This window comes from Bombina bombina, chromosome 2 (genome assembly GCF_027579735.1).
Source record: "Bombina bombina isolate aBomBom1 chromosome 2, aBomBom1.pri, whole genome shotgun sequence".
Classification (NCBI taxonomy): domain Eukaryota; kingdom Metazoa; phylum Chordata; class Amphibia; order Anura; family Bombinatoridae; genus Bombina; species Bombina bombina.
In genome coordinates, this window is record NC_069500.1 from 429049535 (window position 1) to 429193713 (window position 144179).

Sequence of the window (144179 nt, forward strand, 5' to 3'; positions counted from 1 at the left end):
ACAAGATACAGAACAATTATTTTGTTAACATAATGTTCATAGGTAGCCTTGTCCAATGTGGTAACAAGTCCAGTATGGCCAATCTAAATAAGGCAAGTGCTGGAGAGAGTCTGGCTTTTGAAAAACATTTACAGCAAACATTCTGTGTGAACCTTTTCAAACTAATCCACTATTTTAATTTATTGCAAGACCACAGAAAACCACTGTAATTGCACAGTATTTCTGTCCCTAAGGAGATCCTACGGTCTGTATGGAGTAGTGTAAAGAAAAAAAAAAGGAACAGATCATTTGGACTACCAAAGTAGCAGCTGTTTATTGAAAAATATAACCTGTTATGTTTTATCTGTATTTTCTACCTAATGGCGTTTTAAATCAGATTTGTCCAAACTAGGGGAGAATTTTTCAGTACCTTGAGCAATATTCCTCTTCGAGCAACACATGTTTGCAGATGGGTATATACAATAAAATGGCAGACATTTTTGTTTGTGTTTATAATAGATACATAAATGCGCTGTGTTGTCAGCTGATATTGGCATTTGGCATAAGCAGTACCATATCCAGCTAAAGCACTGTTTATTTGCATACCAGTACAGAATATGCTTTTTATGTTGCTTAGCACAGTTGCTTCAAGGATACCAAGGATTAAAAAACATAATTTATGTAAGAACTTACCTGATAAATTCATTTCTTTCATATTGGCAAGAGTCCATGAGCTAGTGCCGTATGGGATATACAATCCTACCAGGAGAAGCAAAAGTTTGCAAACCTCAAAATGCCTATAAATACACCCCTCACCACACCCACAATTCAGTTTAACGATAAAGAAAGGAGTAAAAAGCATCAAAAAAAGGAATTTGGAAATAATTGTGCTTTATACAAAAAATCATAACCACCATAAAAAGAGTGGGTTTCATGGACTCTTGCCAATATGAAAGAAATGAATTTATCAGGTAAGTTCTTACATAAATTATGTTTTCTTTCATGTAATTGGCAAGAGTCCATGAGCTAGTGACGTATGGGATAGTAATACCCAAGATGTGGAATTCCACAGAAGAGTCACTAGAGAGGGAGGGATAAAAATAACAGCCATTTTCCGCTTAAAAAAATAATCCACAACCCAAAATATAAATTTATTCTCATAAATGAAAAGAAAAAACTTAAACCTAAGCAGAGGAATCAAACAAACAGCTGCATGAGGAACTTTTCTACCAAAAACTGCCTCAGAGGGAGCAAATACATCAAAACGGTAGAATTTAGTAAATGTATGCAAAGAAGACAAAGTTGCTGCTTTGCAAATCTGATCAACTGAAGCTTCATTCTTAAAAGCCCACAAAGTGAAGACTGATCTAGTAGAATGAGCTGTAATTCTCTGAGGCGGGGCCTGACCCGACTCCAAATAAGCCTGATGAATCAAAAGCTTTAACCAAGATGCCAAGGAAATGGCAGAAGCCTTCTGACCTTTCCTAGAACCAGAAAACAGAATTTATGTTTACCTGATAAATTACTTTCTCCAACGGTGTGTCCGGTCCACGGCGTCATCCTTACTTGTGGGATATTCTCCTCCCCAACAGGAAATGGCAAAGAGCCCAGCAAAGCTGGTCACATGATCCCTCCTAGGCTCCGCCTTCCCCAGTCATTCGACCGACGTAAAGGAGGAATATTTGCATAGGAGAAATCATATGATACCGTGGTGACTGTAGTTAAAGAAAATAATTTATCAGACCTGATTAAAAAACCAGGGCGGGCCGTGGACCGGACACACCGTTGGAGAAAGTAATTTATCAGGGAAACAAAAATTCTGTTTTCTCCAACATAGGTGTGTCCGGTCCACGGCGTCATCCTTACTTGTGGGAACCAATACCAAAGCTTTAGGACACGGATGAAGGGAGGGAGCAAATCAGGTCACCTAGATGGAAGGCACCACGGCTTGCAAAACCTTTCTCCCAAAAATAGCCTCAGAAGAAGCAAAAGTATCAAATTTGTAAAATTTAGTAAAAGTGTGCAGTGAAGACCAAGTCGCTGCCTTACATATCTGATCAACAGAAGCCTCGTTCTTGAAGGCCCATGTGGAAGCCACAGCCCTAGTGGAATGAGCTGTGATTCTTTCAGGAGGCTGCCGTCCGGCAGTCTCGTAAGCCAATCTGATGATGCTTTTAAGCCAAAAAGAGAGAGAGGTAGAAGTTGCTTTTTGACCTCTCCTTTTACCAGAATAAACAACAAACAAGGAAGATGTTTGTCTAAAATCCTTTGTAGCATCTAAATAGAATTTTAGAGCACGAACTACATCCAAATTGTGCAACAAACGTTCCTTCTTTGAAACTGGATTCGGACACAAAGAAGGCACGACTATCTCCTGGTTAATGTTTTTGTTAGAAACAACTTTCGGAAGAAAACCAGGTTTAGTACGCAAAACCACCTTATCTGCATGGAACACCAGATAAGGAGGAGAACACTGCAGAGCAGATAATTCTGAAACTCTTCTAGCAGAAGAAATTGCAACCAAAAACAAAACTTTCCAAGATAATAACTTAATATCAACGGAATGTAAGGGTTCAAACGGAACCCCCTGAAGAACTGAAAGAACTAAATTGAGACTCCAAGGAGGAGTCAAAGGTTTGTAAACAGGCTTGATTCTAACCAGAGCCTGAACAAAGGCTTGAACATCTGGCACAGCTGCCAGCTTTTTGTGAAGTAACACAGACAAGGCAGAAATCTGTCCCTTCAAAGAACTTGCAGATAATCCTTTCTCTAAACCTTCTTGAAGAAAGGATAGAATCTTAGGAATTTTTATCTTGTCCCAAGGGAATCCTTTAGATTCACACCAACAGATATATTTTTTCCATATTTTGTGGTAGATTTTTCTAGTTACAGGCTTTCTGGCCTGAACAAGAGTATCAATGACAGAATCTGAGAACCCTCGCTTTGATAAGATCAAGCGTTCAATCTCCAAGCAGTCAGTTGGAGTGAGACCAGATTCGGATGTTCGAACGGACCTTGAACAAGAAGGTCTCGTCTCAAAGGTAGCTTCCATGGTGGAGCCGATGACATATTCACCAGGTCTGCATACCAAGTCCTGCGTGGCCACGCAGGAGCTATCAAGATCACCGATGCCCTCTCCTGATTGATCCTGGCTACCAGCCTGGGGATGAGAGGAAACGGCGGGAATACATAAGCTAGTTTGAAGGTCCAAGGTGCTACTAGTGCATCTACTAGAGTCGCCTTGGGATCCCTGGATCTGGACCCGTAGCAAGGAACCTTGAAGTTCTGACGAGAGGCCATCAGATCCATGTCTGGAATGCCCCACAATTGAGTAATTTGGGCAAAGATTTCCGGATGGAGTTCCCACTCCCCCGGATGAAATGTCTGACGACTCAGAAAATCCGCTTCCCAATTTTCCACTCCTGGGATGTGGATTGCAGACAAGTGGCAGGAGTGAGTCTCCGCCCATTGAATGATTTTGGTCACTTCTTCCATCGCCAGGGAACTCCTTGTTCCCCCCTGATGGTTGATGTACGCAACAGTCGTCATGTTGTCTGATTGAAACCGTATGAACTTGGCCTTTGCTAGCTGAGGCCAAGCCATGAGAGCATTGAATATCGCTCTCAGTTCCAGAATATTTATCGGGAGAAGAGATTCTTCCCGAGACCAAAGACCCTGAGCTTTCAGGGGTCCCCAGACCGCCCACCAGACTGGCGTCGGTCGTGACAATGACCCACTCTGGTCTGCGGAAGCTCATCCCCTGTGACAGGTTGTCCAGGGACAGCCACCAACGGAGTGAATCTCTGGTCCTCTGATCTACTTGTATCGTCGGAGACAAGTCTGTATAGTCCCCATTCCACTGACTGAGCATGCACAGTTGTAATGGTCTTAGATGAATGCGCGCAAAAGGAACTATGTCCATTGCCGCTACCATCAAACCTATTACTTCCATGCACTGCGCTATGGAAGGAAGAGGAACAGAATGAAGTATTTGACAAGAGTTTAGAAGTTTTGATTTTCTGGCCTCTGTCAGAAAAATCCTCATTTCTAAGGAGTCTATTATTGTTCCCAAGAAGGGAACCCTTGTTGACGGAGATAGAGAACTTTTTTCTACGTTCACTTTCCACCCGTGAGATCTGAGAAAGGCCAGGACAATGTCCGTGTGAGCCTTTGCTTGTGGAAGGGACGACGCTTGAATCAGTATGTCGTCCAAGTAAGGTACTACTGCAATGCCCCTTGGTCTTAGCACCGCTAGAAGGGACCCTAGTACCTTTGTGAAAATTCTTGGAGCAGTGGCTAATCCGAACGGAAGTGCCACAAACTGGTAATGCTTGTCCAGAAATGCGAACCTTAGGAACCGATGATGTTCCTTGTGGATAGGAATATGTAGATACGCATCCTTTAAATCCACCGTGGTCATGAATTGACCTTCCTGGATGGAAGGAAGAATTGTTCGAATGGTTTCCATTTTGAACGATGGAACCTTGAGAAACTTGTTTAGGATCTTGAGATCTAAGATTGGTCTGAATGTTCCCTCTGTTTTTGGGAACTACGAACAGATTGGAGTAGAACCCCATCCCTTGTTCTCCTAATGGAACAGGATGAATCACTCCCATTTTTAACAGGTCTTCTACACAATGTAAGAATGCCTGTTTTTTTATGTGGTCTGAAGACAATTGAGACCTGTGGAACCTCCCCCTTGGGGGAAGCCCCTTGAATTCCAGAAGATAACCTTGGGAGACTATTTCTAGTGCCCAAGGATCCAGAACATCTCTTGCCCAAGCCTGAGCGAAGAGAGAGAGTCTGCCCCCCACCAGATCCGGTCCCGGATCGGGGGCCAACATCTCATGCTGTCTTGGTAGCAGTGGCAGGTTTCTTGGCCTGCTTACCTTTGTTCCAGCCTTGCATTGGCCTCCAGGCTGGCTTGGCTTGAGAAGTATTACCCTCTTGCTTAGAGGACGTAGCACTTGGGGCTGGTCCGTTTCTGCGAAAGGGACGAAAATTAGGTTTATTTTTGGCCTTGAAAGACCTATCCTGAGGAAGGGCGTGGCCCTTGCCCCCAGTGATATCAGAAATAATCTCTTTCAAGTCAGGGCCAAACAGCGTTTTCCCCTTGAAAGGAATGTTAAGCAATTTGTTCTTGGAAGACGCATCCGCTGACCAAGATTTTAGCCAAAGCGCTCTGCGCGCCACAATAGCAAACCCAGAATTTTTCGCCGCTAATCTAGCCAATTGCAAAGTGGCGTCTAGGGTGAAAGAATTAGCCAATTTGAGAGCATGAATTCTGTCCAAAATCTCCTCATAAGAAGAATCTTTATTGAGCGCCTTTTCTAGTTCATCGAACCAGAAACACGCTGCTGTAGTGACAGGAACAATGCATGAAATTGGTTGTAGAAGGTAACCTTGCTGAACAAACATCTTTTTAAGCAAACCCTCTAATTTTTTATCCATAGGATCTTTGAAAGCACAACTATCTTTTATGGGTATAGTGGTGCGTTTGTTTAGAGTAGAAACCGCCCCCTCGACCTTGGGGACTGTCTGCCATAAGTCCTTTCTGGGGTCGACCATAGGAAACAATTTCTTAAATATAGGGGGAGGGACGAAAGGTATGCCGGGCCTTTCCCATTCTTTATTAACAATGTCCGCCACCCGCTTGGGTATAGGAAAAGCTTCGGGGGGCCCCGGGACCTCTAGGAACTTGTCCATTTTACATAATTTCTCTGGAATGACCAAATTCTCACAATCATCCAGAGTAGATAACACCTCCTTAAGCAGGGCGCGGAGATGTTCCAATTTAAATTTAAATGTAATCACATCAGGTTCAGCTTGTTGAGAAATTTTCCCTGAATCTGAAATTTCTCCCTCAGACAAAACCTCCCTGGCCCCCTCAGACTGGTGTAGGGGCACTTCAGAACCAATATCATCAGCGTCCTCATGCTCTTCAGTATTTTCTAAAACAGAGCAGTCGCGCTTTCGCTGATAAGTGGGCATTTTGGCTAAAATGTTTTTGATAGAATTATCCATTACAGCCGTTAATTGTTGCATAGTAAGGAGTATTGGCGCACTAGATGTACTAGGGGCCTCCTGTGTGGGCAAGACTGGTGTAGACGAAGGAGGGGATGATGCAGTACCATGCTTACTCCCCTCACTTGAGGAATCATCTTGGGCATCATTTTCTCTAAATTTTGTGTCACATAAATCACATCTATTTAAATGAGAAGGAACCTTGGCTTCCCCACATACAGAACACAGTCTATCTGGTAGTTCAGACATGTTAAACAGGCATAAACTTGATAACAAAGTACAAAAAACGTTTTAAAATAAAACCGTTACTGTCACTTTAAATTTTAAACTGAACACACTTTATTACTGCAAATGTGAAAAAGTATGAAGGAATTGTTCAAAATTTCACCACAGTGTCTTAAAGCCTTAAAAGTATTGCACACCAAATTTGAAAGCTTTAACCCTTAAAATAACGGAACCGGAGCCGTTTTTATATTTAACCCCTTTACAGTCCCTGGTATCTGCTTTGCTGAGACCCAACCAAGCCCAAAGGGGAATACGATACCAAATGGCGCCTTCAGAAAGTCTTTTCTATGTATCAGAGCTCCTCACACATGCATCTGCATGTCATGCTTCCCAAAAACAAGTGCGCAATAGAGGCGCGAAAATGAGGCTCTGCCTATGATTAGGGAAAGCCCCTAGAGAATAAGGTGTCCAAAACAGTGCCTGCCAGTTATTTTACATAATTCCCAAGAATAAAATAATTCCTCAAAGCTATGAAGTATAAAATATGCTTATATATTCAATCGTTTTAGCCCAGAAAATGTCTACAGTCTTAAAAGCCCTTGTGAAGCCCTTTTTTTCTTTATGTAATAAAAATGGCTTACCGGATCCCATAGGGAAAATGACAGCTTCCAGCATTACATCGTCTTGTTAGAAATGTGTCATACCTCAAGCAGCAAAAGTCTGCTCACTGTTTCCCCCAACTGAAGTTAATTCCTCTCAACAGTCCTGTGTGGAAACAGCCATCGATTTTAGTAACGGTTGCTAAAATCATTTTCCTCTTACAAACAGAAATCTTCATCTCTTTTCTGTTTCAGAGTAAATAGTACATACCAGCACTATTTTAAAATAACAAACTCTTGATTGAATAATAAAAACTACAGTTAAACACCAAAAAACTCTAAGCCATCTCCGTGGAGATGTTGCCTGTACAACGGCAAAGAGAATGACTGGGGAAGGCGGAGCCTAGGAGGGATCATGTGACCAGCTTTGCTGGGCTCTTTGCCATTTCCTGTTGGGGAGGAGAATATCCCACAAGTAAGGATGACGCCGTGGACCGGACACACCTATGTTGGAGAAAAGACAACAAATAGACTAGACGTCTTCCTGAAATCTTTAGTAGCTTCAACATAATATTTCAAAGCTCTTACAACATCCAAAGAATGTAAGGATCTCTCCAAAGAATTCTTAGGATTAGGACACAAAGAAGGAACAACAATTTCTCTACTAATGTTGTTAGAATTCACAACCTTAGGTAGAAATTTAAATAAAGTCCGCGAAACTGTCTTATCCTGATGGAAAATCAGAAAAGGAGATTCACAAGAAAGAGCAGATAATTTAGAAACTCTTCTAGCAGAAGAGATTGCCAAAAGGAACAACACAGGTCAAGGAGCTTGTGGGCCAGTGTTTCTGGCGAGTCTTCAGACTCGCCAGAAACACCAGTTATGAAGCAGCGGTCTAAAGACCGCTTGTCCATAACCCTGTCGGCCTGCTCTGATGAGGCGGACAGGAATCGCCGGAAATCAACCTGATCGGGTTGATTGACACCCCCCTACTGGCGGCCGATTGGCCGCGAGTCTGCAGGGGGCGGCGTTGCACCAGCAGCTCTTGTGAGCTGCTGGTGCAATGCTGAATATGGAGAGCGTATTGCTCTCCACATTCAGCGATGTCTGTCGGACCTGATCCGCACTGTCGGATCAGGTCCGACAGACATATGATAAATAGGCTCCAGAGGCTCAAAAGGAGGAGCCTGTAAAGCCTTCAAAACCAAATTAAGACTCCAAGGAGGAGAGATTGATATAATAACAGGCTTGATACGGACCAAAGCCTGTACAAAACAGTGAGTATCAGGAAGCTAAGCAATCTTTCTGTGAAACAAAAAGAGCAGAGATTTGTCCCTTCAAGGAACTTGCAGAAAAACCTTTATCCAAACCATTCTGAAGAAACTGTAAAATTCTAGGAATTCTAAAAGAATGCCAGGAAAATTTATGAGAAGAACACCATGAAATATAAGACTTTCAAACTTGATAATCTTCCTAGAAACAGATTCACGAGCCTGTAACATAGTATTAATCACTGAGTCAGAAAAACCTCTATGACTAAGCACTAGGCATTCAATTTCCATACCTTCAAATTTAATGATTTGAGATCCTGATGGAAAAACGGACCTTGAGACAGAAGGTCTGGTCTTAAAGGAAGTGGCCAAGGTTGGCAACTGGACATCCGAACAAGATCTGCATACCAAAACCTGTGAGGCCATGCTGGAGCTACCAGTAACACAAACAATTGTTCCATGATGATCTTGGAAATCACTCTTGGAAGAAGAACTAGAGGCGGGAAGATATAAGCAGGTTGGTAACACCAAGGAACTGCTAACACATCCACTGCCTCCGACTGAGGATCCCTGGACCTGGACAGGTACCTGAGAAGTTTCTTGTTTAGATGGGAAGCCATCAGATCTATTTCTGGAAGACCCCACATCTGAACAATCTGAAAAAACATCTGGATGGAGCGACCACTCCCCCGGATGTAAAGTCTGGCGGCTGAGATAATCCACTTCCCAATTGTCTACACCTGGTATATGAACCACAGAAATTAGACAGGAGCTGGATTCCGCCCAAGAAAATATCCAAGATACTTCTTTCATAGCTTGGGGACTGTGAGTCCCACCCTGATGATTGACATATGCCACAGTTGTGATATTGTCTGTCTGAAAACAAATGAACGGTTCTCTCTTCAACGGAGGCCAAACCTGAAGAGCCCTGAAAATAGCACGGAGTTCTAAAATAGATTGGTAACCTCGCCTCTTGCGATTTTCAAACCCTTGTGCTGTCAGAGATCCCCAGACAGCTCCCCAACCTGAAAGACTTGCATCTGTTGTGATCACAGTCCAGGTTGGACAAACAAAAGAGGCCTCTTTAACTATACAATGGTGAGCTAATCACCAAGTCAGAGAGAGTCGAACATTGGGATTTAAGGATATTAATTGTGATATATTTGTATGCTGAATCAATGGTGTAGGGATTATACAAAGCTGGAAAGGTCTCATATGAAAACGAGCAAAGGGGATCGCGTCCGATGCTGCAGTCATGAGACCTAAAACTTCCATGCACATAGCTATTGAAGGGAATGATTGAGACTGAAGGTTCCGACAAGCTGAAACCAATTTTAATCGTATCTTGTCTGTTCGAGACAGAGTCATAAACACTGAATCTATCTTGAAACCTAAAAAGGTGACCCTTGTCTGAGGAATCAAGGAACTTTTTTTGTAAATTGATCCTCCAACCATGTCTTTGAAGAAACAACACTAATTGATTTGTGTGAGATTCTGCAAAATGTAAAGACTGAGCTAGTACCAAGATATCGTCCAAATAAGGAAACACCGCAATACACTGTTCTCTGATTACAGAGAGTAGGGCACCGAGAACCTTTGAAAAGATTCTTGGAGCTGTCACTAGGCAAAATGGAAGAGCGACAAATTGGTAATGCTTGTCTAGAAAAGAGAATCTCAGAAACTGATAGTGGTCTGGATGAATCGGAATATGAAGATATGCATCCTGTAAGTCTATTGTGAACATAAAATGACCTTGCTGAACAAAAGGCAGAATAGTCCTTATAGTCACCATTTTGAAAGTTGGCACTCTTACAAAACGATTCAAAATTTTCAGATCCAGAAATGGCCTGAATTAATTTTCTTTCTTTGGGACAATGAATAGATTTGAATAAAACCCCAGACCATGTTCCTGAAACAGAACTGGTATGATTACCCCTGAAAGCTCCAGGTCTGAAACACACGTCAGAAAAGCCTGAGCCTTTACTGGATTTGCTGGGATGCATGAGAGAGAAAAAATCTTCTCACAGGAGGTCTTACTCTGAATCCTATTCGGTACCCTTGAGAGACAATACTCTGAATCCATTGATTTTGGACAGAATCTGCCCAAATACTTTGGATGAATCTTAATCTGCCCCCTACCAGCTGAGCTGGAATGAGGGCCGCACCTTCATGCAGACTTGGGGGCTGGCTCTGGTTTCTTAAACGGCTTGGATTTATTCCAACTTAAAGAAGGTTTCCATTTGGAACCAGATTCTTTAGGGAAGGATTGGGTTTCTGTTCCTTATTTTGTCGAAAGGAACAAAAACGGTTAGAAGCTTTAGATTTACCCTTAGGTCTTTTATCCTGAGGAAAAAAAAAACTCACTTTCCCCCCAGTGACAGTTGAAATAATCAAATCCAAATGAGAACCAAATAAATTACTACCTTGGAAAGAAAGAGTAATCTAGATTTAGATACCATGTCAGCATTCCAATATTTGAGCCACAAAGCTCTTCTAGCTAAAATAGCTAAAGACATAGATTTAACATAAATTTTGATGATATCAAAAATGGTATCACAGATAAAATGATTAGCATGTTGAAGCAAGCGAACAATGCTAGACAAATCAGGATCTGTTTCCTGTTGCGCTAAACTTTCCAACCAAAAAGTTGATGCAGCTGCAACATCAGCCATAGAAATGGCAGGCCTGAGAAGATAGCCAGAATATAAATAAGCTTTCCTTAGATAAGATTCAAGTTTCCTATCTAAAGGGTCCTTAAAGGAAGTACTATCTTCCATAGGAATAGTAGTACATTTGGCAAGAGTAGAAATAGCCCCAACAACTCTGGAGATCTTTTCCCAAAACTCCAAACTAACTGCTGGCAAAGGATACAATTTTTTAAACCTTGAAGAAGGAATAAAAGTACAAGGCCTATAACATTCCTTAGAAATCATATCAGAAATAGCATCAGGAACTGGAAAAACCTCTGGAGTAACCACAGGAGTTTAAACATTTACTAGTTTTAATATCAAGAGGACTAGTTTCCTCAATATCCAACGTAATCAACACCTCTTTAAACAAGGAACGCATATACTCTTTTAAATAAATAAGTAGATTTGTCAGTGTCAATATCTGAGGTATGATCTTCTGAATCAGATAGATCCTAAACAGAGGAGGATAATTCAGTATGTTGTCGGTCATTTGAAATTTCATCAACTTTATGAGAAGTTTTAAAAACATAATTTATGCTTACCTGATAAATTTCTTTCTCTTGTGGTGTATCCAGTCCACGGATCATCCATTACTTGTGGGATATTCTCCTTCCCAACAGGAAGTTGCAAGAGGATCACCCACAGCAGAGCTGCTATATAGCTCCTCCCCTAACTGCCATATCCAGTCATTCGACCGAAACTAGCTGAGAAAGGAGAAACCATAGGGTGCAGTGGTGACTGTAGTTTAAAATTTAGACCTGCCTTAAAAGGACAGGGCGGGCCATGGACTGGATACACCACAAGAGAAATAAATTTATCAGGTAAGCATAAATTATGTTTTCTCTTGTTAGGTGTATCCAGTCCACGGATCATCCATTACTTGTGGGATACCAATACCAAAGCTAAAGTACACGGATGAAGGGAGGGACAAGGCAGGTACTTAAACGGAAGGGACCACTGCCTGTAGAACCTTTCTCCCAAAAATAGCCTCCAAAGAAGCAAAAGTCGCAGCTTTGCAAATCTGTTCAACAGAAGCCTTATTTTTAAAGGCCCAGGTGGAAGCCACAGCTCTAGTAGAATGAGCTGTAATCCTTTCAGGGGGCTGCTGTCCAGCAGTCTCATAGGCTAAGCGTATTACGCTCCGAAGCCAAAAAGAAAGAGAGGTTGCCGAAGCCTTTTGACCTCTCCTCTGTCCAGAGTAAACAACAAACAGGGAACATGTTTGACGAAAATCTTTAGTCGCTTGTAAGTAAAACTTTAAAGCACGGACTACGTCCAAATTATGTAAAAGACGTTCCTTCTTTGAAGAAGGATTAGGACACAATGATGGAACAACAATCTCTTGATTGATATTCTTGTTGGAAACTACCTTAGGTAAAAACCCAGGTTTTGTACGCAGAACTACTTTATCTGTATGGAAAATCAGATAAGGAGACTCACATTGTAAAGCTGATAACTCAGAAACTCTACGAGCCGAGGAAATAGTCATCAAAAACAGAACTTTCCAAGATAAAAGTTTGATATCAATAGAATGAAGGGGTTCAAACGGAACTCCTTGAAGAACCTTAAGAACCAAGTTTAAGCTCCATGGAGGAGCAACAGGTTTAAACACAGACTTAATTCTAACCAAAGCCTGACAAAATGCCTGGACGTCTGGAACCTCTGCCAGACGCTTGTGCAAAAGGATAGACAGAGCAGAAATCTGTCCCTTTAAAGAACTAGCTGATAATCCTTTGTCCAAACCCTCTTGGAGAAAGGACAATATCCTAGGAATCCTAACCTTACTCCATGAGTAATTCTTGGATTCACACCAATGAAGATATTTGCGCCATATATTATGGTAGATTTTCCTGGTTACAGGCTTTCGTGCCTGTATTAAGGTATCAATGACTGACTCAGAGAAGCCACGCCTTGATAAAATCAAGCGTTCAATCTCCAGGCAGTCAGTCTCAGAGAAATTAGATTTGGATGATTGAAAGGACCTTGTAGTAGAAGGTCTTGTCTCAGAGGCAGAGGCCAAGGTGGAAAGGATGACATGTCCACCAGGTCTGCATACCAGGTCCTGCGTGGCCACGCAGGCGCGATCAAGATCACCGATGCTCTCTCCTGCTTGATTTTGGCAATCAGTCGAGGGAGCAGAGGAAACGGTGGAAACACATAAGCCAGGTTGAAGAACCACGGTGCTGCTAGAGCATCTATCAGCGTCGCTTCTGGGTCCCTGGACCTGGATCCGTAACAAGGAAGCTTGGCGTTCTGGCGAGACGCCATGAGATCCAATTCTGGTGTGCCCCAACGATGAACCAATTGAGCAAACACCTCCGGATGGAGTTCCCACTCCCCCGGATGAAAAGTCTGACGACTTAGAAAATCCGCCTCCCAGTTCTCTACACCTGGGATATGGATCGCTGATAGATGGCAAGAGTGAGTCTCTGCCCAGCGAATTATCTTGGAGACTTCTAACATCGCTAGGGAGCTCCTGGTCCCCCCTTGATGGTTGATGTAAGCCACAATCGTGATGTTGTCCGACTGAAATCTGATGAACCTCAGGGTTGCTAACTGAGGCCAAGCTAGAAGAGCATTGAATATTGCTCTTAACTCCAGAATATTTATTGGGAGGAGTTTCTCCTCCTGAGTCCACGATCCCTGAGCCTTCAGGGAATTCCAGACTGCACCCCAACCTAGAAGGCTGGCATCTGTTGTTATAATTGTCCAATCTGGCCTGCGAAAGGTCATACCTTTGGAAAGATGGACCCGAGATAGCCACCAGAGAAGAGAATCTCTGGTTTCTTGATCCAGATTTAGCAGAGGGGACAAATCTGTGTAATCCCCATTCCACTGACTGAGCATGCATAATTGCAGCAGTCTGAGATGTAGGCGCGCAAATGGCACTATGTCCATCGCCGCTACCATTAAGCCGATCACTTCCATGCACTGAGCCACCGAAGGGCGCGGAATGTAGTGAAGAACACGGCAGGAATTTAGAAGCTTTGATAACCTGGACTCCGTCAGGTAAATTTTCATTTCTACAGAATCTATCAAATTTCCTAGGAAGGAAACCCTTGTGAGGGGTGATAGAGAACTCTTTCCCTCGTTCACTTTTCACCCATGCGACCTCAGAAATGCCAACACTATGTCCGTATGAGATTTGGCAATTTGGAAGTTTGACGCTTGTATCAGGATATCGTCTAGATAAGGGGCCACTGCTATGCCCCGTGGTCTTAGGACCGCCAGAAGAGACCCCAGAACCTTTGTAAAAATTCTTGGGGCTGTAGCTAACCCGAAGGGAAGAGCCACAAACTGGTAATGCTTGTCTAGAAAGGCAAACCTTAGGAACCGATGATGATCTTTGTGAATCGGTCTGTGAAGGTAAGCATCCTTCAAATCCACTGTGGTCATGTACTGACCCTCCTGGATCATAGGTAGGATTGTCCGAATAGTTTCCATTTTGAACGATGGAACTCTGAGGAATTTGTTTAAGATCTTTAGATCCAAAATTGGTCTGAAGGTTCCCTCTTGTTTGGGAACCACAAACAGATTTGAATAAAATCCCTGTCCTTGTTCCATCTGTGGAACTGGATGGATCACTCCCATTATTAGGAGGTCTTGCACACAGCGTAAGAATGCCTCTTTCTTTATCTGGTTTACAGATAATCTCGAAAGGTGAAATCTCCCTTGTGGGAGGGAAGCTTTGAAGTCCAGAAGATATCCCTGAGATATGATCTCCAACGCCCAAGGATCCTGAACATCTCTTGCCCATGCCTTGGCGAAGAGAGAAAGTCTGCCCCCTACTAGATCCGTTGCCGGATAGGGGGCCGTTCCTTCATGCTGTCTTAGAGGCGGCAGCAGCAGGCTTTCTGGCCTGCTTGCCTTTGCTCCAGGCCTGGTTAGATTTCCAGGCCGGCTTGGATTGCGCAAAAGTTCCCTCTTGTTTTGTAGCAGAAGAAGTTGATGCTGCACCTGCCTTGAAGTTTCGAAAGGCACGAAAATTAGACTGTTTGGCCCTTGATTTGGCCCTGTCCTGAGGAAGGGTATGACCCTTACCTCCAGTAATGTCAGCAATAATTTCCTTCAAACCAGGCCCGAATAGGGTCTGCCCCTTGAAGGGAATGTTAAGTAATTTAGACTTTGAAGTCACGTCAGCTGACCAAGATTTAAGCCATAGTGCCCTACACGCCTGGATGGCGAATCCAGAATTCTTAGCCGTTAGTTTAGTCAAATGAACAATGGCATCAGAAACAAAAGAATTAGCTAGCTTAAGTGTTCTAAGCTTGTCAAGTATTTCAGTCAATGGAGTAGCTGTCTGAAAGGCCTCTTCCAGAGACTCAAACCAGAACGCAGCAGCAGCAGTGACAGGAGCAATGCATGCAAGGGGCTGCAGGATAAAACCTTGTTGAATAAACATTTTCTTAAGGTAACCTAATTTTTTATCCATTGGATCTGAAAAAGCACAACTGTCCTCGACAGGGATAGTGGTACGCTTTGCTAAAGTAGAAACTGCTCCCTCCACCTTAGGGACCGTCTGCCATAAGTCCCGTGTGGTGGCGTCTATTGGAAACATTTTTCTAAAAATAGGAGGGGGGGGGGGGGAAACGGCACACCGGGTCTGTCCCACTCCTTAGTAATAATTTCTGTAAAACTTTTAGGTATTGGAAAAACGTCAGTACACACCGGCACCGCGTAGTATTTATCCAGTCTACACAATTTCTCTGGCACTGCAATTGTGTCACAGTCATTCAGAGCAGCTAAAACCTCTCCAAGCAACACCCGGAGGTTCTCAAGCTTAAATTTAAAAGTAGACATATCTGAATCAGGTTTCCCCTAGTCAGAGACGTCACCCACAGACTGAAGCTCTTCCTCAGCTTCTGCATATTGTGACGCAGTATCAGACATCGGCCTTAAAACATCTGCGCGCTCTGTATTACGTCTAACCCCAGAGCTATCGCGCTTTCCTCTGAATTCAGGCAGTCTGGCTAATACCGCTGACAGGGTATTATCCATGATTGCCGCCATGTCCTGCAAAGTAATCGCTATGGGCGTCTTTGATGTACTTGGCGCCATTTTAGCGTGAGTCCCTTGAGCGGGAGTCAAAGGGTCCGACACGTGGGGACAGTTAGTCGGCAAAACTTCCCCCTCGTCGGAATCCTCTGGTGATAATTCTTTTAAAGATAACAGCTGATCTTTATTGTTTAAAGTGAAATCAATACATTTAGTACACATTCTCCTATGGGGTTCCACCATGGCTTTTAAACATAATGAACAAGGAGTTTCCTCTATGTCAGACATGTTTATACAGACTAGCAATGAGACTAGCAAGCTTGGAAAACACTTTAAATCAAGTTAACAAGCAATATAAAAAAACGTTACTGTGCCTTTAAGAGAAACAAATTTTGCCAAAATTTGAAATAACAGTGAAAAAAGGCAGTTAAATTAACGAAATTTTTACAGTATATGTAACAAGTTAGCAGAGCATTGCACCCACTTGCAAATGGATAATTAACCCCTTAATACAAAAAACAGATTAACAAAACGAAAAATATGTTTTTTAAACAGTCATAACAACTGCCACAGCTCCTACTTTTGAAGCCTTTTGAGCCCTTCAGAGATGTCCTATAGCGTGCAGGGGACTGCTGAGGGAAGCTGAATGTCACAGTTTGTAATTTTAACTGCACCAATTGTAACTTTTATACTATAACAGTGGAAAGCCTCAGGAAACTGTTTCTATGCAAAAATAAAGCCAGCCATGTGGAAAAAACTAGGCCCCAATAAGTTTTATCACCAAAGCATATATAAAAACGATTAAACATGCCAGAAAACGTTTTATATTGCACATTAATCAGAGTATATACCTCTGATAGCAAGTCTGATACTAGTCGCTATTAAATCACTGTATTTAGGCTTTAACTTACATTAATCCGGTATCAGCAGCATTTTCTAGCAAATTCCATCCCTAGAAAAACTTAACTGCACATACCTTATTGTAGGATACCCTGCACGCCATTCTCCCTCTGAAGTTACCTCACTCCTCAGACATATGTGAGAATAGCAGTGGATCTTAGTTACTTCTGCTAAGATCATAGAAAAACGCAGGCAGATTCTTCTTCTAAATGCTGCCTGAGATAAAATAGTACACTCCGGTACCATTTAAAAACAATAAAATTTTGATTGAAGAAAAAACTAACTATATTTTACCACTTTCCTCTTACTACCTCCAGCTATGTTGAAAGCTTGCAAGAGAATGACTGGATATGGCAGTTAGGGGAGGAGCTATATAGCAGCTCTGCTGTGGGTGATCCTCTTGCAACTTCCTGTTCGGAAGGAGAATATCCCACAAGTAATGGATGATCCGTGGATGGATACACCTAACAAGAGAAAGACCTTTTAAGTTTATTAGAAGGCGGGATAGAAGACAAAGCCTTCTGAATCGCATCAGAAATAAAATCTTTTATATTCACGGGGATATCATGTACATTAGATGTTGAAGGAATAACAGGCATTGTACTATTACTGATGGATACATTCTCTGCATGTAAAAGCTTATCATGACAACTATTACATACCACAGCTGGAGATATAATCTCCACAAATTTACAACAGATACACTTAGCTTTGGTAGAACTGTTAGGCAGCAGGGTTCCAACAGTGGTTTCTGAGACAGGATCAGATTAAGACATCTTGCAAATTTAAGAGAAAAAACAACAATTAAAGCAAAATTATCAATTTCCTTATATGGCATTTTCAGGAATGGGAACAAAATGCAAACAGTATGGCCCTCTGAAAAAAAGAAAAAGGCAAGAGACACATAGGAAAGGGGTTTTAAATAATGAAATTATTTGGCGCCAAGTATGACGCACAACGCAAAATGAAATTTTTTGGCGTTAACAACATCCGAAAATTACACTCGCGTCATTGCAGACACAACCTTGTGCAAGGAACTCGGCGTCAACTAAGGCACCGGAAAAGAAGAACTTGCGTCACCGGACGTACCTTTGCGCCAAAAAAATTCTCGTGCCAAGAATGACGCAATAAACATCAGCATTTTGCACCTCGCGAGCCTAATTTTGCTTACGAAAGATTTAATGAAAAAACAGTCAATTTGAAAAAAAGACTAAACCCCAGGTAAGAAAAATATTTTCCTAAATATGTTTTTACCCAAATATGAAACTGAATAGTCTGCAAAAGGAAATATACATAAACCTGACTCATGGCAAATATAAGTACAATACATATATTTAGAACTTTATACCGAAAGACACCCATCCGCATATAGCAGTACTGAAACGGTTATCAGTAGAGGTAATGGTATATGAGAGTATATCGTTGATCTGATAAAGGGAGGTAGGAGATGAATCTTTGCGACCAATAACAGAGAACCTATGAAATAGATTTCCCGCAAGGAAAACCATTTCATTCAATAGGTGATACTCCCTTCACATTCCTCTGACATTCACTGTACTCTGAGAGGAATCTGGTTTCAAAATGCTGAGAAGCGTATATCAACATAGAAATCTTAGCACAAACTTACTTCACCACCTCCATAGGAGGCAAAGTTTGTAAAAACCGAATTGTGGGTGTGGTGAGGGGTGTATTTATAGGCATTTTGAGGTTTGGGAAACGGCTCCTCCTGGTAGGATTATATATCCCATACGTCACTAGCTCATGGACTCTTGCCAATTACATGAAAGAAATGGTAATTTTACTTGTTTATAAGAATTTGAGACTTTGCAAAGTAATTTTATTAGCTACGCTTTTAATTTGACAAGGTAGAGTTCTTTTTTCAACATCATAATTAACAGAACTTATGACAGGCATATGGTCAAAAAGCTTATTCTAGGTCTGCTTGCCAACAATTCTGCAGCTTTAGTAATAGAGAACAAAGGCAATAAACTGTACTTTGAAATAAAATAATTACTTCAAACTTTGCTCTATTTTCATAGTGTAAATGTGTCATATTTTCCCCTCAAAGCAAGATGTTGCTCCTTCAACTTTATGTTGATCTATATAGTAGGATATAATAACCATGACAATTTAAAGAAGCTTTCCTTCATTCAACCTAAAACACTGCAGCATTTAAGAAGGTGCAGGTGCACAATGTTCTCAGGCAAGGAACCTGTTTTACCACCAGTAATCTACCCTCTGCTGGTTGATGTTACAATTGTGCAATCCCCCTGTCAGTAACCCAGGGTTGGATCAGTCCCTTTAATAAACTTTTTTTTTATTATTATTTATATATAAAATTTAATCAACAAGGCTCAAGGGTGATACTTCAGAGAAGCATTATTTACATACTTTTAAAAACCTATATCAGAATATGTATCTTTTACAACCATAAACATGTTAATAGTGAGTGGCACAAAGTAAATACAGCTAGTGTTCCTGTATCACTAAAAGAAAGTAGATATGCTCAGGAGAGACAATGCTTCTGAACACTATCACCATTATTTTGAATGGTGAACATGTCCATACATGCAATCCAAGTTTGTGCTGGCCAGTGACATCATGTAGCACCAAATTCAAACCTAGGAAAAAACCTCTATAGAAAAAGGTGTTGGTATAAACCCTAGTAACAAATAATATAATTCTAAAGAAGAGGATGAATATCACACCCACCAGAAAAAAAAACAGAATTTATGTTTACCTGATAAATTACTTTCTCCAACGGTGTGTCCGGTCCACGGCGTCATCCTTACTTGTGGGATATTCTCTTCCCCAACAGGAAATGGCAAAGAGCCCAGCAAAGCTGGTCACATGATCCCTCCTAGGCTCCGCCTACCCCAGTCATTCGACCGACGTTAAGGAGGAATATTTGCATAGGAGAAACCATATGGTACCGTGGTGACTGTAGTTAAAGAAAATAAATTATCAGACCTGATTAAAAAAACCAGGGCGGGCCGTGGACCGGACACACCGTTGGAGAAAGTAATTTATCAGGTAAACATAAATTCTGTTTTCTCCAACATAGGTGTGTCCGGTCCACGGCGTCATCCTTACTTGTGGGAACCAATACCAAAGCTTTAGGACACGGATGAAGGGAGGGAGCAAATCAGGTCACCTAAATGGAAGGCACCACGGTTTGCAAAACCTTTCTCCCAAAAATAGCCTCAGAAGAAGCAAAAGTATCAAACTTGTAAAATTTGGTAAAAGTGTGCAGTGAAGACCAAGTCGCTGCCCTACATATCTGATCAACAGAAGCCTCGTTCTTGAAGGCCCATGTGGAAGCCACAGCCCTAGTGGAATGAGCTGTGATTCTTTCGGGAGGCTGCCGTCCGGCAGTCTCGTAAGCCAATCTGATGATGCTTTTAATCCAAAAAGAGAGGTAGAAGTTGCTTTTTGACCTCTCCTTTTACCGGAATAAACAACAAACAAGGAAGATGTTTGTCTAAAATCCTTTGTAGCATCTAAATAGAATTTTAGAGCGCGAACAACATCCAAATTGTGCAACAAACGTTCCTTCTTTGAAACTGGTTTCGGACACAGAGAAGGTACGATAATCTCCTGGTTAATGTTTTTGTTAGAAACAACTTTTGGAAGAAAACCAGGTTTAGTACGTAAAACCACCTTATCTGCATGGAACACCAGATAAGGAGGAGAACACTGCAGAGCAGATAATTCTGAAACTCTTCTAGCAGAAGAAATTGCAACTAAAAACAAAACTTTCCAAGATAATAACTTAATATCAACGGAATGTAAGGGTTCAAACGGAACCCCCTGAAGAACTGAAAGAACTAAATTGAGACTCCAAGGAGGAGTCAAAGGTTTGTAAACAGGCTTAATTCTAACCAGAGCCTGAACAAAGGCTTGAACATCTGGCACAGCTGCCAGCTTTTTGTGAAGTAACACAGACAAGGCAGAAATCTGTCCCTTCAGGGAACTTGCAGATAATCCTTTTTCCAATCCTTCTTGAAGGAAGGATAGAATCTTAGGAATCTTAACCTTGTCCCAAGGGAATCCTTTAGATTCACACCAACAGATATACTTTTTCCAAATTTTGTGGTAAATCTTTCTAGTTACAGGCTTTCTGGCCTGAACAAGAGTATCGATAACAGAATCTGAGAACCCTCGCTTCGATAAGATCAAGCGTTCAATCTCCAAGCAGTCAGCTGGAGTGAAACCAGGTTCGGATGTTCGAACGGACCCTGAACAAGAAGGTCTCGTCTCAAAGGTAGCTTCCAAGGTGGAGCCGATGACATATTCACCAGATCTGCATACCAAGTCCTGCGTGGCCACGCAGGAGCTATTAAGATCACCGACGCCCTCTCCTGATTGATCCTGGCTACCAGCCTGGGGATGAGAGGAAACGGCGGGAACACATAAGCTAGTTTGAAGGTCCAAGGTGCTACTAGTGCATCCACTAGAGCCGCCTTGGGATCCCTGGATCTGGACCCGTAGCAAGGAACTTTGAAGTTCTGACGAGAGGCCATCAGATCCATGTCTGGAATGCCCCACAGCTGAGTGACTTGGGCAAAGATTTCCGGATGGAGTTCCCACTCCCCCGGATGCAATGTCTGACGACTCAGAAAATCCGCTTCCCAATTTTCCACCCCTGGGATGTGGATAGCAGACAGGTGGCAGGAGTGAGACTCCGCCCATAGAATGATTTTGGTCACTTCTTCCATCGCTAGGGAACTCCTTGTTCCCCCCTGATGGTTGATGTACGCAACAGTTGTCATGTTGTCTGATTGAAACCGTATGAACTTGGCCCTCGCTAGCTGAGGCCAAGCCTTGAGAGCATTGAATATCGCTCTCAGTTCCAGAATATTTATCGGTAGAAGAGATTCTTCCCGAGACCAAAGACCCTGAGCTTTCAGGGATCCCCAGACCGCGCCCCAGCCCATCAGACTGGCGTCGGTCGTGACAATGACCCACTCTGGTCTGCGGAATGTCATCCCTTGTGACAGGTTGTCCAGGGACAGCCACCAACGGAGTGAGTCTCTGGTCCTCTGATTTACTTGTATCTTCGGAGACAAGTCTGTATAATCCCCATTCCACTGACTGAGCATGCACAGTTGTAATAGTCTTAGATGAATGCGCGCAAAAGGAACTATGTCCATTGCCGCTACCATCAACCCGATCACTTCCATGCACTGAGCTATGGAAGGAAGAGGAACGGAATGAAGTATCCGACAAGAGTCTAGAAGTTTTGTTTTTCTGGCCTCTGTCAGAAATATCCTCATTTCTAAGGAGTCTATTATTGTTCCCAAGAAGGGAACCCTTGTTGACGGAGATAGAGAACTCTTTTCCACGTTCACTTTCCATCCGTGAGATCTGAGAAAGGCCAGGACAATGTCCGTGTGAGCCTTTGCTTGGGGAAGGGACGACGCTTGAATCAGAATGTCGTCCAAGTAAGGTACTACAGCAATGCCCCTTGGTCTTAGCACAGCTAGAAGGGACCCTAGTACCTTTGTGAAAATCCTTGGAGCAGTGGCAAATCCGAAAGGAAGCGCCACGAACTGGTAATGCTTGTCCAGGAATGCGAACCTTAGGAACCGATGATGTTCCTTGTGGATAGGAATATGTAGATACGCATCCTTTAAATCCACCGTGGTCATGAATTGACCTTCCTGGATGGAAGGAAGAATAGTTCGAATGGTTTCCATCTTGAACGATGGAACCTTGAGAAACTTGTTTAAGATCTTGAGATCTAAGATTGGTCTGAACGTTCCCTCTTTTTTGGGAACTATGAACAGATTGGAGTAGAACCCCATCCCTTGTTCTCTTAATGGAACAGGATGAATCACTCCCATTTTTAACAGGTCTTCTACACAATGTAAGAATGCCTGTCTTTTTATGTGGTCTGAAGACAACTGAGACCTGTGGAACCTCCCCCTTGGGGGAAGTCCCTTGAATTCCAGAAGATAACCTTGGGAGACTATTTCTAGCGCCCAAGGATCCAGAACATCTCTTGCCCAAGCCTGAGCGAAGAGAGAGAGTCTGCCCCCCACCAGATCCGGTCCCGGATCGGGGGCCAACATTTCATGCTGTCTTGGTAGCAGTGGCAGGTTTCTTGGCCTGCTTTCCCTTGTTCCAGCCTTGCATTGGTCTCCAAGCTGGCTTGGCTTGAGAAGTATTACCCTCTTGCTTAGAGGACGTAGCACTTTGGGCTGGTCCGTTTCTACGAAAGGGACGAAAATTAGGTTTATTTTTTGCCTTGAAAGGCCGATCCTGAGGAAGGGCGTGGCCCTTACCCCCAGTGATATCAGAGATAATCTCTTTCAAGTCAGGGCCAAACAGCGTTTTCCCCTTGAAAGGAATGTTAAGTAGCTTGTTCTTGGAAGACGCATCAGCCGACCAAGATTTCAACCAAAGCGCTCTGCGCGCCACAATAGCAAACCCAGAATTCTTAGCCGCTAACCTAGCCAATTGCAAAGTGGCGTCTAGGGTAAAAGAATTAGCCAATTTGAGAGCATTGATTCTGTCCATAATCTCCTCATAAGGAGGAGAATCACTATCGACCGCCTTTATCAGCTCATCGAACCAGAAACATGCGGCTGTAGCGACAGGGACAATGCATGAAATTGGTTGTAGAAGGTAACCCTGCTGAACAAACATCTTTTTAAGCAAACCTTCTAATTTTTTATCCATAGGATCTTTGAAAGCACAACGATCCTCTATGGGTATAGTGGTGCGTTTGTTTAAAGTGGAAACCGCTCCCTCGACCTTGGGGACTGTCTGCCATAAGTCCTTTCTGGGGTCGACCATAGGAAACAATTTTTTAAATATGGGGGGAGGGACGAAAGGAATACCGGGCCTTTCCCATTCTTTATTAACAATGTCCGCCACCCGCTTGGGTATAGGAAAAGCTTCTGGGAGCCCCGGCACCTCTAGGAACTTGTCCATTTTACATAGTTTCTCTGGGATGACCAACTTGTCACAATCATCCAGAGTGGATAATACCTCCTTAAGCAGAATGCGGAGGTGTTCCAACTTAAATTTAAATGTAATCACATCAGGTTCAGCTTGTTGAGAAATGTTCCCTGAATCAGTAATTTCTCCATCAGACAAAACCTCCCTGGCCCCATCAGACTGGGTTAGGGGCCCTTCAGAAACATTATTATCAGCGTCGTCATGCTCTTCAGTATCTAAAACAGAGCAGTCGCGCTTACGCTGATAAGTGTTCATTTTGGCTAAAATGTTTTTGACAGAATTATCCATTACAGCCGTTAATTGTTGCATAGTAAGGAGTATTGGCGCGCTAGATGTACTAGGGGCCTCCTGAGTGGGCAAGACTCGTGTAGACGAAGGAGGGAATGATGCAGTACCATGCTTACTCCCCTCACTTGAGGAATCATCTTGGGCATCATTGTCATTGTCACATAAATCACATTTATTTAAATGAATAGGAATTCTGGCTTCCCCACATTCAGAACACAGTCTATCTGGTAGTTCAGACATGTTAAACAGGCATAAACTTGATAACAAAGTACAAAAAACGTTTTAAAATAAAACCGTTACTGTCACTTTAAATTTTAAACTGAACACACTTTATTACTGCAATTGCGAAAAAACATGAAGGAATTGTTCAAAATTCACCAAATTTTCACCACAGTGTCTTAAAGCCTTAAAAGTATTGCACACCAAATTTGGAAGCTTTAACCCTTAAAATAACGGAACCGGAGCCGTTTTGAACTTTAACCCCTTTACAGTCCCTGGTATCTGCTTTGCTGAGACCCAACCAAGCCCAAAGGGGAATACGATACCAAATGACGCCTTCAGAAAGTCTTTTCTAAGTATCAGAGCTCCTCTCACATGCGACTGCATGCCATGCCTCTCAAAAACAAGTGCGCAACACCGGCGCGAAAATGAGGCTCTGCCTATGCTTTGGGAAAGCCCCTAAAGAATAAGGTGTCTAAAACAGTGCCTGCCGATATTATTATATCAAAATACCCAAATAAAATGATTCCTCAAGGCTAAATATGTGTTAATAATGAATCGATTTAGCCCAGAAAAAGTCTACAGTCTTAATAAGCCCTTGTGAAGCCCTTATTTACGATCGTAATAAACATGGCTTACCGGATCCCATAGGGAAAATGACAGCTTCCAGCATTACATCGTCTTGTTAGAATGTGTCATACCTCAAGCAGCAAGAGACTGCTCACTGTTCCCCCAACTGAAGTTAATTGCTCTCAACAGTCCTGTGTGGAACAGCCATGGATTTTAGTGACGGTTGCTAAAATCATTTTCCTCATACAAACAGAAATCTTCATCTCTTTTCTGTTTCTGAGTAAATAGTACATACCAGCACTATTTCAAAATAACAAACTCTTGATTGAATAATAAAAACTACAGTTAAACACTAAAAAACTCTAAGCCATCTCCGTGGAGATGTTGCCTGTACAACGGCAAAGAGAATGACTGGGGTAGGCGGAGCCTAGGAGGGATCATGTGACCAGCTTTGCTGGGCTCTTTGCCATTTCCTGTTGGGGAAGAGAATATCCCACAAGTAAGGATGACGCCGTGGACCGGACACACCTATGTTGGAGAAAGTAAGGTTTCAAATTTGGGGTTTTCTATCTGGCACCTGCTCAAATGGGCTGTCTTTGTTGGGGAGTATAATTAGGATGAGCAAAGACATATTTCCTAGTGAGCTCTGCGTTCCAACAATAGCACTATCTTATGTTGATTGCAAACTCGCTAGTCATGTGCATTAGGTTCTTAAAAGAAACTTTTGAATATTTTAGCCACATTGTATTGATAAACAAAACAGCCAAAGTATTAGCATGGCCACTTTGTAACATTAGATAAAAGGTTATCCCTTCATCACATAAGACAAAGAAGCAATTTTACATTTCTACTTTTTACAAAACTGGTTAAATTGTAAAACCTGTGAGTGTATCCTCTGGAGCTGAACTGGCTGACACTATAACATAAAAGATTGATACTCAATCCATAAAAAGTTTACAGTTGTCTAGGATTGGTGCCCCTGTCTAGTTTTGTAGGACATGGTCTGTATCAGTGTCTAAGAACAACATAATCTGGCACAGACTAATCTGTGCAAAGTGTTTAAAAAAAATGTTAACAAAAAACATTTTATAAGAAATAACAGATTATTTTGAAAAGTAAGTATATTTAACATGCATATATTATTCTCCTGTTCCTTCTTTAAATGAGTTCAACAACTTTGCACCTGGACTGAAAATACATGGGCAAGTGAGTATTGCTTCCCGGTTTCAAGTATGTGCTGCAAATATTTTATATCCCATATACAGTATTGAATGGTAATTGCACATGATCATCACTCTCGAATGATGTTGGGCTGGAAGTCTGGGCGCACAGCCTTGGCCAGTTCCTCTGCATACATCTCATAGCGTCCTGTCATCTGCAAACACATGAACAAATATTAAACCTCTGACGTGTTTATCTGCTAGTGATCTAAAAACTGCAAATATAATCATCCTCTGAAAGTGTGATTGTTGCATTAAATATATGTAGTGATATATAATTGTAGTGAAGACCAACAGTAACTGTGCTTTCGAAAAAAAAATCTGTATTAACTATTATTACTAGAAATTGCAGGCTCCAAAAAGCAAAGAATGATAGTTGTTTTTTTGGAATTCCAACACTAACTGCACTAAGGGAAAAATAGTTGGCGTGTCACAAAAATAAAAAAATGAAGTGTGCTGTGAATTGTCTCACCTTGAAGTTCCACTTGTCACCGGTCTGTCGGCACAGATTAAGATCCAGCTCTGCCACCAGCAGGCCATCATTTACTCTGTTTAATCCAGGGGAACGACTTCCGTCAGGAGCAGACACATAGCTGGAGCCATAAAAATGGCCTAAGTCATGATGAGCTAAAGAAAGGTAAGTCAATAATAAGGATCCTGGTTTTACTCATATGGCACTTGAATAACAAACACACACTCTAGAACAGTAAATATCCTATTCACTTGTTTTCTAAAATAAGAATATGTACTAAATTAAACACTTCTTTATTGATTGGAAGAGTGCTCAGTACAATCTTAAAAATTACGGATCAACCAGGCTTCAATCAAGAAAATGTTTAAAGGACCACTAAGGACAGTATAATTCTCCCTGCAGAATATTATGTTATTAAATAAGCTTCTTGCAAAACATTATTCAATTTGTATAACATATTGGAATAAGCAAAATACCCCAAGCATCTTACTAGCTCTCTAATATGCTTAATATGTTTTATTGAAACAGGGTAAGCAAGAAGAGAAAATAGATGCTTATAAATACAAATTACAAGATATTGACGAAAAAATTAGCAAATCGTATTCAGTTAGTTAAAAAGTTTAAATTAGTAAGGACCAAACAGGTTTTATAAAAGATCTTCACAAGAAAATATAAAAAAAAAGTCCTCATAGTAATACAGATGAATAAAGGGAGTCTACATAGGAAATTAACATTGAAGACCCAGAATTAATTTTAATAGATGCATAAAAAGTGTTTGATAAATTAATATCGGATCATTTAATTAATGTTTTAGAAAGAACTAACATAGGAGATACATTTATAAACAGGATTAAAGTTTTATATAAAACACTAACAGGAAGAATTATAATAAATGGAGAAATCTCCAATTTAATATATCTATATAAGGGAACAAGACAAGGCTGCCCTTTTGTCACCTCTATTGTATAACCTAGCAATAGAGCCTTTAGCAATATGAATTAGAAAATAAAAATACAGGGTATAAATACATCAGGTACAAATCTACATTTAGCATTAAATGCTGATGACCCGGTACTTATATATATATATATATATATATATATATATATATATATATATATATATATATATATATATATATATATATATATATATATATATAACCAGAAGGGAACCTTACTAAAATAATAAAGATACTGAACAATTTTCAATCATTTGCAGGATTTAAGATCAATAAAACAAAATCAGAAATTGTATTGCTAAAAGGAAAAATAAAATAAGAAAAAATCATGGTTTTAGAGAAAAAAACAGATTATTTTAAGTATCCTGGCATTAACATTTCTATAAATCCCAGTAAATGGTACAATCTGAATATTAAAGACATATCTAAAAAATTAAAATGTTGGAAGAAATTACCAATATCACTTACAGGTAGAATAAATATAATAAAAATGATTGTTCAACCAAAAATGATTTACCCTTTACAAATGCTTGCATTAATATTGGAGGAAAGAGACATCAGGTTAAACAAAGCTATACCTTTATTTATATGGCAAGGGAAAACATCTCGAATAATTAGAAATAAAATGCAACAATATACAGTATAATGAAAGCAGGATTTGCTTTGCCTAACTTCAGTTACTATGATTGGGCTCTGGTGACAAAGTAAGTTTTAGAATGGTTCTTTTGTGATTTAGATTCTGATTTGTATAAAATGCAACAAAATCTTGTATTTCCCTGTTCGTGAACTATGTTACCACACTTAGGGCTCGATTTATCAAGCTACAGCGGACAGGGGGGTACATATGCGCCCCTATCCGCCGCAGCTCACGCTGGCAGACTGAATTCCCCATGCAAATTTAACATTGCACGCAAGCGCTATTTTGCGCTCACGTGCAATGCCCCCCGCCCGTGCACAACTAATCACGCAGGGGCAGGAGCTGTCAATCTCTCAGGTCGGATGAGACCGGGGAGATTGAAATTCTCCACCTAAGGGGTGGAGAAGTGGCTAGGAAGCAGCGGTCTAATGACTCAGTCTCAGAGAGGCAAAGAACTTGATAAATCGAGCCCTTAGAATTGAAAGAAAAGGAAATTTATGCTTACCTGATAAATTGATTTCTCTTGTTAAGTGTGTTCAGTCCACGGGTCATCCATTACTTATGGGATATATTCTCCTTCCCAACAGGAAGTTGCAAGAGGATCACCCAAGCAGAGCTGCTATATAGCTCCTCCCCTCACATGTCATATCCAGTCATTCTCTTGCAACCCTCAACAAAGAAGGAGGTCGCGAGAGGAGCTGGAGTTTTTACTTATCTATTCTTCAATCAAAAGTTTGTTATTTTAAATGGCACCGGAGTGTGCTGTTTTTCTATCTCAGGCAGTATTTGGAAGAAGAAACTGCCTGCGTTTTTTTCTATGATCTTAGCATGCGTAACTAAGATCCACTGGCTGTTCTCGACATTCTGAGGAGTGGGGTAACTTCAGAAACTGGGGATAGCATGCGGGGTCCTCCGCTAATGAGGTATGTGCAGTACTTTATTTTCTGGGAATGGAATTGACTAAGAAAATACTGCTGTTACCATATGATGTAAGTACAGCCTTAAATGCAGTAGTGGCAACTGGTATCAGGCTGATAAATGTATGCGCAGTCAAGTTATTTTCTAGGGACTAGAATTTGACTGAGAAAATACTGTTAAAACTGAAATAATACTTAAGCCTTATCTGCAGTGGTAGCGACTGGTAGCAGGCTTAGTGATAACTTTGCATGACATTGGAAAATGTTTTTTTAATAAAACGTTTACTGGCATGTTATTCGTTTTTGTGAGGTACTTTGGTGATAAATCTCTTTGGGCATGATTTTTTTCCACATGGCTAACATATTTTTCTGCATGGAAACCGTTATATCAGGGCTCCCACTGTTGTGATAGGAGTGGGAGGGACCTTGTTTTAGCGCCTTGTTGCGCAGTTAAAATTCTAGCACAGTCTTCCTGCTTCTTCATCCTTGATCCAGGACGTCTCTAGAGAGCTCAGGGGTCTGCAAAATTCATTTGTGAGGGAGGTAATCAGTCACAGCAGATCTGTGACAGTGTGCTTGACTGTGATTAAAAGCGTTAAATTTTTATCTATCTGTTTTATCCGTTTTGGCTATTGAGGGGTTAATCATCCTTTTGCTAATGGGTGCAATCCTCTGCTAATAATACACTTCTTGTTAAGAATTGTTTAATTATATCTGTATTTTTGAAGCGCTGCAGCGTTTTTTATATTGCTTGTACACTTATTGAAAGTGATTTCCAAGCTTGCTAGTTTCATTGCTAAGTCTGTTTAAACATGTCTGATTCAGAGGAAACTGTTTGTTCATCAGGTTCAAAAGCCAATGTGGAGCCCAATAGAACGATGTGTACCAATTGTATTGATATTGCTTTGAATAAAAGTCAATCTGTACCGATAAAGAAACTATCACCAGACAACGAGGGGGAAGTTATGCCGCCTAACTCTCCTCACGTGTCAGTACCTGCGTCTCCCGCTCGGGAGATGCGTAGGATTGAGACGCCAAGTACATCTAGGCCCTTACAAATCACTTTACATGATATGGCTAATGTTATGAAAGAAGTATTATATAATATGCCCGAATTAAGGGGCAAACGCGATAGCTCTGGGTTAAGGACAGAGCGCGCTGATGACACGAGAGCCATGTCTGATACTGCGTCACAATTTGCAGAACATGAGGACGGTGAGCTTCATTCTGTCGGTGACGGTTCTGATCCGGGGAGACCGGATTCAGAAATTTCAAATTTTAAATTTAAGCTTGAGAACCTCCGTGTGTTACTAGGGGAGGTATTAGCGGCTCTGAATGATTGCGACACGGTGGCAATTCCAGAGAAATTGTGTAGGTTGGATAGATACTATGCGGTACCGGTGTGTACTGACGTTTTTCCTATACCAAAAAGACTTACAGAAATTATTAGTAAGGAGTGGGATAGACCCGGTGTGCCTTTTCCCCTCCCCCGATATTTAGAAAAATGTTCCCTATAGACGCCACCACACGAGACTTATGGCAGAAGGTCCCTAAGGTGGAGGGAGCAGTTTCTACGTTAGCCAAGCGTACCACTATCCCGGTGGAGGATAGCTGTGCTTTCTCAGATCCAATGGATAAAAAATTAGAGGGTTATCTTAAGAAAATGTTTGTTCAACAGGGTTTTATATTACAGCCTCTTGCATGCATTGCGCCTGTCACGGCTGCAGCGGCATTCTGGTTTGAGTCTCTTGAAGAGTCGATTCGCACAGAGCCATTGGATGAGGCTTGAGTAAAGTTAGAACCCTTAAGCAAGCTAATGCGTTTGTTTCAGATGCCGTAGTACATCTAACCAAACTTACGGCTAAAAATTCCGGATTCGCCATAAAGGCGCGCAGAGCGCTCTGGCTTAAATCCTGGTCAGCGGATGTAACTTCCAAGTCTAAGCTACTTAACATTCCTTTCAAAGGGCAGACCTTATTCGGGCCCGGCTTGAAGGAAATTATTGCTGACATTACGGGAGGTAAGGGTCACGCCCTTCCCCAGGACAGGGCCAAACCAAAGGCTAAACAGTCTAATTTTCGTGCCTTTCGTAACTTCAAGGCAGGAGCAGCATCGACTTCCTCCGCTCCAAAACAGGAAGGAACTACTGCTCGTTACAGACAGGGTTGGAAAGGCAACCAGTCATGGAACAAGGGCAAGCAGGCCAGAAAGCCTACTCCCGCCCCTAAGACAGCATGAAGACAGGGCCCCCTATCCGGAGACGGATTTAGTGGGGGGCAGACTTTCTCTCTTCGCCCAGGCTTGGGCAAGAGATGTGCAGGATCCCTGGACGTTAAAGATTATATCTCAGGGATACCTTCTGGATTTCAAAACCTCTCCTCCACAAGGGAGGTTCCATCTTTCGAGGTTATCGACAAACCTAGTAAAGAGAGAGGCATTTCTACAATGTGTACAAGACCTCTTAATCATGGGAGTGATCCACTCAGTTCCACGATCGGAACAGGGAGAAGGATTTTACTCAAATCTATTTGTGGTTCCCAAAAAAGAGGGAACCTTCAGACCAATCTTGGACTTAAAGATCTTAAACAAATTCCTAAGGGTACCATCGTTCAAGATGGAAACCATTCGAACCATCCTACCCATGATCCAAGAGGGTCAATATATGACCACAGTGGACTTAAAGGATGCTTACCTTCATATACCGATTCACAAAGATCATTATCGGTACCTAAGGTTTGCCTTTCTAGACAGGCATTACCAGTTTGTGGCTCTTCCCTTCGGGTTAGCCACGGCCCCGAGAATTTTTACGAAGGTTCTGGGCTCACTTCTGGCGGTACTAAGACCACGAGGCATAGCGGTGGCTCCGTACCTAGACGACATTCTGATACAAGCTGTTACGGTACCAACTGTGTACCAAGGGTTAACCCCAGATGAACAATGTCCTGCATAGACAATCAGCAATTCACAACCCAGCCAGTTTCAGGTTTAAAACAGAATGACAACTTTATTTGAAGGCAGCACACAGATTTATACAGGTTTTTGACCCCCCCTCAGATGGGGGTTGAAAGAATGTTGTACATTAGATAAAAGGGAGAAGCGCCCTTGACATGATACAATAGAATTATATTACTTAAATACTTTACTTAGGCAGATAACAACTTAAACACATTTGGCTTGTCTTATCACCTAGCGTCTGTTCTCTGAGGGTGATTAAACAATGGCCTGTTTATTACTTAAATGTAATTATAGCACACAATAGCTGAGGCCAGAAAACCTGTCTTTAGAAATTAGATTCTTAAAGCTAAACACAGTTAACTCTTTCAGTCCTGACAGAAGGGTCTGTCACATAGCTCCCCCCTTGTGGAACACTCCGGCAGACCCGGCTTGACCCTTTTGCGGGTCAACCTGGGGATGACCGGACTAGGAGGTGGTAGGCATGTCAGTTTGCTGGGACAATCCATCTGTATTCCCGTTATGAGAGAGAATCCCTGTCTGTATAAATAAGGGTTCAACCTCTTCAGTGCCCCGACTAGGGCTAAACAGTCCTTCAAAATATCATCGGCTTCTTTACGTGGTTTTTGTACCTGCTCTTTATAGATATCCACAATCCCTTCATACTGACATAGGGTGCCCTTGAGTTGCTGCACCTCCCTATGAGCCAGCGTCAGCTTCTCCTCCAGTGTCACTAAGTTTGTCCTTAATGTTTCATGTTCCACTCTCAAGCTGGTGTTTTCTGCAGTCTGTCGGTGCAGCTTGTCTAGCAGAGATTCCTGTTCTAAACGTGCTTTTTCCTCTGCACTCCTCTTCTCTCCCGCTAGCACTGTTACATGATTATTTAACGTGACCATTTTATCCTCTACGTGACTCTTCTCCTTCATCAGCGCATTGTAACGTGACTCCCACATATCAATAGCGGATAGAGATTTACTGAGCTCAGCGTCCTGGGGCTTAGCAGCAGGGGGGTCAGTCTCTGCTGCACGGATCTGAGCACGGGTAGTCACAGGGTTAACATCAGCGGGACCCATGGGAGCATAGGCAGAAACAAGGGGGACCAAGGTATTTCCAAGGAGAACATCAGCTGGTAAATCCTTCATGACCCCCACATTCACAGGTCTAGCGCCCCCTCCCCAATCCAAATGCACCCTGGCAACAGGCAGGCGGAACACAGTGCCCCCTGCTACCCTCACAGCCACAGTGTCTCCTGTGTGCTGTTTCTCAGACACCAAGTTCTTTCGAAGCAAGGTCATGGTAGCACCAGTATCCCGTAGACCACTGACCTCCTTCCCATTCACTTTAACCAGTTGCCGGTTATTCCGGTGGGCAGCTTGCACGGGGTCTGCCTCATGTAGGATGCCCCAGCATTCTTGCGCCTCTACGTAGCGGGCCGCAGGCTAAGGATTACGTGGGATTCCGCTAGCGGGTCTTCTCCAGGACTGTGCTTGGTTCGCTGCGTTTAGGGGACACTCTGGTCTTTTGTGCCCTAGTTGCTTACATCCAAAGCACCGAATAGGTTGTGAGTAGCCCCGCGAATTGAACCGGGCTCTCTGAGGGTAGTTCGTGGCCGGATGCCGTGTAGTATAGCGGTGCGCTGGGGGTTGGTAACTGGCAGCTGCTGGGGTGACTGGGGGTCTGTACTCCACTCTAGCAGGGGGCTTAGTGGTAGCAGTGTCCAGTTTGCGGGCATCCGTATACTCATCTGCCAAGCGAGCTGCTTCATGCAGGGTGGAGGGTTTACGGTCCCGAACCCACTCTCGAACTCCTGCGGGTAACTTGTCGAAGCAATGTTCCAACAGGAATAGCTGCAGCACCTCTTCCCCAGATACGGCTTGGCACCCCGCTATCCAGTGAGCTGCTGTGCGGTGCACCTTACATGCCCACTCAAGGTAGGAATCTCCAGCTAATTTAACAGTGTCTCTGAACCGCCTCCGGTATGCCTCCGGTGTAACCGCATACCTGGAGAGCAGAGCCTCTTTTACAGTATTATAATCCCTGACTTCCTCATCTGGAATGGCCCGAAAAGCCTCTCTGGCCCGGCCGGATAATTTTCCAGATAATATCATGACCCAGTCCTCTGCGGGTACCTTGTGTAGTGCACATTGCCTCTCAAAATCCGCAAGGTACCCATCAATCTCTCCTTCTGTTTCCAGGAAGTTTTTAAAAGCTGCAAAATTTACTTTTCCCTTTTCCACTGGGGTTGCTGTGACTTGGGCTGCTGCAGCGCCGCTTTGGCGAAGTAGGTTGGCCTCCACAGCTGCTATGACCCGGTCGATAATTTCGGCAGATGGGTTGGGGCCATAATGTGCCAGTCTTATTTTAACCGCCCGATCAAAGCTTGCTTCTGCGGGGGTTCTGTCTGCTATGCTGGGCCCATTGGTTCCTTCTGTCCCTGGTACTCTTTCCATCTTAGTCAGTATTGTAATAATCCCCCTCTTCCTGAGGTTACTGGCTTGTGTAGTTGCTCTTCTGGGCGATAAGGATTCTCCCGTCGCTTGCCACCAATGTTACGGTACCAACTGTGTACCAAGGGTTAACCCCAGATGAACAATGTCCTGCATAGACAATCAGCAATTCACAACCCAGCCAGTTTCAGGTTTAAAACAGAATGACAACTTTATTTGAAGGCAGCACACAGATTTATACAGGTTTTTGACCCCCCCTCAGATGGGGGTTGAAAGAATGTTGTACATTAGATAAAAGGGAGAAGCGCCCTTGACATGATACAATAGAATTATATTACTTAAATACTTTACTTAGGCAGATAACAACTTAAACACATTTGGCTTGTCTTATCACCTAGCGTCTGTTCTCTGAGGGTGATTAAACAATGGCCTGTTTATTACTTAAATGTAATTATAGCACACAATAGCTGAGGCCAGAAAACCTGTCTTTAGAAATTAGATTCTTAAAGCTAAACACAGTTAACTCTTTCAGTCCTGACAGAAGGGTCTGTCACACAAGCGTCAAGTTTTCAGAATGCAAAGTCTCATACAGAGATAGTTCTAGCATTTCTGAGGTCGCATGGGTGGAAAGTGAACGTGGAAAAGAGTTCTCTGTTACCACTCACAAGGGTTCCTTTTCTAGGGACTCTTATAGATTCTGTAGAGATGAAGATTTACCTGACGGAGTCCAGGTTATCAAAGATTCTCAATGCTTGCCGTGTCCTTCATTCCGCTCCAAGCCCATCAGTAGCTCAGTGCATGGAGGTAATCGGCTTAATGGTCGCGGCAATGGACATAGTGCCATTTGCGCGCCTGCATCTCAGACCGCTGCAACTATGCATGCTCAGTCAATGGAACGGGGATTACTCAGATCTGTCCCCTTTGCTAAATCTGGACCAGGAGACCAGAGATTCTCTTCTCTGGTGGTTGTCACCGGTTCATCTGTCCAAAGGAATGACCTTTCGCAGGCCAGATTGGACGATTGTAACAACGGATGCCAGCCTTCTAGGCTGGGGAGCAGTCTGGAATTCCCTGAAGGCTCAGGGATCGTGGACTCAGGAGGAGAAACTCCTTCCAATAAACATTCTAGAATTAAGAGCAATATTCAATGCTCTTCTAGCTTGGCCTCAGTTAGCAAAACTGAGGTTCATCAGATTTCAGTCGGACAATATCACGACTGTGGCTTACATCAATCATCAAGGGGGAACCAGGAGTTCCCTAGCGATGTTGGAAGTCTCGAAGATAATTCGCTGGGCAGAGTCTCACTCTTGCCACCTGTCAGCGATTTACATCCCGGGCGTAGAGAACTGGGAGGCGGATTTCCTAAGTCGCCAGACTTTTCATCCGGGAGAGTGGGAACTTCACCCGGAGGTATTTGCTCAACTGATTCGTCGTTGGGGCAAACCGGATCTGGATCTCATGGCATCTCGCCAGAACGCGAAGCTTCCTTGTTACGGATCCAGGTCCAGGGACCCGGGAGCGGTGCTGGTAGATGCATTAGCAGCCCCTTGGGTTTTCAACATAGCTTATGTGTTTCCATCATTTCCGTTGCTACCTCGACTGATTGCCAGGATCAAACAGGAGAAGGCATTGGTAATTCTGATAGCGCCTGCGTGGCCACGCAGGACCTGGTATGCAGACCTAGTGGACATGTCGTCCTGTCCACCATGGTCTCTTCCTCTGAGGCAGGACCTTCTAATTCAGGGTCCTTTCAACCATCCAAACCTAATTTCTCTGAGGCTGACTGCCTGGAAATTGAACGCTTGATTCTATCAAAGCGTGGGTTTTCGGATTCGGTTATTGATACATTAATACAGGCTCGGAAACCTGTGACCAGAAAAATTTACCATAAGATATGGCGTAAATATTTATATTGGTGCGAATCCAAGAGTTACTCATGGAGTAAGGTTAGGATTCCTAGGATATTGGCTTTTCTACAAGAGGGTTTAGAAAAGGGTTTATCCGCTAGTTCGCTAAAGGGACAGATTTCAGCTCTGTCTATTCTTTTACACAAACGTCTGGCAGAGAATCCAGACGTCCAGGCCTTTTGTCAGGCTTTGGCTAGAATTAAGACTGTGTTTAAAGCTGTTGCTCCTCCGTGGAGCTTAAACTTGGTTCTTAAAGTTCTTCAGGGTGTTCCGTTTGAACCCCTTCATTCCATTGATATTAAGCTTTTATCTTGGAAAGTTTTGTTTTTGATGGCTATTTCCTCGGCTCGAAGAGTCTCTGAGTTATCTGCCTTACATTGTGATTCTCCTTATCTGATCTTTCATTCAGACAAGGTAGTACTGCGTACTAAACCTGGGTTTTTGCCTAAGGTTGTTTCTAACAGGAATATCAATCAAGAGATTGTTGTTCCATCATTATGTCCTAATCCTTCTTCTAAGAAGGAACGTCTTTTGCATAATCTGGACGTGGTCCGTGCTCTGAAGTTCTACTTACAGGCAACTAAAGATTTTAGACAAACTTCTTCTCTGTTTGTCGTTTACTCTGGACAGAGGAGAGGTCAAAAGGCTTCGGCTACCTCTCTCTCTTTTTGGCTTCGTAGCATAATACGTTTAGCCTGTGAGACTGCTGGACAGCAGCCTCCTGAAAGAATTACAGCTCATTCCACCTGGGCCTTTAAGAATGAGGCCTCTGTTGAACAGATTTGCAAGGCTGCAACTTGGTCTTCACTTCATACTTTTTCCAAATTTTACAAATTTGACACTTTCGCTTCTTCGGAGGCTGGTTTTGGGAGAAAGGTTCTACAGGCAGTGGTTCCTTCTGTTTAATGTTCCTGCCTTGTCCCTCCCATCATCCGTGTACTTAGCTTTGGTATGGGTATCCCATAAGTAATGGATGACCCGTGGACTGAACACACTTAACAAGAGAAAACATAATTTATGCTTACCTGATAAATTTATTTCTCTTGTAGTGTGTTCAGTCCACGGCCCGCCCTGTCTTTTTAAGGCAGGTTCTAAATTTTAAAATTATAACTCCAGTCACCACTCCACCTTATAGTTTCTCCTTTCTCGTCTTGTTTCGGTCGAATGACTGGATATGACATGTGAGGGGAGGAGCTATATAGCAGCTCTGCTTGGGTGATCCTCTTGCAACTTCCTGTTGGGAAGGAGAATATATCCCATAAGTAATGGATGACCCGTGGACTGAACACACTACAAGAGAAATAAATGTATCAGGTAAGCATAAATTATGTTTTCTTCTACGATACGATGAGTCCACGGATTCATCCTTACTTGTGGGATATTATCCTCCTGCTAACAGGAAGTGGCAAAGAGCACCACAGCAGAGCTGTATATATAGCTCCTCCTTTCTCTCCACCCCCAGTCATTCGACCAAAGGTATAGGAAGAGAAAAGAAAAGCTAAAAGGTGCAGAGGTGAATGAAGTTTTGAAAAAATATAATCTGTCTAAAAAAACAGGGAGGGCCATGGACTCGTATCGTAGAAGAAATCAATTTATCAGGTAAGCATAAATTTCCTTTACTTCTACTAGATACGACGAGTCCATGAATTCATCCTTACTTGTGGGATACAATACCAAAGCAACAGGACACGGATGAACGGGAGGGACAAGACAGATACCTAAACGGAAGGCACCACTGCTTGAAGAACTTTTCTCCCAAAAACAGCCTCAGAAGAAGCAAAAGTATCAAATTTGTAAAATTTGGAAAAAGTATGAAGGGAGGACCAAGTCACAGCCTTACAAATCTGTTCAACAGAAGCATCGTTTTTAAAAGCCCATGTGGAAGCCACAGCTCTAGTAGAATGAGCCGTAATCCTTTCAGGAGGCTGCTGTCCAGCAGTCTCATATGCCAGGCGGATGATGCTTTTCAGCCAAAAAGAAAGAGAGGTAGCCATAGCTTTTTGACCTCTACGCTTTCCAGAATAAACAACGAATAGAGAAGATGTTCGACGGAAATCCTTGGTCGCTTGTAAGTAAAACTTCAAGGCACGAACGACATCAAAGTTATGTAACAGACGCTCCTTCTTAGAAGAAGGATTAGGACACAAAGGAGGAACAACAATTTCCTGATTAATATTCTTATTTGAAACAACCTTAGGAAGGAATCCAGGTTTAGTACGTAAAACCACCTTATCAGAATTGAAAATAAGATAAGGTGAATAACATTGTCACGCAGAAAGCTCAGAAACTCTTCGAGCAGAAAAGATAGCAACTAAAAACAAAACTTTCCAAGATAAAAGCTTAATAACTATGGAATGCATGGGTTCAAACGGAACCCCTTGAAGAACATTAAGAACTAAATTAAAACTCCATGGCGGAGCAATAGGTTTAAATACAGGCTTGATTCTGATTAAAACCTGACAAAAAGACTGAACGTCTGGGACATCCACCAGACGCTTATGTAGTAGAATTGACAAAGCAGAAATTTGTCCCTTTAAGGAACTAGCTGATAACCTCTTCTCCAATCCTTCTTGGAGAAAGGACAAAATCCTAGGAATCCTAACCCTACTCCATGAGTAGCCCTTGGATTCGCACCAATAAAGATATTTACACCATATCTTATGGTAAATCTTTCTAGTGACAGGCTTGCGAGCCTGAATCAAAGTATCAATGACCGACTCAGAGAATCCCCGCTTAGATAAGATAAGATCAAGCGTTCAATCTCCAGGCAGTCAGCTGCAGAGAATTTAGATTTGGATGTTGGAACGGACCTTGAATGAGAAGGTCCTGTCTCAAAGGAAGTTTCCACGGTGGCAGAGAGGACATGTCCACTAGATCCGCATACCAAGTCCTGCGTGGCCATGCAGGCGCTATTAGGATTACCGAAGCTCTCTCCTGTTTGATTCTTGCAATCACACGAATCAGGAGAGGAAATGGTGGAAACACATAAACCAGGTTGAACAACCAAGGTACTGCTAGAGCATGTATCAGTACAGCTTGGGGATCCCTTGACCTGGACCCGTAACTAGGAAGTTTGGCATTCTGGCGAGATGCCATCAGATCCAATTCCGGTGTGCCCCATTGACGAATCAATGATGCAAACACCTCCGGATGGAGTTCCCACTCCCCCGGATGAAAAGTCTGACAACTTAGAAAATCCGCTTCCCAGTTCTCTACTCCTGGGATATAGATTGCTGATAGATGGCAAGAGTGAGCCTCCGCCCATCGGATTATCATTGAAACCTCTATCATCACTAGAGAACTCCTTGTTCCCCCTTGATGATTGATGTATGCTACTGTTGTGATATTGTCAGACTGGAATCTTATGAATTTGGCCAAAGCCAACTGAGGCCACACCTGAAGTGCGATGAATATTGCTCTCAGTTCCAGAATATTGATTGGTAGGAGAGACTCCTCCTGAGTCCAAACACCCTGAGCCTTCAGGGAATTCCAGACTGCACCCCAGCCCAAGAGGCTGGCGTCCGTCGTCACTATTACCCATGCTGGCCTGCGGAAGCACATTCCCTGGGACAGATGATCCTGTGACAACCACCAAAGAAGAGAGTCTCTGGTCTCTTGATCCAGATCTATCTGAGGAGATAAATTTGCATAATCCCCATTCAACTGTCTGAGCATGCACAGCTGCAGTGGTCTGAGATGAAAGCGTGCAAACGGAACGATGTCCATTGTCGTTACCATTAATCCAATGACTTCCATACACTGAGCCACTGATGGCCGAGGAATGGACTGAAATCCTCGGCAAGTATTTAGAATCTTTGACTTTCTGACCTCCGTCAGAAATATTTTCATGTCTACCGAGTCTATCAGAGTTCCCAAGAATGGAACTCTTGTTAGTGGAACTAGTGAACTTTTTTTCTATATTCACTTTCCAACCATGAGTTCTTAGAAATGCCAACACGATGTCCGTGTGAGATTTGGTCAGATGAGAAGTTGACGCCTGAATCAAAATATCATCTAGATATGGCGCCACTGCTATGCCCCACAGCCTGAGAACCGCCAGAAGGGACCCTAGCACCTTTGTGAAGATTCTGGGAGCTGTGGCCAACCCGAAGGGGAGGGCCACAAACTGATAGTGTTTGTCCAGAAAGGCGAACCTTAGAAACTGATGATGACCCTTGTGGATAGGTATGTGAAGATACGCATCCTTCAGATCCACAGTGGTCATATATTGACCCTCCTGGATCATTGGTAAAATTGTTCGTATAGTCTCCATCTTGAACGATGGGACTCTGAGAAATTTGTTTAGGCACTTTAGATCTAAAATCGGTCTGAAAGTTCCCTCTTTTTTTGGGAACCACGAACAGATGAGTAAAACCCCTGTCCCTATTCTAGTTTTGGAACTGGACAAATTACCCCCATGGTATAGAGGTCTTTTACACAGCGTAAGAATGCCTCTATTTTTGTCTGGTCTACAGACAAACGTGAAAGATGAAATCTCCCTCTTGGGAGAAAATCTTTGAATTCCAGCTGATACCCCTGGGTCACAATTTCTAATGCCCAGGGATCCTGAACATCCCTTGCCCAAGCCTGAGCGAAGAGAGAAAGTCTGCCCCCTACTAAATCCAGTCCCGGATCGGGGGCTGCCCCTTCATGCTGTCTTGGTAGCAGCAGCGGGCTTCTTGGCTTGTTTACCTTTATTCCAGGCCTGGTTAGGTCTCCAGACTGACTTGGATTGAGCAAAATTCCCCTCCTGCTTTGTGGCGGAAGAAGAAGTAGAGGGTCCTCCTTTAAAGTTTTGAAAGGAACGAAAATTATTTTGTTTAGCCCTCATCTTAACAGTCTTATCCTGAGGCAGGGCATGCCCTTTACCTCCAGTAATGTCAGCAATGATTTCCTTCAATGCAGGCCTGAATAGGGTCTTACCTTTAAACGGAATAGCTAAAAGATTAGATTTTGATGACACATCAGCAGACCAAGATTTAAGCCATAACGCTTACGCACTAAAATGGCAAAACCTGCATTTTTCGCCGCTAATTTAGCCATTTGAAAAGCGGCATCGGTAATAAAACAATTAGCCAGCTTGAGATCCTTAATTCTATCCAAAATATCATCTAATGGGGTTTCAACCTTAAGAGACTCCTCTAGAGCCTCGAACCAAAAAGCTGCTGCAGTAGTAACTGGAACAATGCACGCTATAGGTTGTAGAAGAAAACCCTGATGAATAAACAATTTCTTTAGAAGACCCTCTAATTTTTTTATCCATAGGATCTTTGAAAGCACAACTGTCCTCAATAGGTATAGTTGTACGCTTAGCTAGGGTAGAAATAGCTCCCTCCACCTTAGGGACCGTTTGCCAAGAATCCCGAATGGTGTCAGATATGGGAAACATTTTCTTAAAATTAGGAGGGGGAGAGAACGGAATGCCTGGTCTATCCCATTCCTTTGTAACAATGTCCGAAATTCTTTTAGGGACTGGAAAAACATCAGTGTAAGTAGGTACCTCTAGATATTTATCCATCTTACACAATTTCTCTGGTGGTATCACAATAGGGTCACAATCATCCAGAGTCGCTAAAACCTCCCGGAGTAACAGGCAGAGGTGTTCAAGCTTAAAGGGCCACTGTAAGTAAATATTTTCTATGCCTGTTACTAACTAACTGCCCCAAATACGCTTTTTATCAATAGCATTTCATTAACATATCTCTACTGTATAGCAGAAATCTTGTCTGCAAATTTTATTGTTTTCCAAACCCACTCCGTGGGTATCCTTTGCTCTGTACCAATCCGTTTACAATACCTAGGTTTCAAAATGGCGCTTTAAACACAAAGTTATTGGTTTAAGTATTTTGAACACTCAGTGTTGAAAATAGTGGGCAGGATAACGTGACATCATCGGCAAATTAAAGATATAACTTTTAGAACGTTATGAAACTTCGTTTTGGAGAAAATATAAGTCAGTAGGTTTTAATTAATGTTTATTAACTTTAATATGTTAGTTGTTTAGCTTAAAAATTATAACAGAAAGTAATCCTTTAAATTTAAAAGGACATGACGTCCTAATCTGTCTGAGGTAACACATTTCCTAATACTGTGAGGGTACATTGGAAATGGCCAATAAAGCATCAGAGGAGGGCTCAGCATTTACCTTAATAGCGGACCTACTGCGCTTACCCTGTAAACCTGGCAGTTTAGATAATACCTTTGTAAGGGTAGTAGACATAACTGCAGTCATATCTTGCAGAGTAAAAGAATTAGACACACTAGAAGTACTTGGCATCGCTTGAGTGGGCATTAAAGGTTGTGACACTTGGGGAGAATTGGATGGCATAACCTGATTTTCTTCAGACTGAGAATCATCTTTAGACATATTTTTATCACCTAAAATATGTTCTTTGCAATGTAAGGCCCTTTCAGTACAAGAGGGACACAATGTAAGTGGGGGTTCCACAATGGCTTCTAAACACATAGAGCATTGACTTTCCTCAATGTCAGACATGTTGAACAGGCTAGTAATAACCACAAAAAGTCTTGAAAACACTTTATTTATTGAAAAAAAACACCAAGTCTGAAAAACGATACTGCGCCTTTAAGAGTAAAAAAGCGCACAATCTTTGCAAATCTGCTTCAAAATGCTATAACGTTCACAATTTTAGCATATATCCTTTTTATATTGTAGCCTAATATTGCACCACAAGTAAGGGACAAATTAACCCTCTAAGAAAAAAAACATTATTCCCAAAACGTTATGAAAAACAACTTAACAACCCCCTGCACCTCGCCTACCTGCCCTCAGGGGTCTGACAAGTCTCACTATGACTCCGGTAGCCTATCTCTCTAGTTTGGGCCCAACCGAAGCTGAAGTTTGCTGCTTTCTGTGAAGATCAACTGAGCATCTGAGGCGCGAAAATTAGGCCCCGCCGATCATATGCGATGTACTCTCAGCCTCAAAAAAACGCAATGAAGCGGTATAGTAACTAGCCAGCCATGTGGGTCTAAGTATCCTAAATGTACAATAAGCCAAGTGAAACCCCCAACACAATACCCAGCACCAGTGATTATAAAACCGTTTGTGCCAATAAAAACGTTATGCTGCCCCAGTGTCTAACCATGCAGCCATCATTATCTTACTACATTTAGCCCATAAACGATTCACACACAGGTCTCCAGTAATACCCCTTCTATCTATAGGTTTACTGCTTACCCCTTCCCTCATGGGAACTATGTCAGCCTGTTCTGAAATATCACAGTCTCTTCAGAAATAAATGACTGAACATACCTCAATGCTTGTAGAATGAAAACGTTCCCCACACTGAAGCTTCTCTAGTACTCCTCAGCCATTCTGTGGGAACTCATCTGGATCTTAGTGACAACTGCTAAGATCATCAACCTCCAGGCAGAAATCTTCCATATGCTGCCTGAGGAAAAATAGTACTCATCGGTACCATTTAAAACAAAAAAATCTTGATTGAAGAAAATACAAACTATCATTTTAACACCTCTTTCACTTTACCTCTTCCTATTACTAGCATAGGCAAAGAGAATGACTGGGGGTGGAGAGAAGGGAGGAGCTATATATACAGCTCTGCTGTGGTGCTCTTTGCCACTTCCTGTTAGCAGGAGGATAATATCCCACAAGTAAGGATGAATCCGTGGTCTTGTCGTATCTAGTAGAAGAAATACCAGTTAAAGCTCAGGAATTGGCAATTATATTTAAATGGACAGGAAACCCCAACATTTTCTTTCATGATGTGGATAGAACATAAGATTTTAAACAACTTTCCACTTTACTTCTATTATCTTGTTACCCTTTGCTGAAGGAACAGCATTGTCCTACTGGCAGCAAGCTGAACACATCTAGTTAGCCAATCAAAAGACAAAATGTGTGCAGGCACCAATCACCAGCTAGCTCCCACTAGAGTAGGATATGTGCGTTTTCTTTTTCAACAAGGTATATCAAGAGAACTAAGCGCATTTGAAAATAGAAGTGAATTTAAAAGTGTTTTAAAATTGCATGCCCTATCTGAATCATGAAAGTTTAATTTTGAATTTCCCTAGAGCTGCAACAAATAATCGATAATAATCAATTATGAAAATAGTTACCAACGAATCTCATAATCGATTAGTTGATTTGCAATTAGTTAGTCTGTGCATGGCATCAGCTGCTTCACTCCGATGGGCTCCTGCACATGGTATTGTGTTTTATGGTTATGCCCTTAGCCTAAAGGTTGTCTACAGACATTTAAACTTTTCACTTTTTAAGGACAGTATAAGTTTACAACTACTCCTGGCTTATGTGCACCCCAGAAATAAAATAGTAGTCATCATTTGGATTGTTTATATTAAATTAGGCGATTTGGGACTATGATTTGCATGATATAGTGACAAATTTGTTATTTATATCTAGCCTTAGATTGATGGTATTTGAATTGTTGTGCACTATTATCTGTTTGCACAATTGTTAGCAGATCGCTTGTTTTTGATGATTATATGAACTGTATAGATAAATGTGTAAGGTGTTGTCTTGTTATTGATATATATAGCCCTTAAAACTTGACTTTTTTGGTTTTTTATATTTTTAATTAATTGTAATATGTACCATATTCAACCTCTATAAGTATATATCTGTTACTTTAAGAGTGTACTAGATATTTTATTCCTAACCTTATAGCTGGTTATTTACCATTGCATATAGATATTTAAGATATTTTTATATTAGAATGAAGTCCAGGCTTACTTTGTTAAGATGCCCCTTGCATTGGTGTAAAGCAAAGAAAGATAAATATCCCACCTTGGTGAAATTGGCAAAACCCTACTTATGCATCTCAGGCACCTCAACACTACACGAGGGCCTCTTCTCTGCTGCAGGCAAAATAGCTGGCAAAAAGACAGCCAGCCTCAGCCAGGAGCATGTGGCCATGTTTGCATTTCTATGCAAAGTTAGTGAAAGAGTGAATAACAGAATGTTAAACAGTGACAGTCTATCTCTTTCTAGTTCTACCCCTTTTTAAACCGTTCGTGGTTTTGTTTTTCTTATTTATAAAAATGTGTTCTGCTGCTTAAAACAGTTGTGTTAATGTAAAGTTTCAGTCTGAAGTTTATATTTGTAACACTCAGTATGTGGATTTTATTTTAAATATAGGATTTTTTTTTATCCAAAAAGTCGATTAATCGAAAAAATAAAATCGGCAGCGATTAATCGATTATGAAAAGAAGCGTTAGTTGTAGCCCTCCTTTGAGAGCATGGCAAAAAGTTTGTAAATTGTTGCAAATTAAAGAGATAGTAAACACCAACATTTTCTTTAATGATTCAGATAGAACATAAAATTTTAATCAACTTTCCAATTTAATTCTATTATCACATTTTCTTCATTCTCTTGTTATCCATTGCTGAAGGGACATCATTGCAATACACATCTATTTAGCCAATCACAAGAGACAAATGTGTGCAGGCACCAATTAGCAGCAGCTCCCACTAGTGTAGGATATGTGCGTATTCATTTTTTAACAAGGGATACTAAGAGAACGAAGCACATTTGAAAATAGAAGTTAATTTAAAAGTGTCTTAAAATGACATGCTCTGTATGAAACACGCACGTTTAATTTTGACTTTCCTATCACTTTAAAATAAATGTTTCTCTTTTTCTTCCAATACAAGGAAATATCAAATTTGTTTTAGGATATACCTCATTATATTTCTTTCATGTAATTAGCAAGAGTCCATGAGCTAGTGACGTATGGGATATACATTCCTACCAGGAGGGGCAAAGTTTCCCAAACCTTAAAATGCCTATAAATACACCCCTCACCACACCCACAATTCAGTTTTACAAACTTTGCCTGCCATGGAGGTGGCAAAGTAAGTTTGTGCTAGATTCTACGTTGATATGCGCTTCGCAGCAGGCTGAAGCCCGGTTTTCCTCTCAGAGTGCAGTGAGGGCTCCATGTACTAAGAGGCGGGCGGACAGCTTCTTAACTCGCGAAGCTGTCCGCCCGCCTCCGCTACACACGGGCAGCGGATCTATTGATCTGCTTGCCCGTATGTATCATTACACACTCAGCGGAGTGTGTAATGCCCGCCCCTTCAGTCGCGCGACCAATCACGCGACTGAAGGGGCTGTCAATCACCGAGAGCGAGCGAGCTCTCAGTGATTTTGCTTCGCCACCTAAGAGGTGGCGTAGGGTGTAGGAAGCAGCGGTCTAATTACCGCTGCTTCTTACATTGCGGGAAGCAGGCTCGCATATGCGAACCTGCCCCGCAAAGGCTCCGGAGCAGCTTTCGCTGCTTCGTACATTTAGCCATGAATGTCAGAGGGATGTGAAGAGAGTATTGCCTATTTGAATACAATGGTCTTCCTCTAGGGGATCTATTTCATAGGTTCTCTGTTATCGGTCGTAGAGAGATTTCTTCTCCTACCTCCCTTTTCAGATCGACAATATACTCTTATATACCATTACCTCTACTGATTCTCGTTTCAGTACTGGTTTGGCTATCTACTATATGTAGATGAGTGTCCTGGGTTAAGTAAGTCTTATTTTTTGTGACACTCTAAGCTATGGTTGGGCACTTTATATCTAAAGTTCTAAATATATGTGTTTGAACTTATATTTGCCATGATTCAGGATAATCAGTATTCCTTCAATCAGACTGTCAGTTTCATTATTTGGGATAATGCATATGAATATTTTTTTCTTACCTTGAAAATTTTCAATTGACTTTTTTCCCTGCGGGCTGTTAGGCTCGCGGGGGCAGAAAATGCTTCAATTTATTGCGTCATTCTTGGCGCGAACTTTGGCGCAAAAAATGTGGGCGTCATACTTGGCGCCAAAAAATGTGGGCGTCATACTTGTTCCACTTTTTCTCACATTATTTAAGTCTCACTTCTGCTAGTGCTTCTGGTTGCTAGAGGCTTGTTTGTTTTGCATTTTTTCCCATTCCTGAAACTGTCATTTAAGGAATTTGATAATTTTGCTTTATATGTTGTTTTTTTCTATTACATATTGCAAGATTTTCCATACACTGTTCCTGGATCAGAACATGCTGAGGGATTCCTGTTGACTGAGATAAGTCCTACCAAAGCTAAGTTAATTTATTTTAAATGTTATGAATGTTTATCTTTAGCTATGGTTTGTAATAAGTTATCATGATAAACTTTTACATGCAGAATCCATTAGTATTTATGCTTTATATATTGCTATTCTTTTTACATCTTATGTACAAGATATACTTAGAAATTTATAAGATTTTTTTTTCTGATTCTATTTTAAAGGCTTTGTCTGACATCCTGCCTTCTAATACAGGGAGTGCAGAATTATTAGGCAAGTTGTATTTTTGAGGATTAATTTTATTATTGAACAACAACCATGTTCTCAATGAACCCAAAAAACTCATTAATATCAAAAGCTGAATAGTTTTGGAAGTAGATTTTAGTTTGTTTTTAGTTATAGCTATTTTAGGGGGATATCTGTGTGTGCAGGTGACTATTACTGTGCATAATTATTAGGCAACTTAACAAAAAACAAATATATACCCATTTCAATTATTTATTTTTACCAGTGAAACCAATATAACATCTCAACATTCACAAATATACATTTCTGACATTCAAAAACAAAACAAAAACAAATCAGTGACCAATATAGCCACCTTTCTTTGCAAGGACACTCAAAAGCCTGCCATCCATGGATTCTGTCAGTGTTTTGATCTGTTCACCATCAACATTGCGTGCAGCAGCAACCACAGCCTCCCAGACACTGTTCAGAGAGGTGTACTGTTTTCCCTCCTTGTAAATCTCACATTTGATGATGGACCACAGGTTCTCAATGGGGTTCAGATCAGGTGAACAAGGAGGCCATGTCATTAGATTTTCTTCTTTTATACCCTTTCTTGCCAGCCACGCTGTGGAGTACTTGGACGCGTGTGATGGAGCATTGTCCTGCATGAAAATCATGTTTTTCTTGAAGGATGCAGACTTCTTCCTGTACCACTGCTTGAAGAAGGTGTCTTCCAGAAACTGGCAGTAGGACTGGGAGTTGAGCTTGACTCCATCCTCAACCCGAAAAGGCCCCACAAGCTCATCTTTGATGATACCAGCCCAAACCAGTACTCCACCTTGCTGGCGTCTGAGTCGGACTGGAGCTCTCTGCCCTTTACCAATCCAGCCACGGGCCCATCCATCTGGCCCATCAAGACTCACTCTCATTTCATCAATCCATAAAACCTTAGAAAAATCAGTCTTGAGATATTTCTTGGCCCAGTCTTGACGTTTCAGCTTGTGTGTCTTGTTCAGTGGTTGTCGTCTTTCAGCCTTTCTTACCTTGGCCATGTCTCTGAGTATTGCACACCTTGTGCTTTTGGGCACTCCAGTGATGTTGCAGCTCTGAAATATGGCCAAACTGGTGGCGAGTGGCATCTTGGCAGCTGCACGCTTGACTTTTCTCAGTTCATGGGCAGTTATTTTGCGCCTTGGTTTTTCCACACGCTTCTTGCGACCCTGTTGACTATTTTGAATGAAACACTTGATTGTTCGATGATCACGCTTCAGAAGCTTTGCAATTTTAAGAGTGCTGCATCCCTCTGCAAGATATCTCACTATTTTTGACTTTTCTGAGCCTGTCAAGTCCTTCTTTTGACCCATTTTGCCAAAGGAAAGGAAGTTGCCTAATAATTATGCACACCTGATATAGGGTGTTGATGTCATTAGACCACACCCCTTCTCATTACAGAGATGCACATCACCTAATATGCTTAATTGGTAGTAGGCTTTCGAGCCTATACAGCTTGGAGTAAGACAACATGCATAAAGAGGATGATGTGGTCAAAATACTCATTTGCCTAATAATTCTGCACTCCCTGTAAATTTTTAGGTCTTTTTCAAACTTCTTTTTTAGTTGATGAAGTTTCAAATGACCAACAACATAATGAATTATCCTTCTCTGATGGTGTTTTTTCTCATTCAGAATTTATTCTTCATCAGATATTGACACTAGCAAATCTACTTTTTTTATTTTTAATAAAGTACATTTGTTCTTTGTTCAAAAGGTGTTGATTATTTTGGATATTGAAGTAACTAGTTCTTTTGATTTTAAAGACTAGCTAACATTTAAATTCTGCTTATTTATCTTCTGTGGTTTCTTCAGAAGCTTTTTTCCAGTTCCTGATACTAGGGAATGGAATAGGCAGTTAGTTTTCAGTTTTGAGGAAAGATTCCCCAAGTTAATGGGGCTATCTCTACTTCTGCTAAATATACTATTATTCTTATAGCAAATAGTATTTATTTTTTTCCTTCAGATGGTCGTATCTTATTTAAGGAAATTTGTTTTCAGGTACTTTTCTTAGACCTGTAATTTATTTGGCTGATGTTGCAATTGCTTCATCTTTCTGGTTGGATACTTTAAGATCAAGTATCGGATTATGATTTGTTTAGCATTGTTAAAAGGACAAAATCTACTACTCATTTGAAGTTCAGACTAAGTGCTATTGCATTGTCTTGTTTTCTTGCATTTGTTGATTGTGCAAGTCCTGTGTGTTGACTGGTCCTTTAACTTAATTAACATGCTAATAATTTCATTTGTGTTGTCATTTTATTAAATATTTTGATTAATGAGGTTTAATCTATGTCTTTAGCTATTTTAGCTAGACTAACTTTGTGATTTCAATCTTGGAATGCTAATTTGATTTCTAAATCCATATTTCTTTTTTTCCAAGATAAATCAATTATTTGGTTCATAATTGGATTCAATTCTTTAACTGTTACTATGGGCTTCAAGATTGAGTTCTAAGACTAAAACTTTAAGCTTATATTAGTTTTCTGTTCTTACTAAGGAATGGAGTCCTGAATTCTTCCCAAAGTAACATGTTTATAATTGGAAGTTTTTTTCTTCATTCAATTAAGCCTTTTAAAAGTCAGCTCCCCAAATTTGCATGTAGGTGCGGTTCTTTTTCCAGCTTGGCTGGTAAGGGGCAGGTTAAGACTTTTTTGAAATTTGTTTGGTTCTATTCGGTCCAAACTTCTTAGACTTTGGGTACAGAATAGGATTCAGAGTAAAACCATCTGTGAGAAGTCTTTTTTCTCTATCATATTCCAGCTATTTCAGTAAGACTAACACTTTCCTGAAGTGTGTTTCAGACCTATATGTTTTGGGTACTGGTGAAGTGCGGCTGGTCACCCGTTGGGGCTCAGGCGCTGCTCAGACCTGGAGTCTTCTGGGGTATTTATTCCAGTTCCATTTCTAGGAACTGGGTTTTGGGGTTTTATTCAAGACTATTCATTGTTCCAAAGATAGAAAATCTTTTTGAATTGTCATATAAATGTACCATCTTTTAGAATGGTGTTTATATGGTCTTGTCTGCCTTTTTTGGTCAGTGATGGCATTTTTTGTTTACATTAGATACAATAGATGCATATCTTCATTTTCTGTTTTCATTCAGATTATTTTTATTTTCTGAGATTCTCTTTTTTTGACAAGCATTACCAATTTGTTGCTTTTCCTTCTGGTCTAGCAACAGCTCTAAGGATCTTTTCAAGGTTCTCAGTATTCCTTATTTGGACGGTATTGTGGTACTGGCTCAGTCTTTTCATTCTGTGGAATCTCATACGATTCACTTTGTTGTTTCTTCAAGACATGGTTAGAGGATCTTTTTATCAAAAGCTCCTTGATTTCTCACACATGGGTCACCTTTTTTAGGTTTCCAGATAAATTGTGTCAATGTTTTTGTCTCTAAACAGACAAGTGACAAGTTTATTGGGTTCCGTTTGTCGGAACTTTCAGTCTCTATTATTTCCTTCAAGTTGCTATATATGCATGGAAGTTTTAGGTTTCATGGCTGCAGCATTGGATTCGATTCCCTTTGCTCATTTAGGAAACCTTTCCAGTTTCTTATGCTGAATAATGGTGCAGGGATTCTAGGATATCACTTTTTATATCTTTGAATCCTAATGTTTAAATATCTTTGATTCGGTGGTTAAGATCACCATCATTTAGTTCTACAGGTCTCTTCGGTTCTTTCAACCTGGACCAGGATCTCTACAGATGCAAGTCTTTTAGGTTGGAAGGCTGTCTGAGGATCTCTGTCAGCACAAGGGGTTTGGAAATCTCAGGAGGCGAGATTACCATTTCATATTTTTGGAACTCTGTGCATTCTCAGAGTTCTTCAGTTTGGTTTCTTTTTGAAGAAGAGACGTTTATTGTTTTTTCAAACAGACAATGTCACAACTGTGGCATATGTCAATCATCAGGGTGGGACTATCAGTTCTTAGGCTGTGACAGAAGTATCTCGGATATTTGCTTGGGCTAAATTCAGCTCCTATCTAATTTCTGTGGTCTTTTTCCCAGGTATAGACAATTGGGAAGCGGATTATCTCTGTTAATCAAGCTTTACATCCGGGAGAATGGTCCTTTTACCCAGACATGTTTTTCAATTTTTCAGATGTGAGGGCTTCCAGAAATAGATCTTTTGGCATCTCATCTTAACAAGGAACTTCCCAGGGGCCTATTCAGGTGCAATATCCCTAATAAACTCTTATGGATAAACAAATATTTTGTGTGTAGTTATTCCTATTTATGCAGTTATCAATGGTGAGTGAAAACTGATACCTCTTAGGAATAACATGTACAAGTAATGATATGGAAAGTGAGATTGTAGTCACAGGTATTAATGATGATGTATACCTGGACTTTTGTATATCACTTCAATGGTTAAGTGCTAGTTTAAGTCTCTGATTGAGTTCAACATGTATTAGAGAGTTAATGTGACAGGCAAACACAGTATTAAACAGTTTCTTCTGTATAATTGTAAATTATAGCAGGTATTAATATGACAGGAAAACACTGTAGTAAGTAATTTAATTAGGCATTCGAACTTGTAGTTATTCTTATTAGAAGTTTATATATAATTGTTTTAAGGCAGTCTCTTATTCTAAATACTTGCGTATAATTCTTTAAGGCAAGGAAAGTTGGGAACAGGTCCGGTATAGTTGAGAGAAGCTGAGATGTTGATCCGTTAGCGGAGGTAACACTCCTTGTTCAGCGTCCCTGCAGACAGCGTGTTCTGACTTCCGTGTACACACGATGAATTAGAGATGACGTCAGAGTGCTGTGAAAATCTTTTAGTGTGAGAGACGATCTGAATGTGAATCCTTTAGTAGTTTGATGAATGGTTTCAGATTGTAGTAGAATGAATATAACGAATTTGGTAAGGATATTGTTTGTCTGAAAAGAGTTTATCCAATCTGTTGAATTTAGGAAATGGGTAAACGTTGCAGTAAGTTTGCTTTACCCATACATTTGCAATTATCAAGCACCTGAGCAGTGCTCTAGACCCTCCTTTTATAGAAGATCTGAAATGTCTCTGAGTAAACCTTAAAGGGACAGATATTACCATATATAAGCTATTAGAGGGGTAATGATATGACATCAGGTCAGGGGATCCTCAGGCGGAAGTAGTGTATGCATTGACACTACCTTGGAATTTTCAATCTGCCTATATTTTTTCATCTCTGGTTCTTCTTTTAGGAGTGATTTTCAAAATCATCAGAGAGCAATCTTTGGTGTGGCTGGTGGCTCTAGCATGGCCACAGGTTTTGGTATATGGTTCTTGTTCGGATGTTCAGTTGCCAATCTTGGTTACTTCCATTAAGGCCAGACCTTATATCTTAACATTCGTTTTTTTCATCAGGAATTCAAATGATTAATTTGATGGTATGAAAATTTAACGCTTAGTACTTAGTCATAGAAGTTGCAGGCTCATAAATCTGTGTCTAGTAGGATTTATTATCGAGTTTGGAAGATTTACATCTCATGATGCTCTTCTTATGAATTCTCTTGGCATTCTTTTAGAATTCCTAGGATTTTTTAGTTTCTTTATAAGGTTTTGTCTGCAAGTTCCTTGAAAGGACAAATATCTGCTTTTCCTGTGCTGTTTCACAGTAAGAATTGCTAAATCTTTCTGATATTCATTGTTTTGTTCAGGCTTTGGTTCGTATCAAGCCTGTCATTAAGCCAATTTCTCCTCTTTGGAGACTTAATTTGTTTCTGAAGGCTTTACAGGCTCTTCTGTTTGAGCATATGCTTTCTTTGGACATTAATTACTTTCATGGAAAGTATTGTTCTTTTTAGACATCTCTTCAGCTAGAACAGTTTTTGAATTATCTGTTCTTTCTTGTGAATCTCCTTGTTCTGATTTTTCATCAGGATAAGGTGGTTTTTGCTGTCCTCATTTCAATTTTCACCTAAAGTTGTGAATTCTAACAACATTAGTGGAGGAATTATTGTCTTTTCATTGTGTCCTAATCCTAAGAATTCTTTGGTAAGATTCTTACATTCTTTGGATGTGTTAAGAGTTTTGAAATATTATGTTGAAGCTATTCAGATTTCAGACAGACTTCTAGTCTATTTGTTATCTTTTCTGGTTTTAGGAAAGGTCAGAAGGCGGCTGAACTGTTTTGAGCAGGTAGTTTCTGCTTGGAAAGGCTGCTGTTTTGGCTTCCGGTTGGGCGGGGCATAGGAGCGTGCGGGTGAGCCTCTATGTCGGAGCCTCACAAACTACCGCCGAGATCAGCCCCAGAGAGCAGAGACCTAGACGGCATAACGCTGTCGGCGCAACCGAATCGCATCTAAAGAAAACTTGCGATTTTACATCAGAGAGGAACATAACAGGCTCCCACGACGGGAAGGAGTGCTGCTGGAGAGGAGGTGTAGGACCTGGAGACCAGCGAAAGAGCACGGCAGACGGTAGAAAGGGAAAGCATATCCTTTTAATCAGAGAACCTTGGAGCAAAGCACAGACCCCACAAAACAGCATAAGGGCAAAACCAGAGAAGCAGTGGCCGGACCGAGGACACAGAGAAGCAAGAAGGTAACATACAAACTTGCTAGATAAAGGCTGTGATACAATGTACCTTCTTTTCTTTTGGCTAACTGCATGCAAAAGAGTGAATAGACCCCGAGGACTAAAACGAAATTGGGGACACTGTTAAAAAGCTAAAGAGTGATAACAAGGCACTGTGTAAGTGTATTTAATGTATGTGTAAGAGATAGACAAATAAAAGAGGACGGACACTAAATCCCCCTTAGGGGAAAAGACAGGAAAGAGAAAGGGGGAAAAGACAACACTCCTTTTTTTCCTGGCTGCTTTGCTCCTTTTTCTCCCCACTCTTACCTATTTACTTCAACAAACCACAGATACCACGCTATGCAAGGCTTGCTAGGAAACACTTAGCACAAAAAGACAATAAGAAAATATTAGATGGAAAAGTATACATTCCCACTTAATATGCCTCCCAAGGGAAAAAGCGCAGAAAAAAAAAACTGCAAATTCACAATTACAAATAAGCAATATCTCAATGGAAAGTTCTAGCATTGAGCAGGGAGAATTTAACCCTATAACAACTCAGCTAACTGATCTATCAGGAAAGATAGATAAAATCCAAACAGGACTGGAATGTGTCATGCAGGAACTAAAGCAAATCATAAGTAAAATAACAGAAATGGAACAAAGAATCTCAGACACAGAAGACCTACAGAGATACCAGGAAAACAAAATAGAGAAGATCCTGGAAGAAAATAAAATATTAACAACAAAAATAGAGGAGCTAGAAAACCGCTCACGACTAAACAACCTAAGAGTTGTAGGCCTACCAGAGTCGTTCCAATCTGAAAAATTAATGGAATTTGCTGAGAATATATTACCACAGCTACTAAACCTAACAGGAGACTACAGTGCAGAAAGGGCACACACCGACTGGGGATAAAAAGAGACGACAACAATGAAAAGAGACCCAGAGTGGTAATAATAAAATATCTAAATTTTAAATCAAAGACTGAGATATTAACATACAGGAATCAAGGAAACACCAAAGCAGCAAGCTATTACTATTTCAAGATTATACAGCAGAGGTATCAAAGAAAAGGAAGCAATTCTCAACAATATGCTCCAAACTGGCGGAGGAGAAGAAGCCCTTTGCACTTATGCACCCTGCGAAGCTGAAAATATTTATGGGACACCGTTCTATAACTTTTAATAGCCCAGAAGAAGCACAGAGATATATGGAAAATGAAGAAACAAAGAAGAAAGTCAACGGAGCAGAATCACTACTAAGAAGATAAAAAATGCTTTTAACTAAAAACTAAGTCTCTCCTGTAGGACTGCTGGGAGCTGGAGAGAGGGGGAGAATATGTATTATTATGCAATGTGGTTTCTTTTTTTTTTTTCTTCACTACAATGAAGTGACAAAAACACTTTTTTCTTATCTTTTTTTTTTTTTTCTTTTTATATTTTTCCCCCGTTTGTTGCACACTACCCATTTTTTATTTTGGGTTGAAATACGGTGTCAGACACAAGCACTGTTGGGGGTTTTTTTTTTTTTTCTCCACACCTTTTTCTTTTTGTGATGCATTGAAGAGACACAGACACTATTTTGTTTTTGTTTGTTTTTTTGCTTGTTCCACTTATCACTATTATTACTGATGTTTTTTTTTTTATATATATATATATATATATATATATATAAGTCAAAAATAATGTATTAAGGATGATTAATATGAAAACAAGTCATATTATTGATAATCAGTATTAAGTCACAACACAGACACTATTATGCGATAAGAAACACAAAGAAATAATGTGCTACGTATTAGAGATCAATAGGAGTACACGTTTAAATATAGATGTTAATAATGAGCACAGGGAAAACATAAAGGAGGGAACTATTGCACAAGGGATAAACACAGGTTATAAAAAGTTTTTTCAACTACGTTTTTCTTTTTTTTTTTTTTTTGGCTGAAATACGGAGCCATAGACACAAGTACTGCTGGGATTTTTTTATTTTTTTTTGTTACTTTTCTTTTTTCCACTCCTTTTTCTTTCAGTGATGTATTGAAGAGACACAGACACCATATTGTTTTTGCTTTTTTTTTTTTATAAAACAAAGAAAATGTATTAAGGATGATTAACATGAAAACAGGCCATGTTATCGATAACCAGTATTAAGTCACAACATAGACACTAATACGCGATAAGAAACACAAAGAAATAATGCGTTACGTATCAGAGACCAATGTGAGTACACGTTTAAATATGGATGTTAACAATGAGCACAGGGAAAATATTAATGAGGGAACTATTGCACAAGGGATAAACACAGGTTATAAAAAGGGTTTTCAACTTTTTTTACTTTTTTTTATTTATTTATTTTTTAATTTTTTTTATTCACGAATAATAGAAAAGTCATAATCAAGATATGTGAAAGAGACACTAAAGTTGTATTAAAATAGAATTGCATTAGAAAGCATGACACAAGATATATGGCCCATGCGAAAGAGACTTAGAAGCTTTACTAAGCTTGAATTGTATTATAAAGAATAATACTTGATATTGAGACAAAAAAAGTGGTCATACTCACATTTTCTAAAAATGTTTTTTTTTTTTTTTTTTTTCTCGTCCTCTCCCCCCCCCATATCTGCCCATTCCTTGATCCCCGTCCCCTGCAGGTTTTCTTGCAGAGGATGGGGACCAAAAATAATGGCCTATACTGGAGAAACAAATACAGGTAGAGACTAACAGTCTAGTAAGTTATAAAAGAAATAATTGACTAAACTAATAACATGGAATGTAGGGGGGATCAACTCCCCCATTAAAAGAAAAGCAATTATAACTCAACTAAGAAAACTTAATATTGATATAGCGTGTCTCCAAGAGACACACCTGAATGACATAGAGCATACAAAACTAAAACAAAATTGGGTCAAAGAATTATATTTTTCATCGTATAAAAAATCTGCTAGAGGTGTGGCCATATTGATTAGCAAAAATCTAAGTCATAAAATAAAGGAAGTTAAAACGGACCAACAAGGCCGCTATGTTATGATAACAATAGTAATAGATGGCAGAGAAATTCTGATCTGTAACATATATGGCCCAAACAAAAAAGATAAGAAATTTTGGGAGAATATTCAGAAAGAATTAATAAAATTCTCTAATATCGAGATAATAATGGCAGGGGATTTCTACCTGGCCCCAAAGACACAATTAGATAGAAAGAGAAAGCAGAATATAAGGAGAAACACAAATGGAAAAATCAATAAATATGAGGAAAAAATAATAAATGATATCCAAGAAACGCTAGGGGTGGAAGACATATGGAGAATAATAAATCCAGATAGCTTGGAGTACACACATATCTCAAGAGTACACAACACACTATCTAGGATAGATCTCATAATGACTTCTAAAAGCCTTTGTAGAAATATAACAGACGTGACTGTTGGAGAAATGACTATATCTGACCATGCCCCAATTACAATGATAATGAATCAAACAAGAAAGGGAAAAAAAAAAAAAAAAGATTCTTTTATCCAAATTATTTGAATAACTCAATAAAATTTAAAAAGTTTTTAGATGAAAAATGGGATGAATATAGATCAAACAATATAGAATATATTAATAAACCGCAAACATTCTGGGAAGCAGCCAAAGCAACGCTAAAGGCAGACATTACATCATATATAATACAAAACAACAAGAAAAGAACACAAAAAGAGAGAAGATTAGCAAGAGAGCTAGCGCAAGCATATGCGGAATATAGAGGCTCACCCACACAAAACAATTTGACAAAATATTTTCAAATTAAAAAGCAGAGGAACGAATATATCATGGAGCAAACACAATTTGACATGAGACGGAATAGCGGAAAATTTTACAGGTGGGGTAACAGAACTGGGAAGTACTTAGCAGCAACCACAAAAATTCAAAAACCTAAAAACACTATAAAGGCTATACTAAAAGGGAAAGAGATAAGTACTGACACAGAGACAATAATGGAAATATTCAGAGCTTATTATCAAAAGCTTTACAACACAGAGAGAACAAACGATAATAAGAACAAAAATTTATGGGAGAAAATTAAATTACCTAAGATAACGGAAGAACAACAAGATATGATAAACGCAAGAATAGAGTAAGAGGAAATACTAAGTGCTATTAAAAACTTACCAATAGCGAAAGCAGCAGGGTCAGATGGCCTCCCCATAGACTTTTACAAAACAATAATAGAAAAAATAATAGACCCATTACACAATATATACACAAACATGTATAACGAGGAAGGCTCAATATCACAAATATTCAAGGCTGCAAACATAGTGGTCATACCGAAAGAGGGAAAAGATTTAACATTACCGCAATCATACAGACCCCTATCTCTGATAAATACTGACTATAAGATTCTCATTAAGATACTAGCTAAAAGAATGAATAATATTATAACAGATATCATAGGAAGAGAACAAGTGGGCTTTATAAATGGGAGATCATCCACAACACATGTGAGGACTATACTACAAATATTGGAAAAATATAGATTAAACAAAGAAATGAGATTAGAGAGGAAACTGCCGGAGGCCTTCCTGCTGTCGTTAGACGCAGAGAAGGCCTTCGACAGAGTCGAATGGGAACATATTGTTAACACACTCAAGGAGTTTAATTTTAAGGGCCCATTTCTGGAATTTATTATGAAATTATATACAAAAGCAGAAACAGATAATAATAAACGGGGAAACATCTGAATCTATAACATTATTTTGCGGTACCCGACAAGGCTGCCCTCTATCACCACTATTGTTCGATCTGTCATTGGAACCATTAATATACTTACTTAAACAAATACCGTTTGGTATTAAGATGGAAGATCTTGAGATAAAAGCAGCCTTATATGCAGATGATTTGATGCTGTTTGTTGCAAACCCACAAAAACATATAAACCAGATCATTTTGAAAATAGAACAATATGGAGAGATATCAGGTTATAGAATTAACATCGCAAAATCCAAAATTTATTGGATACATAAAGGCAAAGACAATACGAAATATCCATTTGAAGTGGAAGACGATTATATAACATACTTGGGCATTAAACTAAACAATGATCCAACTAAGACATATAAAATAAATTACCATCCACTTATTGCGCAAATTAAAAGAGATCTAAAGATATGGAGTAAATTATATTTAAATTTGACAGGGAGAATACAACCAATTAAGATGATGATATTGCCAAGGCTACTATATCCAATGCAAATGTTACCATTTCTATTAAAGAAGGCAGACTTAATAAGTATAAATAAAATAATCAAAAACTTCATCTGGAAAGATAAGAAAGCGAGGATAAGCTCAAAGAAGCTGCAGGCTACCCAAGAATGTGGAGGTGCAGGATTACCAAATATTCAGTATTATAACTGGGCAATTCTATCAAAATATGCAATAGAATGGATAACGGAAAAAGGCCAGACAGTATGGCTAGAATTAGAACAGAAACTAGCCAACCCAATGAAGTTAACATCCTGCTGTTTGCATCAACAAGGGAACTAACGAAAGAACAAAAGAATAACGCTATGATAAAAGATACACTATGGGCATGGAAAAAAGTCAATAAACAATTAGAAACAATAAAAGAGATCATAATGTATATGCCAATACAGGGCAATCCCAGATTTGAACCTGGAAACTACTTTCCCTTTAAAAAAAAAGATGGAAGCCCAATAATCAGACAAATTAAAGATGTAATGAATATGACAAAAGGAAACATCAAAACAATGTTAGAATTAACCGACCAAGTGGATACCTTTAAGGGACAGATTTTACCATACCTACAAATAAAACATCTTATCCAGACAGAACTGGAAAATCCAAGGGAAAATATAAAAGAAAAGATAATGGAGAACATTATTGAAAGAAGCAGAAAGTCAAAATACAAACTATCACTTATATACAAACAATTAATAAAAAAAGAATCAGAATTATGTTTAAGAGACATAATAAAGAAATGGGATAGGACCACCTATACAGACATAGGGAAAGAAAGTATACTAAACTGTATAAAGATAGTAAAGAAATCAACACTGGATATGGGTTTAAGGGAATCGAATTTGAGATTATTACACCATGACTATATCACCCCTACAAGGAGAGCAAAATGGGATAATGAGACTAACCCAGTCTGCATAAAATGTAATAAAAGCATACCGGATATAATACATTATATCTGGCTATGCCCCAAAATTAGACAATTTTGGTACCAGGTAGCAACACTAATATCACAAATAGTTAAAAAATAAAATAATCTTAGAACTAGGGAACATCCTGATTTTAATATACCCAAAGAAATCAAAAAAGAGGAAATATGATTATATTATTGTCAAGAAAGCTGATATTTAAATTTAGGATTGAAAAAAGAAAAAAAAACTACGATTAGACATCTAAAGGAAATAATAATACAACAGATTAATATAGAAAGAGCAGACACCTTGGCTGACGTAGACAACAGAATTGAAATATTCTTCGAAAAATGGTCTCTATATATAAAAAGTCAATCTATAGAATTCCAAAGGAAAACTCTAAAACCTTTTGAAAATACGGAATATTTCTTGGAAGCTCAAATTAGAGGAGAATGGAGCTTAATAGCACATTGATCGGAGGGGGGGGGGAGAGGTAGGAATCCGCTTTTATAATTTATTTATTTTTCCACTCTTCTCTCCACTCACCTATGTACTCTCATCTCCATATAGAAATCAATAGGGCCAAAGAAAGACTGCCTATCAGAACTTAAAGGATGTATTTAAGAACTTATAAAATATAAATTGATTTGATAAAGGAAGGAATCTTTAGAAACTATAACTTAAATGAAAATGTAAACAAAAAACGAGGATGTTTCTAGAATACATTGTGGATACTAGTTAAAGAACTGTAATTTTTTTTTTCTTCATTCTCTCATGTCAATGTTGTAATATTTCCTTTGGTTTTTTTTTTTTAATAATTACTAATAAAATTAAAAAAAAATTAAAAAAAAATGGAAAGGTCAGAAGGCTTCTGCCATTTCTTTGGCATCTTGGTTAAAGCTTTTGATTCATCATGCTTATTTGGAGTCGGGTTAATCCCCGCCTCAGAGGATTACGGCTCATTCTACTAGGTCAGTTTCTACTTCCTGGGCTTTTAAGAATGAAGCTTCTGTTGATCAGATTTGCAAAGCAACGACTTGGTCTTCTTTGCATACTTTTACTAAATTCTACCATTTTGATGTTTTCTCTTCTTTAGAAGCAGTTTTTGGTAGAATAGTTCTTCAGGCAGCTGTTTCAGTGTGATTCTTCTGCTTATAATTTCAGTTTTTTTCATTATAAAAATTGAAACCTTTGATTTGGGTTGTAGATTAATTTTTCAGCGGAATTGGCTGTCTTTATTTTATCCCTCCCTCTCTAGTGACTCTTGCGTGGAAGTTTCACATCTTGGGTATCTGCTATCCCATACGTCACTAGCTCATGTACTCTTGCTAATTACATGAAAGAAAACATAATTTATGTAAGAACTTACCTGATAAATTCATTTCTTTCATATTAGCAAGAGTCCATGAGGCCCACCCTTTTTGTGGTGGTTATGATTTTTTTTTGTATAAAGCACAATTATTCCAATTCCTTATTTTTTATGCTTTCGCTCCTTTCTTATCACCCCACTTCTTGGCTATTCGTTAAACTGAATTGTGGGTGTGGTGAGGGGTGTATTTATAGGCATTTTAAGGTTTGGGAAACTTTGCCCCTCCTGGTAGGAATGTATATCCCATACGTCACTAGCTCATGGACTCTTGCTAATATGAAAGAAATTAATTTATCAGGTAAGTTCTTACATAAATTATGTTTTTCAACTTTGGAAGGAAAATGAAATAGCGCAATTAAAGCATATTCTGTATCAGTCGTGAAAGATTAAAACTTTTGCTTGTTTAAAAGAATATAGGCTGTCTAGAAATATTTTCCTATTTACAAATCAAGAATCATGATAAAGAATAAGGTTTATACAGAATACAATAAAATAAATAATAATATTATGGGTTGGCAAAAAGGTAATAGGAAACCTCAGGTAATTTATAGATTATTAATAGAAAAAGATTCTAACACAATATTCAAAACCTTGAGCTTTCAGTAGTCAAAATTGGTAAACAAGGAAATAAAAAATGTAGAATTCAAAACACTTTTAAAGGGACATTCCAGTCAAAATTTAAATGTTCATAGATGTATTACATCTTTGAATAGAAACATATTTGCAATATACATGTATTGGCAAAAATGCTTCTAGTTAAAGATATCACTGTTTTAGTGTTAATATTTTTTTTCTGCACGTGCATGTGAAGCATAGCTAGATATTGTCACTGCACACACATTTTAAATAATGCAGCTGCTCAGATAATAAGTGGGGCTGGTATCATGTCAGTCATTACCAGATGGTAAAAGCACCTTAGGCTCTCTGAGCAAGTGCTGTGTTCGAAATGCTGGTGCACGGTGCATACTTAAATACATTTTTGAAACAGCTATAGCTTTTATTAGAAGCATTTTTGATAATGCATGTAAATTACAAAATTGCTTCTGTTCCATACCCAAATGCACCCATGTGGTTTCCAATTTTGGCTGGAATATCCCTTTAATGCTATACTGAATATTTTCTATATCAGCAGAACTATGTGACTCACATTTAAAATTGTTACATGCAGCCTATAATAACCGGATATATTCAAGAGATGATATAAAATTGAAGAGAAACAATGTTATAAATGTCATGACAGTCCAAATATAGTTCACTGTGTGGGTTTTTCCGAACATCCAAACATTTTGGCTGAAAATATCATATTGGATGAATAATATACTTAAAATAGACTCACACTTTCTCATATATTATTATTATTAGAAATACCAAAAGAAAATAATATGCATAAAATAATTTTCAAATATGGGATATTAAAATTTTTTTTTAGAATGTCATGATACACACTTGCTGATAGAATCATGATACACACTTGCTGATATGCTGATAGAATCATGATACACACTTGTTGATAGAATCATGATACACACTTGCTGATAGAATCATGATACACACTTGCTGATAGAATCATGATACACACTTGCTGATAGAATCATGATACACACTTGCTGATAGAATCATGATACACACTTGCTGATAGAATCATGATACACACTTGTTGATAGAATCATGATACACACTTGCTGATAGAATCATGATACACACTTGCTGATAGAATCATGATACACACTTGCTGATAGAATCATTATACACACTTGTTGATAGAATCATGATACACACTTGCTGATAGAATCATGATACACACTTGCTGATAGAATCATGATACACACTTGCTGATATGCTGATAGAATCATGATACACACTTGCTGATAGAATCATGATACACACTTGCTGATAGAATCATGATACACACTTGCTGATAGAATCATGATACACACTTGCTGATAGAATCATGATACACACTTGCTGAGAGAATCATGATACACACTTGCTGAGAGAATCATGATACACACTTGCTGAGAAAATCATGATACACACTTGGCTCTAGTAACCAGAACAAGAAAAAAACATTTTGGGCAAATGGCTATGCTTTATGTATAATCTACCCCCAAAAAGTAAAAAACAAATATTGGACTCATTTTAAATTCAAATTATTTAGCATCGGAAGTTTACTTCTAGTATAATACAGCATTGCCATGTACCCAATGGTGGTGAGGTAAATAGAAGATCATAAACATTAGAGTAAGAAGAACAAGAATTCAATTTTGGTCATCAGAAATTTATCTTAAAGGAACATGAAACCCAAAGTTTTTCTTTCATGAACTTTCCAGTTTGCTTTTATTATCAAATTTGCTTAATTTTCTTGGTATCATTCGTTGAAAAAGACTAGCTGAATGCATTGGGTAAGTAAATAACATAAGGCATAAATGTGCGGCCACCAATCAGCAGCTACTGAGTGTACCTAAGAATCCTTTTCAACAAAGGATATCAAAAGAACAAAACAAGTAAGATAATAGAAGTGATTTGTAAAGTTGTTTTAAATTACATGCTCTATCCGAATAACAGAATTTATGTTTACCTGATAAATTTCTTTCTCCAACGGTGTGTCCGGTCCACGGCGTCATCCTTACTTGTGGGATATTCTCTTCCCCAACAGGAAATGGCAAAGAGCCCAGCAAAGCTGGTCACATGATCCCTCCTAGGCTCCGCCTACCCCAGTCATTCGACCGACGTTAAGGAGGAATAATAGCATAGGAGAAACCATATGGTACCGTGGTGACTGTAGTTAAAGAAAATAAATTATCAGACCTGATTAAAAAACCAGGGCGGGCCGTGGACCGGACACACCGTTGGAGAAAGAAATTTATCAGGTAAACATAAATTCTGTTTTCTCCAACATAGGTGTGTCCGGTCCACGGCGTCATCCTTACTTGTGGGAACCAATACCAAAGCTTTAGGACACGGATGAAGGGAGGGAGCAAATCAGGTCACCTAAATGGAAGGCACCACGGCTTGCAAAACCTTTCTCCCAAAAATAGCCTCAGAAGAAGCAAAAGTATCAAACTTGTTAGAAACAACCTTTGGAAGAAAACCAGGTTTAGTACGTAAAACCACCTTATCTGCATGGAACACCAGATAAGGAGGAGAACACTGCAGAGCAGATAATTCTGAAACTCTTCTAGCAGAAGAAATTGCAACTAAAAACAAAACTTTCCAAGATAATAACTTAATATCAACGGAATGTAAGGGTTCAAACGGAACCCCCTGAAGAACTGAAAGAACTAAATTGAGACTCCAAGGAGGAGTCAAAGGTTTGTAAACAGGCTTGATTCTAACCAGAGCCTGAACAAAGGCTTGAACATCTGGCACAGCTGCCAGTTTTTTGTGAAGTAACACCGACAAGGCAGAAATCTGTCCCTTCAGGGAACTTGCCGATAATCCTTTTTCCAATCCTTCTTGAAGGAAGGATAGAATCCTAGGAATCTTAACCTTGTCCCAAGGGAATCCTTTAGATTCACACCAACAGATATATTTTTTCCAAATTTTGTGGTAAATCTTTCTAGTTACAGGCTTTCTGGCCTGAACAAGAGTATCGATAACAGAATCTGAGAAACCTCGCTTCGATAAAATCAAGCGTTCAATCTCCAAGCAGTCAGCTGGAGTGAAACCAGATTCGGATGTTCGAACGGACCCTGAACAAGAAGGTCTCGTCTCAAAGGTAGCTTCCAAGGTGGAGCCGATGACATATTCACCAGATCTGCATACCAAGTCCTGCGTGGCCACGCAGGAGCTATCAAGATCACCGACGCCCTCTCCTGATTGATCCTGGCTACCAGCCTGGGGATGAGAGGAAACGGCGGGAACACATAAGCTAGTTTGAAGGTCCAAGGTGCTACTAGTGCATCCACTAGAGCCGCCTTGGGATCCCTGGATCTGGACCCGTAGCAAGGAACTTTGAAGTTCTGACGAGAGGCCATCAGATCCATGTCTGGAATGCCCCATAGTTGAGTGACTTGGGCAAAGATTTCCGGATGGAGTTCCCACTCCCCCGGATGCAATGTCTGACGACTCAGAAAATCCGCTTCCCAATTTTCCACTCCCGGGATGTGGATAGCAGACAGGTGGCAGGAGTGAGACTCCGCCCATAGAATAATCTTGGTCACTTCTTCCATCGCTAGGGAACTCCTTGTTCCCCCCTGATGGTTGATGTACGCAACAGTCGTCATGTTGTCTGATTGAAACCGTATGAACTTGGTCCTCGCTAGCTGAGGCCAAGCCTTGAGAGCATTGAATATCGCTCTCAGTTCCAGAATATTTATCGGTAGAAGAGATTCTTCCCGAGACCAAAGACCCTGAGCTTTCAGGGATCCCCAGACCGCGCCCCAGCCCATCAGACTGGCGTCGGTCGTGACAATGACCCACTCTGGTCTGCGGAATGTCATCCCTCGTGACAGGTTGTCCAGGGACAGCCACCAACGGAGTGAGTCTCTGGTCCTCTGATTTACTTGTATCTTTGGAGACAAGTCTGTATAGTCCCCATTCCACTGACTGAGCATGCACAGTTGTAATGGTCTTAGATGAATGCGCGCAAAAGGAACTATGTCCATTGCCGCTACCATCAACCCGATCACTTCCATGCACTGAGCTACGGAAGGAAGAGGAACGGAATGAAGTATCCGACAAGAGTCCAGAAGTTTTGTCTTTCTGGCCTCTGTTAGAAAAATCCTCATTTCTGAGGAGTCTATAATTGTTCCCAAGAAGGGAACCCTTGTTGACGGGGATAGAGAACTCTTTTCCACGTTCACTTTCCAGCCGTGAGATCTGAGAAAGGCCAGGACGATGTCCGTGTGAGCCTTTGCTCGAGGGAGGGACGACGCTTGAATCAGAATGTCGTCCAGGTAAGGTACTACTGCAATGCCCCTTGGTCTTAGTACCGCTAGAAGGGACCCTAGTACCTTTGTGAAAATCCTTGGAGCAGTGGCTAATCCGAAAGGAAGCGCCACAAACTGGTAATGTTTGTCCAGGAATGCAAACCTTAGGAACCGATGATGTTCCTTGTGGATAGGAATATGTAGATACGCATCCTTTAAATCCACCGTGGTCATGAATTGACCTTCCTGGATGGAAGGAAGGATAGTTCGAATGGTTTCCATCTTGAACGATGGGACCTTGAGAAATTTGTTTAAGATCTTGAGATCTAAGATTGGTCTGAACGTTCCCTCTTTTTTGGGAACTATGAACAGATTGGAGTAGAACCCCATCCCTTGTTCTCTTAATGGAACAGGATGAATCACTCCCATTTTTAACAGGTCTTCTACACAATGTAAGAACGCCTGTCTTTTTATGTGGTCTGAAGACCTGTGGAACCTCCCCCTTGGGGGAAGTCCCTTGAATTCCAGAAGATAACCCTGGGAGACTATTTCTAGCGCCCAAGGATCCAGAACATCTCTTGCCCAAGCCTGAGCGAAGAGAGAGAGTCTGCCCCCCACCAGATCCGGTCCCGGATCGGGGGCCAATATTTCATGCTGTCTTGGTAGCAGTGACAGGTTTCTTGGCCTGCTTTCCCTTGTTCCAGCCTTGCATTGGTCTCCAAGCTGGCTTGGCTTGAGAAGTATTACCCTCTTGCTTAGAGGACGTAGCACTTTGGGCTGGTCCGTTTTTACGAAAGGGACGAAAATTAGGTCTATTTTTTGCCTTGAAAGGCCTATCCTGAGGAAGGGCGTGGCCCTTGCCCCCAGTGATATCAGAGATAATCTCTTTCAAGTCAGGGCCAAACAGCGTTTTCCCCTTGAAAGGAATGTTTAGTAACTTGTTCTTGGAAGACGCATCAGCCGACCAAGATTTCAACCAAAGCGCTCTGCGCGCCACAATAGCAAACCCAGAATTCTTAGCCGCTAACCTAGCCACTTGCAAAGTGGCGTCTAGAGTGAAAGAATTAGCCAATTTGAGAGCATTGATTCTGTCCATAATCTCCTCATAAGGAGGAGAATCACTATCGAGCACCTTAATCAGTTCATCAAACCAGAAATATGCAGCTGTAGTGACAGGGACAATGCATGAAATGGGTTGTAGAAGGTAACCCTGCTGAACAAACATCTTTTTAAGCAAACCTTCTAATTTTTTATCCATAGGATCTTTGAAAGCACAACTATCCTCTATGGGTATAGTGGTGCGTTTGTTTAAAGTAGAAACCGCTCCCTCGACCTTGGGGACTGACTGCCATAAGTCCTTTCTGGGGTCGACCATAGGAAACAATTTTTTAAATATGGGGGGAGGGACGAAAGGAATACCGGGCCTTTCCCATTCTTTATTAACAATGTCCGCCACCCGCTTGGGTATAGGAAAAGCTTCTGGGAGCCCCGGCACCTCTAGGAACTTGTCCATTTTACATAGTTTCTCTGGAATGACCAACTTTTCACAATCATCCAGAGTGGATAATACCTCCTTAAGCAAAATGCGGAGATGTTCCAACTTAAATTTAAATGTAATCACATCAGATTCAGCCTGATGAGAAATGTTCCCTGAATCAGTAATTTCTCCTTCAGACAAAACCTCCCTGGCCCCCTCAGATTGGATTAGGGGCCCTTCAGAGATATTAATATCAGCGTCGTCATGCTCTTCAGTAACTAAAACAGAGCAGCCACGCTTACGCTGAGAAGGGTTCATTTTGGCTAAAATGTTTTTGACAGAATTATCCATTACAGCCGTTAATTGTTGCATAGTAAGGAGTATTGGCGCGCTAGATGTACTAGGGGCCTCCTGAGTGGGCAAGACTCGTGTAGACGAAGGAGGGAATGATGCAGTACCATGCTTACTCCCCTCACTTGAGGAATCATCTTGGGCATCATTGTCATTATCACATAAATCACATTTATTTAAATGAATAGGAATTCTGGCTTCCCCACATTCAGAACACAGTCTATCTGGTAGTTCAGACATGTTAGACAGGCATAAACTTGATAAGAAAGTACAAAAAACGTTTTAAAATAAAACCGTTACTGTCACTTTAAATTTTAAACTGAACACACTTTGTTACTGCAATTGCGAAAAAACATGAAGGAATTGTTCAAAAATCACCAAATTTTCACCACAGTGTCTTAAAGCACTAAAAATATTGCACACCAAATTTGGAAGCTTTAACCCTTAAAATAACGGAACCGGAGCCGTTTTAAGCTTTAACCCCTTTACAGTCCCTGGTATCTGCTTTGCTGAGACCCAACCAAACCCAAAGGGGAATACGATACCAAATGACGCCTTCAGAAAGTCTTTTCTAAGTATCAGAGCTCCTCTCACATGCGACTGCATGCCATGCCTCTCAAAAACAAGTGCGCCACACCGGCGCGAAAATGAGACTCTGCTTATGCTTTGGGAAAGCCCCTAAGAAATAAGGTGTCTAATACAGTGCCTGCCGATATTATTATATCAAAATACCCAGATAAAATGATTCCTCAAGGCTAAATATGTGCTAATAATGAATCGATTTAGCCCAGAAAAGTCTACAGTCTAAATAAGCCCTTGTAAAGCCCTTATTTACGATCGTAATAAATATGGCTTACCGGATCCCATAGGGAAAATGACAGCTTCCAGCATTACATCGTCTTGTTAGAATGTGTCATACCTCAAGCAGCAAGAGACTGCACACTGTTCCCCCAACTGAAGTTAATTGCTCTCAACAGTCCTGTGTGGAACAGCCATGGATTTTAGTTACGGTTGCTAAAATCATTTTCCTCATACAAACAGAAATCTTCATCTCTTTTCTGTTTCTGAGTAAATAGTACATACCAGCACTATTTCAAAATAACAAACTCTTGATTGAATAATAAAAAACTACAGTTAAACACTAAAAAACTCTAAGCCATCTCCGTGGAGATGTTGCCTGTACAACGGCAAAGAGAATGACTGGGGTAGGCGGAGCCTAGGAGGGATCATGTGACCAGCTTTGCTGGGCTCTTTGCCATTTCCTGTTGGGGAAGAGAATATCCCACAAGTAAGGATGACGCCGTGGACCGGACACACCTATGTTGGAGAAAATGTATTTTTTCCAAAGTGAAATAAGATAGAAAGAAAATTTTAATAAATATTTTATGAAGATTGTGTAACATGTATTTATGGATAATATAATAGTATAAAAAGATCAATAATTCAATTGGCAAGATACGGTCTTATGTATAGATTAATTCATTAAGAAGATATACATAAGTATTGCTAAGTTCTTTCGCTATTCTAGATTGACAACTATGTGATACATTTATTTATGTAATATTTAAAATGATTCGATCAAAATGAAATGGAATTTTACAGTAGAATGACATAATAAAAAATGCATAATAAAAAGACATAAAACACTCTATTTTTGTAAATGAGTAGTAGATTATTTTTGTAACATATTTCAAAGTTTCCTTGTCTAATTATTTGCTAGTCATCAGCCAGACTAGTCACTTCATTATGCCACCTGGCTACTTCATAATGCCATCCAGCTACTTCATAATGCCACTCGGCTATATTATTATGCCACTCTTACTTCATTATGCCACCCAGCTACTTCATAATGCCACCCAGCTACTTCATAATGCCACTGGTTACTTCATAATGCCACCTGGCTACTTCATAATGCCTTCCGGCTACTTCAGGCCAGAGTGATGATGCAACCACAATTGTTTTTCTTGGGTTTCCACTACCTCTCAAACATTTTTTTTCTCCATCTTTTTATTGAGAAAAATAAAGTAAACACATATAATTGTTTGCCAGCAGTTATACAGTCCCACAAAATACCAATAATAGACATGAATACATTCCATTGGCATATAAAGGATAATATATGGAAAGAAAAGAAAAAGAAGCGCACCAGGGTACGATTCAAGTGTAAATTTATTAACATAAAACACGCAACTTACAATGTTGCACTTACTGAATTAAAAATAAAATGAGCCTGTAGACTGTGTCTATCTTTGTATGCGCTGGAACAGAAGATGGCAAACAGTTCCTAGTCGCCGGTCTCGGTAGCTGCTAGGCGTCCGGACTGCCCTCTGCACTACCACAAAAACCGTCCACAAAGGAGAACCAGCAACAGTGCCTTTATCCTCGACGCGTTTCCCCCGAACTTCGGTCGGGCTTTTTCAAGAGGTAAATGGATGCTCTTTGAAATTGGCGCCCAGCGGCTATTTAAAAAAGTCCATGCTTGAACAAACACACCCACAGGGGTTTGCCGTGGGTGTGCCATGTATTCTCCATTTGATTGGTGAATGATTCATGATTGACACAAAGCATAGTACTCATCGGATATCATATACATATTGACAATATATATACATATACATAGTTTCATAGTACAAATAAGTCATCATGTTTCTAACGATTACAGACTTTTCAGAAAAAAATAATCCACTATGGTAACATTTGTGGGAAATGCTCGCTATACTATATTATATCTTAGTGATTAGCCACTAGTTTTCCGCTACTTAGCTGCTATTACTGGCGGTGATATTGATAGCGAGAATTTTTTATTACTATTGATAACTTATTCATTTTATGCTCTTGATTATAACCTCACATTAAATTCTAAATTCATATGTGAACGAAGTATCCTATTCGTAAATTTCTTATGGATACTTACTTGCGATATTAGGCTATTATTGATATTAAAAATAAAAGAACATTTAATTTAAAACGAAACATTTTCCTAAAAAACATTTATATTAAATTTATTTAATAGTGTTATAAATATAAAAATAAATTTGAATTATAAAATTATTATGAATTTTTCTAAAAACTACTGGCTTTTACTAAAATTGGTGAATCATTCACCAATCAAATGGAGAATACATGGCACACCCACGGCAAACCCCTGTGGGTGTGTTTGTTCAAGCATGGACTTTTTTAAATAGCCGCTGGGCGCCAATTTCAAAGAGCATCCATTTACCTCTTGAAAAAGCCCGACCGAAGTTCGGGGGAAACGCGTCGAGGATAAAGGCACTGTTGCTGGTTCTCCTTTGTGGACGGTTTGTGGTAGTGCAGAGGGCAGTCCGGACGCCTAGCAGCTACCGAGACCGGCGACTAGGAACTGTTTGCCATCTTCTGTTCCAGCGCATACAAAGATAGACACAGTCTACAGGCTCATTTTATTTTCAATTCAGTAAGTGCAACATTGTAAGTTGCGTGTTTTATGTTAATAAATTTACACTTGAATCGTACCCTGGTGCGCTTCTTTTTCTTTTCTTTCCATATATGAACACGCTACAAGTCAAATAAGGATTTCTTTGACTGATTCGAAGCTGCACCGGGAGAAGACCAGCCCTGCACACGGGGAAAGGTGGCTCTTTGCTAACAGCAAGTTTTTCACTGTCATCAACCATTGGGATTTCTATTAAAGGTACTGCTCCCTATGTATTAGGGTAGTTTGAAATTTGGAAATTGGTTACCCGGACATACTCTATTTTGTTGTTTTTTTATCACCCACGAGTGAACATTGATATTTTCCTTTTGGTGCTAACAGGACCGAAATATACTAGCACTGCAGTTTTTTAATCTCAAGTGTAGAATAGAATTCCTGTGTACTAAATATTCTGTCATTTAAATTTTATACAAGTGAATAGTCCTTTGTAATATTCAATAACACCTAATAGTTGTTCTATCTTACTATAAGAAAGCATATTGTTCATTTAATTATATGGTGGTTTAAGTAGTAACATTTTAATCTGTTTTTACTTTCTCTTAATAATATATATGCTACTACGTAATCCACTGTAGGCACAGATAGTCAAGCGCAATAACATTACTCTTGTTGTTTTGTTTTATATAAAGGATAATAAAGTACCAGTAAAGGTGACACTAGAAAACATAATTTATGCTTACCTGATAAATTCCTTTCTTCTGTTGTGTGATCAGTCCACGGGTCATCATTACTTCTGGGATATTAACTCCTCCCCAACAGGAAATGCAAGAGGATTCACCCAGCAGAGCTGCATATAGCTCCTCCCCTCTACGTCACTCCCAGTCATTCGACCAAGAATCAACGAGAAAGGAGAAACCAAGGGTGAAGTGGTGACTGGAGTATAATTTAAAAGATATTTACCTGCCTTAAAAAACAGGGCGGGCCGTGGACTGATCACACAACAGAAGAAAGGAATTTATCAGGTAAGCATAAATTATGTTTTCTTCTGTTATGTGTGATCAGTCCACGGGTCATCATTACTTCTGGGATACCGATACCAATACCAAAGCAAAAGTACACGGATGACGGGAGGGATAGGCAGGCTCATTATACAGAAGGAACCACTGCCTGAAGAACCTTTCTCCCAAAAATAGCCTCCGAAGAAGCAAAAGTGTCAAATTTGGAAAAAGTATGAAGCGAAGACCAAGTTGCAGCCTTGCAAATCTGTTCAACAGAGGCCTCATTCTTAAAGGCCCAAGTGGAAGCCACAGCTCTAGTAGAATGAGCTGTAATTCTTTCAGGAGGCTGCTGTCCAGCAGTCTCATAGGCTAAACGAATTATGCTACGAAGCCAGAAGGAGAGAGAGGTAGCCGAAGCCTTATGACCTCTCCTCTGACCAGAGTACACGACAAACAGGGAAGACGTTTGTCGAAAATCCTTAGTTGCCTGCAAGTAGAACTTGAGGGCACGAACTACATCCAGATTGTGTAGAAGACGTTCCTTCTTTGAAGAAGGATTCGGGCACAGGGAAGGAACCACGATCTCTTGATTGATGTTCCTGTTAGTGACTACCTTAGGTAAGAACCCAGGTTTAGTACGCAGAACTACCTTATCTGAATGAAAAATCAAATAAGGAGAATCACAATGTAAAGCTGATAACTCAGAGACTCTCCGAGCCGAAGAAATAGCCATTAAAAATAACACTTTCCAAGATAACAACTTTATATCAATGGAATGAAGGGGTTCAAACGGAACTCCTTGAAGAACGTTAAGAACAAGGTTTAAACTCCATGGCGGAGCAACAGATTTAAACACAGGCTTGATTCTAGCTAAAGCCTGACAAAAGGCCTGGACGTCTGGATTTTCTGACAGACGCCTGTGCAACAAGATGGACAGAGCTGAGATCTGTCCCTTTAATGAACTAGCCGATAAACCCTTTTCTAAACCTTCTTATAGAAAGGACAATATCCTAGGAATCCTAACCTTACTCCAGGAGTAACCTTTGGATTCGCACCAGTATAGGTATTTACGCCATATCTTATGGTAAATCCTTCTGGTAACAGGCTTCCTAGCCTGTATCAGGGTATCAATAACCGACTCAGAAAAACCACGTTTTGATAAAATCAAGCGTTCAATTTCCAAGCAGTCAGCTTCAGAGAAGTTAGATTTTGATGTTTGAATGGACCCTGTATCAGAAGGTCCTGTCTTAGAGGTAGAGACCAAGGCGGACAGGATGACATGTCCACTAGATCTGCATACCAAGTCCTGCGTGGCCATGCAGGCGCTATTAGAATCACTGATGCTCTCTCCTGTTTGATTTTGGCAATCAATCGAGGAAGCAGCGGGAAGGGTGGAAACACATAAGCCATCCCGAAGTTCCAAGGTGCTGTCAAAGCATCTATCAGAACCGCTCCCGGATCCCTGGATCTGGACCCGTAGCGAGGAAGTTTGGCGTTCTGGCGAGACGCCATGAGATCTATCTCTGGTTTGCCCCAACGTCGAAGTATTTGGGCAAAGACCTCCGGATGAAGTTCCCACTCCCCCGGATGAAAAGTCTGGCGACTCAAGAAATCCGCCTCCCAGTTCTCCACTCCCGGGATGTGGATTGCTGACAGGTGGCAAGAGTGAGACTCTGCCCAGCGAATTATCTTTGATACTTCCATCATTGCTAGGGAGCTTCTTGTCCCTCCTTGATGGTTGATGTAAGCTACAGTCGTGATGTTGTCCGACTGAAACCTGATGAACCCCCGAGTTTTTAACTGGGGCCAAGCCAGAAGGGCATTGAGAACTGCTCTCAATTCCAGAATGTTTATTGGCAGGAGACTTTCCTCCTGATTCCATTGTCCCTGAGCCTTCAGAGAATTCCAGACAGCGCCCCAACCTAGTAGGCTGGCGTCTGTTGTTACAATTGTCCAGTCCGGCCTGCTGAATGGCATCCCTCTGGACAGATGTGGCCGAGAAAGCCACCATAGAAGAGAGTTTCTGGTCTCTTGATCCAGATTCAGAGTAGGGGACAAGTCTGAGTAATCCCCATTCCACTGACTCAGCATGCACAATTGCAGCGGTCTGAGATGTAGACGTGCAAAGGGTACTATGTCCATTGCTGCTACCATTAAGCCGATCACCTCCATGCATTGAGCTACTGACGGGAGTTGAATGGAATGAAGGACACGGCATGCATTTAGAAGCTTTGTTAATCTGTCTTCTGTCAGATAAATCTTCATTTCTACAGAATCTATAAGAGTCCCCAAGAATGGAACTCTTGTGAGAGGAAAGAGAGAACTCTTCTTTTCGTTCACTTTCCATCCATGCGACCTTAGAAATGCCAGAACTAACTCTGTATGAGACTTGGCAGTTTGAAAGCTTGAAGCTTGTATCAGAATGTCGTCTAGGTACGGAGCTACCGAAATTCCTCGCGGTCTTAGTACCGCCAGAAGGGCACCCAGAACCTTTGTGAAGATTCTTGGAGCCGTAGCCAATCCGAATGGAAGAGCTACAAACTGGTAATGCCTGTCTAAGAAGGCAAACCTTAGATACCGGTAATGATCTTTGTGAATCGGTATGTGAAGGTAAGCATCCTTTAAATCCACTGTGGTCATGTACTGACCCTTTTGGATCATGGGTAAGATTGTCCGAATAGTTTCCATTTTGAACGATGGAACTCTTAAGAATTTGTTTAGGATCTTTAAATCCAAGATTGGCCTGAAAGTTCCCTCTTTTTTGGGAACCACAAACAGGTTTGAGTAAAACCCTTGTCCTTGTTCCGACCGCGGAACCGGATGGATCACTCCCATTAATAACAGATCTTGTACACAGCGTAGAAACGCTTCTTTCTTTATCTGGTTTGTTGACAACCTTGACAGATGAAATCTCCCTCTTGGGGGAGAGAATTTGAAGTCTAGAAGGTATCCCTGAGATATGATCTCTAGCGCCCAGGGATCCTGAACATCTCTTGCCCAAGCCTGGGCGAAGAGAGAGAGTCTGCCCCCCACTAGATCCGGTCCCGGATCGGGGGCCCTCGATTCATGCTGTCTTAGGGGCAGCAGCAGGTTTCCTGGCCTGCTTGCCCTTGTTCCAGGACTGGTTAGGTTTCCAGCCTTGTCTGTAACGAGCAACAGCTCCTTCCTGTTTTGGTGCAGTGGAAGTTGGTGCTGCTCCTGCTTTGAAATTCCGAAAGGGACGAAAATTAGACTGTCTAGCCTTAGCTTTGGCTTTGTCTTGAGGCAGGGCGTGGCCCTTACCTCCTGTAATGTCAGCGATAATTTCTTTCAAACCGGGCCCAAATAAAGTTTGCCCCTTGAAAGGTATATTAAGTAATTTGGACTTAGAAGTTACATCAGCTGACCAGGATTTTAGCCACAGCGCCCTACGTGCCTGAATGGCGAATCCTGAGTTCTTAGCCGTAAGTTTGGTTAAATGTACTACGGCCTCCGAAATGAATGAATTAGCTAGTTTAAGGACTCTAAGCCTGTCCGTAATGTCGTCCAGCGTAGCTGAACTAAGGTTCTCTTCCAGAGACTCAATCCAAAATGCTGCCGCAGCCGTAATCGGCGCGATGCATGCAAGGGGTTGCAATATAAAACCTTGTTGAACAAACATTTTCTTTAGGTAACCCTCTAATTTTTTATCCATTGGATCTGAAAAAGCACAGCTATCCTCCACCGGGATAGTGGTACGCTTAGCTAAAGTAGAAACTGCTCCCTCCACCTTAGGGACCGTTTGCCATAAGTCCCGTGTGGTGGCGTCTATTGGAAACATCTTTCTAAATATTGGAGGGGGTGAGAACGGCACACCGGGTCTATCCCACTCCTTAGTAACAATTTCAGTTAGTCTCTTAGGTATAGGAAAAACGTCAGTACTCGCCGGTACCGCAAAGTATTTATCCAACCTACACAATTTCTCTGGTATTGCAACAGTGTTACAATCATTAAGAGCCGCTAAAACCTCCCCTAGTAATACACGGAGGTTCTCCAATTTAAATTTAAAATTTGAAATATCTGAATCCAATCTGTTTGGATCAGAACCGTCACCCACAGAATGAAGCTCTCCGTCCTCATGCTCTGCAAGCTGTGACGCAGTATCAGACATGGCTCTAGTATTATCAGCGCACTCTGTTCTCACCCCAGAGTGATCACGCTTGCCTCTTAGTTCTGGTAATTTAGCCAAAACTTCAGTCATAACAGTAGCCATATCTTGTAATGTTATCTGTAATGGCCGCCCAGATGTACTAGGCGCCACAATATCACGCACCTCCCGGGCGGGAGATGCAGGTACTGACACGTGAGGCGAGTTAGTCGGCATAACTCTCCCCTCGCTGTTTGGTGAAATTTGTTCAATTTGTACAGATTGGCTTTTATTTAAAGTAGCATCAATACAGTTAGTACATAAATTTCTATTGGGCTCCACCTTGGCATTGGAACAAATGACACAGGTATCTTCCTCTGAATCAGACATGTTTAACACACTAGCAAATAAACTTGCAACTTGGTTACAATCTTATTTAACAAAAACGTACTGTGCCTCAAAGAAGCACTAAACGATTAAATGACAGTTGAAATAATGAACTGAAAAACAGTTATAGCATCAATCCTTGAAAACAACACAACTTTTAGCAAAGGTTTGTTCCCATTAGTAAAGTAACAATAATTAAATTTGAAACATAAAAATTACAGAGCAACGTTTTTAATCACAGTCAATATATAAGTCTCACAGCTCTGCTGAGAGAATCTACCTCCCTCCAAAGAAGTTTGAAGACCCCTGAGTTCTGTTAGAGATGAACCGGATCATGCAGGAAATACAAGAGTAACTGACTGGAAATTTTTGATGCGTAGCAAAGAGCGCCAAAAACGGCCCCTCCCCCTCACACACAGCAGTGAGAGAGAAACGAAACTGTCACAATTAAAACAAGCAACTGCCAAGTGGAAAAATAATGCCCAAACATTTATTCACTCAGTACCTCAGAAAATGCAAACGATTCTACATTCCAGCAAAAACGTTTAACATAATAAATACCTATTAAAAGGTTTAATGTACTTTTTACAGAGTAATTCCAGTGAAGTACCATCCCCAGAATACTGAAGTGTAGAGTATACATACATGTCATTATAACGGTATGGCAGGATTTTCTCATCAATTCCATTCAGAAAATAAAAACTGCTACATACCTCAATGCAGATTCATCTGCCCGCTGTCCCCTGATCTGAAGCTTTTACCTCCCTCAGATGGCCGAGAAACAGCAATATGATCTTAACTACTCCGGTTAAAATCATAGTAAAAACTCTGGTAGATTCTTCTTCAAACTCTGCCAGAGAGGCAATAACACGCTCCGGTGCTATTGTAAAATAACAAACTTTTGATTGAAGTTATAAAAACTAAGTATAATCACCATAGTCCTCTCACACATCCTATCTAGTCGTTGGGTGCAAGAGAATGACTGGGAGTGACGTAGAGGGGAGGAGCTATATGCAGCTCTGCTGGGTGAATCCTCTTGCATTTCCTGTTGGGGAGGAGTTAATATCCCAGAAGTAATGATGACCCGTGGACTGATCACACATAACAGAAGAAATACATTCTATAACTCCATATCTTAATTCTCTCCATATATATTGATATATCAGTTTCTCATCTTTTTTCTTTGAATTAAAATCATATAGATGTTTCCCTTTTTGACCATGTTAACCATGTAATTCATCCTTAGTTTATATGAACTTAAGCAAGCAAAAGCACACAATAGACATTACCTTTCTTGCCATCTCCAGATGTAAACTCATTTGGAAAATGTTCCTGCAAGAAAAACATGCATCATATATGTATGAAAGATGTAGGACTTTCAATGAAGAGGCAGAGGCTAGGTGATGCGAGACTGAAGTGATAAAATTGTATTGAGTTACTCACAGATCCAACTCGGTTAATAGCGCAAGTAAAGCAGTGATTGGCGATTGCAGCATTTCTTGCCTCAATTGGCCACAGTGCCTCACTGCAAAAGACAGACAACGTTTAAAAATGATTAAAGTTATCAACAAGCCAAACACTTTTGACCGTAAAAACCCTCAAATAAATTAACACCTACTTTAGGGTTATATTTACTAAATATGCAGTGGTCTAAATCAATGTTCTTGCCCAGCCACAGTCTGATTACCTTAGTTCACCTATAGTGGCAGAAGGATTGAATATAATCTCTGCCCCATTGACGCTGTACATGAACCAGTTAAGAGGGTGATGCCGTCCATAGCAGATGTTCACAGCAATTCTCCCGTATGCTGTCTGAAACACGCGGTGCCCAGTGTTTCCTTCCATGTAATAGCTGGACTGCAGCACACACACGATAAAAGACAAATAAATTATTCAGTAGGGCCTAGTGCCTCAGAATGTATGCATGTAAAAAGACAATTTGATAAATTACTCATAAGTTTCTTTTTGCAATAACATTTTATGTAATTATTTTTTTAATCAACCTTATAGACATCTATATTTACATTAACAGTCATTTTTGACTTGCTAAATATTTTAAATTGATAGTTATTACTTACAAAAATTATGATGGAAGCCTGCAAAAAAATGTTTTTTATAAAACTGCATGTTCTTTAACAATAAAGTTCATGGTACAACAATATTTTGTGAGACCTCTAGTTGCTAGGTTTATCGAACTGTTTTTTTTCTTTTGAACATCCTGAATATATTTTTCTAGATTTGTGCGAAACCCGTGTTTTTGTTTTTTTTATACACAAGTCTGAGAAATCCAAGTACTTCACTAATGTAATAGAAATATAAAATCCCGTTAATTGTCAGTATAAGCAATATTACAGGTGCATCACTAAAATCCTATCTAGATTATAAGGACATTCTAATGTAATATTTCCCTGAGTGGGACAGTGATGGTGAAAAGCAGCTAAGTGCGTATGGCGCTCATGTATGGCCCATAAGCTGTGTCCTCCACAGTTACTGCAACACTCTGCCATCTTGAGGTTCAAGCTTAACTGTGTTTAACACCTTTCATACGAACATTATGGGCTTAATGTACTTTGAAGCCCTTGCGGGATAGGTTCACGTATACAAGCCTGCTTTCCAAAGAAAAAGAAGCAGCAGTCACCCCCTAAAGTGGCGGAGATAAAAGACCCCACACGTTTGTGCAATGGTATATATCCAGGCAGCAAAGGTTGGCGGCGAGGTCCCCAAGTGAATATGCTGAGCATTATCGTCTCCAGACTCCCAGATTTGTGTCTCCAAATAAGGCAAGTGGTGGGTGGATGTTGGCTATTGAAAAACTGCAGCAAACAAGGTGTTAATATGTTTAAGAAAGGTTTAGACTTGACTGATATGTTATTCTATATCACAACAGAAATGTCTTTAAACACATAGGTTTATTTTCCAGTGTAGTGGGATACTGTTTAAACTAATTGTAACATAAAACATTTCCATAGACTTTAACGGAGATACCCAGTTACACGGTTTAGAACAGCAATGGAAACTAGGCCATAACAAATATTTGTGCAATACTAACAAACCAGAGCATATTAATATTACATTACAATGTCTATACTTGTGCAACTAGGGGAGTCAAAGAAAGAAATGAGCAAGTTGGGATTCTTATTTACATTGAGCACTTCTGAGACAATCAGCATGGGAATCCTCTTGCATCTCTCATGCTTAATCATGCCAACACAAAGATTCATTTTACACTATTGGTTAAGCAGTTCCATCCCACTTGATTTAATAGAAGCTTATTTACGTCAGAGGTCTTCATTGATTTATTCCCTGCCCAGTCCCACTTTATTTTGGCCTTAAACTAAAATTTCTACCTGCTGAAGGAGGTTGTGCACTTAGGAGATTGATTGCCAAAATGTAAAAATCAGAATTAAAAAGAATAAAGCAGACTGTTTCACAACTGCTATTGTCTACAGCCATGTTCCTGGTGCTTTTAAAGTAAGCATTAAAAAGGGACAGTAAATTTCAAAATGAAACTTTTATAATTAAGACAGAGTATGCAATTAAAAAAAAACAACTTATCAATTTAATTAAATTATCTAATTTGCTTTTTTTCCTTGGTATTTTGTTCAAAACCATACCCAAGTAAACTCAGGAGCAGCAATGCATTACTGGGAGCTAGCTGCTGATTGGCGACTGCAAATATATGCCTCTTGTCATTAATTCAACCATTACTTCTCCTTTAACAAAGAAATGAATCAAATTTGATAATAGAAGTGGAAAATTGTTTAACCCCATAACAACACGGACATACCTTATACGTTGTGTGTCCTTAAGGAGTTTTTAGCTCTGTAATAGCGCGGGTCTTGTCGAAAGCAGCAAAATGCCTCCCCGCCATTGGCGACAGTCACGCTATTTAACCCCTTAGAGTGAGAACGACAGCCAATGTGCAGGATAAGTCGGCTGTTAAGAAGTTAAAGCTGTATGCTCTAACTGGCTCATGAGAGAAATATTTGGGTGTTTTATGACCCTTTAACACACAACAGTTTATTTTTTTCTTCCTGTGGATAGCGCTCTCTACATTACGGTGTGACAGACCCATTATACACATCCTTGAGGCATCGAAAATATTTATCAGATCTTCTTTCTATAAGCTATAGCTTGAAGGTATAGAACATGAAGAATATAAGTACAGAGAACAGCCTCTTGTAACTTCCTACCTTAAAGGGACACTATACTGTAAAATGCGTTTCTGTGTTCATTTACGAAACGCACGTTAGGTGTTTCAGTACCGCTCCTCATGTAAATAATTTAGCACTTTATATATTCAATGGATTAATTGTGTGTGCTTTATAAGGTTATTAATGATAACACCTGGATGGTATCTATTTTTATAGGAGGCCAAGTACTAGGATATAGAATAGAAAAGCAAGTTACAGCAAAACAAAAAAATAGTGGTAAATAAAAACAAAATTAACTTCCCTTCTCCAGGTGAACACAGCCTGCTCCGGCGCCTCTTCTGCCATGTAATAGTGATGCAAGAAAGGGGTTTGTTGCAGAATCTGGTGAAAGTGTTTTCTCCTGGCTTCAGTAACCTAAGAAGGAAAATACCGACATAGTGCAGTATTGTCAGGCTTGAAAAATGCATTAAAAGGAACGTACTCACAGGAATACGTAGAAATAATACGATTTATTCAGAAATCACCGGAGTTGACAACAAAATCCAATTATAATAAAACATCCAATATAAAAGCTCTTGTATTTCAGATAAAAAAAAAAAAAACCTCAACCGGATTCGGTGGCAAAACCACCTTTCTCAAGTTTTAAAACAAAAAAATAGCTAATGAGCTGGATTTTGTTTTCAATGGCACAAGACACCTGTGATTTCTGAATAAACCAGATTATTTCTACGTATCCCTGTGAGTACGTTCCTTTTAGTGCATTTTTCAAGTCTGAGAATACTGCACTGTCTGTGTTTTCCTTTTGAAGTTACTGAAGCCAGAAAACCATTTGAATAAACACTTTCACCACATTCTGCAACAAGCCCCAGGGGCGAACAGTGCCGCTAATTTTCTTGCAGAAGTACGAGGATACTCAGACTTTTTAAATAATTGCTGCAGTGAACAGTGAAAGTATAGGTAGTGTCCCTCCCTATATGACCCCTGTAAGGGATAGGACACAAAAGAGAAACAGGAGGCGCCTCATAGGGTGAATACGTTCATAATGAAACCAAACATATGAGAAGACAAGGGGTAACTCACGGATTGCAGGGCATGTGTCGCGTACTGGAGAACACCGGTCCCCCCAGCAGGACAAACTCCGGCCAGATAACACTCCGGAACCCCCGCTTGTGAGAAGGCGGTCAGTCACTGCAGCTCATACAAACTGTACTGATAGATCTATACGTCACTTCTGAAACAACGGTTAGTAAAATGCCCACAGTATTCACCTCTTCAATGTCAAACACTCCAATTAAGGAGAGATATATATGACGCACTGTAATGCACTGCTGCTTCAAAGCTCTATCTTCCGCTGAGGGTAATAAGTGGCATAAACTCTGCTACAATGTAGCAGAGTTACAAGATCGTAAAATAGCAACTTTATAAAAGCAACTACTCTGTAGGAAAGTTAAGAGTTTATTAAAAGCAATGCGTTTCTCAGTGTCACAGCACTGTTTCATCAGGCTATACTTCTAAGTTACAAACACAGGTATTTATTAGCATAGTCCCCGCCTCCCTACCTGGGGGAGAAAAAAAAACGCCAAATAAGTATTTGAAAATTTAAAGGGACAATGGCTAAAAGGGACAGAATATGCAAATTGACAGTGTATGAACTTAATGATAAAAATAACCTACAGAGGTAGAAGTTGGATACATATACACAACATATAATCATATACAAATTAGAAAAGGCTTGTAACAATCATATTGTAATACAGACAAAAAGAGAGTCTCACTATAAAGATTGCTATTAAACCTAAGATAAAAAATGTCAGATAAAACATAATGCCTTATGACATATGTAAAAGTTAACCAAAAGGCTTGTGACCTTAAATCAGAATAGATAACTAGCCTGTGTAGTGTCTCCAATATGTAATATATGTGGGATATGTGATAATCCTAATTGAGGTTTGTGAAAATAAGGATATAGAGAGATATATATATATACACACACACACACACATACATATATACATACACACACAGTTGTGCTCATAAGTTTACATACCCTGGCAGAATTTATGATTTCTTGGCCATTTTTCAGAGACTATGAATGATAAAACAAAAACTTTTCTTTCACTCATGGCTAGAGTTTGGCTGAAGCCATTTATTAACAATCAACTGTGTTTGCTCTTTTTAAATCATAATGACAACAGAAACTACCCAAATGACCCTGATCAAAAGTTTACATACCCCAGTTCTTAATACCATGTATTGCCCCCTTTAACATCAATGACAGCTTGAAGTCTTTAGTGGTATTTGTGGATGAGGCTCTTTATCTTCTCAGATGGTAAAGCTGCACATTCTTCCTAGCAAAAAGCCTCCAGTTCCTGTAGATTCTTGGGCTGTCTTGCATGAACTGCACGTTTGAGATCTCCCCAGAGTGGCTCAATGATATTGAGGTCAGTAGACTGAGATGGCCACTCCAGAACCTTCACTTTATTCTGCTGTAGCCAATGGACAGGTCGACTTGGCCTTGCGTTTAGGATCATTGTCATGTTCGAATGTCAAAGTACGTCCCATGCGCAGCTTCCGGGCTGATGAATGCAAATTTTCCTCCAGTATTTTTTGATAACATACTGCATTCATCTTGCCATCAATTCTGACCAAATTTCCTGTGCCTTTGTAGCTCACACATCCCCAAAACATCAGCGATCCACCTCCGTGTTTCACAGTAGGACTCCTTGTTGACTCCTCTCCAAATGTAGCATTTATGGTTGTGGCCAAAAAGCTCAATTTTGGTCTCATAACTCCAAATGACTTTGTGCCAGAAGGTTTGAGGCTTGTCTCTGTGCTGTTTGCTGTATTGTAAGCAGGATACTTTGTGGCATTTGCGTAGTAATGGCTTTCTTCTGGCGACTCGACCATGCAGCCCATCTTTCTTCAAGTGCCTTCTTAATGTGCATCTTGAAGCAGCCACACCACATGTTTTCAGAGAGTCCTGTATTTCACCTGAAGTTATTTGTGGGGTTTTCTTTGCATCCCGAACAATTTTCCTGGCAGTTGTGGCTGAAATTTTAGTTGGTCTACCTGACCGTGGTTTGGTTTCAACAGAACCCCTGATTCTCCACTTCTTTATTAGAGTTTGAACACTGCTAATTGGCATTCTCAATTCCTTGGGTATCTTTTTATATCCCTTTCCTGTTTTATACAGTTCAACTACCTTTTCCAGCAGATCCTTTGACAAATCTTTTTCTTTCCCCATGACTCAGAATCCAGAAATGTCAGTGCAGCACTGGATGAAAGATGCAAGGGTCTGTCAAGAGTCCAGAAACTCATTGACCTTTCATACACACACACTAATTACAAGCAAACAGATCACAGGTGAGGATGGTTACCTTTAATAGCCATTCAAACCCCTTTGTGTCAACTTGTGAGCATGTTATCAGGTCAAAAATCACCAGGGTATGTAAACTTTTGATCAGGGTCATTTGGGTAGTTTCTGTTGTCATTATGATTTAAAAAGAGTAAACACAGTTGGTTGATAATAAATGGCTTCAGCCAAACACTAACCATGAGTGAAAGAAAAGCATTTGTTTTATCATTCATATTCTCTGAAAAATCATAAATTGTGCCAGGGTATTTAAACTTATGAGCACAACTGATAGAGATATATATATATATATATATATATATATATATATATATATATATATATATATATATATATATATATATATATATATATATAATATATATATATATATATATATATATATATATATATATATATATATATATATATATATATATATTATAATATAATATATATCTCTATCTATCTGGTAAACCTATATAAAATATCTAATATATCTAACATCTATGTAGAATACAGAAATATATAAAAAATATATATTTGTGATTAAGTGTGTGTATAAGAGACTATATTATCCCTGTAAAACCCAATGTGGCATTTTATTACCACCTACCGAAAATCCATAAGCATAAGATAAGACCCCCCGGATGACCCATCATTGCCGGTATTGGGAGCCTTACTGATAATTTATCTGCATATATTGACGATTTTCTTCACAAATATGTGATAGGATTAGAATCATACATCAGAGATTCCTCTGACTTGCTATCCAAGTTAGCCAAATTGTCATTTAAAGGGACACTGAACCCAAATATTTTCTTTTGTGATTCAGATAGAGCATGCAATTTTAAACAACTTTCTAATTTACTCCTATTATCAAATTTTCTTCATTCTCTTGGTATGTTTATTTCAAAAGCAAGAATGTAAGTTTAGATGCCGGCCCATTTTTGGTGAACAACCTGGGTTGTCCTTGCTGATTGGACAGAACCAATAAACAAGTGCTGGTCATGAAGCCAAAATTCCCTGGCTCCTTAGCTTAGATGCTTTCTTTTTCAAATAAAGATAGCAAGAGAATGTAGAAAAATTGATAATAGAAGTAAATTAGAAAGTTGCTAAAAATTGCATACTGTATCTGAATCATGAAAGAAAAAATTTGGGTTCAGTATCCCTTTAAACAGGACTCTTTATGGATGACTTGTGACGTCAATTCATTATACTCTAATATTCCCCATGACCAGGGAATATCAACTATTAGATGGTATCTTGAACAAGACCCCTATATTTCTATTTTACAGAATCAATATATTATTGAACTAATTATGTTTATTCTTACTCATAATTATTTTTTGTTTCAAGATTGATACTATCTACAGATCAAAAGTACGGCCATGGGGACCAGGTTCGCCCCGAGTTTCAAACATTTATATATGGGATATTTTGAGCACATATATGTGTATAGTTCCTCTTACAGGGCGAACCTGGTCTTCTATGGCCGTTATATCGACGATCTGATATTTATTTGGCGGGGCACTGCAGACTCTGCAGCTGCCTTTGTTTCGCACCTTAACACAAATAACATGGGGTTATCTTTCACTAACCTCATAGACCCGACCTCTATAGTATATTTAAACTTGGTTTTATTTTCTAACCGTAGTAGGAACATAGGGTCCAAAAACCATTTTAAGCTTGTAGACAGTAATAGCTACCTTCATTACAATAGTAATAACCATTCACCTTGAAAGATTAATGTCCCCTATGGACAATTCCTCAGAATGCGCAGGAATTGTAGTTCTATTCAAAACTATGATAAACAAAGTAACATTCTGACTGATAGATTTTTAAAAAAAAGGATACCCCCCCCAAACTAGTCACTGAGGGTTACCTTAAAGCCAGAGCTTTCGATAGAGATGGTCTTTTCCAAAAAACTACTACTGATAAACCCAAGGTTCAATCTGCATCTAATAATACCATCTTTATTACTAGATCTAAATCATAAGAAGATTCAAAATATACTTCAGAAACATTGGCACCTACTACTTAGAGATCCTATTCTTAAAACCTTAGTGGGCGAAAAAACTAAAATGTATCTTTAAAAGAGCTCAAACACTTAAAAATAAATAAGGAAAAAAAAAAAAAAACTCTAGCAAATTTGGAATATCGTAGTTATTACCTAAAAAAGGGGCCTTCAAATGTCACAAAAAGAAATGTAGTGTGTCCATTTATACTACAAGGTCAAACCACTTTAAAATCCAATACTATACAACAAATATTCTTTATTAATAAACATCTGAGATGTAACTCAGAATACATGATATATCTGTTGACATGTCGATCCGGGTACAGTACGTAGGGCGTACCGGTCGGACCATAAGAACTAAATGGAATGAACATTACTACAATATGAAAAAAAATTGTGAAAGCTCATAGTGTTGTAGCCCATTGCCAAAAATATCATAAATGCAACCCTGATATTTTTTCGATTATGCCTATTGAACAAATTAAACCATCATCCTTTTACAATTGGTTTAATCGATTGAGACAACGAGAAACTGATTGGATCTACAAGTTGCAAACATTAAGTCCTATGGGACCCCTTTTGAGTCCACTTAATTTTTTATGTATCACTTTTTTTTTCTCTTATATGATCTCTTTATAGGCCCATATCATACTACACTTTATGGGTACTTATACACTTTATTGCTCTTTTATATCTTTAGTATATATATATATATATATATATATATATATATATATATATATATATATATATATATATATATATATATATATATATATATATATATATATATATATATATATATATATATATATATATATATATATATATATATATATATATATATATATACACACACACACACACTTACAGGTACTTCTTTTAGACACACACTTAATCACAAATATATATTGTTTATATATATATATATATTTCTTTTTTCTACATAGATGTTAGATATTTTATATAGGTTTACTAGTTATATATATATGCTTATACACATATAGGTCCCTATTTTCACAAGCCTCTATTAGGATTATCACATATCCCACAAATATTACATATCAGAGACACATATGTTTGGTTTCATTATTTACCCTATGAGGCGCCTCCTGTCTCTCTCTTTTGTTTCCTATACAGCCTTGATGACCCAGGATCATCTACAGGAGCGCAGCCGTAATTCTATCTGGGACTTTTGATCCATGTTTTTGGACTCATTATTATTATTATTATTAGTACCATATACTCTACTGATTGTATAGCCACAAGCATATATTGAGTGTTTTATGGTATACATATACATTTATTTGTGTATAACTTTATCAGAGCCCCCTTGTATCTATTCACCTGTAGGGGATAGATAATTAGTAATTCCTCTCATAACATATATACAGTATGCATACATATATAGTACATATATACACATACATGCCTTTAAGAGTATTGTCTTTAAGAAATACATTACTCTGTTTCACTATGCCCATCTGTTCTCATAGCAGTGTTATTATCTAGAAAAAGTAAGATGTCACATTTCAAGAGAGATAGTGCTATGCTTTGCTATGAGAATATTTGTTTGTTTTGAGAACACTCTTATTTTGCTAAACACTCGCTACATGAAAAAATATGATTTACATATCATTAGACTCGTCTGCTAAACTGTACATAAATTATTAGAATTGCTTAGAGGGGGGAAAGAGACCATGGGCAACATCTTAGAGAGAGGTCTCAGACATTAGCACCTGTGAAATCTGCTGCATGGTTTCCACTGAGATGATGCTGCACATAGCTGTGATGTTTGTGTCTGCCATTGTAAGCTGATATTAATGCCTTATTCGAAACCCGAAGATAAGTAATGGGTTTATAGTTAAATTACTGCCTTGCATTATAAGCTGACTTGTGTTAATAAAATAAGTTCATAAACACTGTTACTATTATACTACCCTTTTTTAGTACTATTGTGAGACCTCAGACTATTTGTTAGGAAATAAATACTGAATATAGCCGCATCATTTGGCTATTTTTGGAGCACAGATCTTAGTGTGTTGCACTTTCACAAGAAGAAATCTGACTCCAAAAATAGGTGAATGCAGCTGGCTGCAGCCATATTCAGCATTTGTTTCCTAACACACAGTATGAAAGCACATGCCTAATAATTAGCACTCATATTTCAATTAGGTTTTTGATTTACAGGGGAGTCGTGTACTCACTGTTTTTACTTGTGTTTTATCTTTTTGTAGTGTTTTTTTTAAACTGTATGAATAAATGTTATGTTTTATATCTTTTTCATCACACTCATGTTGTGGGGTAGCATTTAGGGTGCAATTCTATGGAGTTGTAATGAAGTGTAGGAGATGCTCTCTTTTTTTTCCGTTTGATATTTATTTATTGCATCTGGCACTGTCCACTGGAGGTTTCTTAAGTTTAAACATTAGAGGAGTTTTTGTATGTCCCTTCTTGTATAATATACAGGGTTTTTTTCAGGAGATTTTTTTCACTTTTTTTCAAATAGTATGCCAGAGCCAAAAGCTAGATTGTTAATGCATGTCTCAATTTAAAGGTGTATAGCTCAGTTGTTTTTCAGAACTTATTTTCAGATCCTTACACCCCAATGTATAAATATTCATCCAGTCTGTAGAAAAAATGCGTGCTGTATCCCAGGATTCTATTAAACCATGTCCTAAGACCTGAAAGCTACCATGTAGGCCCCTAATGCATTTTATATTAACCTATGTTACACAACCTATGCACACAGCATCTTTTAAAGGTGCATGATACCCATATTTTGAAGCACTTGAAAGGGATGCAGCATAGCTTCCTTTTTAAAGTTATGTTACCTTAAAATTTCTTCAGTTGACACTAATAAGTGCAGTGTGAACAGTTATCATGTAGCTACATCAGCTTCAGTGCTGATGTCACACTTTGCTTTACTGTGATCTCTATCTTGTAAGTCCCAGGACTAGCATCCTCAGTGGCTACTTAAAATTCTTTTATAATGAGATACTGAGGAAATTTTGAGGTAAAATATTTTCCTTGTTTTATATATACAAATGTTCAGATTTCTACAGCCATGCTGCATCATTTTCAAGTGATTCAACATGTGGGTATCATGTCCATTTAAGTTAAAAATCCATTATAATACTAAATAAATAATCTGCCTACTAAACAAAAAAAACAAAAAAACAAAATTATCAGGCGTAAGCAAATGCATGAGTAAAAGGTATTTTTTTGTATGAAAAAGGTTAAGTTAAAACTATTTTGGTTGTGTACCTAACAGGAATTCCATTAACTGGCAAACAAGGAACACTCCCATGGCTCTATTGTTGGATAGTGACCCAAAATAAAAAGGTAGTTCAGCACAAGCTCATAATAGTGCCAAGCTGCCACCGGGTACCCCAACACAACCCCATAAATCGATCCAAGAAAGCACAAAAGGCAGCAGCACTAAAAAATACAGCTTTATATGGGTTTATTCAGCATGCCTTGAGGGCATGATTAAGGGTGTGTAACCCGAAACCTCGCTGCTGTTCTACTTTTAATGCTGAATAAACCCATATAAAGCTGTATTTTTGAGTGCTGTTGGCTTTTGTGCTTTCTTGGATAGAGACCCACCCATCAAACAGAAAACAATTTTCATCAGCAACAGAACATCGGTTAAAATAAACTATAATGCTAATTAAAATGTCTTTAAGAAAAAAGGCTTTATTGTCCCTTTAAAGTTAAAGGCACATTTATATTACAGCTAATAGATACTGCTTAAAATGTATAACATTGCTTTGTTGTTTGGAAAATGCACAAGGATGTCCCTATGCTGAATAAACCAAGGTTTTGTGGGTATTGTCCCTGTCAGCCAGTGACCAATAAATTCCTAGGTAACACTTGTACCCAAACATATACATCCTGTTAGTTTTACCTCCATATCATCCCCATTACAAATCCAGCATTCTCACCTCATTGAAATCTCCCACCCTTGGAATATGGTTCTTGCGACTCTTCCCTAGAACCACGCCACTGTTTGATATCACCACAGCTGTATTCCAGAGTGTATCTCCATGTAACTCGTCTCTCTCTAGGATAGGTGACACAACGACCATATTGTGCTTCCTTGCAAGCTGTAAGTACACCACACGTTACAAGCTGTGACACAAAGGCTACCAGGTATAGAAAAAGAAAATAAGCAGTGGGAATAGCAATGCTAAGCACTGTGATGTAAAGGGCGCTCAAATTTGGCTCTCTCAGGCAGAAGCCAAAGCAATACTCAAATGGTAAAATAAATTAGGTTCAATCAAGTCAACAGTATTGCTGCTCAAGAAGTTATATAGTGTCCTGTCTGTAACCCTCAAGGTCTGGATACAGATGTCTACAATTTGGGATAAAGCCCAGTCACAGATTAGTTTTATGTGCTTTACACAGAAGAAAACACTGGTAGTATATATCGCCTATTGAGAGACATTAAAAATATTGTGCCACTCATTGAAGAAGAGTATTAAAAATAATGTGTTACTTATTGAAAGAGAGTATTAAAAGTAACATGCCATTCAAGCTTAATAAGATTAAGGGTACACATCATTTAGATGTACGTCGTTTTCCCTTTATATGCTCTTTGTTTTGGAGTCCTTAATTGAACTGCTGTTGCTCCTAGTATATGTATTGGTCTATAGTACTGTACTGTGGGATAGCAGTTTTAAGAGGAGGCTGACCAAGCCTTAAAGGGACAGTTTACAAAAAAAAAAAAAACTGAATTGTTTACAAGTATTTCCTTTACCCTTATATTGGCATTTAAAATAGTTGATTTAGCCTGTGGTGTCCCCATCTATTCTGAAAGTTTCTGGCCTTAAATCCAAGCTATAGATAATCTGTATAAACACAGCCAGCAGAAGAAATTACACTCCCAGTTAGATATAGAAGATAAGGTAATAAAATGTTAATTTTCCATTCTTCTCTCCAAGTATTGTTGATTGGTTTACAGACAAATATAAGATAAAGAAGCAGGTATATGTACACAATGTGATAATGTAATTAGATCTGATTATACCTACAAGCTCAGCCCATTTTATTAGGTTGTGACTTCAAGACACAAAATCAGCTATTTAAAGGGACACTGAACCCACATTTTTTCTTTCGTGATTCAGATAGAGCATGCAATTTTAAGCAACTTTCTAATTAACTACTATTATCAAATTTTCTTCATTCTCTTGGTATGTTTATTTGAAAAGCAAGAATTTAAGTTTAGAAGCCGGCCCATTTTTGGTGAACAACCTGGGTTGTCCTTGCTGATTGGACAGCACCAATAAACAAGTGCTGTCCATTGTTCTGAACCAAACATTTGCTGGCTCCTTAGCTTAACCCCTTAATGACCACAGCACTTTTCCATTTTCTGTCCGTTTGGGACCAAGGCTATTTTTACATTTTTGCGGTGTTTGTAATTTTCCTCGTACTCATTTACTGTACCCACACATATTATATACCGTTTTTCTCGCCATTAAATGGACTTTCTAAAGATACCATTATTTTCATCATATCTTATAATTTACTCTAAAAAATTTTTATAAAATATGAGGAAAAAATACCACATTTTTTCTTACTTTAACCCCCAAAATCTGTTGCACATCTACAACCACCAAAAAACACCTATGCTAAATAGTTTCCAAATTTTGTCCTGAATTTAGAAATACCCAATGTTTGCACGTTCTTTGCTTTTTTTGCAAGTTATAGGGCCATAAATACAAGTAGCACTTTGCTATTTCCAAACCACCTTTTTTCAAATTTAGCGCTAGTTACATTGGAACACTGATATCTGTCAGGAATCCCTGAATATCCCTTGACATGTATATAATTTTTTTTAGAAGACATCCCAAAGTATTGATCTAGGCCCATTTTGGTATATTTCATGCAACCATTTCACCGCCAAATGCGATCAAATAAAAAAAAATTGTTCACTTTTTCACAAATTTTTTTCACAAACTTTAGGTTTCTCACTGAAATTATTTACAAACAGCTTGTGCAATTATGGCATAAATGGTTGTAAATTTTTCTCTGGGATCCCCTTTGTTCAGAAATAGCAGACATATATGGCTTTGGCGTTGCTTTTTGGTAATTAGAAGGCTGCTAAATGCCACTGCGCACCACACGTGTATTATGCCCAGCAGTGAAGGGGTTAATCAGGGAGCATGTAGAGAGCTTTTTGGGGTAATTTTAGCTTTAGTGTAGTAGACAACCCAAAGTATGGATCTAGACCCATTTTGGTATATTTCATGCCACCATTTCACCGCCAAATGTGAATAAATAAAAAAAAAACAAAGTAACATTTTTCCAAATTTTAGGTTTCTCACGGAAATCATTTACAAACATCTTGTGCAATTATGGCAAAAATGGTTGTAAATGCTTCTCTGGGATCCCCTTTGTTCAGAAATAGCAGACATTTATGGCTTTGGCATTGCTTTTTGGTAATTAGAAGGCCGCTAAATGACGCTGCGCAGCACACGTGTATTATGCCCAGCAGTGCAGGGGTTAATTTGGGAGCTTGTAGGGTTAATTTTAGCTTTAGTGTAGTGTAGTAGACAACCCCAAGTATTGATCTAGACCCATTTTGGTATATTTCATGCCACCATTTCACCGCCAAATGCGATCAAATAAAAAAAAAGTCAACTTTTTCACAAACTTTAGGTTTCTCACTGAAATTATTTACAAACAGTTTGTGCAATTATGGCACAAATGGTTGTAAATGCTTCTCTGGGATCCCCTTTGTTCAGAAATAGCAGACATATATGGCTTTGGCGTTGCTTTTTGGTAATTAGAAGGCTGCTAAATGCCACTGTGCATCACACGTGTATTATGGCTAGCAGTGAAGGGGTTAATTAGGGAGCTTGTAGGGAGCTTGCAGGGTTAATTTTAGCTTTAGTGTAGAGATCAGTCTCCCACCTGACACATCACACCCCCTGATCCCTCCCAAACGGCTCCCTTCCCTCCCTCACCCCACTATTGTCCCCGCCATCTTAAGTACTGGCATCGAGGCATCCTGCATCCTCCTCCCAGATCACTTTTTTTTATTTCAATGGGCATTCCCTCCCCCCTTTCTCCCACTTACGATACTTTCATTTTCTGCAGTGTAGCGGTTCCCACCCGCTCCCTCCCCGTGCACGCGCCCGCCCTCTGTCCCGTGCACGCGCGTCTATGCGCGACCCCGCCCCCTCTCTGCCTTGGAACCCATCGATGGCCGCCCACCCACCTCCCACTTCACCTCCCACCCACCAACGAATGTGGCCATCGATGTCCGGTGCAGAGAGGGCCACAGAGTGGCTCTCTCTGCACCGGAGGGGTAAAAATGGTTATTGCAGGATGCCTCGATATCGAGGCATCCTGCAATAACCGGAAAGCAGCTGGAAGCGATCAGGATCGCTTCCAGCTGCTTTCCAGACTTACGACGTACGCCACACGTCCTTGGTCGTTAAGTGTATTTTTTTTCAGGACGTATGGCGTACGTTGTCGGTTAAATGCCTTCTTTTTCAAATAAAGATAGCAAGAGAACAAAGAAAAATTGATAATAGAAGTTAGAAAGTTTCTTAAAATTGCATGCTCTATCTGAATCATGAAAGAAAAAATTTGGGTTCAGTATCCCTTTAATATACACAAATAAACCTTAGAAAGCAAAATCTCATACATGTTATACTCTGCAGTTGGTAAAAAAGTAATTGGAAACACATTAAGGGTAAAACAATTTTATAGTATACTGTCTCTTTAATATACAGAACCAAATAATATGAATCATCCAGCTGCTAAATTTAAAAAATACCTTTATTTATTCAGCTCAAAAGTTGCTGGAGGATTTTGATTAATTTGATAGCTACAACTCCCACAGAAAAGCTAAAACAAATGACCAACCATTTTTCATCTAATACATATTTGAAATATTCTATTTTAGATTAACAGAAACATTTGAAATAAGACGTCAAAATGAAATATTTCCAAAATGTTAAATATATAATATAATATAAATAATTGGGTGTTTGGATCAGCAATTTCATTTTGATCTATCAATTAACTTTAGGACACAGTAATATTTCAGTAGTGAAATGAGGTTTATTGGATTAACAGAAAATGTGCAATATGCATCAAAACAAAATTAGACAGTTGCATAAATTTGGGCACCCCAACAGAAATATTGCATCAGTATTTAGTAGAGCCTCCTTTAGCAGAAGTAACAGCCTCTAGATGCTTCCTATAGCCTGTAATGAGTGTCTGGATTCTGGATGAAGGTATTTTGGACCATTCCTCCTTGCAAAACATCTCCAGTTCAGTTAGGTTTGATGGTTGCAAAGCATGTACAGCCCGCTTCAAATCAACCCACATATTTTCAATGATATTGTTCCTCTGCATAAATGCCAGAGGTAGATTTTGAGCAGTGTTTTGGATCGTTGTCTTGTTGAAATATCCAGCTCGGCGTAACTTCAACTTTGTGATGATTCCTCAACATTATTCTCAAATATCTGCTGATATTGAGTGGAATCCATGCGACCCTCAACTTTAACAAGATTCCCAGTACTGGCACTGGCCACAAAGCCCCACAGCATGATGGAACATCCACCAAATTTTACTGTGGCTAGCAAGTCTTTGTCTTGGAACACTGTGTTCTTTTGCCGCCATGCATAACGCCCCTTGTTATGACCAAATAACTCAATCTTTGTTTCATCAGTCCACAGCACCTTCTTCCAAAATTAAGCTGGCTTGTCCAAATGTGCGTTTGCATACCTCAAGCGACTCCGTTTGTGGCGTGTGTGCAGAAAAGGCTTCTTCTGCATCACTGTCCCATACGCTGAATTGTTGAATGATGCACAGTGACACCATCAGCAGCAAAATTATGTTGTAGGTCTTTGGAGGTGGTCTGTGGGCTGTTTTTGACCGTTCTCCCCATCCTTTGCCTCTTCAATATTTTACTTCTGGCCTTAACAAGAACTGTGCCTGTGGTCTTCCATTTCCTCACTATGTTCCTCACAGTGGACACTAACAGCTTAAATCTCTGTGATAGCTTTTTGTAGCCTTCCCTTAAACCATAATGTTGAACAATCTTTGTTTTCAGATCATTTGAGAGTTGTTTTGAGGCACCCATGTTGCCATTTTTCAGAGGAGAGTCAAAGAGAACAACAACTTGCAATTGGCCACCTTAAATACCTGTTCTCATGATTGGATGCACCTGTCTATGAAGTTCAAGGCTTAATGGGCTCAACAAACCAATTGTGTGTTCCAATTAATCAGTGCTAGGTAGTTACAGGTATTCAAATCAACAAAATGACAATGGTGCCTAAATTTATGCACCTGTCTAATTTCGTTTTGATGCATATTGCACATTTTCTGTTAATTCAATAAACCTAATTTCACTACTGAAATATTAATGTGTCTTTCAGTTCATTTTGATCTATCAAATAAATTGCTGATCCAAACACCCAATTATTTATAAAAGAAAATCATGGAAATTGTCAGGGGTGCCTAAACTTTTGCATACGAATGTATATATATATATATATATATATATATATATATATATATATATATATATATATATATATATATATATATATATATATATATATATATATATATATATAGACGACATGTGTATGTATGTATCTCTATGTTAAAGCCCTTTGCATGCCTGAGACCTCATATCTTTGAGCCCTTATAGCTTTTTAATGCAACTTGTTTTTTACATTTTTGTCAGACAGCGTTATGACTGTAACTGTACTTTTAAATGTATTTTTGATGTTTTCAGTGCAACTTTTTTGTCTGGCGAAACAGTTAACAAGAGCTCTGAAGTCGCACTAACCCAACGCATGTTAAATGCGATTGCGCTCAATCTAACATGTTTACTTTCAACTTCCTGGTAAAATATTTTATAAGTAAATAAATAATAGCTCATAATACATGCAATATTTCCGTTGCGAGCAAAGAGCTGCGAAATACCATATATCACTTACATGCTACAGTTCAGTTAGTGTGCCACTCTTAATCTAACCCTAATAGCTCATGGGGGAACACTGAGGTAGTTTCTTTTTTTATAGGCATGTTCTGTTTTGTGCTTTCAGGCATATACTTTTGTTCCCTAGTATGTTCTCTCTTTATAGAAAACAAACAACACTGATGAAAATAAGTTCATAACTCTCATTAAAACGAATAAGAGTAATGTTAGTTGGCCTAAAGAAATGCATAAATGTATTAAATAGCAGGGAAGGTTAATTATATAATTATAAAAGGGAGGATGGTCAGTGTACTGGTAAATCTCCTACCTCTTGGCAGAGTTTTGTAGTCGCACCATCCTCAGCAGACTCTGCAAATTCAGACCAGGGAAGTTTCTCTCTTGTACAGAAAGCAAAGGGCATCGCTGGGGAAACAAATTCATATCAAGGGAGAAGGAATCAATAAAACCATTTGTGGAATACAGGAATAAAAAATCCACTAATTCATATTACTCTTTTTTTATTTTTTTTTTAACATAGTTTTGATTGATAAAGTAGCATTTATAATCACATAAAACATATATATATATATATATATATATATATATATATATATAGTGTGAAAATTAATTATGTGAGAGCATCGAACACACTGGTTTTACAGCTATGCTGTTCTACATATCCCCCAAAATATGCAGCAAAATAACAATCGCTGCTCTAATATCTGCTGATGTTTATGGTGATTACAGTAAATATACTTTTTGCCAACCTGAGTAAAAAAATGTACATAGAACTGTGTCTCGCTGACCTGTGTGCTGGTTACAGTGTAACTGCCCATGTTACACATTTACTTGTGTCAAGGCTACCTCTGAACCTGTGTTAGTTTAGTTAACAAACCAATTCAATCCTCTAACATTACTAGAAGACTAAAATGGTGTAATTTGGGGTGACACTGCAATTTTGATACACCTGGTGGTACAAAGCTGATCTGATGATAAAGTAGTGAGGGAATTGCAATAGTATAATCAGTTTGTAAATCCAGTTACTTGTTTGTTAGGGTTAATAAAAAATGTAAATGATATAGGGACAACTCCTACTAAGGCTGTAGGTGTTGTGTGCACGTGCCTGTAATTATGACATGTTTTTCTGCATATACTCACTCCAAGCTTCCTGAAAACACACAATATTGACACCACACATGGCTGCAACTTCGACTATTTTAGCAATGCGCTTGTGCAGGGCAGAGACCTATGGGTGCAAATTGGATGTGTCATATTGCAGTGTTCATAAACTGTCTGCCATAATATTATTATTATTTGTAATGCAGCATCAGACTCTACAGCTGTAATTGTTCGAATTATTGATGTTACATGAAAAGGACGTTAAACTGAAAATTTGACTCCCTATAAATGTTTAAAAGGCCATTATAGTCAAAAAATGACTCTAATCTGTTAGCACATGTAATTTAAAGACTGTTGAAGCAAGACTACTGTGTGTTTAACTCCCCAAATGGGTAAAAACACACAGTGGAAATACTGTTTGGGACTCTGCTGGCCCTAAGAGTATTTCTACTGTTTGGTTAACCCCTTTGTGGGGGTTAAACATAAAGTAGTGCAGGGTTGGAAGTTTTAAAATTACATGCTATAAAAATAATAGACTATTTTTGATTATGATGGCCCCATTAATAAATACAATGCACAATAAACCCAATTGTAATTTACTTTCACAATTTCACTGCTTTTTCTTCTATCATTCATATGAAAGAAAAAAACTGAGATAAAAACTATTTAAATGTAAAGGGACATTAAAGTCAAAATTAAACTTTCATGATTTAGACAGAGCATGGAATTAAAAAAACTTTAAAATTTACAAATTTTTGTGGATGTGATACCCTAAAAAATAGACTGTCTGCAACTTTGTTATATACAATGGGACTATTGCAATCCTTTTTGTGTTCATATCTGATCATTATAGGGGTTGGTAGAACCATTTTGATAACTTGCACACTGTCAAAATAATTTGAAAATGGTGGCTGTCCCTAATTCACTTTTTAGATATCACAGATCCACTCAGCAAGCTGTGACCCTCAGTAAATCCTTGGAATTTAAGAAGGGGTCTATTCCTGGAATGATTGCAAGGGCTGTCGGCTGGAAACCTAACCCCCCCCCCCCCCCCCCACCACACACACATTCCAGTATAGGGAAGAGAACACTTGACTTTCCCCCAGTCCATCATCCACCTCTCTCCTGTAAACTACTGAACCTGCTCACAGCACACAAGACACTGCTGACAGGTCATACATAAATTATACACACAAAGGGGCCTCACAGCTATTGTAAAGTAGTACATGTAACCTCTCACCTGTGCTATAACAGGGTCTGTGGTTGGGAGTGGGATTTTATTTTGGATTAATCCCACTCTGACAATCCGAGGTCGCCGGAGCTGCTCCTCAGCAGCTTCAAATGCATAACCTTGCAACTCAAACTCCCTTTGTGAGGCGGCCTGCAGAGCATTGCTAGGGAGATCAAGGGTTCTGTAGGAGTAATGGCAGCATCATATTAGTAAATATAGCAGACCTAAAAAAACACCTGTAAATGTACACAACAAACACCTGTACAAACACCTGTACAAACACCTGTAAACAGTGATTCTCAAATGGGGCATCTATGCATATTAGTGTGACATGTCATCTAGCTGAGGGTTCAGAGGTGGAAAAAAAGGAAAACACTATGTTAAAAACTGAACAATTTGTCAACACCAGTTTTAAACAGAAGTAACATAATGCTTCAATATCTGTTTAACAGAAAAACACTCTGGGAGTCTCTTTAGTTAAAAAAATAAAAAAAAGGAAAAAAATAAAAATGATGCCCACTGATGTACAGAAATCATGGATACTACACAAACTATATATAGCACTCTTGTTACATGTATACCCAGAGGAAATAGTGTAAATTGCTAGCATTTGTACTAAAGGAATAGTCTAGTCAAAATTAAACTGTTATGATTCAGCTAGAGCATGCAATGTTATGCAACTTTCTAATTTACTCATATTATCAATTTTTCTTCATTCTCTAGATATCTTTATTTGAAAATTAATGTACGCTTAGGAGCTGGCCCATTTTTGGTTCACACCTAGGTAGCACTTGCCAATTGGTGTATAAATGTAGCCACCAATCAGCGAGTGCTACCCAAGTGCTAAACCAAAAATGGACTGGTTCCTAAGCTTACATTCTTGCTTTTTCAAATAAAGATACCAAGCTAACCAAGAAAAATTGATAAAGTAAATTAGAATGATTTTTTTCAACTTGCATGCTCAATCTGAATCATGACTAGAATATCCCTTTAAGCAACAGTTATATGTACGTATGTAACAGGCAGGTAGGTTTGTGTATATTGCAGTACAGGCTACTGTATAAAATAAGCTTAAACTAGAAAGATAGATTCAAACTCAGTGATTCCTCTGACTGTCACAAACTCCTTACAAAGAGTACACCGTCCTCTTACTTTATTTCCTTCCCATAGAGCAGTTTCCGCACCTCCCTCAACTCCTCAGTCGGAATATGTTGTTCCAGCACCCGCTCTAAGGACACGAGCTCCCCGGACATCGTTACAGATAGGACAGTGTCAGTGACAGTCTATCTAACTTTTTGGGGACTGAGTATGAGGGGCGTGACCAGATTACAGACATGGCCCCGCCCCATAACGGTGCGCATGCGCAACTGGACTCCAACTAATGGCAGGCAACGTGCTACTACCGCGCCTCCTGCGTTCACTGTACAGCTCAGCTTGTGACCGCGATTCCGCGAGTATACTTGTCATTTGTCAATGACCTTTGGGGCATGTTCGCATTTATTAGAGCGTCGGACACTTGAATCTCTGTAACCGAGTATCCCTACGTATGCTTTGGTTGGTATCATGATATGGCGCATCTCATCATACTCTTTAATTTGTCTACCGCAGATTGTGTATTTCCAGAGCCTCTTGCTGCTTATGGCACTGGTCTTGTGTGGATCTATGTATACCTGTATTAGCGTGTCAGGTGTATGTAACAAATACGAAGTGTTAATTATACTATAAATAATTTATATTTATTTTAATTAACACTTCACATCACTTTTCTGAATACGTTTTTAGTATTCTGATCTCCTTGCATTTAATATCACTTTCTGTGCTTCTGTGAGTTACTCCAAAATACATCTTTTTTTTTTAAAGCATGTCAAGCACTTTTATAAAATAGCATTATTTGGCCAGCATCCTATTCAAAAGCTCACAAATCCTGACATTGTTTGTCTATAGTGGTCATTCCTCTATGTGATATGGTTATAGAGATATGGAACCCAAAACCTTTCTTTTGTGATTATGACCGAGTACACCATTTTTAAAAAAAAAAGATTCCAATTTACGTCTATTATCAAATTTGCTTCGATCCCATGATATTCTGCATTTAATTTATTGAAACATGTTAAAAATATAAATGGCTGGAGGAGGGGAGACCCAATTCTTACGCGTTTTGTGCCCTGCGGCACTCAGTCATAGGATACAGTGTTCGTATTCTCCTATTTAAACCACAGTCAACCAATCGGCAATCACAAGTTTGCCGTGGCAACAATAGTTTACTATAGTTTACAGAGTAAACAATACTAAAATAAGCTTATATTAAATCAAAGCAAAACTCGTCTAAACAAACCACAGAAAATTTTCCTCTTACTCATTTACTGTACCCACACATTATATACAGTTTTTCTCACCATTAAATGGACTTTCTAAAGATGCCATTATTTTCATCATTGCTTATAATTTACTATAAAACAATATAAAATATGCTGAAAAAATGGGAAAAAAACCACACTTTTTCTAATTTTGACCCCCAAAATCTGTTACACATCTACAACCACCAAAAAAAAAAAACCATGCTAAATAGTTTCTAAATTTTGTCCTGAGTTTAGAAATACCCCACGTTCTTTGCTTTTTTTGCAAGTTATAGGGCAATAAGTACAAGTAGCACTTTGCTATTTCCAAACCATTTTTTTCCCCAAAATTAGCGATTAGTTGTTCAGAATTAGCAGACATATATGACTTTGGCATTGCTAATTAGAAGGCAGCTAAATGCCGCTGCTCACCACACTTGTATTATGCCCTTTTGTAGGACGTGCCTGGCACTTTTTGTAGGACGTGCCTGGCACATCCTTGGTCGTTAAGGGGTTAAAGTGCCTCACCACACTTGAATCATTAAAATAATTCTTAATGTCCCTTTTGTGCTCACCATTCTTGATCTTACACTTTGTGAGGTTTAGCTTGCATATTGTGCACCTCAAAAGGTACATCACAAATTCCGTACTACAATTTGTATGTTTGATTTGGAATTCCTCATGTGTGGCCGAACTCCTAAATTTGTCCCCCATTAAAATATGTTTGCAAGTACCAGATAATCTTATATTGCATTTAAAAGTAACATTTTTTTTCGGAGCAAATTCCTTTGTATGTCCCTTTGGCTATTTACTAAGATAGGTGATAGCTTATTCGCAAGGGTTGGTGGATTTTTAGATACAATATTGAGTTTATCTATAAATGGTGTCCGAATCACATCCGATATTAAGACAGGCAGGTTGCTAGTCAGAATGTTACATATTTCCCTAAAAATTATTTTGAGACTGCAGAAATCATTAAAGTTGCATTTCAGTTGAATTTGGGGAAACCAATTGAAGTATTCGTTGTGTTGAGTTATTTCAATTGCCTATGTTTGATTTGTTCATTGCAAACAGCTGAGAGTCTGTAATTTTTAACAATAAAACTGATTTGCAATGGGGGTTGAATAATTTTGATTACATCAGGCAGAGACAACTTTTGAAGCTGCAGGACGCTTTTCGATGAAGCTCCTGGTCTCAATTTTATTTTTATGATATTTGGATATAATTAGCCAGTCAATATTCACCTATTCAGGCGAAAATATCTAGGGCATAACATGTATGAGACTTTGGAGTTGATTTCTGACTGCATACCTGACCTAGGCTCTTCAGAAAACCACGCAGGCCTATCTTTACATGGTTCCCTTGAAGATCTAATCCACAAATATAGCTTACCGTGTGTCTGGGGCTACCGTATGAATTCCCCCCAGCCTCCTGGATTACAAAGTAGAGCATTTCTACTATAAAAGTCAACACCTCTCTAACTTCCAGATGAGAACCATCCATTCTGTTAATAAAGCTTTAACGCACCTCAACCACAGAGAGCTGGCTCTTAGTGGTTTTCCATAAGCTGTGTTATTCTGCGTTCCCATCTGTCTATAGCCTCCATACTATTAACCCTAAAGATCGAGCTTTACAATCTCATAACTTCAAAACCCACAGAAAGCATCTTACCCATAGTAGCAAGCGGGTTTGTAGAGAAACATGGTGGTAGACTCATACCACTGATGATAGACCACAGACAGAAAGATCTTGTGACCTGAGAAGCCCCGGTGCATGCCCTTGGATCTCATCTAGATCAAGAGCTGATCATACAACAAGATGAGATAACTGCGGAGGCTTTCCCTGATCTTGTGAAGAAGACTGCTACCGCATCAGACCATCACCGCACTGCAACGATCGCTTTCAAGAATCCTAAAGGGGACTCTGCTGAAAATGCAAAACCAGCCTTTCTTAAGCCAAAAGACATGGTTAAGACCTGTCGCCTACTCCTGACTAAAAGCCAGTACTAAGGACTTAGCAGCATGGGAGCTACACTTCACTCCTAAGAAGTGGAGATATACAAAATTCGACCAATCGTCGAATGAGATGGCCGTGGCAACACCCAGAGCTCTTGCACCCAGCAAATCTAACAACTGATCAAGGCATTCTACCATGTCATTACCAAAACAATGTTGGATGCGCTTAATACGCAGTGTATTAGTGTATAAATAAATATATATTGTGATTTGTAGTGCAATATGTGTAATACAAAAATTGAGGTAGTGTATAAAGAAACATTAATTGTGGTGCAATACAACAAAATTCACTGTGTATTCTGTATTAAACGCAATGTCCAGTGCCCAAATGTATAAACCTGCAGCACCACCAATCTTCATTCAAGCAGGTTTAATCAGCTTATAAAATAGCCAGACCCAAAGTATCATACAACGTTTCGGACACAGTCCTTAGTCATGTATGGCTAAACCTCTATAGAACATGCCTTAAATACTAAATAAGCCACACCCCCAACACACCTGATATACCTAAGCCAACCCCTTATTGAGTACACACAATTTATATGCATATCTGGTTATACAAATCCTATTAAGAATAATCCACTAGAGAACACAGGCATGGATATTTATACATAACAATCAAACTCAGAATAAAAAACAAATACAATATATCCAATAAGAGAAATTAAAAACAGGCAAGTCAAATTCTTTGTTCATACCTCTTGGGAACATAGTATCTAATTTATTGATCCAAAAAACCTCTTATTTTAAGGATCTTAACCCTATCACCTCCCCTCCTAGGGGTTTTAATGTGTTCAAAAAATGATTAGCCACAGGTGCATCAATTTTCTTGGTTCTAATATTACTTTTGTGCTGTTTGATGCACTCGCGGACACTACGAGTGGTCTCGCCAACGTACCCTAAACCACATGGGCACTTGATTAAGTAAACCACAAAATCAGTATTACAGGTGTAATGACCCCTAATTTCATTTTTATGTCCAGTACGTGGATGACAAAAAACAGGCCCCTTAATAATACTGTTACAATTAGAGCATCCCAGACATGGAACGTTTCCCAAATTTCTCTTACCAATATAACTCTGAACTAGATTTTTTTTTAGAAGGACCGATGTCTGCACACACCAGTGTATCTTTAAAGTTCCTACCTCTTTTATAGGCAGGCATAAAGGGTTTATCAAATTATTTAACCCTAGGATCACAAGTCCTCAAAACATGCCAATTTCGGCGTAAAACCTTCTGGATATCTTGGCGCCCCTGGTAATACCAGTGAGACCCCCTCTCCCAAGGGGCATGGACAGAGCTATCCACTCTCCTCATTTACATAAAAGTCTTAAGAAGACACCCCCATCCTCCTCCTAGTTCCGTCCAGCCTGCTAGGTGGACAGGGCTTGGAGTCCCTCTCCGTTTCCTACCTTCTGGGCTTTAAGTTCTTAAAATTTTCTTTGGCTTCCTGTTGCCGATTGTAAGCTGGTAATCCTTCCAGCTGTCAGCACCATTTTTTTTGCGGTGGCTGTGGTCACTGGATTGGCAATTTGGCGTCAGGATTTCTGTTTCCTACGGTTTCCTTGTGGGGGCCGCCATCTTTCGGTAGTGTCATCAGTAGGGGATGGCACGGGGGCTAAGTTTGAGCGATGTCTTCCTTGTGCGAGTGCACAACTCCATTTTTAGACTTTGGTGTGGTTTTTGAGTGTAATAATCCTCTATGAGGAAACTACTTTTCTACAAAATCTTTGTGGCGTTTGGTATCTGTATACTGGTAAGTGTTATACACTTGTTTTTTGGCACCCAAATGCTTTTATATTAATAATTAAAAAAAACATAATTTATGTTTACCTGATAAATTTATTTCTCTTGTAGTGTATCCAGTCCACGGATCATCCATTACTTGTGGGATATTCTCCTTCCCAACAGGAAGTTGCAAGAGGATCACCCACAGCAGAGCTGCTATATAGCTCCTCCCCTCACTGCCATATCCAGTCATTCGACCGAAACAAGCCGAGAAAGGAGAAACCATAGGGTGCAGTGGTGACTGTAGTTTAATTAAAATTTAGACCTGCCTGAAAAGGACAGGGCGGGCCATGGACTGGATACACTACAAGAGAAATAAATTTATCAGGTAAGCATAAATTATGTTTTCTCTTGTTAAGTGTATCCAGTCCACGGATCATCCATTACTTGTGGGATACCAATACCAAAGTACACGGATGATGGGAGGGACAAGGCAGGAACTTAAACGGAAGGAACCACTGCCTGTAGAACCTTTCTCCCAAAAACAGCCTCCGAAGAAGCAAAAGTATAAAATTTGGAAAAAGTATGAAGCGAAGACCAAGTTGCAGCCTTGCAAATCTGTTCAACAGAGGCCTCATTTTTAAAGGCCCAGGTGGAAGACACAGCTCTAGTAGAATGAGCTGTAATCCTTTCAGGAGGCTGCTGTCCAGCAGTCTCATAGGCTAAACGGATTATACTCCGAAGCCAAAAAGAAAGAGAGGTTGCCGAGGCCTTCTGACCTCTCCTCTGTCCAGAGTAAACAACAAACAGGTTAGATGTTTGGCGAAAATCTTTAGTAGCCTGTAAGTAAAACTTCAAGGCACGGACTACGTCTAGATTATACAAAAGACATTCCTTCTTTGAAGAAGGATTAGGACATAATGATGGAACAACAATCTCTTGATTGATATTCTTGTTAGAAACCACCTTAGGTAAAAACCCAGGTTTTGTACGCAGAACAACTTTATCTGAATGAAAGATCAGATAAGGAGAATCACAATGTAAGGCAGATAACTCCGAGACTCTTCAAGCCGAGGAAATAGCCATCAGAAAAAGAACTTTCCATGAAAGAAGTTTGATATCAATAGAATGAAGGGGTTCAAACGGAACCCCTTGAAGAACTTTAAGAACCAAGTTTAAGCTCCATGGAGGAGCAACAGGTTTAAACACAGGCTTAATTCTAACTAAAGCCTGACAAAATGCCTGAACGTCTGGAACTTCTGCCAGATGCTTGTGTAAAAGAATAGACAGAGCAGAAATCTGTCCCTTTAAAGAACTAGCTGATAATCCTTTGTCCACACCCTCTTGGAGGAAGGACAATATCCTAGGAATCCTAACCCTACTCCATGAGTAATTCTTGGATTCACACCAATGAAGATATTTACGCCATATCTTGTGGTAAATTTTCCTGGTGACAGGCTTTCGTGCCTGTATTAAGGTATCAATTACTGACTCGGAGAAGCCACGCTTTGATAGGATCAAGCGTTCAATCTCCATGCAGTCAGTCTCAGAGAAAGTAGATTTGGATAATTGAAAGGACCTTGTATTAGAAGGTCTTGTCTCAGAGGCAGAGTCCATGGTGGAAAGGATGACATGTCCACTAGGTCTGCATAACAGGTCCTGCGTGGCCACGCAGGCGCTATCAATATCACCAATGCTCTTTCCTGTTTGATTTTGGCAATCAGACGAGGGAGCAGAGGAAACGGTGGAAACACATAAGCCAGGTTGAAGAACCAAGGAGCTGCTAGAGCATCTATCAGTGCCGCTTCTGGGTCCCTGGACCTGGATCCGTAACAAGGAAGCTTGGCATTCTGGCGAGACGCCATGAGATCCAATTCTGGTTTGCCCCAACGGAGAACCAATTGAGCAAACACCTCCGGATGGAGTTCCCATTCCCCCGGATGAAAAGTCTGACGACTTAGAAAATCCGCCTCCCAGTTCTCTACACCTGGGATATGGATAGCTGACAGGTGGCAAGAGTGAGTCTCTGCCCAGCGAATTATCTTGGAGACTTCTGACATCGCTAGGGAACTCCTGGTTCCCCCTTGATGGTTGATGTAAGCCACAGTCGTGATGTTGTCCGACTGAAATCTGATGAACCTCAGTGTTGCTAGCTGAGGCCAAGCCAGAAGAGCATTGAATATTGCTCTTAACTCCAGAATATTTATTGGGAGGAGTTTCTCCTCCTGAGTCCATGAACCCTGAGCCTTCAGGGAGTTCCAGACTGCACCCCAACCTAGAAGGCTGGCATCTGTTGTTACAATTGTCCAATCTGGTCTGCGAAAGGTCATACCCTTGGACAGATGGGCCCGAGATAACCACCAGTAGAGGGGACAAATCTGTGTAATCCCCATTCCACTGACTGAGCATGCATAATTGCAGCGGTCTGAGATGCAGGCGCGCGAATGGCACTATGTCCATCGCCGCTACCATTAAGCCGATTACTTCCATGCACTGAGCCACCGTGGGGCGCGGAATGGAGTGAAGAACACGGCAAGCATTTAGAAGTTTTGATAACCTGGACTCCGTTAGGTAAATTTTAATTTCTACAGAATCTATTAGAGTCCCTAGGAAGGAAACCCTTGTGAGAGGAGATAGAGAACTCTTTTCTTCGTTCACTTTCCACCCATGCGACCTCAGGAATGCCAGAACTATCTCTGTATGAGATTTGGCAATTTGAAAGCTTGACGCCTGTATCAGGATGTCGTCCAGGTAAGGAGCCACCGCTATGCCTCGCGGTCTTAGGACCGCCAGAAGTGAGCCCAGAACCTTTGTAAAAATTCTTGGGGCTGTAGCCAACCCGAATGGAAGAGCTACAAATTGGTAATGCCTGTCTAGAAAGGCAAACCTCAGGAACTGATGATGATTCTTGTGAATCGGAATGTGAAGGTAGGCATCCTTTAAGTCCACTGTGGTCATGTACTGACACTCTTGGATCATGGGTAAAATGGTTCGAATAGTTTCCATCTTGAATGACGGAACTCTGAGGAATTTGTTTAGGATCTTTAAATCCAAAATTGGTCTGAAGGTTCCCTCTTTTTTGGGAACCACAAACAGATTTGAATAAAACCCCTGTCCTTGTTCCGTCCGCGGAACTGGATGGATCACTCCCATTATAAGCAGATCTTGTACGCAGCTTAGGAATGCCTCTTTCTTTATCTGGTTTGCAGATAATCTTGAAAGGTGAAATCTCCCTTGTGGAGGAGAAGCTTTGAAGTCCAGAAGATATCCCTGAGATATGATCTCCAAAGCCCAGGGATCCTGAACATCTCTTGCCCACGCCTGGGCGAAGAGAGAGAGTCTGCCCCCTACTAGATCCGTTGTCGGATAGGGGGCCGCTCCTTCATGCTGTCTTAGAGGCAGCAGCAGGCTTTCTGGCCTGCTTGCCCTTGTTCCAGGACTGGTTAGGTTTCCAGGCCTGCTTGGATTGAGCAAAAATTCCCTCTTGTTTTGAAGCAGGGGAAGTTGATGCTGCACCTGCCTTGAAATTTCGAAAGGCACAAAAATTAGACTGTTTGGCCTTTGATTTGGCCCTGTCCTGAGGAAGGGTATGACCCTTACCTCCAGTAATGTCAGCAATAATTTCTTTCAAACCAGGCCCGAATAAGGTCTGCCCCTTGAAAGGAATGTTGAGTAATTTAGACATTGAAGTCACATCAGCTGACCAGGATTTGAGCCATAGCACCCTACGCGCCTGGATGGCGAATCCGGAATTCTTAGCCGTTAGTTTAGTCAAATGAACAATGGCATCAGAAACAAATGAGTTAGCTAGCTTAAGAGTTCTAAGCTTGTCAACAATTTCAGTCAATGGAGCTGTATGGATGGCCTCTTCCAGGGCCTCAAACCAGAATGCCGCCGCAGCAGTGACAGGCGCAATGCATGCAAGGGTCTGTAAAATAAAACCTTGTTGAATAAACATTTTCTTAAGGTAACCCTCTAATTTTTTTATCCATTGGATCTGAAAAAGCACAACTGTCCTCAACCGGGATAGTGGTACGCTTTGCTAAAGTAGAAACTGCTCCCTCCACCTTAGGGACTGTCTGCCATAAGTCCAGTGTAGTGGCCTCTATTGGAAACATTTTTCTAAATATAGGAGGTGGGGAAAAGGGCACACCGGGCCTATCCCACTCCTTACTAATAATTTCTGTAAGCCTTTTAGGTATTGGAAAAACATCAGTACTCACCGGCACTGCATAGTATTTATCCAGCCTACACAATTTCTCTGGTACTGCAATTGTGTCACAGTCATTCAGAGCAGCTAATACCTCCCCAAGCAATACACGGAGGTTCTCAAGCTTAAATTTAAAATTAGAAATCTCTGAATCAGGTCTCCCCAATTCAGAGACGTCACCCACAGACTGAAGCTCTCCGTCCTCAGGTTCTGCATATTGTGACGCAGTATCAGACATGGCTCTTACAGCATCTACGCGCTCTGTATCTCGTCTAACCCCAGAGCTATCGCGCTTGCCTCTCAATTCAGGCAATCTGGATAATACCTCTGACAGGGTATTATTCATGATTGCAGCCATGTCCTGCAAAGTAATCGCTATGGGCGTCCCTGATGTACTTGGTGCCATATTAGCGTGCGTCCCTTGAGCGGGAGGCGAAGGATCCGACACGTGGGGAGAGTTAGTCGGCATAACTTCCCCCTCGACAGACCCCTCTGGTGACAATTCTTTTATAGATAAAGACTGATCTTTACTGTTTAAGGTGAAATCAATACATTTAGTACACATTCTCCTATGGGGCTCCACCATGGCTTTTAAACATAATGAACAAGTATCCTCTGTTTCAGACATGTTTGTACAGACTAGCAATGAGACTAGCAAGCAAATTAACAAGCAATATAAAAAACGTTACTGTGCCTTTAAGAGAAACAATTTTTGACAAAATTTGAAATAACGGTGAAAAAAGGCAGTTACACTAACGAAATTTTTACAGTGTATGTAACAAGTCAGCAGAGCATTGCACCCACTTGCAAATGGATGATTAACCCCTTAATACCAAAAACAGAATTATAAATGACAAAAACGTTTTTTAAACACAGTCACAACAACTACCACAGTCTACTGTGGTTGTTACCCTCCTCAAACACGACTTTGAAGCCTTTTGAGCCCTTCAGAGATGTCCTGTATCATGCAGAAGGAAGCTGAGTGTCTCAGTCTGTAATTCTAGCTGTAGGCCCCTCCCACTCATATTACAACAGTGGAAAGCCTCAGGAAACTGTTTCTAGGCAAAAATCAAGCCAGCCATGTGGAAAAAAACTAGGCCCCAATAAGTTTTGTCACCAAACATATATAAAAACGATTAACATGCCAGCAAACGTTTTATATTACACTTTTATAAGAGTATGTATCTCTGTTAATAAGCCTGATACCAGTCGCTATCACTGCATTTAAGGCTTAACTTACATTAATCCGGTATCAGCAGCATTTTTCTAGCAAATTCCATCCCTAGAAATATGTTAACTGCACATACCTTATTGCAGGAAAACCTGCACGCCATTCCCCCTCTGAAGTTACCTCACTCCTCAGAATATGTGAGAACGGCAGTGGATCTTAGTTACTTCTGCTAAGATCATAGAAATCAAAGGCAGATTCTTCTTCTAATGCTGCCTGAGATGAAACAGTACACTCCGGTACCATTTAAAAATAAACTTTTGATTGAAGTTAAAAAACTAACTATAATACACCACTCTCCTCTTACTACGTCCATCTTTGTTGAGAGTTGCAAGAGAATGACTGGATATGGCAGTGAGGGGAGGAGCTATATAGCAGCTCTGCTGTGGGTGATCCTCTTGCAACTTCCTGTTGGGAAGGAGAATATCCCACAAGTAATGGATGATCCGTGGACTGGATACACTTAACAAGAGAAATTGCATTTTAAGCTTCTTGGGCTTAACATATTTTATTACAAATTAACAGATTGCATTTTAAGCTTCTCGGGTGTAACATATTTTATTACAAATTAACAGATTGCATTATAAGCTTCTCTAGCTTAACATATTTTGTTGCAAATTAACAAATTGCATTATAAGCTTCTTGGACTTGATATATATTTTATTACAAATTAATAGATTGCATTATAAGCTTCTTCGGCTTAACATATATTTTATTACAAATTAATAGATCGCATTTTAAGCTTCTTGGGTTTAACATATTTTATTACAAATTAACAGATTGCATTTTATGCTTCTTGGGCTTAACATATTTTATTAACATATGTGTTCAGCATTTTCATAGAGGATATAAATGATTCAGGTCAGCTTCAACCTAAAACTGTTACAGCCTGGGAGGAATTAGGGCTAACTAAAAGGTATAATTTGTTTTTGCATATATTTTTTATGTCTTGTAAATTCATATTGTTTATTCATTATGGCTGGTTATACTTTTTTATGGTAATACAGCCACCTGTTCACTTTGTGCTCACCCTTGCTGGCAAGACAATAAACTTTGTAAAGTGTATATTGGGCAGAGTTATATTTTTCTGAATCACCTGAGGGTTCAGATCATTTTAAAAATTAATATTGTGCCTGTGATGGTGAAGATTTAGAATCAGACTTTCCTATCATGTTTGACTATGCAAATATTTCTAAATAAATTGATAATTTTGTCCTGTATTGTTGACTGGTCCTTTAATGGGATTTAGAGTTCCCTGGGCATTGAAGATGAATTGTCTCAAATATCATCTGATTGGTTTAGTTTAAAGGGACAGTCTACAATAGAATTGTAATTGTTTTAAAAGATAGATAATCCCTTTATTACCCATTCCCCAGTTTTGCATAACCAACACAGTTATATTAATATACTTTTTACCTCTGTGATTACCTTGTATCTAGGAACCTTCTTCCAGCCCCCTGATCACATGAATGTGACTGTTTATTATCTATTGTCTTAAATTTAGCATTGTATTGTGCTAGATCTTAAATAACTTTCTGTGCCTGAACACAGTGTTATCTATATATCCCACGTGTACTTTCTGTCTCTTTGTGTTGAAAAGAGATTTAAAAAGCATGTGATAAGAGGCAGCCCTCAAAGGCTTAGAAATTAGCATATGAGCCTACCTATGTTTAGTTTAAACTAAGAATAACAAGAGAAAAAAGCAAATTTTATGATAAAAATAAATTGGAAAGTTGCTTAAAATTAAAAGTCCCTTTAATATACTTTTTACCTCTGTGATTACCTTGTATCTATGAACCTTCTTCCAGCCCCCTGATCACAGGACTGTGACTGTTTATAATCTATTGTCTTGCATTTAGCATTGTTTTGTGCTAAATCTTAAAGGGACAGTCTAGGCCAAAATAAACTTTTATGATTCAGATAGAGCATGTAATTATAAATAATTTTCCAATTTACTTTTATCACCAAATTTGCTTTGTTCTCTTGGTATTCTTAGTTGAAAGCTTAACCTGGGAGGTTCATATGCTAATTTCTTAGAACTTGAAGACCATCTCTTTTCAGAATGCATTTTAACAGTTTTTCACCACTAAAGGGTGTTAGTTCACGTATTTCATATAGATAACACTGTGCTTGTGCACGTGAAGATATCTGGGAGCAGCCACTGATTGGTTAAACTTCAAGTCTGTCAAAATAACTGAAATAAGGGGGCAGTTTGCAGAGGCTTAGATACAAGGTAATCACAGAGGTAAAAAGTGTATTAATATAACTGTGTTTGTTATGCAAAACTGGGGAATGGGCAATAATAAAGGGATTATCTATCTTTTAAAACAATAAAAATTCTGGTGTAGACTGTCCCTTTAAATAACTCCCTGTAATTGACGCTATTCGCTGATGATGTCTTGTTGACTTTGACCAGACCTTTGGTCTCCTTACCTAACTTGTACAATGCTCTGGGGAAATTTTCAGAAATCTCTGGATATAGGATTAACCTAGATAAATGCGAATCTTTACCGATTTGCCTCCCACCTCATACAAAAAAAAAACAGTAGAACTAAATTTCAACCTTATATGGGCAAAGAGTCATATTACATATTTGGGGGTTAAGATAAACCATACCTTCTCAGACTTGTATAGATTAAATTATGTACCCATTTACAAAACCATCAGGAGGGACCTAAATAACTGGAAAAAGGGTAGATTTTCGTGGTATGGGAGACTATCAGCTATTAAAATGAACGTTCCCCCAGGCTGTTGTACCTTTTTAGAGCTCTGCCGATTGGGATTCCCCTGGCAGACTTAAATGCCCTACAAACCGATTTATTTTGCTTCTTAAGAGGAGATGGGAAGGCTAGGATAGCATCACAACTATTGAAGCAACACAGGCAGGTGGGGGGAGTGGGAGTCCCGAACCTGGTAGAATATTACCAAGCCGCTAGGTTAGCACAATCTATCATCCTAGAGAAAAATTTACGGGAGGTCTCTTGGCCAAAAATCGAAGCAGATATAGCGGGGTATGAGAGCCCGACAGATCTTCTGTGGGACCCAACACTGAAAACGAAAACACTCGCTTACAGATCACCAATAACAATGGAGACAATACATAATTGGCATAAGATTACCAAACGGATGGGATTATTTACCCCACAATCCTTATTTCTACCCTTGAAGGTTTTATTGCCCTTGGAACTTAGAAAGGTAGTGGGGAAATGGGAAAACAAAGGGTTATATAGGGTGGCATATTTTCTCACCTTTAATCAGATCAGAGACAAAATCCAGCCATACACTTTACATTGGTTTCTTTATTTACAGATGACTTCAGCTATAACTAAATATACCTTCAATAGAAGAGACCAGCCCTTGTCCCCTCTAGAACGAATATGCAACACACAGTCAAGAGGGAAACGTGATCTCACAGATATACTTATTGCTGCAAGAAAGGAAAATTACCCTCAAATCTTCCCTTATGGAGAGATGGGATAAAGACGCAGGGGAGACAAGGGAAAAAGAAACCTGGGAGACAATTCTTTTTGAAGCTAGTAAGGGAATGATCAGTGCAGATATGAGGGAAAATTGTATGAAGGTGGCCTTTAGGTGGTATCTTACGCCAGAACGGACAGCCCACATTCCTCCCCTAAACTATGCAGCTTGTTATAGAGGCTGTGGGGCAAGGGGGTCATATAGACACATGTGGTGGGATTGCCCAAAAGTACGCCCACTATGGACGAGACTCTCGAAGTTACTTTGTGACACATTAGACGAGAACATTGAATTAACTATAACTCAGGGACTTTTGAATGAAAGGGTAAGAACGTTGTACTCAGTGACCAACACCTTTATTAAAACTCTGTGTACATGCTTACGTATTTGTATAGCTAGACATTGGAAGGTGGGTGCCCCGAGCTGGTCAGACGTAATGGATAAGAGAAAAGATACCTATACAATGTCAGAACTAGCAGCATGGTCGCAAGGGAAAACTGATCATTTTCAGAAAGTATGGTTCTATTGGATCCTGGGGGGAACTCGACCTACTATTATCCAAGAAGGAGAGGAGAGAAGGGAAGCGACTTGGTAGGGTAGGGATGGGGAGAATGGAAGAAGTACCCTAACATTTGATACCTACATGCCTGGACATGACAGATATTTTTAGCATTTTGCTGATAGACGACGTCTTAACTTACTGGAAGCCATATGGAATTAGTGGAAACACCGGGTGAGGGGTAGGGGATTATGTTCTTTAATCTATAATGTTCAGTCTATTCTACTATATGTTAAATTAACAGATATGACAGTTTATAATCTTATGGACTAGGTACTTTATATAGCGATCACCTGATGTAAGTGCCAGGAGCTATATGTATCTGTCTATGTGATAAATAAGTGCACTTTAATCCATTTCTATTTGATCTGTATGTTTTGTGCTTTGGTTGTAAGAAAATCAAAAGTATTTCAACTAAATAACTCCCTGTGCCTGAACGCAGTGTTATCTATATGGCCCACGTGTACTTTCTGTCTCTTTGTGATGAAAAGAGATTTAAAAGCATGTGATAAGAGGCAGCCCTCAAAGGCTTAGAAATTAGCACATGAGCCTACCTATGTTTAGTTTAAACTAAGAATACCAAGAGAAAAAAGCAAATTTGATGATAAAAGTAAATTAGAAAGTTGATTAAAAATAAAAGTCCTATCTGAATAATGAAAGTTTAATTTATACTAGACTGTCCCTTTAAATTTGTCATCAGACCAGTATTCACCTGTCTCTAACGCTTTAAAGCGTTATATGTTCATATATTTTTTGTAAAATCTGTAAAGCAGTTGCGATATATGAAAACATATATAAAAATGTTTTCACATTTTTATGATGCTAGATCTGTTACATATGTAATGGATAAAAGAATGGAGCATAATCTGAAAGGGATTTATCTCCATCAGGGAGTCGTATTTCTTTGTAGGCAGAGCAATCTGTCTACAAGCTGTATACTTTTCATTATGTGATAATATAAAGTTTTAAGCACAATTACAAACATGTCAAATGTATTTCATCTTTTTTGGTGTAAACATTGTTTTCTTTTTTTCTGAGCTTTTGTTTAAAGTTTGATAGTATTTATTCTTACCTTTTTTGGTTTCTCTGTTTTTATGCTGCAGGTTTTTTCCACGGTCTATTTTTTTCACCTATGCTCCTTTTTAATCAGGAGACACACCCTGATTGATTTTCTCCTGTATGTACAGTGGGGCAAAAAAGTATTTAGTCAGCCACCAATTGTGCAAATTCTCCCACTTAAGAAGATGAGAGAGGCCTGTAATTTTCAACATATGTATACCTCAACTATGAGAGACAAAATGTGTAAACAAATCCAGACAATCAAATTGTCTGATTTGGAAATAATTTATTTGCATATTATGGTGGAAAATAAGTATTTGGTCAATATCAAAAGTTCATCTCAATACTTTGTTATATATCCTTTGCTGGCAATGACAGAGGTCAAACATTTTCTGTAAGTCTTCACAAGGTTGTCACACACTGTTGCTGGTATGTTGGCCCATTCCTGCATGCAGATCTCCTCTAGAGCAGTGATGTGTTGGGGCTGTCGCTGGGCAACACAGACTTTCAACTCCCTCCAAAGGTTTTCTATGGGGTTGAGATCTGGAGACTGGCTAGGCCACTCCAGGACCTTGAAATGCTTCTTACGAAGCCACTCCTTTGTTGCCCAGGTGGTGTGTTTTGGATCATTGTCATGCTGAAAGACCCAGCCACGTTTCATCTTCAATGCCCTTGCTGATGGAAGGAGGTTTGCACTCAAAATCTCATGATACATGGCCCCATTCATTCTTTCATGTACACGGATCAGTCGTCCTGTTCCCTTTGCAGAGAAACAGCCCCAAAGCATGATGTTGCCACCCCCCCCTGCTTCACAGTAGGTATGGTGTTCTTTGGTTCTAACTCAGCATTCTCTCTCCTCCAAACACGACGAGTTGTGTTTCTACCAAACAGTTCTACTTTGGTTTAATCTGACCATATGACATTCTCCCAATCCACTTCTGGATCATCCAAATGCTCTCTAGCATACTTCAGATGGGCCCGGACATGTACTGGCTTAGGCAGGGGGACACGTCTGGCACTGCAGGATCTGAGTCCCTGGCGGCATAGTGTGTTACTGATGGTAGCCTTTGTTACGTTGGTCCCAGCTCTCTGCAGGTCATTCACTAGGTCCCCCCGTGTGGTTCTGGGATGTTTGCTCACCGTTCTTGTGATCATTTTGACCCCACGGGGTGAGATCTTGCGTGGAGCCCCAGATCGAGGGAGATTATCAGTGGTCTTGTATGTCTTCCATGCTCTAATTATTGCTCCCACAGTTAATTTCTTCACACCAAGCTGCTTGCCTATTGCAGATTCAGTCTTCCCAGCCTGGTGCAGGTCTACAATTTTGTTTTTGGTGTCCTTCGACAGTTCTTTGGTCTTCACCATAGTGGAGTTTGGAGTGTGACTGTTTGAGGTTGTGGACAGGTGTCTTTTATACTGATAACAATTTCAAACAGGTGCCATTCATATAGGTAATGAGTGGAGGACAGAGGAGCCTCTTAAAGAAGAAGATACAGGTCTGTGAGAGCCAGAAATCTTGGTTGTTTGTAGGTGACCAAATACTTATTTCTCTTGTAAGGTGTATCCAGTCCACGGATCATCCATTACTTGTGGGATATTCTCCTTCCCAACAGGAAGCTGCAAGAGGATCACCCACAGCAGAGCTGTCTATATAGCTCCTCCCCTAACTGCCACTACCAGTCATTCTCTTGCAGCTCTCAACAACATAGGAAGTAGCTAGAGAGATGTGGTGAATTTATGTAGTTTATCTTCAATCAAAAGTTTATTATTTTCAAATGGTACCGGAGTTGTACTGTTTTAGCCTCAGGCAGAAAGTTGAAGAAGAGTCTGCCTGTGGTTTTTGATGATCTTAGCAGGTTGCAACTAAGATCCATTGCTGTTCTCACACATAACTGAAGAGATGAGGTAACTTCAGCTAGGGGAATGGCGTGCAGGGTCTCCTGCTATGAGGTATGTGCAGTTTAAATTTTTCTAGAGAAATGAATATGCTATAAAATGCTGTTAATGCCGGATTTATTTAAGGTAAGCCTGATTACAGTGATTTAATAATGACTAGTATCATGCTTGCTGTAAAATGTAATATTCTTATTACTTTCTCACATTACTGAAAATAAGATAACGTTTACTGGAAGTGTTTAAACGTTTTTTTCTACATATTGGTGATAAAACTTTATTGGGGCCCAGTTTTTTCCACATGGCTGGCTAGATTTTGCCTAGGGATAGTTTTTTTATGGCCCTCTCACTGTGAGTACAGGTTGGGAGGGGCCTAATTTCAGGCCTAAATCGTGCAGTAGTTTTTGCAGCTTGAGACTTCCAGCTTCCCTGAAGGAGTCCCCTGAACACTTAGGACCTCTACAAAGGGTTTTTGTGCCTTCACAAGTCGTTGTATGGGCAGGTAGGGCAACAGCAGAGCTGTGGCAGTTTGTTGTGACTGTTAAAAAACGTTTATATCATTTTTTTGATCCGGTTTTGAAACTAAGGGGTTAATCCTCCATTTGCAAGTGGGTGCAATGCTCTGTTAGTCTATTATACACACTGTAAAAATTTAGTAAGATTTACTGCTTTTTATCACTGTTTTTCAATTGCTGACAAAATTTGTTTCTCTTAAAGGCACAGTACCGTTTTTATTTTTTGCTTGTTTACATTTATCAAAGTGTTTTCCAAGCTTGCTGGTCTCATTGCTAGTCTGTTTAAACATGTCTGACATAGAGGAAACTCCTTGTTCATTATGTTTAGAAACCATTGCGGAACCCCCTCTTAGAATGTGTACCAAATGTACTGATTTTACTTTAAGTTATAAAGATCATATTCTGTCTTTAAAAGATTTATCACCAGAGGAAATTGACAAGGGGGAAGTTATGCCGACTAACTCGACCCACGTGTCAGAACCTTTGACTCCCGCTCAAGGGACTCCCGCTCAAGTGGCGCCAAGTACATCTAGCGCGCCCATGGCGTTTACTTTACAAGACATGGCGGCAGTTATGGATCATACCCTTACAGCGGTATTGTCCAAACTACCAGGTTTACAAGGAAAGCGAGACAGCTCTGGGACTAGAAAAAATACAGAGCACTCTGACGCTTTAGTAGCTATGTCTGATATCTCCTCACAATATGCAGAAGCTGAGGCAGGAGAGCTTCTTTCTGTGGGTGATTTTTCTGACTCAGGGAAGATGCTTCAACCTGATTCTGATATGTCTACATTTAAATTTAAGCTTGAACACCTCCGCATGTTGCTCAGGGAGGTTTTAGCTACTCTGGATGACTGTGACACCATTATAGTGCCAGAGAAATTGTGTAGATTGGATAAATACTATGCAGTGCCTGTTTACACTGATGTTTTTCCAATACCTAAAAGGTTTTCAGAAATTATTACTAAGGAATGGGATAGACCAGGTGTACCGTTCTCTCTCCCTCCTATTTTTAAGAAAATGTTTCCAATAGATGCCGCTACACGGGACTTATGGCAAACGTTCCCTAAGGTGGAGGAAGCAGTTTCTACCCTAGCTAAGCGTACAACTATTCCTGTCGAGGACAGTTGTGCTTTCCTAGATCCAATGGATAAAAGTTAGAGGGTTACCTTAAGAAAATGTTTATTCAACAAGGTTTTATTCTCCAGCCTCTTGCATGCATTGCCCCGGTCACTGCTGCTGCGGCCTTCTGGTTTGAGTCTCTGGAAGAGGCCTTACAGGTAGAAACTCCATTGGATGATATACTTGACAAGCTTAAAGCGCTTAAGCTAGCCAATTCATTTGTTTCTGACGCCGTTGTTCATTTAACCAAACTAACGGCTAAGAACTCAGGTTTTGCTATACAGGTGCGTAGGGCGATATGGCTTAAATCCTGGTCAGCTGACGTTACTTCAAAGTCTAAGCTTATCAACATTCCCTTCAAGGGGCAGACCCTATTCGGGCCTGGACTGAAGGAGATCATTTCTGATATTACTGGAAGAAAAGGTCATGCCCTTCCTCAGGATAGGTCTAATAAATTAAGGACCAAACAAACTAATTTTCGTGCCTTTCGAAACTTTAAGACGAGCGCGGCATCAACTCCCTCTAATGCAAAACAAGAGGGAAATTTTGCCCAGTCCAAGCCGGTCTGGAGACCTAACCAGGCCTAGAACAAAGGTAAACAGGCCAAGAAGCCTGCTGCTGCCTCTAAGACAGCATGAAAGATCAGCCCCCGATCCGGTAACGGATCTAGTAGGGGGCAGACTTTCTCTCTTCGCCCAGGCTTGGGCAAGGGATGTCCAGGATCCCTGGGCGTTGGAAATTGTGTCCCAGGGATATCTTCTGGACTTCAAAGCTTCTTCCCCAAAAGGAAGATTTCACCTCTCACAATTATCTGCAGACCAGATAAAGAGAGAGGCATTCTTACATTGTGTTCAAGACCTCCTAGTTATGGGAGTGATCCACCCAGTTCCAAAGGAGGAACAGGGGCAAGGCTTCTATTCAAATCTCTTTGTGGTTCCCAAGAAAGAGGGAACCTTCAGACCAATCTTAGATCTCAAGATCCTAAACAAATTTCTCAGGGTCCCATCTTTCAAGATGGAGACTATTCGAACCATCCTACCTATGATCCAGGAGGGTCAATACATGACTACCGTGGACTTAAAGGATGCTTATCTTCACATTCCGATACACAAAGATCATCATCGGTTTCTCAGGTTCGCCTTCCTAGACGGGCATTACCAGTTTGTGGCTCTTCCCTTTGGTTTAGCTACGGCACCAAGAATCTTTACAAAGGTTCTGGGGTCACTTCTGGCGGTCCTAAGGCCGCGGGGCATAGCAGTAGCCCCTTACTTAGACGACATTCTGATACAGGCGTCGAATTTCCAAATTGCCAAATCCCATACGGACATTGTTCTGGCATTCCTGAGGTCTCATGGGTGGAAAGTGAACGAAAAGAAGAGTTCTCTATCCCCTCTCACAAGAGTTTCCTTCCTGGGAACTCTGATAGATTCTGTAGAAATGAGGATTTACCTGACAGAGGACAGGTTGTCAAAACTTCTAAATTCCTGCCGTGTTCTTTATTATACTTCTCGCCCTTCGGTGGCTCAGTGTATGGAAGTAATCGGCTTAATGGTAGCGGCAATGGACATAGTTCTGTTTGCCCGCCTACATCTCAGATCGCTGCAACTCTGCATGCTCAGTCAGTGGAATGGGGATTACACAGATTTGTCCCCTCTACTAAATCTGGATCAAGAGACCAGGGATTCTCTTCTCTGGTGGCTATCTCGGGTCCATCTGTCCAAAGGTATGACCTTCCGCAGGCCAGATTGGACAATAGTAACAACAGATGCCAAACCTTCTGCGCTGGGGTGCAGTCTGGAACTCTCTGAAGGCTCAGGGGTTGTGAACTCAGGAGGAGGCACTCCTTCCAATAAACATTCTGGAACTAAGAGCGATATTCAATGCTCTTCAGGCTTGGCCTCAGCTAGCGGCAGTGAGGTTCATCAGATTTCAACAACATCACGACTGTAGCTTACATCAACCATCAAGGGGGAACAAGGAGTTCCCTAGCGATGTTGGAGGTTTCAAAGATAATTCAATGGTCAGAGATTCACTCTTGCCATCTATCATCTATCCATATCCCAGGAGTAGAGAACTAGGAGGCAGATTTTCTAAGTCGTCAGACTTTTCTTCCGGGGGAGTGGGAGCTCCATCTGGAGGTGTTTGCACAGTTGATTCAACGTTGGGGCAAACCAGAACTGGATCTCATGGCGTCTCGCCAGAACGCCAAGCTTCCTTGTTACGGATACAAGTCCAGGGATCCCAAGACAGCGCTGATAGATGCTCTAGCAGCGCCTTGGTCCTTCAACCTGGCTTTTGTGTTTCCACCATTTCCTCTGCTCCCTCGTCTGATTGCCAAGATCAAATAGGAGAGAGCATCAGTGATTTTGATAGCACCTGCGTGGCCACGCAGGACTTGGTATGCAGATCTGGTGGACATGTCATCCTTTCCACCATGGACTCTGCCTCTGAGGCAGGACCTTCTACTTCAGGGTCCTTTCAACCATCCAAATCTAATTTCTCTGCGGCTGACTGCTTGGAGATTGAATGCTTGATTTGATCAAAGCGTGGTTTCTCCGAGTCGGTCATTGATACCTTAATACAGGCGCGAAAGCCTGTAACCAGGAAAATCTATCATAAGATATGGTGTAAATATCTTCATTGGTGTTAATCCAAGGGTTACTCATGGAGTAAGGTCAGGATTTCTAGGATATTATCTTTTCTCCAAGAAGTATTGGAGAAGGGTTTGTCAGCTAGTTCCTTAAAAGGACAGATTTCTGCTCTGTCTATTCTTTTGCACAAACGTCTGGCTGAGATTCCAGACGTGCAGGCGTTTTGTCAGGCTTTAGTCAGAATCAAGCCTGTGTTTAAACCTGTTGCTCCGCCTTGGAGTTTAAATTTAGTTCTTAAGGTTCTTCAAGGGTACCAAACCTGTTTTTTTACCTAAGGTGGTATCTAATAAAAATATCAATCAGGAGATTGTTGTACCGTCACTGTGTCCTAATCCTTCTTCAAAGAAGGAACGTCTTTTACACAATCTTGACGTGGTTCGTGCTTTAAAGTTTTATTTACAAGCTACTAAAGATTTTCGTCAAACATCTGCATTGTTTGTTGTCTACTCTGGACAGAGGAGACGCCAAAAGGCTTCGGCAACCTCTCTTTCTTTTTGGCTAAGGAGTATAATACGCTTAGCTTATGAGACTGCTGGCCAGCAGCCTCCTGAAAGGATTAGAGCTCATTCTACTAGAGCGGTAGCTTCCACATGGGCTTTTAAAAATGAGGCTTCTGTTGAACAGATTTGTAAGGCGGCGACTTGGTCTTCGCTTCATACTTTTTCAAAGTTCTATAAATTTGATACTTTTGCTTCTTCTGAGGCTATTTTTGGGAGAAAGGTCTTGCAGGCAGTGGTGCCTTCCGTTTAAGCGCCTGCCTTGTCCCTCCCTTCATCTGTGTCCTATAGCTTTTGTATTGGTATCCCACAAGTAATGGATGATCCGTGGACTGGATACACCTTACAAGAGAAAACATAATTTTTGCTTACCTGATAAATTTATTTCTCTTGTGGTGTATCCAGTCCACGGCCCGCCCTGTCATTTTAAGGCAGGTGTTTTTTATTTTTAAACTACAGTCACCACTGCACCCTATAGTTTCTCCTTTCTCTTGCTTGTCTTCGGTCGAATGACTGGTAGTGGCAGTTAGGGGAGGAGCTATATAGACAGCTCTGCTGTGGGTGATCCAATTGCAGCTTCCTGTTGGGAAGGAGAATATCCCATAAGTAATGGATGATCCGTGGACTGGATACACCACAAGAGAAATAAATTTATCAGGTAAGCATAAATTATGTTTTTCCACCATAATATGCAAATAAATTCTTTCTAAATCAGACAATGTGATTGTCTTGATTTGTTTCCACATTTTGTCTCTCATAGTTGAGGTATATATATGATGAAAATTACAGGCCTCTCTCGTCTTCTTAAGTGGGAGGACTTGCACAATTGGTGGCTGACTAAATACTTTTTTGCCCCACTGTACTTGAGTTAAAAAAAAAAAAAAAAAGTGATTTTTGAGTCTAATATTTACATTTTTGGGTTAGAATATATAATTTGCATTAATCTCTTTTTTTTCATTTGAGTTTTTTATAGTCAGACTTTGTTTTATACAGAGCTATATTCTACCCTGGCTGGGCTTTACATGTTTAGCCTCTTGATGTATTTTCTGTCTGTTTTTACCTTTGCTATGCTTTAAAGGGACAGTCAACCATAGAATTGTTATTGTTTTAAAAGATAAATAATCCCTTTATTACTCATTCCCCAGTTTTGCCTAACCAACACAGTTATATTAATGTACTTTTTACCTTTGTGATTACCTTGTATCTAGGAACCTTCTTCCAGCCCCCTGATCACATGACTGTGACTGTTTATTATCTATTGTCTTAAATTTAGCATTGTATTGTGCTATAACTTTCTGTGCCTGAACACAGTGTTATCTATATAGCCCACGTGTACTTTCTGTCTCTTTGTGTTGAAAAGAGATTTAAAAAGCATGTGATAAGAGGCAGCCCTCAAATGCTTAGAAATTAGCATATGAGCCTACCTATGTTTAGTTTAAACTAAGAATACCAAGAGAAAAAAGCAAATTTGATGATTAAAGTAAATTGGAAAGTCAATTAAAATTAAAAGTCCTATCTGAATAATGAAAGTTTAATTTATACTTGACTGTCCCTTTAAGGCCCTTCTTACCAGACTTGTGGAAACCATAAATTCAGCAAAAATTTTAAAAATAACTAGTATATAGTTTGACAGAGAAAAGTGTTTTGATTTCTGAAAATCTGCAAGAGAAGGTAAAAAGATTGTTCGCTTTAGAAAAAATAATCAGGAAATACATAACAGGCTACACAGTTAAAGGGACAGTCAAGTATAAATTAAACTTTCATTATTCAGATAGGACTTTTAATTTTAATTGACTTTCCAATTTACTTTAATCATCAAATTTGCTTTTTTTCTCTTGGTATTCTTAGTTTAAACTAAACATAGGTAGGCTCATATGCTAATTTCTAAGCCTTTGAGGGCTGCCTCTTATCACATGCTTTTTAAATCTCTTTTCAACACAAAGAGACAGAAAGTACACGTGGGCCATATAGATAACACTGTGTTCAGGCACAGAAAGTTATTTAAGATGTAGCACAATACAATGCTAAATTTAAGACAATAGATAATAAACAGTCACAGTCATGTGATCAGGGGGCTGGAAGAAGGTTCCTAGATACAAGGTAATCACAAAGGTAAAAAGTACATTAATATAACAGTGTTGTTTATGCAAAACTAGGGAATGAGTAATAAAGGGATTATCTATCTTTTAAAACAATAACAATTCTATGGTTGACTGTCCCTTTAAGGCTCCAATATTTTTTTATTTTGATGTTTCAGAAATTAACTTAATCCTAGCTGTTTTGAAAAACATAAATGGTTGTGCTTGACATAAATTTGGTTTAAGCATTTGTTACACCACAAAAAAGAAGAGAATGTTTATTGCACAAAACTTGTGTTTATTTAATGTGTTTTGATTATTTACTTCGAAAAATAAATAAATAACACTACTTTTCTTTATAGGCAAGAAGAATCAGAATTAAGATTATTTTTACATATTACTTTGTGAGTAAATTTTGGAGATAACAGCCTGGTATGGGATCTGATACAGAGTACACATTTGTTTCTGTGATTCTATTGTAATTTTTCGTACAGGGCATTCTTTTCCAGTCATGTTTTTTAATCCTATTAATTTACTCTATTGCCTCTGCTTGTAAGCAACTTTCCATCTTGGAGACGTTTTGAACTTAATTTTCATTTTTGCTCCGGTATATTTCCACTCCCTAAAAATCTTTGAAATTAACGCAAAATTTCAGTTTATTAGAAGTTTTTAATAACTGAGGATTATAGTTTCAAGTATTTTTTATCTGTTATCTTTAGAAACAGTTGATTTTTTTCTTTCACAGCATTCTCCCTTTTCAGTTATATTAAGAAAATCTTCCTTTGTGAATTCAGAATTTCTGAATCTGTCAGAAGTCTGTCCTGTTAGAACCAAATTGGTTTATTTTGCAATGGAGTAACAAGAAGTCAGTTAGTCCTAAAGAATAATTTTATTTTTGCTGGCTTAATGCAAGTTTCTGATAGCCATTCATATTTCAGGTTTTATGTGCTTCTGCACAAACTTCCTTTGCAGGGAGTAGGTATTTCCATTAAATTAAGTTTACAATTTAGCTTTTGTAGGATTATGGACAAATGGAATTTTCCATATATAAATCTACGGCTTCTAGTTTCTTTAGTCAATTTCACAATATATCTATTTTTTTCAGATGTTCAAGTCCTAGGATTGGATACTCTGTTTTGGAAGTTCACTCTGATCTATGGGTTTTCATTATTTTCCTGATTCCTTATCTACAAGATACTTTTTAGGGGAAAGATATTATTTGTAATCCTTCCCTTTTTTCATGCAGACTTTAGTTTCCTCTGGGGCACTGGTTTTCTGGTCTATTTTCTGGCTTCCCTAAGTGGGCCTCATCTTTTGGGGCAAAGGTGTAGTATCAGCTGATTGCCTATTTCTATTCTGTTGGGAAGGCCTGGAAGCGAATTTGGGGACCGGTGCCTAGTGCTAAGGTCAACAAACTCATAGTTATTTTCATATTTTGAGTTTTAGATTTAAGGCTTGGCAAATGAAAGTGTCAGTTACTGCAGTTTAATTTATTGCCTTAATGTTTTGTTTACACTTTCTTGATCTATTTTTCTTTTGGATAGTCCAATATTATATTTTCATAGCAGATATTCTGTTTTCTGTTGGCATTCTGCAAATAAGGTTTTATTACAACATTTTCGCCTTTTTTTGTCAAATACTTGTGCTCCAACACCTGAGGCTTTAGATCTTTTAGTTATGTTATCTTTTCAAGTCTTGGTCCATACCCAATTTACTTGGAGTTTTACAAATTCATCCTGGGTTTTTACTTTTGGATCCTTCTTAGTTTTATTTATATCTGGTCTCTCATTAAAATAATTTTTTTTCCAGAGACTATTTCAACACCAGGTATGTTTTGGATTTTAGTTACTTTATGTGATATTGTTATACCTTTATTTTATCATGATGGAATAGTCTTAAGATCTGTTACCTATGTTGTCTCTGACTTTTATTTACGTCAAGAAATCATTTTTTCTTTCCTGCAGTCTTGATAAGTAGAGAAGTGAGACAAAGTACAGAGGCGCCAATGGTGCAGATCAATGGTGGTATAAGGCACAACAACACCCCAATATGCACAGGATACTCACATGTGGTGGAGGCAATCAATCTTGCCCATAGAGACAGGCTGGATTTCACAGCAATCCAGCTGGCTGTTCCAAGGTGGGGTAACAGATGGGTGGGTGTTAGAGTGTTAGTACTCTAAAGTAGCATAGCAACAGGAAGTAGCAGTTATAACACTAGGAGTGGATTTGATAAAAAGTGAATTTATTTAAAAAGTATAAAAAGTAATAATAACAATACCACTCATCTCAGTGTTAAAAATGTATCTTATACATAAGGAATACATGCGACGCGTTTCTCAGATATACTGTTTCCTCAGGCATGTTATTACACAATTCTTAACCTCCTTATATAAGGCTATGCTACTAGGAATACACCCACACCCCACCCCCACCAATTGTTCAAATTCAAACCAATCAAGAGCCATCATTTGACAATGACGCCGCCCCTGTTACAATATACTGCATAAATTCTCTATGTATGCTCTAGTAACCTTTCAAACAAGTGAATAAACTGAATGTTTCTAAATTTGTATTTTTATATATGTTTGTATTTTCCAAGGACCTAACATTTTGTAGTCGAAAATTTGTAATCTATGCTGTTCGTAATTTCTAAAATCTCATAGGGTGGCTAGGCTGTCAATCCCTCTATAGTCAGATAGCTTGCAAGATAAACCCGTTAATTTGTCTATATAACTGTCAATCAAATCAGATGTTCGCGCTCAATCTCCTATTTCTATTCTACCTATTTCTATATTGTCATTCGGAGTGCGCATGTCCACGATTGGGAGAAAATTCCCAACCATATTATTGGTAATAAGAAAATATGGCCTAACGAAGAGAGAGCTCTGAGACGCCTGACGGGTGACAAAACTATTGTCATCCGCCAGGCCGATAAAGGTGGGGCGATAGTCATTCAAAATTATTCTGATTATATTGAAGAAGCTGAACGCATTATACATGATACAAATTATTATAGGAAATTAAATCAAGACCCTACCCGAATATTTTCTGAAAAACTGGTTAAGATTTTGGAGGATGGTAGTGAAATAGGTATCCTAAGCAAGAAAGAAAAGAGATATTTGCTTCCTGACCACCCTGGGGTGCCCTATTACTACCACCTTCCAAAATTACACAAAAATGCCCTTAAACCACCAGGGCGTCCGATTATAGCGGGGATCAACAGTATAACGGATAGGCTAAGTGAATATGTAGATATCTTTTTACAAAGATACGTTCAACATCTCCCCTCTTATATTAAAGACAGCACAGATCTGCTGCAAAAATTAACACAGATACAGCATAAAAACAACTATTTATGGCTATCATGTGATGTGGGAGCACTATACTCAAATATCTCACACGAGTGGGGACTTAGAACCACTTCAATTTTTTTGGATAGGGACATATATATGCCTGACAAACAGAAAGAATATTTGATCACTCTCATAGAATTTATCCTCAAACACAATTATTTCCAATTTTTGGACCAGTTTTATCTACAGACCAAGGGAACGGCCATGGGCACCAGATTTGCCCCTAGCTTTGCTAACCTCTTTATGGGGTTTTTCGAAGAAACTTACATCTACAATACAAAGTGGAGGGGCAGTCTGGTGTTCTATGGCCGTTACATAGATGATTTATTGTTTGTGTTTGAGGGATCCTGTGAGGAGGCACAGATTTTTGTAGATTCCCTCAATGATAACAATATGGGTATAGAATTCACATCTAACATTCAGACACACTCAATTGAATTTTTAGATTTAGTGTTGACATGGGGGGAGAGTGGAAACATCTGTACCTCCACGTATTTTAAGTCAGTAGACTGTAATAATTTTCTAGATTACTCTAGTAATCATTATAATAACTGGAAAATTAATATTCCTTATAGCCAATTTTGCCGGATTAGGCGAAATTGTAGTTCCATCAATAAATATGATGAACAATCCCTCATACTAAAGGATAGGTTTAGAGAAAAAGGTTACCCCAAGAGTATAATAGAACATGGCTATAACCGAGCAAGATCACTAGACAGAAATAACCTGTTATCTGGTGGGGAAAAATCCAAAAGAGAGACAGAAAATTCTGTTCTCCAGGGTCAACCCCTATTTGTCACCCAATACAATTCCAACTTTAGGGCAGTTAATAGGATCATAAAAAAACATTGGTCCATCTTACTCAGGGATCCCATCCTAAAGAAGGTGTTGGCCCCTCATCCCAAGATAGTGTACAGGAGGGCGCCAACCTTGAAACAAAAGTTGGCACCCAGTAAGGTGGTTATGACTAAAAAACACATTAAATATAACAAAAATGGGTCTAGGAATCCTGATTATAGGATGGGGAGGATTGATAACAACATTGGGACCTATAGATGTGGACATAGAAGGTGCCACATGTGCAAATTTATTACACATGGAAAGAAATCCATAATAGCCCACACGACAGGAGAAGAACACCAAATCATTGAACACCTTACATGTAATTCTGGTTATGTCGTATATGCACTTACATGTGCGTGTGGGGTCCAGTATATTGGACGCACCTCTAGGAAGGTGAGACTGAGATGGGGAGAGCATAAAAGGAATATAATCAAAAATTCGATCAAACATAGTGTCTCTAGGCACAAGTGCACCAAAACCATACAAGGTGGATGCCCATTTAGTATTACGCCACTAGAAAGCATCCCAATCAGTCATCATTATAACAGATTTACCCGCTTGAGACAAAGGGAAACATATTGGATATTTAAATTCCAAACATTGTTTCCCACGGGGCTCAATGAAGTCATTGACTCCATAGCATTTGTTTAGTTGCACTTATGCTCCATCCATTCCCAATCATCGATTACCACTCTCCACTAGTAGGGATTCTAGTTTTTGGCCACTATTATGTTTTGTGTAATTTGTCTATTAGGTTGTACTCTATATGCCACTGTCCCTAGATGAGCACTGTCCATTCCCATGTAGTATTTTAATTTTAATTTTACATTATAACCCTGTTACCAGGATTAACATCACTTCCCCCATTTAGGTATCACTATCAGTCTTCATTCACATTAACACTTTAGACAAGGGAGTAGTGGTCACCTGTCAATTTTTTAATTTTATTTTTAATTTTAGACACACACTCACATTCCTCCATAGGGAGTCTTTGTACAGTGTGGTAATATTACAACACTGCATATCAGGATTAATATCACTTGTTATTTTTATGCATTACTATTAGTCTTTTTCCACACTGACACTCCAGATAAGGGGGTCATTGTTATTATAAACTTTGGACACACACTCACGCTCCGTACAAGGGAGTCATTGTATAGTATTATTATGTTATGTTACCTAGGCACATTGCCCCCATATAGAGAGAACATAACATTCACTATTGAATTTACAGTCACCATTGTATAATTATTATATAGCACCTCTCCTAATTATTGGAGATTGTGATCTAGAATTGCACTTGAATATTATATAGATACACTTTTTCTATCACACATGGTATTTAAAGTTATTACATGTGCCTTTGCGTGTATATAAGAACATATATAGGCACTGAGATATATATAAATATATACTTATTATATCTGACATATATACCCATTACATCTGACATGTACATCTGATATATGTCAATATGGCAAAAAAACTATTTGTCCATTTGGGAATTGGTATTCTTCTCAAGTGGGTGTTTCACTGTGTGGTTAGTTTTCATGATCACAATAACGCCACATAGCAGAACAATAGTACCTAGAGCAATCGGGTCTAATTATAGCACATATCCTGGTTTTGGATTTTTTCCCCCCACGGACCAATAGTCACAGTCTATCCAACATGAACACAGGCAGGACCAATGGGAGGTTTTGTTTACGACTGGCCGCTACCAATCATTATACTTCCCCAAGTCATAATAACAGCCTATAATACCAGTAGTGGAGATACGGGCACTCCCACCATGTGACCACAGGCAAGACCAATGGGAGACTTTGTTTACCATTGTCCGTAAATTGGCATGATACACTGCTAGTTTTCAGTGCACGCCAATCACGGTACATAACGTCACGCATTGGTAATGGAGGCGCGTCCCCAGTCAGTGCTCTGATTGGACATGCGCACTCCGAATGACAATATAGAAATAGGTAGAATAGAAATAGGAGATTGAGCGCGAACATCTGATTTGATTGACAGTTATATAGACAAATTAACGGGTTTATCTTGCAAGCTATCTGACTATAGAGTGATTGACAGCCTAGCCACCCTATGAGATTTTAGAAATTATGAACAGCATAGATTACAAATTTTCGACTACAAAATGTTAGGTCCTTGGAAAATACAAACATATATAAAAATACAAATTTAGAAACATTCAGTTTATTCACTTGTTTGAAAGGTTACTAGAGCATACATAGAGAATTTATGCAGTATATTGTAACAGGGGCGGCGTCATTGTCAAATGATGGCTCTTGATTGGTTTGAATTTGAACAATTGGTGGGGGTGGGGTGTGGGTGTATTCCTAGTAGCATAGCCTTATATAAGGAGGTTAAGAATTGTGTAATAACATGCCTGAGGAAACAGTATATCTGAGAAACGCGTCGCATGTATTCCTTATGTATAAGATACATTTTTAACACTGAGATGAGTGGTATTGTTATTATTACTTTTTATACTTTTTAAATAAATTCACTTTTTATCAAACTGCTACTTCCTGTTGCTATGCTACTTTAGAGTACTAACACTCTAACACCCACCCATCTGTTACCCCACCTTGGAACAGCCAGCTGGATTGCTGTGAAATCCAGCCTGTCTCTATGGGCAAGATTGATTGCCTCCACCACATGTGAGTATCCTGTGCATATTGGGGTGTTGTTGTGCCTTATACCACCATTGATCTGCACCATTGGCGCCTCTGTACTTTGTCTCACTTCTCTAGTTTTTCTCCGTTTGGATACCGATAGAGAGCTGCCTATTCGTTCAGCTAGCTGGATTGCTGCTAAAATCCAGCCCGTCCCTATTGGCATAATTGAATGCCTTCATCTATTGTGAGTACCCTGTTATCTTAGTATATTGGTACATCTTCAGAAACCTCCATTGATCTGCACCATTGGCGCCCCTTCCGTGTTGTTCTTTCTTTTCAGTCTTGATAAGTAGCGGTATCGAATTAACTCATTTTTTTTTTATATATCTCTTTATTAATCACCGACAATGTTCAATACACATGGTTCCATCTTAATGTCACACATAGCCAAAAAACAAAAACTTAGATGCAGAGTTACCACAAAACATAGTATGACATTAATTTGTCGGCATTTTTATACTCGATGCCTAGCAGCACCTGGCTGCAAGAAGCCCAAACATAAAAAGTAAACAAGAAAAGCAAGTAAGAAAGAAAAAAGAAAACCAATACCCTTAACCAATCTCTGGGATAATTAGTTTTATATCTCGCCAGCATTTGTTATCCATGTATGCGGAAAGAGCTCTAATATTACCATTTCTGCAAAGCTAGAAGAAGAAGGAAAGGCGACAAGATCTGTTTTTGTATGGGTATAGGGTAGGACTTAATAATGGGGTACCATCCAACTAAAAATTTCTTAATTCTTTTTTCTGAAGAGTCCTGCAGATGATAGGATTCAAAGACAATCTGTTCTTGAATAGCATGAGTAACCACTGAAAAAGCAGGCCCTCTTTTGGCTTTCCAGCTCTTTAGTATAATCTGTCTTACTGCTAGTATTATAGTGTTTAATGAACGTACCCAGTGGCTATCTCTGTTATTAGGAGTCTCAATTAATAGCACAATGTCTTGGAACGTGAGGGGGGTAAGTAAATTATGATTATTAAACCAGTATATAGTTTTCAACCATAATTGGTTGATCTTAGGACATGACCAAAACATATGAAATATGTCTGCTTCTGGATTCATGCATCTTGGACAACATGGAGATCTAGTTGCATAAAATCTGGCAAGTTTAACTGGATGTAGATAAAAATTATTTAGAAGCTTCATATGTGATTCCTTCCAATTTGTTGGGACTTTGCACTTGTTTAAGGTGCTAAAGCTTTGCTTGACTCTGTCATGATCTATGTCGGGAATTGACGGAGCCCAATAATTACAGTTCTTATCTAGAAATCTTTGGCTTTGCTTTGACAGCATAATGTCATATATTAATGAAATTGACGTGTCACCAGAAACAAATTTTTGAATCAGGATTCTGACATCTGACCACGCAACAGATAAAGGGAACAGCCATTTCTGAGCAGCAACAAAATGTCGAACTTGAAAGAACGCAAATAAATCTGACCTGGGTAGCTCATATAAAGAAAAGAGGGTTTCCCCCATCAGCACTTGATAATCTGGTCCTAGTAATTGATTTACTAAGCTTAAGCCTTTCTCTGCCCAAGATTTAAATATTCTATGCTCTGTATTCTCTCACTGGTAAATATTACCAGGGGGGCCAAGATAATTGGAAATTAACAACAAAATATAAGCAATTTCTATATGGCCCATACCCTGTGTAATACTTACCAGGCTCCCTCCCTTTGTCTGGTTCACCTGTTTTGGCTGGACATCTCTAGGAGGAGGATGGGGGTGTCTTCCTAAGGCTTTTATGTAAATGAGGGGAGTGGATAGCTCTGTCCACGCCCCTTGGGAGAGGGGGGTCTCAAGGTAAAATCTAGCCCTAAAGTTCTGCAAAACTTATGCCATGCAAAGACTATATTCTTAAATGTTATGAGTGAGAGGACGCTAGAAGGCAACTGTCGAGGATTGCAATGTAATATTGCTGTTAACGCGAAAGGATATATTAAAAAAGTCTCCTCTTCAATAGAAGAGAAAATATTCGTTCTAGCCAACCAATCAATCACAAATTTTATCAAAGAGGCAATATTATATGACCTGATATCTGGGAACGATAATCCCCCAGTACCAGTTTTCTGCATTAGCCTGGCCAATGCAATGCGTGGTTTTTTGTTTTGCCAGATAAATTTAGAAAAATACCCATGCAGTTTTCTTAAGTCACTATTAGATAGAAACAGAGGTAGATTTTGTAATGGGTAAAGAAGACGTGGAAAAATAATAGTTTTCACCAAGTTCACCCTTGCCGTTAAAGATAATGGGAAAGAAGCCCATAATTGCAAATCCAATTTGATTTTTTGAAATAAAGGAACACAATTATCTAAGTACCAATGTTTGGGATTCTTATGCAGCACTAATCCTAAGTATTTGATGGTATCAACTTCTTTAAATGGGTTATTAAAAAAGGTAAGGGAGGATTTACCAACAAACATCAGTTTGCTTTTTTCTACATTAACCTTATAACCTGAAAATGAACTGAACTCATCCAATAGATGAGTCAGAATTGGAATAGATTGCTGGAGATTCTCCAAAAACTCTAGGATGTCATCCGCGTTTAACAAAGTTTTTAGCTGTTGAGAGTCTAATGAAATCCCCATTAGGCTATTTCTTAATCGTATCGCTAGCGGTTCTAAGGCAGTATTAAACAGTAAGTGTGATAATGGGCAACCTTGCAGTGTACCACGCTGCAATGTTATCTTAGGGGAAGAAGTTCCATTTACCAGTAGGTATGAAATTGGTTTTGAATAAATGATATGGATAAATTGAACAAAGTTCCCTTTAACCCCAAATTTTTCAAGCGATTTAAATAAATGCTCCCAGACTATTGAATCAAACGCTTTAACCGCGTCTAATGTTAGGACTGGCATGTCCTGAGGCCTACTCAGTTTATGCTCTTGCTCCTTATTCCAAGCATAATCTAAGAAAGTTGTCAATTTGCAAACATTCTTACACGGGTTCCTGGTGGTCATAAACCCTGTCTGATCCGGATGTATAAGATTCTGTAAACAGTGCGAAAATCTAACAGCTAGAATGGAAGCTAGAATCTTATAATCCAAATTCAGGACTGATATCGGCCTATATGACGCTGGATCCTCTGGATTTTTACCCTTTTTCAGGATAAGAGAGATATTAGCTATTGAGAAATACGATGAGATTACTTTATCTACTGTGTAATAATTATTATACAGAATTTCTAATACCGGGAGTAAATCCTCCCTCAGACATTTGTAAAATTCTGCTGGAAATCCATCTGGACCAGGCGCTTTATTCAATTTCAGTTTGTCAATAGCTTTACAGATCTCTTCTCTAGTTATAGGTTCATTTAACATTGTCAGATCTTCAAGTTGAATCTTTGGAGTAACGATTTTCGACCAGAATATATCTTGGTTATGCGGCTTAATCTCCATTGCGGGAATATAGATGTTGATAATAGGTAGTGAATACTTCACTAATTTCCGAAGTTTCAAAATATCTGACCTCACCACCTTTAATGACTGGTATAAAAAAAAAAATTCTTCCTACTTTTGGTAAGGTTTTCAAGATGTTTTGCCGAGCACCCATGAAACCCCTTGTAGTGACGGTTTATTCTAATTTCTTCTGCTTGCAATTTTTGTTTTAAAAAGAGATCTTGCTTTTTTCTACTTGCAAAATACTTATCCCAATTTGACTGCGAGGGAACATTCTGTACCTGTCTATATGAATTTTTTACTTTGTTTGCCAAAGCAAGCTCCCGCAATTTAATCTTTTTTCCTTGTCTATTCAGATATGCCATAATCTCTCCCCGTAACACTGTTTTGGATGCCTCCCAAAAAATTTCCACTTTGTTTCTGTACTCAGCATTATTAAAACCGTACTCCTGCCATTTTAGTTGCAACCACGATCGAAATCTATGGTCGGAATATAAAAAACGAGGGAAACAAAACACCAAATTCTGTAATTTGCCCTTACTACAGGGAGGAAACATTAGTGAAATTATTGTGTGGTCCGATATCAGGATCTCTCTGATCCCCGCCTTTAATTGCCATATAGAAAGAGATTCTGAGACTTCTGAAACAGGTCATTCCTGGAAAACGTCCTATGGGCTTTAGACTCACATGTATATGCTGAAATATGGGGTTTTTGAATCCGCCAAATGTCTGTCAGTTTTTATTTGTGACAACATTTCTTAAAGTATTTAGCACTTTGCTTATTGCTAGCTACATTTTTATGTGAGAAACGATCTATAGCTTACTCCAATGTCATGTTAAAATCTCCATATAAAACTAGGTTTTGCCCTATAAATGGAAATACCTTATTTTGAATTCTTTCCCAAAATTCTGTCGAGAGTCTGTTTGGCGCATAGATATTACAAATTATGAGTTTTATGCTTTTGACCATTATTTGAAGCAAAATAAACCGGGCAGCGGTATAAATCTCTATTTTAATTATTTTATAATCCAATTGTTTATGCAATAATACTACCACTCCACATTTTTTGTTGGAGCCATTGGTAGAAATTACTTCTCCGACCCAGTTAGTCTTCAAATTCGCTGCTTCCAATGCGTTAAGATGGGCTTCCTGAAGAAAAACTAGGTCGGGTTTTTGTTTAGCTAAGGTTTTAATGATTAATTTGCGTTTAACTGGAGACAAGATACCCCCCACGTTCCAACTAGCATTTTAATTCCCGCTATCATCTTATCTTATTCGATGACCCCAGTAGGAGAAAGGTGAAGAGGAGAGAGAGAATTTTTTTTTTTTAAATAAAAACAGGAACGGTCCAAACATATATTTAAATTCCGGAGACCAGTTATCTATCTCCCAATATCTAACATTCCGTAACGTTAAACTAAATAAAAAGAACATCGGTATCAACATCCCGATACACAGATTATTATGTTTACTTTCTGTTATTATCCTAAGCTTTTTAAAAATTCAGTAACATCTGATACTTCACTAAACACATGTCTACTGCCTTTGTCCTCGACTACAATTCTAGCAGGATACATCAACCAGTCTTTTATGTCTTTGTTAATTAACTGGGTACAGTATGGTGCCATGGCCTTCCTCCTGGAGGAGGTCTCGATAGAGAAGTCCTGAAATAACAGTATCTTGTTGTTACCGAATACCAATGAATCTTTTTTTTTAAATAGCTTCAATAGCTCAACTTTATCCTGGAATTTCAGGAGCTTGAAGATTGACATTCTTGGTCTAAAAGACCCATTCCCTACAGGTTTCCTGGGGCCGACTCTGTGCGCTCTTTCAATTGCTAGTGGTAGCAAGTGTGCTGGCATACCCAGAGCCTGTGGTAGGGTGATGGAAGTAAATATCATCAAATCCTCAAACTCGGGCAATTCCGGTAGGCCAATGATTCTTGTGTTATTGCACCTGGAGTGATCTTCCAGGTCCTCCAGGTGCAATTGCATGTTATTTAATTTGGCCTCTTGTTTTTGTATAATTGTTTCTTGCACATTTGCCTGGTCTTCCAATAACAAGATCCTATCTTCTGCTTCAACCAGTCTAATTGAAAATTGCTTAACTTTCATAGAGAGTGTCCCTATGTCTGATGAGATAACTCCCAATTCCTTTTTGATGGAGTCAAATTGTGGCGAAAAAATAGCGGACAACTGCCCAATAAGAGCCTGAGTATCAATAACTAGAGGAACCGTATCTATTTGACTATCCACACTGATATCAGCCATCTTGGCTTTTTTATCTTTAGATTTCACAGGCATTTTTGGTGAATTGGTTTTTACCTGTGTAATAAATTTTTCCATTAAGTGAAGTGCAAAAAAAAGGAAAAAATAAAAAATAAAAAAAATTACTTGAGTGTATCTGAACACACTCTACAGCTCTACAGCTAGTGTGTCAGAAAAAAAAAACAACAACCTTAAGCAAGTAGGGGAATTATACTTGAATTATACTTTTTTTTTTTTTTTAAGGAATTTAACCTTATGTGGTTTTGTGAATTAGTGTTATCTTAAAATATAATAATGTGATATAGAAAAACCACTTTGTTTGCAGATACAAAACAACCTGTGCCTAAATTAGCAATAAAAAATATCCCTAGTTTAGCCAAGCAAATCTAACTATATGGCAGCGCTTACCACCTTAACCAAGGCAAATGATCAGCTATAACGTTACTATACGGTCCTTACTATATATCTTTACCACCATACACCAATTATACTATTTATCTGTACCAAAATAATTTGTCTAGATTACCATCTGTCTAGCTGGTACCTGTTATACTCTGTTTAAAGGTCTATAAAACATAACCTAATATAGCATAATCAGTATTTGGCTTATGTTTGGCTCATATACAATATTCGACAGTATTTGACATATATACAGACATTGTTATTTAAGAAACAAAAAATGCTTTCCAGCAAGAAAATAAAAAGGGATTTTCAACAGCACATATACATTGTAACTGGTTTCAGAAATAATAAATTGTATATAGCCCACATGCATCGGTATCAGACAATATAGTCCTGTAACAATAGTACAAGCCACAGCAGGAAGATCCTGCAGTACAATTTTGGGATTTTGTACTATTTTTTGTGTCCAGCAAAGAAGTATCAGCTTCTGCTAAATTTGGTTGGAAGATTTTGTCTTCAGTTTCATTTTTATAGATTTAAATTTTTATTAGTATCAATGTTTTTATTTATTTCCCACCCTTTCTTTAATTATTGCTCTGTATTCTCTCACTGGTAAATATTACCAGGGGGGGCCAAGATAATTGGAAATTAACAACAAAATATAAGCAATTTCTATATCTTGGCCCATACCCTGTGTAATACTTACCAGGCTCCCTCCCTTTGTCTGGTTCACCTGTTTTGGCTGGACATCTCTAGGAGGAGGATGGGGGATGTCTTCCTAAGGCTTTTATGTAAATGAGGGGAGTGGATAGCTCTGTCCACGCCCCTTGGGAGAGGGGGGTCTCACTGGTACGTATTACCCAGGGTATGGGCCAAGATATAGAAATTGCTTATATTTTGTTGTTAATTTCCAATTTTGTGTACTAAGGGGAGAATAATGACTTGAAAAGACTAGTCTGTCAGATTTTCTTTTGCATAATCATTTCCTTTTTAAAAGTGACTGTCTAGAGATTCTAAGGGTTTTCTTAATCTCAGATTCAATAAGATCATTAGGGTACCCCCTAGCTAAAAAGCGATCTCCCATCTCCCTAAGTCTCTGTACAACAAAATCTTCCTCAAACACAATACGTCTCACCCTCAAAAATTGACTTTTAGGAAGAGATCTGATAAGAGAAGGGGGATGGGCACTAGTGTAGTGGAGAAGAGTGTTGCAGTCACTCTCTTTCTTATATAAATCAACAGCAAAACCTTGTGCATTTCTTGATACCTTAGTATCCAAAAAGACAACACTTTCTTCACTAGACACTAGTTTGAATTTGATATTGCAAGTAGTGGAATTTAAATAAAAAACAAATCTCTCCAGGGTCCCAATGTCGCCCAGCCATACACCAAAAATATCGTCTATATAGCGCCACCAGGTGGCGCCATACTGTAAAAATAATGGGTGGCTTTAGACAAAATATTCTTCAAAGATATTCATGTAAATATTGGCGTATGTATGGGGCGACATTGGAACCCATGGCAGTGCCTTGGAGCTGTAAATAATAATGATCCTCAAATAAAAAATAATTACACTCCAGTACAATGTTAAACAAGTATAAGATAAATTCTCTCTGTACCCGGGTAAATCCTGTATTTTGACTGATCATCCTAGCTACTGCTCCAATCCCTGCTTCATAGAAGTGTATAATGAAGCTACAAGACTGAACAAAATAGCCTTATTACTCTCAATAGACAGATTCTGAAGTTTAACCAAGAAATCCCCTGTGTCTTTGATATAGAAACTAGAATGGACAAAGGTCTTAACACTTTATCAAGATATATGGAAACTTTAGATAAAACAGAGCCCATCCCTGCCACAATAGGGTGGCCAGGGGGAGCTTTAAGGCACTTGTGAACCTTAGGAAGGGTGTATAGGACAGGAGTAATATCCTCAGACTCTATGATAAATTTGGCTGTATCCCTATAATGCAGTTTTTAAGGGCATTCTGTATGCAACTATCAATCTTTCTTTATGCTAAAGATGGGGTTACTTGACAGCCTTTTATATACCCGCCCATCAGACAATTGGGTAGTAATCTCATCTGTATAATATTCCTTATCAAGTAGCGCAATCGCACCACCCTTATCTGCCCCTTAATGATGAGCTGTTTATTGTTCTTCAAATTGTTTAAAGCAGACCTATGCACTTTAGATAAACCTTGCCTTGCAGACTTCTTAACATTTTTCAAGTGCTGTTTATTATAGAGGTCTGCCACATCCCTTTCCACTAACTGTATAAAGGTCTGGACCCCTGCACCAACTTGTGTAGGTGTAAATGCACTCTTATTAGATAGACCCAATGCTTTTAATTGCAATAAATTTATTTCAGTATCCCCCTCTTGGGGGGCTTCAGCGGAATGACATGGTACATTAGCAAAAAAACTTTTTAACTTAACCGTTCTAAAGAACTGGTGCAGATCTTTTTGCAGTTCAAAAAAGTCACAGCCTTGTTGCGGACAATATAAAAGTCCCTTATTAAGAAACTCAAGTTCATTTTGCGTAAGCTGTACCTTTGAAATATTAATCACAGCCTGCTGCTGCGGGTCATCACCCGCAGATCTCCTTTCAATGGCAATTTCCTCTGCTGATCCGGAACCCCTCTGCCTATGGCGCTTGTGTTTGCGCCTCCCCGGCGTTGACCGGATCTTCCAGATCGGATTCCCCCGACATCGACTCCATTGAGGACCCCTGTGGGCTAGAGTGTCCACTTGTACCACGTGTGCGCCGGTGTCTGTAGCCGGAACCGGAAGTTTCCCCCCGGATTTACCGGTCGGGTCACGACTCCAGCGATACACTGTTCTGAATGAGTAATCCTCCTCATCCCTGTATAATTTTCTTCAAGTCATTGACCTGTTCATCCAGTGCCTTAATCTGTTTTTCCACCTCCTCTACGTGTAAGTTATCCAGCAGCTCTTGTTTCAAAGTAGTGATCTGCGTGTTCTGATTTTCAATCTCCTTCTAGAGACACTCAACTATCAGCACCATTATATCAAACAAGAATTTATTGAGGATCATTTCAAATTTCTGGCAGTACTCAATATTATCCTGCATCAGTGTAGGGCGTACATGCATGTGAAGTCGCCTTGGAATGCGCTTAACCCTGTGATACTCATCCAGGGTTACAGCTTGCAGTTCAAAAGCCACATGTTTCTTTTGTAAATACTATACAATGTTAATTAAAGTCTGTATATCTTTTAAGACTTTTGGATCACAACTTTTTATCAGCTACCTTTCTTCCCCCACCTATCGTATTTCACTATTGCGATTTCACGGCTGGTGTGATTGCGTTGCTGAGGGGATAGCTATCTGGACAGCTACTAAAGGTCCAGCAGGCGTTTGTGGCACTTCTCAAGTATACTTTGTTGATATAATATTTACTGGATGTTTGTAGGCCAAGTACAATTGATTGTGCACTATTGTAGCGCCTTCTTCTTTTCCACTTTATTCTACCACGTCATCCACAGTCGCTATTTCTAGATCTCCCTTTTGAATGGCCTACAACATCAGGGATCCTCTGGGAATCTAGTTTCTGGCCCCAGAGATTAGCTTTCTTAGTTGGCAGCATTACCAGCATTACCAAGGGAACCTGGCTATCGCTGAGATCTGCTACAATGGTTCAGTTCAAAGCTGGAATCGGCTGAACGTCTACTACAGCACACAGATATCAGCAGTATAAATGGTACAGTAAAATATAGAAATTTGTCACGAACTGCTATAACAAACTGTTACCCACTATGCTACCTCTCTACTGCTACGTTTGTATCTCATTCCTCAAGAGCAATTAATCAATTTTTAATTTCGGCCTGTATAGATTAACTCATGCCCTAATGATGGCAACTTAGCCTGATGATTAGAGTGCTTTGTTATTACGTTATGTTAATTATCTGATTGTATATACACAATAGTTGATTGATATGTAGCTGCCTACATGCTGTTTATATTTGTCCCCCATACCATGTCTCTGTGTTACTATTTCTCACCCCTATAGAGGTTCAAGATTCAGATAGGATATGTACATGATCTCCTGTTTAAAAATATATTTTTACAAGAGAAGGGCTGATAGATACCTCTGTTACTGTCTGCATGCTCGTATAATTAGCACTTATTATATTTGCTGTTATCTACCTTATATGTTGCAGAAGCATTTCACTTATCCTTACAGTTTATATAAATGTATGGGCAAAGTTATTGACTTTCTACAATCATGTTTAAGTTGGCTCATTAGAGCCGAGACAGACCCAGTATACCTGCCAGATTAATGAGACTTCCCTCTTTGTCCCTCCTGGCTGTGCTGTCAGCGGTCAAGATAGCATGGCACCTATATCTTTAAAATTGGAAGGTTTATTGCCTCTGCTAGGTGTCTTTGTATGATGAATAAGATCTGATACTAGTTAGCTTGATAGCTAACCGCAAAATAACATAACATCCATATTTGAATCACGCAGCATGTATCTGTCCAATACCTAGATTATATGACAACATCCTCTTCACTAATATATGTATGTATATGTATGTGTGTATATATGTGTGTGTGTGTGTATGTATATATATATATATATATATATATATATATATATATATATATATATATATATATATATATATATATATATATAAACACGGAAGTGTACTGCAGTCTCAGACTGGACTGGGTACACATCCCATGACCCTACAACATGCTCAGATACCACGTCAAGGTATCTCCTAAAACCTGAGTCCCTAATACAGCCATACAAATGCAAGCTCTCAATCAAACAAACTGGGAAAAAGGCAAGGTTGGTTTCAAAAACTTATATAATCACCCTAGACATATACACTCTTAGACTGGACTGGGTACACATCCCATGACCCTGCAACATGCTCAGCCCTGGGTGCTCAATAGCACTCTCAGGAAGCTGTGCTGTCTCTAGAGTCACAGGTAGTTAACCCCAGACAAGTCTGGGTGCAAGGCCGATTGAAAAAAATTAAAAAATAAATTAATACAACACACAGAGAAAGTCCAGCACTCACTTGCAAGCTCTCAGCTAAGTTAAAAAGCAAAACTGGAAGAGTTAGTTACCACATCTGGCAAAATGTAACAAGCGCAGGTACCACATAAAGTTCTCTCCCCAAACCTGGGTCCCTAATACAGCCATTCTGCTTTCTACAATTAGCTAAAGGGACATCCGTGACACCACTTGCACATGCGCAGAGCTGTGAACACGGGTTAAGGATCTGTACATAAGGGTGGTAAGTTATGTTCATTCTTGATGTGTCTGAGGACGTGGGAGACCCCAAAAACATTAACACAGTAAAGAAGTGTTTTGTTAGTACCGGAGAGTGTGTTCCTGTGTTTGGACTATGTGTTAGTATTTTGAAGTGCACCCCGGATGATGTGATATTTATGAAGAGTGCTGAGCTCACATTTGGATATTTTTATATATATATATATATATATATATATATATATATATATATATATATATATATATATATATATACTATTACAACAATTGTGTGCACACTTGTCACAGGATTATATACAGGTGCATAAGCAGTCATATACTAGTATTATCAAAACGTACAAGGCTGCACACTAAGATCCTAAATCAAAGCGTTTTTATCCTTTTAATGAATCCTTAACAGACTCCCAAACCCCTTACAGGTGCAAAAATAAAATACAATACAGAACACAAAATAACACACACAATAAAAAAAAATGAGCCGGTTGTTGCCCTAAATGTTCCTATACATTTATTCGTTTGAAAAAACACGCTCAAAAAGCCTTCCAAGGAGAAAAACTGCAACAGTTCTCTTATTTGTATCCACTTGCAATTCAATAGAGAGAAAACAATCTTGTGTTTTAAAGTACTGGGCTTTTATCACAGAAAGGAAACAAACAACACCACTTATTACACATAGAGCACTTAGTGTAAGAACACACTCCAGCATAATATCAGGTGTTGAATCACTGTTAAGTATAGGACAGTTAATAACCGCTTGGCTTTATACCCCAAATTCTCACCGCTCGATTTTTGTAGAAAAACATAATTTATGTAAGAACTTACCTGATAAATTCATTTATTTCATATTGGCAAGAGTCCATGAGCTAGTGACGTATGGGATACACAATCCTACCAGGAGGGGCAAAGTTTCCCAAACCTCAAAATGCCTATAAATACACCCCTCACCACACCCACAATTCAGTTTAACGAATAGCCAAGTAGTGGGGTGAAAAAGAAAGGAGTAAATAGCATCAAAACAGGAATTTGGAAATAATTGTGCTTTATACAAAAAATGATAACCACCATAAAAAGGGTGGGTCTCATGGACTCTTGCCAATATGAAAGAAATGAATTTATCAGGTAAGTTCTTACATAAATTATGTTTTCTTTCATGTAATTGGCAAGAGTCCATGAGCTAGTGACGTATGGGATATTAATACCCAAGATGTGGAACTCCACAAAAGAGTCACTAGAGAGGGAGGGATAAAAACAGCCATTTTCCGCTGAAAAAAATTAATCCACAACCCAAAATATAAGTTTTCATAAATGAAAAGAAAAAACCTAAACATAAGCAGAGGAATCAAACTGAAACAGCTGCCTGAAGAACTTTTCTACCAAAAACTGCTTGCGAGGAAGCAAATACATAAAAACTGTAGAATTTAGTAAATGTATGCAAAGAAGACCAAGTTGCTGCTTTGCAAATCTGATCAACTGAAGCTTCATTCTTTAAAGCCAACGAAGTGGAGACTGATCTAGTAGAATGAGCTGTAATTCTCTGAGCCAGGGCCTGACCCAACTCC

At 39.4% G+C, this 144179-nt stretch overlaps 1 protein-coding gene across 1 annotated transcript; it reads right to left on the bottom strand.

Moving 5' to 3' along the window:
* Window positions 1-25829: 25829 nt before the first annotated feature.
* Window positions 25830-100314, bottom strand: UPB1 (beta-ureidopropionase 1). Its single transcript, XM_053701989.1, has 10 exons — window positions 100175-100314; window positions 99032-99203; window positions 97831-97918; window positions 97001-97095; window positions 90671-90832; window positions 78885-79054; window positions 78641-78722; window positions 78487-78529; window positions 26419-26573; window positions 25830-26101 (listed from the first exon to the last, which is right to left on the bottom strand). Exons 1-10 carry the CDS (start codon window positions 100273-100275, stop codon window positions 26018-26020), a joined length of 1152 nt encoding a protein of 383 aa, XP_053557964.1. The 5' UTR covers window positions 100276-100314; the 3' UTR covers window positions 25830-26017.
* Between the last annotated feature and the right edge of the window lie 43865 nt (window positions 100315-144179).

Excerpts from the sequence above, each read along its gene's own strand:
- UPB1 (XM_053701989.1), bottom strand. The coding sequence starts at position 100,275 with ATGTCCGGGGAGCTCGTGTCCTTAGAGCGGGTGCTGGAACAACATATT. Across the intron at positions 99,204-100,174 it reads CTCTATGGGAAGGAAATAAA|AACCCTTGATCTCCCTAGCA; the intron begins GTAAGAGGACGG and ends TTACTCCTACAG. Across the intron at positions 26,102-26,418 it reads GTGACAAGTGGAACTTCAAG|ATGACAGGACGCTATGAGAT; the intron begins GTGAGACAATTC and ends ATGTGTTTGCAG.